The sequence below is a fragment of the Pristiophorus japonicus genome, chromosome 6 (assembly GCF_044704955.1).
Source record: "Pristiophorus japonicus isolate sPriJap1 chromosome 6, sPriJap1.hap1, whole genome shotgun sequence".
Classification (NCBI taxonomy): domain Eukaryota; kingdom Metazoa; phylum Chordata; class Chondrichthyes; family Pristiophoridae; genus Pristiophorus; species Pristiophorus japonicus.
Genome location: NC_091982.1, coordinates 222,894,961 through 223,039,139, shown reverse-complemented (window position 1 = coordinate 223,039,139; position 144,179 = coordinate 222,894,961). Strand labels below are relative to the sequence as shown.

General features: G+C 42.7%; 1 protein-coding gene across 2 annotated transcripts; it reads right to left on the bottom strand.

The window, feature by feature from the left end:
- Positions 1 to 38,913: 38,913 nt before the first annotated feature.
- Positions 38,914 to 93,042, bottom strand: per2 (period circadian clock 2). Of its 2 annotated transcripts, XM_070883626.1 has the most exons (24): positions 92,960 to 93,042; positions 86,717 to 86,978; positions 84,788 to 84,892; positions 81,497 to 81,592; positions 79,813 to 79,967; positions 79,018 to 79,139; positions 75,169 to 75,370; positions 71,859 to 71,910; positions 70,692 to 70,834; positions 69,139 to 69,217; positions 68,301 to 68,407; positions 67,354 to 67,507; positions 66,560 to 66,668; positions 66,324 to 66,455; positions 64,482 to 64,590; positions 62,332 to 62,497; positions 60,523 to 60,629; positions 59,823 to 60,014; positions 54,648 to 54,914; positions 51,883 to 52,703; positions 49,191 to 49,350; positions 47,760 to 47,952; positions 45,028 to 45,178; positions 38,914 to 42,678 (listed from the first exon to the last, which is right to left on the bottom strand). In XM_070883626.1, the coding sequence occupies exons 2-24, from the start codon at positions 86,962 to 86,964 to the stop codon at positions 42,466 to 42,468; spliced, it is 4,083 nt and encodes a 1,360-aa protein (XP_070739727.1). In that variant the 5' UTR covers positions 86,965 to 86,978; positions 92,960 to 93,042; the 3' UTR covers positions 38,914 to 42,465. The 2 variants fall into 2 exon arrangements, with proteins under 2 accessions (XP_070739727.1, XP_070739728.1); XM_070883627.1 differs by lacking the exon at positions 84,788 to 84,892.
- Between the last annotated feature and the right edge of the window lie 51,137 nt (positions 93,043 to 144,179).

The window sequence follows — 144,179 nt, the reverse complement described above, 5'->3', positions numbered from 1 at the left end:
CTGCCACTGTCCCTTTTATTCCATGGATGTCAACTTTGCTGGCAAGCCTATTATGTGGCACTTTATCAAATTCCTTTTGGAAGTCCATATACATCACATCAACCACATTGCCCTCATCAACCTTCTCTGTTACCGCATCAAAAAATTCAATCAAGTTAGTTAAACACAATTTTCCTTTAACAAATTGGTGCTAGCCTGCTTTAATTAATCCACACTTATCTAAGTGACTGTTAATTTTGTCCGTATTATCATTTCTAAAAGCTTCCCACCACTGAGGTTAAGCTGACTGGCCTGTGGTAACTGGGTTTATCCTTACACCCTTTTTTGGGTGTAAGGATAAACCCAGTTACCACAGGCCAGTCAGCTTAACCTCAGTGGTGGGAAGCTTTTAGAAATGATAATACACCCTTTTTTGAACAAGGGTGTAACATTTGCAATTTTCCAGTCCTCTGGCACCACTCCCGTATCCAAGAAGATTGGAAGATTATGGCCAGTACCTCCATAATTTCCACCTTTACTTCTCTCAGCATCCTAGGATGCATCCTATCCAGTCTTGGTGACTTATCTACTTTAAGTACAGCCAGCCTTTCTAGTACCTCCTCTTTATGAATTTTTATCCCATCCAGTATCTCAACTACCTCCTCTTTCACTATGACTTTGGCATCATCTTCTTCCTTGGTAAAGACAGACGCAAAGTATTCATTTAGTACCTCGGCTATTTTCTCCGCCTCCATGTGTAAGTCTCTTCTTTGGTCCTTAATAGGCCCCACCCCTCCGGTTACCACCTGTTTACATTGAGACCAATTAACTCAGCAAAAAAACTCAGTTTAATTTAATTATAAATACTTCACAATTGTTAGATTATATTACGTAATATATGTATAGCTTTCTACACCTTTGCTCCTTCATAGCTCTGACACCTCCACCAGCCTTATCTCCCCCCAACTTTTGATCTTCCAACTCTTACATTTTGCACATTCCGCATTGTGGCACTGGAGCTGCGGATGGATTTACTCTGGAGCATCCGCGATGCTGATGATGTCGTGATAGCATGTTTAGTGAGTTGGCCACACCGTAGGTAAAGGTTACACAGCCAGATAGGGGATGGGTGACCAACAGGAAGAGCAGTGGAAGGAAGGTTGTGTAGAGGTCCTCTGTGGTCATCCCCCTGCAAAACAGATACACCGCTTTGGGGGATGACTCATCAGGGGAGAGCAGCAGCAGCCAAGTTCATGGCACCGTGGGTGGCTCTGCTGCACAGGGGGACAGGAAAAAGAGTGGGAGAGCTATAGTAGCTGGGGATTCTATTGTAAGGGGAATAGATAGATGTTTCTGCGGCCGCAATCGAGACTCCAGGATGGTATGTTGCCTCCCTGGTGCAAGGGTCAAGAATGTTTTGGAGCGGCTGCAGGACATTTTGAAGGGGGAGGGTGAACAGCCAGTTGTCATGGTGCATATAGGTGCCAACAATATAGGTAAAAAACGGGATGAGGTCCTACAAGACGAATTTAGGGAGCTAGGAGCTAAATTAAAAAGTAGGACCTCAAAATTAGTAATCTCAGGATTGCTACCAGTGCCATGTGCTAGTCAGAGTAGGAATCGCAGGATAGCTCAGATGAATATGTGGCTTGAGGAGTGGTGCAGAAGGGAGGGATTCAAATTCCTGGGACATTGGAACCGGTTCTGGGGGAGGTGGGACTAGTACAAACCGGATGGTCTGCACCTGGGCAGGACTGGAACCAATGTCCTAGGGGGAGTGTTTGCTAGTGCTGTCGGGGAGGGGTTAAACTAATATGGCAGGGGGATGGGGAACCGATGCAGGGAGACAGAGGGAAGTAGAATGGGGGCAGAAGCAAAAGATAGAAAGAAGAAAAGTAAAAGTGGAGGGCAAAGAAACTCAAGGCAAAAAGCAAAAAGGGTCACATTACAGCAAAATTCTAAAGGGTCAAAGTGTGTGAAAAAGACAAGCCTGAAGGCTCTGTGCCTTAATGCGAGGAGTATTTTCGTAATAAGGTGGATGAATTAACTGCGCAGATAGCTGTTAATGGATATGATCTAATTGGCATCACGGAGACGTGGCTCCAGGGTGACCAAGGCTGGGAACACAACATCCAGGGGTATTCAACATTCAGGAAGGATAGACAGAAAGGAAAAGGAGGTGAGGTGGTGTTGCTGGTCAAAGAGGAAATTAACGCAATAGTAAGGAAGGACATTAGCTTGGATGATGTCGAAATGGTATTGGTGGAGCTACGGAATACCAAAGGGCAGAAAACACTAGTGGGAGTTGTGTACAGACCACCAATCAGCAGTAGTGAGGTTGGGGACAACATAAAACAAGAAATTAGGGATGCATGCAATAAAGATACAGCAGTTATCATGGGCGACTTTAATCTACATATTGATTGGGCTAACCAAACTGGTAGCAATGCAGTGGAGGAGGATTTCCTGGAGTGTATTAGGGATGGTTTTCTCGACCAATATGTCGAGGAACCAACTAGAGAGTTGGCCATCCTAGACAGGGTGATGAATAATGAAAAAGGACTAATTAACAATCTTGTTGTGTGAGGCCCCTTGGGAAAGAGTGACCATAATATGGTAGAATTCTTTATTAAGATGGAGAGTGACACAGTTAATTCAGAGACTAGGGTCCTGAACTTAAGGAAAGGCAACTTCGATGGTGTGAGACATGAATTGGCTAGAATAGACTGGCGAATGATACTTAAAGAGCTGACGGTGGATAGGCAATGGCAAATATTTAAAGATCACATGGATGAACTTCAATAATTGTCCATCCCTGTCTGGAGTAAAAATAAAACGGGGAAGGTGGCTCAACCGTGGCTAACAAGGGAAATTAAGGATAGCGTTAAATCCAAGGAAGAGGCATGTAAATTGGCCAGAAAAAGCAGCAAACCTAAGGACTGGGAGAATTTTAAAATTCAGCAGAGGAGGACAAAGGGTTTAATTCGGAGGGGGAAAATAGAGTATGAGAGGAAGCTTGCTAGGAACATAAAAACTGACTGCAAAAGCTTCTATAGATATGTGAAGATAAAAAGATTAGTGAAGAAAAACGTAGGTCCCTTGCAGTCGGATTCAAGTGAACTTATAATGGGGAACAAAGAAATGGCAGACCAGTTGAACAAGCATTTTGGTTCTGTCTTCACGAAGGAAGGCACAAATAACCTTCCGGAAATACTAGGGGACCGAGGTTCGCTTGGGAAGGAGGAACTTGAAGGAAATCCTTATTAGGCAGGAAATTGTGTTAGGGAAATTGATGGGATTGAGGGCCGATAAATCCCCGTGGCCTGATAGTCTGCATTCCAGAGTACTTAAGGAAGTGGCCCTATAAATAGTGGATGCATTGGTGATCATTTTCCAACAGTCTATCGACTCTGGATCAGATCCTATAGACTGGAGGGTAGCTTTTTAAGAAAGGAGGGAGAGAGAAAATGGGTAACTATAGACTGGTTAGCCTGACATCAGTAGTGCGGAAAATGTTGGAATCAATTATTAAAGATGAATTAGCAGCACATTTGGAAAGCAGTGACTGGATCGGTCCAAGTCAGCATGGATTTATGAAAGGAAAATCATGCTTGACAAATCTTCTAGAACTTTTTGAGGATGTAACTGGTAGAGTGGACAAGGGAGAACCAGTGGATGTGGTGTATTTGGACTTTCAAAAGGCTTTTGACAAGGTCCCACACAAGAGATTGATGTGCAAAATTGAAGCACATGGTATTGGGGGTAATGTACTGATGTGGATAGAGAACTGGTTGGCAGACAGGAAGCAAAGAGTCGGTATAAACGGGTCCTTTTCAGAATGGCAGGCAGTGACTAGTGGGGTGCCGCAGGGATCAGTGCTGCGATCCCAGCTATTTACAATATACATTAATGATTTAGATGAAGGAATTGAGTGTAATATCTCCAAGTTTGCAGATGACACTAAGCTGGGTGGTGGCGTGAGCTGTGAGGAGAATGCTAATAGTCTGCAGGGTGACTTGGACAGGTTAGGTGAGTGGGCAAACTCATCGCAGATGCAGTATAATGTGGATAAATGTGAGGTTATCCACTTTGGTGGCAAAAACACGAAGGCAGAATATTATCTGAATGGCGGCAGATTAGGAAAAGGGAAGGTTCAATGAGACCTGGGTGTCATGGTACATCAGTCATTGAAAGTTGGCATGCAGGTCCAGAAGAAGGCAAATAGTATGTTGGCCTTCATAGCTAGGGAATTTGAGTATAGGAGCAGGGAGTAGAGGGCCTTAGTGAGGTCTCACCTGGTATAGTGTGTACAGTTTTGGTCTCCTAATCTGAGGAAGGACGTTCTTGCTATTGAGGGAGTGCAGCGAAGGTTCACCAGACTGATTCCTGGGATGGGAGGACTGACATATGAGGAGAGACTGGATCGACTGGGCCTGTATTCACTGGAGTTTAGAAGGATGAGAGGGGATCTCATAGAAACATATAAAATTCTGACGGGACTGGATAGGTTAGATGCGGGAAGAATGTTCCCGATGTTGGGGAAGTCCAGAACCAGGGGACATAGTCTAAGGATAAGAGCTAAGCCATTTAGGACTGAGATGAGGAGAAACTTCTTCACTCAGAGAGTTGTTAACCTGTGGAATTCCTTACTGCAGAGAGTTGTTGATGCCAGTTCATTGGATATATTCAAGAGGAAGTTAGATATGGCTGAAGGGATCAAGGGGTATGGAGAGAAAGCAGGAAAGGGGTACTGAGGTGAATGATCAGTCATTACCTTATTGAATGGTGGTGTAGGCTCGAAGGGCCGAATGGCCTACTCTTGCACCTATTTACTATGTTTCTATGTTTCTGTTCCACGCTCCCTTTATCACACCATTGGTAGATGAGACTTTAGTCACTCCCTTGCTGAGTCCCTCTGCCCCTCCACTTCTTTTTCCACTTTTAAAAACCTTCTCAAAAAACCAACCTTTCAGTCATCTCTCCCAACTCTCCCACCATGGCTTGGTATCCATTACTTTGTTTTATTTTTTTCTTCCTCTGGTCTTTGGATATTTTCCACGTTAAAGCTGTTGTATTAGTGCAAATTGGTGTATATATGTAATTTATTTGTACTTGGACATTACCTACCTCTGACTTATCTGGTGAAATATTTCTCTTTTAAATATACGTTGAACATATTGTGATGGTTAATGCAGGGTACATCAGCTTCCTGTTATTGCCACTTTCAATTTGCTGGCCAGAATATAAAGTGATAATAGGGTAAAGAATACCTGCAACCCAATACAGAGTAGAAATAGTGAACTACAAAAGCAGAGAACAAATGTTTTATCATTTCCCCCCCTAAATTACATAAGAACATAAGAAATAGGAGCAAGAGTAGGCCATTTGGCCCCTCGAGCCTGCTCCGCCATTCAATAAAATCATGGCTGATCTGGTCGTGGCCTTAACTCCACTTCCCTGCCCACTCCCCATAACCCTTCACTCCATTATCGTTCAAACATTAGATCACAGGTATCCATTATCATTCTCTGTATGTTCTGTTTCAATATTATATGGGAGTTTTCTTTGTCAATTTGTATACTTGCTACACTTCCAATATAGACTCTTACTATCAGTATCCTCTATTTCCTTCTTGTATTGATAGTCAGGCAAGATTATTGGTTTGTGAAATCATCACTGTAGAATTATCAAGAAATGCTTTACATGCTTCATCATTACGAAGAAATTTCATGTTCAGTATTTATTACATGTTGGCTAATAGTTAAGCAGGCACTGAGTTATGAAGCAGTAAATCAATCATGGTTTTGCTGATCTCATAACCGGACAGGACAATTTAAGCAGTTTATAATAATTAATTAACAGGATTTCAAAATGATTAAAAGTTCACAGCCATGGCTCCGACAATGGTCAAGTGAATTTATGCCAACATCATCATAGGCAGTCCCTCGAAAGTGAGGAAGACTTGCTTCCACTCTAAAAGTGAGTTCTCAGGTGACTGTACAGTTCACCACAGACCCGATCCATGTCCAGACCAGGGTGGGACAGACAGTCATTGAAGGAAAGGATGGGTGAGGAGTCTGGTTTGCTGCACACTCCTTCCGCTGTCTGCGCTTGTTTTCTGCATGCTCTCGGCGATGAGACTCGAGGTGCTCAGCCCTCCCAAATCCTCCTCCTCCACTTACAGCGGTCTTGGACCAGGGATTCCCAGGTGCCGGTAGGGATGTTGCATTTTATCAAGGAGGCTTTGAGGGTGTTCTTGAAACATTTCCTCTGTCCACCTCGGGTTCACTTGCCATGTAGGAGTTCCGAGTAGAGCGCTTGCTTTGGGAGTCTCGTGTCGGGCATGTGGACGATGTGGCTTGCCCAATGGAGCTGGTCGAGTATGGTCAGTGCTTTGATGCTGGCCTGATCGAGATGTTGGACGTCTATCCTCCCAGTGGATTTGCAGGATCTTGCGGAGGCAGCGCTGGTGGTACTTCTTCAGCGCTTTGAGGTGTCCACTGTATATAGTCCATATCTCTGAGCCATATAGGAGGGCGGGTAGACCATAAGCTTGGTACCAGATTTGAGATCCTGGTCTTCAGACACTCTCTTCTTCAGGTGACAGAAGGCTGCGCTGCCAGACTGGAGGCAGTGTTGGACTTTGTTATCGATGTCTGCCTTTGCTGATAGTAGGCTCCCGGGATATGGAAAATGGTCCAAGGCCGTACCGTGTATTTTGATGACCGGGGGGGCAGTGTTGTGTGGCACGGTCACATTGGTGGAGGACCTCTGTCTTACGGATGTTTAGTGTAAGGCCTACGCTTTTGTACGCCTCGGTGAAGATGCTGACGATGGCTTGGAGTTCAGCCTCTGAATGTGCGCAGACGCAAGCGTCGTCCACGTACTGTAGTTCGACGACAGAGGATGGGACAACCCTGGATCTAGCCTGGAGGCGACTAAGGTTGAACCGGTTCCCATTGGCTTTATAGTTTAGTTCCACTCCAGCAGGAAGCTTGTTGAGAGTGAGATGGAGCATTGCAGTGAGGAAGATCGAGAAGAGCATGGGCGCGCTGACACAGCCCTGCTTGACAACGGTCCGGATGTGGATTGGGTCTGTGGTGGATCCGTTGGTCAGGATCATGGCTTGCATGTCGTCGTGGAGCAGGCGGAGGATGGTGACAAACGTTTGGGGACAGCCGAAATGGAGGAGGACACGCTATAGTCCCTCACAGTTGAAAGTGTCAAAGGCCTTGGTGAGGTCAAAGAAGGCCATGCACAAGGGTTGGTGCTGTTCCCTGCATTTCTCTTGTAGTTGTCATGCGGTGAAGATTGTGTCCGATGTACCCCTTAGTGGACGGAATCCGCAATGTGAATCTGGGAGGAGCTCTTCAGCCACAGAGAGAAGATGGTTAAGGAGAATTCTAACGATGACTTTCCCATTGGTCGACAGCAGGGAGATTCCTCTTTAGTTGCCACAGTCGGGCTTGTCCCCTTTTTTGAAGATGGTCATGATTATGGCAATGAGTTTATGCAATGAGTTATTGAGCCATGCTGACCAGGCAAGTTCCAAGTACAATCTCCAGTTTATGCTGAGTTATCTGAGATCAACCTAGGCATTGGTAGAGGCTCTATAATTGATGTCAGTACCCCACAATTAAAGAAAGGTTAATCAGCCCAGGTTCCAGCTGCTGATTACTATCCAGCAATTGAAAGTACACATTGGAGGACGTTTGATGAAGACATAATTGCACTTGCCTGTGATATGGTTATGGGCATGTTCTTTGACAAGGTATCAGAGGATGTCTGGTGATGATGGAACTACCTTAGCAAGGAGTTAACACTTTCAGGAGAGGAGACAAAGAGAGAAAACTGGCGAGAAAAAAAATACTTGCCTTCTGTGATATTTCAGTATAATTTAAACATTTTATAACGCTATCACTCACTTGATTATTTTTAACTAACTTACTGGAATTTGGAGAAGCTTTTGGTTATATATTATTGGGATTTCTGTTTGACTTGAAGACAAGAAAATGGAAATTAAGAGTAAAAGGGACAAGTGATATATTTCAGCTTAGGTCAATATCAGCTGGAGTTATGGTACATCTGCTCTTGTAAAAGCTTTAGGGGTCAAAATTCTGTTTCTACCGCCACTTGTTACCACCGGCAGAAGGTGGCTGATGGGCAGCAAAGGCCTACCTTCGATGATAGAAATTCAGTTGACTCTTTGCAGTGCTGGCAAACGCATTGCACTGGGCAGCCAATCCAGGTAAATTATTTTCTTATTCATAATAATGGGAACTCTGTAAGTAGGAGTTCTCATTATTATGATTGAGAAACAGCCCCCCAAACACAAATAAAAAATAGAAAAAAATACATCACATATTTAAGATTAATTTAAATTAAAGTTAATAAATGTCTTAAAAAATATATATTTTTTTGATTTTAAAAAAGTTTTTAAATTATGGTTTAAAATAAACTTACCTTAGTGGGCAGGGTTTTTAACATTAAAATGTGTTTTTAAAATGTTATTTTACTATGTTTTTGTATGTTTTAAAACTCTTATGCTGGTAAAAGTAGGCTATGCGCCTGCTTTTACTAGGCGCAAGAGTTTTCAGGATATTCGCTGGGCAAGAGATGGGTAAATACCGCAATTTTGCCCATGCGAATGTCCTGGCTGTGGGGATACGGAGGATCTGTCAAGCCAGAGCTTGACAGATCAGAAAACTGGCTTTTGCGATGCCTTCCGGGGGTCCATACACACTCCGTACGGACCAGGGGAGGCCGGGATTTCTGCCCCAATGAAGACTTTCCTGGTCAATGTAACTCAGTACCACATCTGGTAATGCACGAATCATGGGTGAAGCCACATTTGAGATTATAATACAAACAACTGGCCTTGCCAACAACAACAACAACAACTTGTATTTATACAATACCTTTAATGTAGTAAAACATCCCAAGGTGCTTCACAGGAGTATTATAAGACAAATAATTTGACACCGAGCTACATAAGGAGAAATTAGGGTAGGTGACCAAATGCTCGGTCAAACAGATAGGTTTTAAGGAGCACCTTAAAGGAGGAAAGAGACATAGAGAGATAGAGAGGTTTAGGGAGGGAATTCCAGAGCTTGGGGCCTCGACAGCTAAAGGTACGACCACCAATGGTTGAGCAATTATAATCGGGGATACGCAAGAGGGCAGAGTTAGAGGAATGCAGATATCTCGGGGGGTTGTGGAGGAGATTACAGAGATAGGGAGGGACAAGGCCATGGAGGGATTTGAAAACAAGGATGAGAATTTTGAAATCATGGTGTTGCTTAACCAGGAGCCAATGTAGGTCAGCGAGCACAGGGGTGATGGGTGAATGGGAGTTGGTATGAGTTAGGACATGGGCAGTCGAGTTTTGGATGACCACAAATTTATGTAAGGTAGAACGTGGGAGGCCAGCCAGGAGTGCATTGGAATAGTCAAGTCTAGTGAATTAGCTGACATAAGGGCAGGGGCGGGCGATGTTATGGAGGTGGAAACAGACAGTCTTAGTTATGCCGCGGATATGTGGTCGGCAGCGCATTTCAGGGTCAAATATGATACCAAGGTTGCGAACAGTGTGGTTCAGACTCAGACAGACATTAGGGAGAGGGATGGAGTCAGTGGCTAGGGAACGGAGTTTTTGACGGGGACCGAAAACAATGGCTTCGGTCTTCCCAATATTTAATTGGAGAAAATTTCTGCTCATCCAGAAATAGGTGTCGGACAAGTCTTACAATTTACAGTCCGTGGAAAGGTCGAGAGAAGTGGTGGTGAGGCTGAGCTGGGTGTCGTCAGCATACATGTGGAAACTGATGCCGTGTTTTTGGATGATGTCACCAAGGGGCAGCATGTAGATGAGAAATAGGAGGGGGCCAAGGATAGATCATTGGGGGACACCACAGGTAACGATACGGGAGTGGGAAGAGAAGCCATTGCAGGTGATTTTCTGGCTACGATTAGATAAATAAGAATAGAACCAGGCGAGTGCAGTCCCACCCAGCTGGATGACGGTGGAAAGGTGTTGGAGAAGGATGGAGCGGTCAACCATGTCAAAGGCTGCAGACAAGTCAAAAAGGACGAGGAGGGATAGTTTACCTTTGTCACAGTCACAAAGGATGTCATTTGTGACTTTGGTAAGAGCTGTTTCGGTACTGTGGCCGGCGCGGAAACCTGATTGGAGGGATTCAAACATGGAGTTGCGGGAAATATGGGCACGGATTTGGGAGGTGACAACACGTTCAAGGACTTTGGAGAGGAAAGGGAGATTGGAGATGGGGCGGTAGTTTGCAAGGACGTACGGGTCAAGGGTTGGGTTTTTTTTGAGGAGAGGGGTGTTGACGGCAGATTTGAGGGAGAGGGGGACAGTACTTGAGGAGAGAGAACCATTAACGATGTCAGCTAATATGGGAGCCAGAAAAGGAAGTTGGGTGGTCAGCAGGTTGGTGGGAATAAGTTTGAGGGAGCAGGAAGTGGATCTCATGGACAAATGAGCGCGTAAAGGTCAAGAGGGGGGAGTGGAGAGAAACTGGAGAAGGATGTGAGATCAGGGCTAGGGCAGGGGGAACCTTAGAGGAAGTTTAGCCCGGTGAGCTAGGGGAAGGAAGGGAAGTGGCAGAGGCAGCTGAACGGATGGTCTCAATCTTAGAGACAAAGCAGTCCATGAGCTCTTCACACTTGTTGTTGGAGGGGAGGGTGGAGGAGACAGGGGAGAAGGGAGAGAGGTGTAAGAACATAAGACGGCCGAAGTTGCCCCTTCCTTTAAGGCCTGTTACTACCGGAAATCGGTGGCCACACTGCGGAGTGGAATGGCCGCCGATTTTTCGTGGAATTGCTGCCATTTTGAAAATTATATTCCTGGGTATCCTGGTGGTGCCCCGCTCCACTACTGTTGATCTGTCCTAAGTGCACCATTAGAGCGCGCACTGCAAATGTTCCCCCCCCCCGCGATTGCGAAATTGCGCCGATTTTCTCGGTGCCACCAGCAGCTTTTTCTGCTGGTGCACTGTGCTGGGAGTGTGTTCAAAATGGTGGTGCGACTACCATTAAAGGGGAGGACCTCCTACCGCGGCCGCCATCTTATTTTTGTTGTCGGCCAACTGCCATGTTGGGCTGGCAATTATGCCCCCTGGGTTCGGCCGGACCGCCAACAGGCAACCTGGCATCCCCTCCTGGGTGCCAGACCGCTGGCCCGGCCGAAAGCTGGCCCTGGTGGCCTAGTGGACCTAATTTATTTAATGGCAGCAGCTCTCCCCATTAAGTGAAGGGGAGAGACGTGGTGACGCACCAGCACAATGACGTCATCAGCACTACGCTGATGAGTGATAGCGGAGAACAGTCTGCCCGCCCCCAACATCCGCCCCTCTTTTGTGTGAACTTCCGCTCACCGCCGCACCTCCGCTCCCACTATGACCGACTTCCGGGCCGCTGGAAAAAAAGCCAAAGAGCAGAATTTCACTCAAGAGGCGCATCCATCGCACCAGTAAAAACAACTGAAACAGGGTAGGTGCGCTGCGTTTCTGGTGGTGAGCAATTTTGTTCCCATGAACATAAGAATTAGGAGCAGGAGGAGGCCATTCAGCCTGCTCTGCATTTAATAAAATCACGGCTGATCTTCTACCTCAACTCCATTCCATATCCCTTGATTCCCTTAATATCTAAAAGCCTATTGATCTCTGTCTTGAATACACTCAAAGACTGAGCCTCCACAGCCCTCTGAGGTAGAGAATTCCAAAGATTCACCACCCTCCTTGAAGAAATTTCTCATCTCAGTCCTAAATGGCCAACCCCTAATTCTGAGACTGTGACCACTGGTTCTAGACTCCTCAGCCAGACAAAACATCCTCCCTGTCTCTACCCTGTCAAGCCCTGTAAGAATTTTGTATGTTTCAATGAGATCACCTCTTATTTTAAAGGCAAATAAATCCCCTGGACCTGATGGCTTGCATCCTAAGGTCTTAAGAAAAGTAGCGGCAGGGATTGTGGATGCATTGGTTGTAATTTACTAAAATTCCCTGGATTCTGGGGAGGTCCCAGCAGATTGGAAAACTGCAAATGTAACACCCCTATTTAAAAAAATGAGGCAGACAAAAAGCAGGAAACTATAGACCAGTTAGCCTCACATCTGTAGTTGGAAAAAGAAGCAGTAGCAGGACATTTGGAAAAACAAAATTCGGTCAGGCAGAGTCAGCATGGATTTATGAAAGGGCAGTCATGTTTGAAAAATTTGCTGCAGTTCTTCGAGGATGTAACGAACAGGGTGGATAAAGGAGAACCAGTGGATGTGGTGTATTTGGACTTCCAGAAGGCATTTGAAAAGGTGCCACATAAAAGGTTACTGCACAAGATAAAAGTTCACGAGATTGGGGGTAATATATTAGCATGGATAGAGGATTGGCTAACTAACAGAAAACAGAGAGTCGTGAAAAATGGTTCATTCTCTGGTTGGCAACCAGTAACTTGTGGGGTGCCACAGGGATCAGTGCTGGGACCCCAACTATTTACAATCTATATTAACGACTTGGAAGAAGGGACTGAGTGTAACGTAGCCGGGTTTGCTGATGATTCAAAGATGGGAGGAAAAGCAATGTGTGAGGAGGACACAAAAAATCTGCAAAAGGACATAGACAGGCTAAGTGAGTGGGCAAAGATGTGGCAGATGGAGTATAATGTTGGAAAGTGTGAGGTCATGCACTTTGGCAGAAAAAAAATCAAAGAGCAAGTTATTGTTTAAATGGAGAAAGATTGCAAAGTGCCGCAGTACAGTGGGACCTGGGGGTACTTGTGCATGAAACACAAAAGGATAGTATACAGGTACAGCAAGTGATCAGGAAGGCCAATGGAATCTTGGCCTTTATTACAAAGAGGATGGAGTATAAAAACAGGGAAGTCTTGCTACAGCTATATAAGGTATTGGTGAGGCCACACCTGGAATACTGCGTGTAGTTTTGGTTTCCATATTTACGAAAGGATATACTTGCTTTGGAGGTAGTTCAGAGAAGGTTCACGAGGTTGATTCCAGGGATGAGGCGGTTGACTTATGAGGAAAGGTTGAGTAGGTTGGGCCTCTATTCATTGGAATTCAGAAGAATGAGAGGTGATCTTATCGAAACGTATAAGATTATGAGGGGGCACGACAAGGTGGATGCAGAGAGGATGTTTCTACTGATGGGGGAGACTAGAATTAGAGGGGCTGTCCATTTAAAACAGAAATGAGGAGAAATTTCTTCTCTCAAAACGTTGTAAATCTGTGGAATTCGCTGCCTCAGAGAGCTGTGAAAGCTGGGACATTGAATAAATTTAAGACAGAAATAAACAGTTTCGTAAATGATAAGGGGATAAGGGGTTATGAGGAGTGGGCAGGGAAGTGGAGCTGAGTCCATGATCAGATCAGCCATGATCTTATTAAATGGCGGAGCAGGCTCGAGGGGCCGTATGGCCTACTCCTGTTCCTATTTCTTATGTTCTACTGTTCTTGTTCTTCTAAACTCTAGAGAATATAGGCCTTGTCTACTCAATCGTTCTTCATAGCACAATCCCTCCATCAGTGTGGTGAACCTTTGTTGCACTCACTCAATGGCAAATCTATCCTTCTTTTGATAAGGAGACCAAAACTGTGCACAATACCTAAGAAGAGAAGAGAAGATATAATTGCAGTAAGATATCTTTACTCTTATACTCAAATCCTCTTGTAATGAAAGGCCAACATAGCATTTGCTTTCTTAATTGCTTGCTGTACTTGCATGTTAGCTTTCAATGATGTGTGTACAAGGACATCCAGATCCCTCTGAACACCAAGATTTCCCAATCGCTCACCATTTAAAAAATACTCTGCTTTTCTATTTTTCCTACCAAAGTGGATAACTTGACATTTCTCCACATTATATTCTATTTGCCATGTTTTTGCCCACTCACTTAGCCTGTCTATATCCCCTTGAAGTCTGATTTCTGTCCAATAACCAATCTACAATCCATGCGTATATTACCCCCTATCCCATGAGCCCTAATTTTGTTCAATGACCTCTTTTGTGGCACCTTATCGAATGCCTTCTGAAAATCCAAATACATCACATCCACTGGTTCCCCCTCATCTATTCTGCTAGTTACAACCTCAAAAAAACTCTAATTGATTTGTCAAACATGATTCCTCCTCACAACTTACATTCTCACCTAGATTTGTATCATCAGAAAACTACATTACATTTGGTCCCCTCATCCAAATCTATGATATAGATCACAAATAGCTGGGGCCCAAGCACCAATCCTTGCGGCACCCCACTATTTATAGCCTGTCAACCCAAAAATAACATGTTTATTCCTACTCTCTGTTTTCTGTCCATTAACCAATCCTCAATCCATATGTATATTACCCCCAATCCCATGAGCCCTAATTTTGTTCAATGACCTCTTTTGTGGCACCTTATCGAATGCCTTCTGAAAATCCAAATACACCACATCCACTGGTTCCCCCTCATCTATTCTGATAGTTACAACCTCAAAAAAACTCTAATTGATTTGTCAAACATGATTCCCCTTTCATAAATCCACGTTGACTCTGCCCAATCCTATTATTATTTTCTAAGTGCCCTGTTACCATGTCCTTAATAATAGTTCCTAGCATTTCTCCTACTACTGATGTCAGGCTAACTGGCCTGTAGTTCCCCCGTTTTCTCTCTCCCTCCTTTCTTAAATAGCCGGGTTACATTAGCTATCTTCCAATCTGTGGAAACTATTCTAGAATCTATGGAATTTTGGAAGATGACGACCAATGAATCCGCTATCTCTATAGCCACCTCTTTCAAAACCTTAGAATGTAAGCCATCAGGTCCAGTGGATTTATCAGCTTTCAGTCCCATTAATTTCTCCCGTAGTTTTTTTTACTAATACTAATTTCTTTCAGTTCCTCCTTCTTGCTAGACCCTTGGTACTCCATTATTTCCTGTAAGAAGGCGGCTAGTAGTGGAGAATAGTAGCTGGGGTTTACCTTTGCATTCCAGAATCATTCTGGAACAGTAAGCAATTTTGGCAGATGAGAGCAGGACCCGATGATGCTTTATGTGGTCCAGCCAGATCTGGCAGTGAAAGGCTAAACCAGTTGTCTGCCATATCTGTTCAAGTCTGTGTCCCTTGGACTTAAGGGAGCAAAGATGAGGGCCATACCAGTGGGAATGGCCAGGGTTAGAGAGAGTCATTCTTTTAACAGGGACGAGGGCATCAAAGGTGGTGGTGAGGGTGTGGTTGAGCAGATCGGTAGCTGCAGAAATGTCATGGTGAATGGAGGGCCAAAGGCTGGCTAGTTGGGATTTCCTCAGTGCAGTTGTAAGATAGTTGGGAGAGACCTTTTTTCCAGGGGTGGACACAGAAGAAAGTAGATTTGGACAAATGGAGAGTTCTGAAAGATTGACACTAAGCCCACATAATTATTTTTTTTTGTCAGCTGGGTGTCTGACACATTGGAATCCTAACAACAAGCTTAAGAATTTCCAAACCATTGGTAAATCTACATAAGTATAGTCCCTGTTTACCCGATTATGGAGTAGACACTTAGGGCTAGAATTTTCCATTGTTTCACCGCCTGGTTTCTCGGCGATATTGGCCGTTTTGGGCGCAAATTGGGTCTGCGAGAAATTCCCCAGCTGAGTTCTGCCGGCAGTCTCAAAGTACCGCTGGGGAGCGGGCCGCCGCGTGCAATATCCACAGATCGCCGTGGCGTGATTTTTGGCTCAGCGGTGACCCGTAGGCAAGTATATAAAAAAACGACCACGAGAATCAGCAGAACTGGGCAGTAGGTAAGTAATTGGTTTTTTACTAATTATTTAAAAATTCTCTTGTAGTGATTTAAGTGAAAACGGTCCTGAGAATGTTTTCCTGATTTTTTATTTTATGTTTTTTGAAAAAATATTTTTTGTGTTTTTCTCCTCCTACGTGCAACCCACAGCCTTGGTGTAAATTTTTAGTAAATTTATTAATTATCGGCCATTTTGTTTAAGAACCGCCCAATCGGCCCAAGATTCCACTTTTTCGCCAAGAATCGGAATGCAACGGCCATTTCTTTTCGCTGGACACATTTTTTTCTTTTTTGGGGGGAATTTTTCACTGGCAATAATGTTGGGAAACTTAGTGGTCTTTTGGGCGGCAATCAGGTGCTGGCAGATTGTTTGGAAATTCTAGCCCTACCCAGCCCCAGAGAACTTGGACACAAGTTGGCAAGGGAAAGGGCTTTGGGCTAGATTTGACAGGTTTGTGACCGGTTTTCCACCTGGGCAAAGCGCTAAAACAATTGATTTTTGGTGCTAAACGAGTCGCACAACATTTTGTGCCTGGGCGGAAATTTCAGCGGTGGTTTTTCAGTGGCGCTAAAACTTAGCGCCCGCCCGATGTTTTCACCGTTTGGATGACATCAATCAGCGTGCAATGCCGCGCTATCGCCCCGGCTGGAAAATTCAGCGTTATTGCCCGTTTTCCCATCCGCCTGGAAACCCGCCCAAAAAAATCAGTCGAACCCAGGGCGCACCAACGCTAACGGTGCCATCTTGAAAATGGAGCCAAAGTTCAGTGCATAAAACGATTTGGCTGCATTTTACACAGTGAGGTTTTATGTGAATTGATAGTTCATTTTAAAGGATATTTAAGGACATTAAAAAAAATGGGGTCTATACTATGTCAGCAATTATTCCTGGCTGCTTTTCTATGCAGCGTCGAGCTGGAAGAAGATTTATTGATGAGCATTTTGAGCATAATCGAAGAGGTCACAGACATATGGAGAGAAGGCCTTAACCCCCCCCCCCTTCCCCCGCCACGAGTTTACAGGGAACATCGCTCATACCTGCAGCTCTCTGAGGCACAGTACATTAGAAGGTTACGCTTCTGAAAAGAGGTGGTCATAAAGGCAGACCTACAGCCTACCAGCAGCAACAGGACTGCATCGTTGTGGTGAAGGTGACTGCAACATTTGCCTCTATGCCTCCAGCTCCTTTCAGGCATCAGCAGGGGACACATGCTCCATCTCGCAGCATGCTACACATTGCTGCATTCACCAGGTGACTACTGCACTGTAGTGGAGGTCCAAGACCACCCCAACCTCTGTCGTCGAGCTACAGTACCCGGACGATGCCTGCGTCTGCGCACATACAGAGGCTGAACTCCAGGATATAGTCGACATATTTACTGAGGCGTACGAAAGCATGGGCCATACGCTAAACATCCATAAGACAAAGGTCCTCCACCAGCCTGTCCTCACCGCACAGCGCTGACCCCCAGTCATTAAGATCCACGGCGTGGCCCTGGACCACTTCCCATATTTCGGGAGCCTCCTATCAACAAAAGCAGGCATCGATGACGAGATCCAACATCGCCTCCAGTGCAGCCTGAGGAAAAGAGTGTTTGAAGGCCAGGCCCTCAAAACTGCCACCAAGCTCATGGACTACAGGGCTGTAGTAATACCCGCCCTCCTGTATGGCTCAGAGACATGTACCATGTACAGCAGACACCTCAAGTCGCTGGAGAAATATCACCAACAATGTCTCCGCAAGATCCTACAAATCCCCTAGGAGGACAGGTGCACTAACATCAGCGTCCTCGTCCAGGCCAACATCCCCAGCATTGAAGCACTGACCATACTTGATCAGCTCTGCTGGGCAGGCCACATAGTCCACATGCCATACACGAGACTCCAAAAGCAAGTGCTCTGCTTGGAGCTCCTCCACGGAAAACGAGCCAAAAGTGGGCAGCGGAAACGTTACAAGGACACCTCAAAGCCTCCCTGATAAAGTGCGACATCCCCACTGACACCTGGGAGTCCCTGGCCCGAGACCGCCCTAAGTGGAGGAAGTGCATCCGGGAGGGCGTTGAGCATCTCGAGTCTCAACACCGAGAGAATGCAGAAATCAAGCGCAGGCAGCGGAAAGAGCATGCAGCAAACCAGTCCCACCCACCCCTTCCCTCAATGGCTATCTGTCCCACCTGTGACAGAGTCTGTGGTTCTCATATTGGACTGTTCAGCCACCAAAGAACTCACTTCAGGAGTGGAAGCAAGTCTTCCTCGATCCCGAGGGACTGCCTATGATGATGATGATGATGATGACGACTGCAATGTACACATACAGGATGGACTTCATAAGCTTCCCAATGACCAAGGAGGCACAGAATCAGAGGGCTGTAGATTTTGGATGATTTGCTGGCTTCCCCAAGGGTCAGGGTGCCCTTGACTACGCACATCGCATTGCGAGCCCCTTTACTCAATCCATTAGTTTACCGAAACCGAAAGGGATTCCACTCCATGAATGTACAGATTGTGTGTGACCATACTCAGCACATCATTGCAGCAATATCCAGGGTGCATCCATGATGCTTTCCTCTTGCATGAGAGCTGTGTCTCATGCCTGTTTGAGCATCAACTACAAGGCCAGAGCTGAGGTTACTGCCTCGACACCTGGCTCATGACCCTCCTCCAGAACCCTCAGACAGAAGCCGAGCGTCGCTATAATGCAAGGTATATAGCTACACGCAACATTGTCGAACAGACAATTGGAGTGCTCACTCCAGAGAACTCTGGAGGCTGCCTGAAATACTCCTCAGCAGGTCTCTGAGTTCATTGTGGTGTGCTGCATGCTGCACAACTTAGCCACCATGAGGGAACAGGTTTTGCTACAGGGGACTGCAAGACCACCTCAGGAGAGAGGGGAGGAGGAGGATGAGGAGGAGGATGAGGTCGAGGACCCTGGTAAGGAACCCATGCCACCACCACCACCACCACCACCACTGGGGAGGCCTCGTGGAGCTTTCACCATTGCAAAAGCAGCTCATAATTCAACACTTTGCTTGAAGAGTGAATGGCATGTTTGACTGTTGCCTGGCCACTCTATCCCACCTCTCTTATTCTGCAAATGAGACACTACACAGGAACGGTTCAGGTGAACAAAGTAATTTATTAAACATTGTAAATATTTTGAACTTTCTAAACATAATTGTGAAACTTTAATGACATTTATTAAACATTATTGTGAACTTTTATAACTTAACAGAATTGGGAAACTTTAAAAACTTTTATAAAATAACAAAACAACAATCCCTGCACTGAGTGTCTTTTATCTCCGGCTCTTACCAACCGACCCCCTCCCCCTCACCCCCCTCCCTTGCACTCCCCTCCCTCGCGTCATGACCCTACCCAAGTTGGCACCAAGAGTTTGTGCAGCAAGGCAGCCAGAGTCCTGCTCTATTGGGGGGCAAGACAACGGAGACACCATGTGTGAATCCCCTGGAGAAGCACGGGGTATGGAAGGTCCAGCTTCTGAGTGGCAAAACTTTTGCTCAGCATCGCCTCTCACAGATGATGTGGGTCTGGGTGTGACACTGGGGACTCTAGTGTCAAAGATGGAGATCATCAATTGTGCGTGGGCACTGACAGCCTCGGTGTTTTCGCAGCCCGTATTGGCAATCTGTGACCCGACCACCATTACGTTCGCAGATAGTGCCGCGATGCTTGTGGGAATCCTACCCAATACCTCCAGGAGCTGCTGGCTGAGCTGGACGCTCTCCCTGGGCAGTCCTACCATGTCCAGGTGTGCGTCTGCCTGTCTGTCAGCAGACCAGCTTTGCCGACTCACCCTGCAAAGAGACGACATACGGGATTCAACCCCGGGAGTACGTTGCTGCACTCCACTTGTACTCGGGACCTCGGACGGCTCAAAGCCCAAGAATGTTTCTTCCTCGGACGAGGTGCTGTCCGGAGGAAAAAGAGGTGTCGAGCGCATCGGCCCCCCCATCGCCCTGGAATAGGCTACTCGATCTGCTTCTCTTCTTGAAGTTCCTCTCCCTTGTCCCCCTCCTCCTGATTGCCTGAGATGGAGGCTTCCATTGGATGATGTTGTGCATGCGACTCCTCATCTGGAAGTAGAAAGCAACAGACTGGGTCTTTACTCCTTGGAGTTCAGAAAGATGAGGGGTGATCTTATAGAAACATTTAAAATCATGAAAGGGATAGACAAAATAGAGACAGAGAGGTTGTTTCCACTGGTCGGGGAGACTAGAACTAGGGGGCACAGCCTCAAAATACGGGGGAGCCAATTTAAAACCGAGTTGAGAAGGAATTTCTTCTCCCAGAGGGTTGTGAATCTGTGGAATTCTCTGCCCAAGGAAGCAGTTGAGGCTAGCTCATTGAATGTATTCAAGTCACAGATAGATAGATTTTTAACCAATAAGGGAATTAAGGGTTATGGGGAGCGGGCGGGTAAGTGGAGCTGAGTCCACGGCCAGATCAGCCATGATCTTATTGAATGGCGGAGCAGGCTCGAGGGGCTAGATGGCCTACTCCTGTTCCTAATTCTTATGTTCTTATATAACACAGGCTCATTTGAAGGACCACCACTACTCCATTATATGTAATCCTGAGACACTGCATCACATTGCTCCAACCCTAGTCCAGAGACACTGCATCACATTGCCCCAACCCTAGTCCCAATCCAGCCCGCGATCTTGCAGAACTTACCCTCACTTTCGAACGGGGGCTCAGCACCCGCATGGGCAGTTGCCCTCCCTGAGGCACCGATCAGACCAGCCACTCTTTCCTCCAGATCTGTTCGAGGCATGGTTCTCGGTGGACCACCGCCTGTCTGCTGCTGCTCCCGGCGGTAGTGAGACATCTTTCCCTGCAAAGATGACAATGGGAAAGGTTACTGTTAAGTATTTAACCCCTTGTAACTTGCATCACACCTGACCACCAGAGGGCCTACCTGTTGGAGTCCCAAGGGATCCCAGCATCCTTTGGGAGGACAGTATATAAGCAGGTCACCCATGAGGTACCTGCACTCTGGAACCTTAATAAAGGAGCTAAGGTCACACTTGCTCATTACACACAGTACTCAGTCTGACCATTTATTATGAGTATAACAATTGGTGGCGAGGTAACAAACAACCGTGCGAAAATGCAAAGAACAGTCAGCATCCTGGAGAAGTTCTCAGAGGGGGACGATTGGGAGGCCTTCGTGGAGAGACTTGACCAATACTTCGTGACCAATGAGCTGGAAGGGGACGAGAATGCAACCAAACGAATAGTGATCTTCCTAACTGTCTGAGGGGCAACAACCTATAGCCTCATGAAGAATCGCCTGGCCCCAGCAAAACCAACAGAGAAATCCTACGAAGAACTGTGTACGCTGGTCCGGGAGCACCTAAATCCTAAGGAAAACGTTTTGATGGCGCGATATCGGTTCTACACGTGTCAACGATCGGAGGGCCAGAAAGTGGTAAGCTACATCGCTGAACAAAGGCGCCATGCAGGACATTGTGAGTTTGAGGGATTCCTAGAACAAATGCTCAGAGACTTTTTTGTACTGGGCATCGGACATGAGACAATCCTTCGCAAACTGTTGACTGTAGAAACTCAGAGTAAAGCCATAACGATATCCCAGGCATTTATATCCACCAGCCACAACACCAAGCAGATTTCGCAGAACAAAGACGTTTCAGCCAGTACTGTGCATAAAGTAACATCGGTTTTGAGCAGAAATAAAAAGGGCAGAACGTACACGCCGACTGCTGTGGCCCGACCTCAATTGACCCAGAGTCCGCCATCATCTGTTAATGCAAGGCAGTTAACACCCTGTTGGCGCTACGGGGAGTGATCATTGGCCCCATCAATGCTGCTTTAAGCACTATGCGTGCAATGGCTGCAGAACAATGGGACACCTCCAACGTATGCGCAGGCGAGCCGCAAATTCTGCAAACCCTGCAAACCAACACGTTGTAGAGGAAGATCAATCCACAGTGGATCAGACGGAATTGGAAACTCGTAGGAGGAAGAGGTGTACGACGAAATGCCCACCAATAATGTTGAAGGTTGAACTGAACAGTATTCCAGTGTCTATGGAGCTGGACACGGGGGCAAGTCAGTCCATAATGAGTAAAACGGCCTTCGACAGGCTGTGGGGGAAGAAGACACACAGGCCCAAGCTCAACCCCATTCACACCAAACTAAGGACTTACACCAAGGAACTAATCCCTGTAATTGGCAGTGCTGAAGTCAAAGTCTCCTATGATGGAGCAGTACAGGAACTCCCGCTGTGGATTGTGCCAGGGGATGGCCCCACGTTGTTTGGCAGAAGCTGGCTGGAGAAAATCGGCTAGAACTGGGACGACATCCGAGTGCTCTCATCAGTCGATGACACCGCATGTACCCAGGTTCTAAGCAAGTTCCCTTCGTTATTTGAGCCAGGCATTGGAAGCTTTTCGGGAGCGAAAGTGCAGATCCATTTGGTTCCCGGTATGTGACCCATCCACCACAAGACTCGGGCGGCACTGTACATGATGATTGAAAAAGTGGAAATCGAGCTGGACAGGCTGCAACGTGAAGGCATCAGTGTGCCGGTGGAATTCAATGACTGAACGGTTAGAATTTGAGGGGGCTATAAAGTAACGATTAACCGCTTTTCACTGCAGGACCAGTACCCACTACTCAAGGCAGACGATCTATTTGCAACCCTGGCTGGAGGGAAGACGTTCACCAAGCTGGACCTGACCTCGGCCTACATGACGCAGGAGCTGGAGGCGCCTTCGAAAGGCCTCACCTGCATCAACACACTCAAAAGGTCTGTTTATCTACAACCGGTGCCCATTTGGGATTCGGTCGACCGCAGCGATCTCCCAGCGCGTCATGGAGAGCCTACTAAAGTCAGTTCCTTGCAGAGTGGTCTTCCAGGATGACATATTGGTTAAAGGTCGGGACACCTTGGAGCACTTGAAGAATCTGGAGGAGGTTCTTAGTCGGTTGGATCGCGTGGGGTTCAGGTTGAAATGCTCAAAGTGTGTTTTCCTAGCACAGAAAGTCGAATTCTTAGGAAGGAGAATCTCAGCAGATGGCATCAGACCCATGGACGCCAAGCCGGAAGCCATCAAGAACGCGCCGTGACCACAGAACATGATGGAGCTGCGGTTGTTCCTGGGGCTCCTTAACTACTTCGGTAATTTTCTACCTGGGTTAAGCATCCTGCTAGAACCTCTACATGCGCTACTGCGCAAGGGAGACAACTGGGTATGGGGGAATTCACAAGAGGCTACCTTTAAGAAAGCCAGAAACTTATTGTGTTCTAACAAACTGCTTGTCCTGTATAACCCATGTAAACGATTAGTGTTAGCTTGCGATGCGTTGTCATATGGATTCGTGTGTGTGTTACAACAAGCTAATGGAATCGGGAACTTTGCAACCAGTCGTGTATGCATCCAGGAGTTCGACAAAGGCTGAAAGGGCCTACAGCATGGTTGCAAAAGAGGCTCTGGCATGTGTATATGGGGTAAAAAAAATGTACCAGTACTTATTTGGCCTCAAGTTCGAGTTTGAAACTGAGCACAAGCCGCTCATATCGCTATTCTCGGAGAGCAAAGGGAATAATACCAATGCCTCTGCCCGCATCCAAAGATGGGCGCTCGCACTGATGGCATACAACTATATAATCCGCCACAGACCGGGTACAGATGCTCTCAGTCGGCTACCATTGCCCACCACTGGGCTGGAAATGGCACAGTCAGCGGACTTGCTCATGGTCATGGAGGCATTTGAGAATGAGAAATCCCCCATTACGGTCTGCCAGATCAGGACCTGGACCAACCAGGATCCTTTACTGTCCTTGGTTAAAAAAAAACTGTGTCCTCCATGGGAGCTGGTCCAGTGTCGATGCAGGAGGCGATTGAGCCATTCCACAGATGCAAAGATGAGTTGTCCCTGCAGGCGGACTGTCTGTTGTGGGGCAATCGCGTGGTCTTGCCCAAGAAAGGCAGAGATACATTTACATGTGAACTGCACAGCACCCACCCAGGCATCGTAATGATGAAAGCCATAGCCAGATCCCGTGTGTGGTGGCCCGGCATCGACTCAGATTTAGAGTCATGTGTGCGCCAGTGCAACAGCTGAGCAATGTACCCAGAGAGGCACCGCTAAGTTGTTGGTCATGGCCCTCCAAACCGTGGTCGAGGATCCATGTAGACTATGCGGGCCCATTCCTAGGCAAAAATGTTTTTGGTTGTCATGGATGCCCAATCAAAATGGATTGAATGTGCAATAATGTCTGTAAGCACATCCACGGCCACCATTGAAAGTCTACGAGCCATGTTTACCATGCATAGCTTGCCTGATGTCCTTGTCAGCGACAATGGGCCGTGCTTCACCAGTGCTGAATTCAAAGAATTCATAACCCGCAACGGAATCAAACTTTTCACATCTGCCCCATTCAAGCCCGCATCCAATGGCCAGACAGAACGGGCAGTTCAGACCATCAAGCAAAGCTTTAAATGCGTGTTGGAAGGCTCCCTGCAGACCCAGTTGTCCCGAGTACTGCTCAGCTACTGAACCAGACCCCACTCATTCACCGAGATTCCCCCAGCTGAGCTGCTCATGAAAAGGGCACTTAAAGCAAGGCTCTCTCTTGTCCACCCTGATCTACATGATCACGTGGAGGAGAAGCGGCATCAACAAAGTGTGTTTCATGACTGCGCAAATTTGTCATGCGAAATTGAGATCAATGATCCTGTGTTTGTGTTCAATTATAGACATGGTCCCAAATGACTTGCTGGCATGATCACAGCCAAAGAGGGGAGTAGGGTATTCCAGGTCAAACTGACAAATGGACAAACACATAGAAAACACTTGGACCAAATCAAATTGTGGTTCACCAACAGCTACGAACAACCTGAAGAGGACACCGCCAACTTTGACCTTCCAACACACACACACAAGTGGCAACGGACATCACAGTTGACCACGAAACTGAACTAATCATCCCCAGCAGCCCGGCAAAGCTGGCTGCCCAATAAAGAACTGACCAACCCACCCACACCAGCATTTGTACCAAGACGATCGACAAGGGAGCGCAAAGCCCCAGATCGTCTCACCTTGTAAGTAAGTGTACTGTTGATTTCACGGGGGAGTGATGTTATTTAACCCCTTGTAACCTGCATCACACCTGTCCACCAGAGGACCTACCTGCTGGAGTCCCAAGGGATCCCAGCATCCCTTGGGAGCACAGTATACAAGCAGGTCACCCACGAGGTACCTGCACTCTGGAACCTTAATAAAAGTCACACTTGCTCATTACACACAATACTCAATCTGACCATTTATTATGAGTGTAACAGTTACCAGAGGGCCCTTCTGCTCTTATGCCACACACAGCTAGCAATCAAAGCACTTATACCGTACTGTGTGCATTTAACACAGTCCTTTGTTTAATGGTCCTGGAAGTTGCATATGCTTCGAAGTGCAGAAACATCTTTTAAGACCTCAGAAAGCAATCTTAATAATGTGTGAAGTTCATTCATGGCAAATAAGGTGTAACACTAAGCCTACCTATACCAACATGTGTCAGATTTATAATTTAAGTAATGAAGGAGTGCATCAATATTACTTATTTTAAGGACCCTGCAATGGTCTTGCGGCACTGTTTGTGGGTCCTTCTGATGTCGTCGATATAAGACACCTCCACAGCGATGCTGGTCCAAAGGCGACGAAAAACCGCTGGGAGGGGTTTACTTGCACTCGTCCTGTTTAATTCCGCCCGTCTCCTTTCCACAGCAGTGACAGGGGCCTCGTTGGCCTCATTGCTAAACTTTCTTGCTCTCTGCCTGCTCCCATCTCCTTCCATCGTGAATCTAAAAATGGTTGATTCAGCCTTGGGTGTACTGCGCATGCACGGACACTCCCTGACAGCTGACCAGAAGCAAGGTAAGAAGAAAAAAATGCAAAAAAAAAATTTGCGCATGCGCAGAAGGCCCAATTTTTTTTTCGGTCGCAAATTTCGTCTCCGGCCCACAAATTCAGTTGTGCAATGCCAGATTTATCGCTATCAGTATAGCTGTTCACCGTTTGCCAAATTTTGAGAGCTCTGGTGGTAACGGTATCTCAGCGCTAAAAAAAAATGTTTCCGCCATGATTATCGCCCAAAAACTGGCAAAAATCGTTAAAATTCTAGCCCTTATAATTATAATTTTACAGGACAGAGAAGACCATTCAAGTTATTGCATCCATGACAGCTCTCTGAAAGAGCTATCCAATTAGACCCATTCCCTGCTGTCTCCCCATACACATGAAAAAAAAAAATTCTAAATATTTATCCACTTTCCTTGTAAAAACTATTGGCCCTGAAATTCCGTTTCGGCCTTCCCTCGGGCATTTTAGAGAAAAAATACGCACCTACCTTAAGCTGCTGCCCATTTTCAACTTTCCGATGTTGAGGCCTCTCCTGACTGCCAGTCGCAGTGTGTGCACGTTGACATGTGCGCAGGCCTACAGCTAGAGTCACATGGCTATGGGCAGCCAATCAGGTAAAGTATCATAGTAATAGGAGTTCCGCAGGGTCCTAAACAACCATTACTATGATTGTGATTGAGCCCGAAACACCCAATACACAGCCCCAAACACTAATAAAAAATAGAAAATAATTACATTACATTCATTTAAATTAAAGCTTTTAATGTCTTAAAAAAAATAATTTCCCGATTTTTAAAAAAAGTTAAAAAAAAATAAACTTACCATTGTGGGGAGGGTTTTAATGATATAAAAATAAAGTTATTAAAACATATTTTATGTTTTTGTGTTTTTAAAACACTTGCACCTGTAAAAGTAGGCTATGCGCCTGCTTTTTCTGGCGCAAGATTTTGAGGACATTTCTAAGCGTAAATATCGGAAATTTCCACTTACAAATGTCCTCGTTCCCGAGATGCAGCCATCTGTCAAGCCAGAAACCAGCATTTCAGATGCCTTCCCGGGTCCATAGGAACTACGTATGGACCCGGGGAGGCCGGAATTGTTGGCCCATATGAATTCTGCTTCCATCACTATTTTTGGTATCCATTCCATGTCCTAAGAAGTCTGCGCGTAAAAAATATTCTTCGTGTCGCTCCCTTCATTTTTCTGCAGAATTATTTTAAATTTATGCCCTCTAGTTACTGATTTGGCAACTAGTGGAAATATTTTTTCCTATTCACCTTCTCAAAAGCCCCCATTAATGACGTCTGATTGCGTGCAGGGATACTATATCTCTTGATTCCTTAGTGAGCCACACTGGCTGGTGAATTAGAATACTGTTGACCTTCCTGGCATAGGTATCTGATTAGGTACCAAGTGTAACATAGAGCATTCAACTTAGTTCCAATCTGCCATCACCAGTCATATCATTTCAGATCCAACCCCACCCCAAAGAATCTCCCCTCCCCAAGGAGGACAGTCAAGTGATAATTCAAAAGATAACAATGAATTTGGTCAACTTTTTACTTTCACAGAGACTAATGGGGGTTAATTACCACAGTGGTTTTCCCGATCATCAGTTGGAACTTCAGATAAGCTGGGAACATCTGGAAAAACAGCGTAGATGGCATTTACACCATTTTGCAGGTTTCCGCTGAAGTTATGGCGTCTGATTGGGTCAACCACGAGGAAATTCACCTCAGGGGAGCATTTAGGCAGGGCTTCTACTGATCGTCCATCATAACCTCAGTAGAAGAGCTGTGAAAATCAGGAGAAACGGTGGAGATAAATTTCCGTGGAGCTCTCTGTCTTGTCCATCGTACCTTTAGTGGAAGAGCCGTGGTAACCTCGGAAAAGCAAAATATAAACCATTTACATCATTTTTCCATGGTTATAGCGGGCAAGGAAATTCCTGGTGTGCCTTTTTATCAAAAGCAACAACAGCTTGTATTTAACGTAGTGAAACATCCCAAGGAGCTTCACTGAGTATTATGCGCTAAAAGTTTGACACTGAGCTGCATAAATAGAAGTTAGCACAGGTGCCCAAAAGCTTGGTCAAAGAGGTATATTTTAAGGAGCATCTTGAAGGAGGAGAGAGAGGTAGGAAGATTTAGGCAGGGAGTTCCAGAACTTGGGGCCTAAGCAACAGAAGGCACGGCCACCAATGGTTGAGCGATTATAATCCGGGATGCTCAGGAGGACAGACTTAGAGGAGCGCAGACATCTTGGGGGGGTTGTGGGGCTGGAGGAGATAACAGAGGTAGGGAGGGGCAAAGACATGGAGGGATTTGAAAATAAGGATGAGAATTTTGAATTCAAGGTGTTGCTTAACAGGAAGCCAATGTAGGTCAGCAAGCACAGGGGTGATTGGTGAGCAGGACTTGGTGCGAGTTAGGACACGGGGCAGCCGAGTTTTGGATCATCTGTAGTTTACATAGGGTAGAATGTGGGAGGCCAGCCACGAGTGCTTTGGAATAGTCAAGACTAGAGGTAACAAAGGCATGGATGAAGGCTTCAGCAGCAGATGAGCTGAGGCAAGGCCGGAGATGGGCGATGTTACGGAGGTGGAAATAGGCGGTTTTAATTATGCTGCAGATATGCGGTCAGCAGCTCATTTCAGGGTCAAATATGACACCAAGGTTGCGAACAGTCTGGTTCAGTCTCAGACAGGAGTTGGGGAGAGGGAAGGCACCAGTGGCGACTATATCCTGATTAAGAAAACCAGGAGATTAAAAATAAATGTGGGTTTTGAAAACGTGTCATTTAAATGTAAAGACCGCATATTAGCAACAGAACAAATTAATCTTGTTTTGTAGCCCAGTTTTATGAGACAATAAGATTGTCAGTTCATCTGCCCCTATAGACAGTTGCTCCATCCTGAAATTTCCGAGGTAGGAGTTTGACCTGTCAGGGATACCTACAGTACCTTTGTCATGGCTGCGGCCTTTGTCAGATAAACAATGATACAGTATGCTTTTGAACATTAAAGCCTGGAATTTTGCCTGCCTGTTTAGATATTTAGAACATTTATTTCAAAAGATCCTGTCTTCACAGACCAGTTTACGCCTCCTCATTGCCGTTTTGTTATTAACCAGGATTTCGCATTTTCCTGTCGACTCAAGTGATTGTTTCTTTACCACCTGTGTCAGGATTCTCACTTTCTTTCAAAGGACTGGAAGAGGTGAAAATTTTACAAGAGGCAAAGTGAGAATTCATTAATTTATGAGGCAGTTACTGTCTAAAACAGTAATTGCAAGTCTTTGAAGTAGAAAGTGATAGCAATTCTTTTCTAACCAAAATCTTCCTTTCTGAAACGACCCAAAGGAAAAAATAAACTTTCTGTCTGCTAAATGCAAAGCATTTTTAGTTAAAATATGTTTGGTACAGACAATGGATGCCTGGGAGATAAAATCCTCCTTTTGTAGCAGCCCTTTCTGCAGTTTCATGTACATTATTGATTGACTTAATGATTAGTCAAGTAAATGCTTTGGTGGACTGGAAATTAAATAATTCTAGTACAGAAACAATACCATACACTGTAAATACTGGACCGAAAGGATATTACCACAACACCACCAGTATCTCTCTGTAGGGACTGCCATTTGTTATGTTCAGTGGTGTGCTTTTCCCTGTTCTATGTGCACTATTGTATGGATGGACCTTGCACAATATGTAAAAGATTTCTATGGTGCAGTCCCTATTTGGTATTTAGAATAACTAGACTTGGATGTAAATGTTACATAATGTAACACACCAGCAGTTTTTTTTTCTAAAGTTGTTTTTGTTTGTTTCGAATAATTAGCTTACAATTTGTGTTTTAAAGTATTACATCCAATTCAAAAGATGCTAAAGCAAACTTTTTAAAATACACCAACATGACAAAAAAAATCTGCAAAGAGATATAGACAGGCTAAGTGAGTGGGCAAACATTTGGCAGATGGAGTATAATGTAGGAAAATGTGAGGTTATCTATTTTGGCAGAAAAAATAGAAAAGCAAATTACAATTTAAATGAGAATAATTGCAAAGTGCTTCAGTACAAAGAGACCTGGGGGTCCTTATGCATGAAACACAAAAGGTTAGTATGCAGGTACAGCAAGTAATCAGGAAGGCAAATGGAATGTTGGCCTTTATTGCAAGGGGGATGGAGTATAAAAGCAGATAAGTCCTGTTACAACTGTACAGGAAATTGGTGAGGCCACACCTAGAGTACTGCGTGCAGTTTTAGTCTCCGTATTTAAGGAAGGATATACTTGCATTGGAGACTGTTCAGAGAAGGTTCATTAGGTTGATTCTGGAGATGAGGGGGTTGACTTATGAAGATAGGTTGAGTAGGTTGGGTCTATACTCATTGGAGTTCAGAAGAATGAGAAGTGATTTGATTGAAACATAAGATAATGAGAGGGCTCGACAAGTTGGATGCAGAGAGGATATTTCCACTCATCGGGGAAACTAAAACGAGGGGGCATAGTCTCAGAATAAGGGACTGCCCATTTAAAATGAAGATGAGGAGGAATTTCTTCTCTCAGAAGGTTGTAAATCTGTGGAATTCTCTGCCCAGAGAATTGTAGAGGCTGGGTCATTGAGCATATTTAAGGCGAAGATAGACAAATTTTTGAGCAATAAGGGAACAAAGGGCTATGAGGAGCGGGCAGGGAAGTGGAACTGAATCCATGATCAGATCAGCCATGATCTTATTAAATTGCGGAGCAGGCTCGAGGGGTCAAATGGCCTACTCCTGCTCCTATTTCTTATGTTCTTATGACAATATCCAGTAATTTATAAATCAGTTATAAGAGTAAAATAAAAATTGTATGGAATCCATATTTTCCAATTTTACCCAAAAGAAAAATGTTAGAAAAAGTCCCAATAACTTGGCTTTATACTCCTGCATTACGGTAAATATTGTTCTTTCCACGGAAGAATTATATTTTAATTACAAATAAATGGTATGTTGGGGAAGAATTCTCTCTTAGTTTTTGGTACTGTACCATGTAAACGTTCAAGCAACAAATTGCCTGCTTAAAACAAAAGACACATTTAGACCCCAAGGTTCGTTGACCCGGAGTCATGAAGATAGGGGAAGTAGGGAAACGGACGGTTGGAGAAGCAAACAGATGTACCTCGCTTGTACTAATACAGGAAGACAGTTCCTTGTTTGTCTGCTGTTAAGGGGAACTAACCCCACAATGAAAAGATAGATTGTCATAGAATCACCATATAGGGTAAGACGTTACCAAAATGTTAGATAATTGAACAATGATGTAAGGGGGCGGGGCCTCTCCCAAAGGTATAATTGTAACTTGGAAACTTCGCTCGGGGAGAAGGGTGTGGCGAAGCTGCGGAGTTTCCCCACTTCTCCCAGAGCGCTCTGCACAAATAAACTGTGACGTTTTCTTTCACTGTACTTGGACTCGGTGTGGAACTTATTTCCCTAACATGGTACAACCCTTAAATTTGTTTCCCTCTCTAATACAAGTGCAGCATCGAAAATCCAGAGTATTGGAATCCGGGTCTGCACCAACTCTGCACGGCACACAAGTCCCCGGCCAGAACCAACCAAGCTCCACGCGCAAGTCCCTTCGGCCAGATCTAACATGGTGAAAATACACTACAGGGTAGAAGCCTCTTTTTAACACAGGGAATGTTCCTAAGAACTTTTAAGAACTTTTCAAGTACAGGTACAGGTATACAGGGTATCAGACTACCTTCCAAAACATACAGGTACTAAAACAAGAGAGGGAGACTTACCATTCATTGCAAAGAAGCGAGGACTACAAAGCCTGCAAGAAGAGAACTACAAAATGACATTGAAAAAAAACGGAACTTGGGCCCAGGCATTTCCGGACTTGGGATGCGCTTCTGTCGTTCTGAAATCCGGAAATACCCGAACCTGGGCTCGGGCGTTTACGGACTTCAGACATCAGAAACATGTTAGAAAGTCTGGAAAAACACAAAGTCCGGGATGGCCTCAGTCCCGAATTTTAGGCGCTGCAACAGTATTTATCTTCATATTGATCGAAGTAGAAGATTATTACGTGCCAAAATGTATGCTTAATATCATTGCATTAGTGAGTTAATACAAATTTAAATAAAATGGTAACTATTGAAAAATAATTTCGAGAAGTACAAAAGTAGCCCTCAAAGGCCATTCTTCAGTGCATCTTTGGTCAGTGACTTCCTGAACATTTGGAGGCTTTTGACTCTATTGACCCATGACAGTTCTGAAGAGTTAGTGACAAAGACACTGACATCAGTCTAATGACGAAAACTTGATAGTTTGGCTAATGGCCACATAAATCAGGAAAGTACCACCAAAAGAAAGAGGCCCTTTTCACACTGAAATAAGACTAAAGAAGTCTGTTATAAACATTTATGGGAGCCCGCACACATAGCCAAGCCTATTATCTAGTCAAATACTTGGCACACAGCACAAACAGGCTGTATTAATAGGGATAGTTCTTTTAGTAAGGCTAAGATGTGGATCTTAACATTTATTCATGCTTTCTTGGAGGTCTAAATTAATTGTGTATGATTATTCAGAACAATCAAAACCTGCTTTAAAATTGTGGGTACCTTGCATGATATGGTGTTACATTTACATCCAGGTAGCTTGTTCACCTATTGACTAAATAGAATATTTATTTTTATTGTATGTGTTTTTTACAGTGATAATTTCTGATCAAATTCCATGGATTATGTGCACATTTGTGTGGATGATTTGAACCAATGATCTTGCGGAGTGAATTAAACATTAATTCTATACATGTGATACAGATGATATCATAGCCAATGGAACTATTTTTTTTTGGGGGGGATGCTCAGTATTGTCTAAGGAAATGAGATGGCATAACACACAAACAAAAAAATCTAGTAAAGACTAATAAAAGTTCTGATGGAGCTGACAGGCACTTGAAACCTATCTGCATACTCTTTCTAGGATCACTACAATCTATTGTGTTGTCGTCTTGAACTTCTTCAGGACTTCATTGTCACTAAGATTGAGGCCATCCGTTCAGCGGCCTCTGCCGCTTCTCTTCCTTCCCCCCCAGCCCAAACTTCCACTAAGGTTTCCCCCTGCCCTAGCCCTGAACTCACATCTTTCTCGAGTTTCTCTCCTATCTCCCCTCATGCCCTCTCTGAGTTCATCTTGTCCATGTGACACATCTCTTGCACCCTTGACCCTATCCCACTAAACTGCTGACCACCCAACATCCCTTCTTGGCCCCCATGTAAACTGATATTATTAACGGCTCTCTCTCCTCATGTACTGACTGCCTTCCTTTCTTCATCCCTCTCAAAAAAACAACCCTTGAACCATCTGTCCTTGCACCCCATCTCCAACCTTCCTTTCCTCTCCAATGTCCTTGATCATGCTTTGCCTTCCAAATCTGTGCTCATCTTTCCCGGAACTCCATGTTTGAACCAATAAGGCTTCTGTCCCTCTACTGACATGTCTCTTATTAAAGTCACAAATGTCATCCTATGTGACTGTGATAAACTATCCCTCTTCGTCCTTTTCAACCCATCCACAGCCTTTGACACGGTTGACCACACCATCCTCCTCCAACGCCTCTACAGCATAATCCAGTTGGGTGGGACAGCAGTCGTCAGGTTCCATTCTTATCTATCTAGTCATAGCCAGAGAATCGCCTGCTCTTCCTGCTCACGCACCATTACCTCTTGTGCCCCCCAAGGATCTATCCTTGGCCCCCTCCTAGTTCTCATCTACGTACTGCCCCTTAGTGACATTATCCAAAAACACATCGGGTTCCACATGTACGCCGACAACACCAAGCTCTACCTCACCACCTCCTCTATCGAGCATTCAACTCTCTCTAAACTGTCACGTTACTTGTTGTTTCTCCCCCCCTACCAAGGCCTCTCTCGTAGCGCTATCGGCCCCGGACTAAAGTTGCCGAAATTTGCGATTTGCGCCACGAATCCTTGTGCAACGCTAATTTTTCCCGAATTAAAGGCCAAAAAGCGGGCCTAAAAATGTTAGCGAAGTGAAAACGGTAATTTTGGCGTAAAACTACCATCGAAAGTCGAAATTCTAGCTCTAAAGGTGCTATATAAATGTAAGTTGTTGTTGTTGTAGTTCCAAACTTTGGGCTGGTGAATGCTATTAGACTGGCTAAAGTATTAAAAAATGGGTCATGTCTTGTATTAAGTTTTCAACTCCCAAGCTATGAAATTGGTCACATACTTTTACATTACAGCAACAAAAGGACAATTTTGATCTTCAAGTGATATTAGAATACCTGCACATCCAAGAGATGTCCTGCTGCAAGGGCAAGAAATGATAAATACCTTTGAATGAATTCAAGACAATAATCAAATCCAGAAAATAATGCTGGTTCAAAGAAAACCAACACTTTTTACGATGTTATGTACATTCTTAACCCATCCCTATTCTCAGCACATAGCATATGCTTTCCTCATCTGAGAGGAGTTGCTTAGTCAAACAACTCTAAATGGTACCAAGTTAATATACTCTCATTATACCCAAGTGCCTACCCTAGTAATATCCTTACAATAACTCATCCGCAGTTCAGCTTTCGCTTGCAAACATGTTTAGCTTTAGTCTATAAGCCTAGAAATGCGGGTTGCTTGTGCCTCCAGTTAGTGCCCCCGTTGGCGCTTTGATCGTGGGTCCATGCTGCAATCAGTCAGCCCGTAGCCCCACTCCCCGAGGTGGTCCAGGGAGGCCCCTTTCATTACTAGAGTTTGCAACTTAAGCCCTTCCCTTTCATTAAAAGAGCCCCTTCTACACAGCAGTGCGACATGGTCAGTGGGTAGTGCTGTGTCCCGCTCCCGACGCGTCCGCCCTAGATAGAAAGTGGAGCGCGTTATTTTGCACTCCACTTCCTTTCGGGAGCGGTAACCTGAATTTAGCGAACGGGGCAGGACTTGTGTCTGGGGGCAGAATGTCCCGCCTCCCGGATGTTACCGCCCCAAAACAGAGCGCAATTGAAATTCCCCTCCCCCGCCAAGTTTATTACAAAGAAACTGCTGCGGAATGAGTGTCAAATCTGACTTTCAATCAGAGATTCAGTTTTCGAAGGAGTATATTATTAGAATTATTTGCCTTTTTTCTGTCTGAATTTTTGAAGGATTGTGAGACAGAAAATGAAGAAAATACTGTCAGAGAATAACAACTTGTTCAGTGACCTATTCCTCAAGGAGGGAAGGCTCTTGTTCTTCGATGTTACAAAGATATCCATGTTCCAACAATCCCATCCATGAAACAGAAAATGATTACCTACTTGGCAGGGACATCTTCATTCTTCAAATAGAAAACATCGCGAACTGGGTTAAACCCTTATGGCAAATGAGAAGGGTCCCTTAAAAGTTGGTTTTCTTAGTATTCAATGTTAGTGATGTCGAATCCTCAGACAGATGGTGATCTCCTGTGTTATAAAACAAATATTCTTCCTGGATAACACTGTCCTTGTGCCAGAAGCGATAGAAGTACTGAAGTATAACAACATAGTATTACAACATGTATCAGGAATAAATTAGATAATTATACCAAAAGGAAAGGGTCTTGGATGGTATGAGAAGGACGTTTCCTGTTTGAAGGATTAAAAAGACACTACTGATACATAGTCTTGCTCTCTGTATTTACATCCTCCACACCCGACTGATGTGCTAGTTATATCACTTCAACGAACAACACATCCAGTGACCAGAAACGATCACAGAATAGTTGCCGACAATAGAGAACATAAGGCAGGGGTAGTTAATGGGCATGGACACTCAATAAAGGAGTAAGCTTGATAACTGTCAGGGTGGATATAGGGGAAAGCTATAAACTGGTATGAGGGCAGAGCTGAAAGCTGTTAGGCACAAATGCATGTGGTATATACATCTGGGCTTTACATTGCCAACATCTTTGAACTGCACCAGAAATTCCTTCACAGAAGTATATGGATTCCTCTCGATGGTTTTTCCTTTGCTACCAGGAATACCAACTTCTTAGAAGGTAAGTAGCCCAAAGATTAATCATTTTCTTTTCCAGGAAAAGAATCATGCCCTTGCCTTGAAGGTGGTGATGGGGGCAGGGGGAGTGGGTGGGTGCAGAAAGTGGGGTACAATGACTGTTGACAAAGCTTCAATGATAACTAAATAGTGGAAGGGACCATGGACCCAAGTATAACTGAGGCCTGGGCAGGGCTTTGATCATTGATTAGGCCTGATTTCCAGTGGTAGCTGGGATGTGCTTGCCTAACTATTTGAGCAAAAATACACTAAGGGGTTTAGGCCTTGGCCTGCAGAATCTGTGTAACATTTCAGAAGCTGCACAATGCAGTGCCTGAAGACCCACAAGTTTGTAAATACATCTCTGGATGACCTTCCACTCCCAATTCTTTACTGTCCCGATGGTCTTTATGTCTAATTTGAATAAGTCAGTCCTGAGGTTTCAACACAAGAACACAAGAAATAGGAGCAGGAGTAGGCCACCTGGCCCCGCGAGCCCGCTCCACCATTCAATAAGATCATGGCTGATCTGATCATGGACTCAGCTCTACTTCCCTGCCCGCTCCCCATTACCCTTTACTCCCCTATCGCTCAAAAATCTGTCCATCTCCACCTTAAATATATTCAATGACCCATCCTCCACAGCTCTCTGGGGCAGAGAATTCCAGAGATTTACAACCCTCCGTGAAGAAATTTCTCTTCATCTCAGTTTTAAATGCACGACCCCTTATTCTAAGACTATATCCCCTAGTTCTAGTTTCCCCCTAGGAGTGCAAATATCCTCTCTGCATCCACCTTGTCATACTCCCTCATTATCTTATAACTTTCAATAAGATCCCCTCTTATTCTCCTCAATTCCAATGTGTATAGGCCCAACCTACTCAACCTATCTTCATAAGTCATCTCCAGAATCAACCTAGTGAATCTTCTCTGAACAGCCTCCGATGCAAATATATCCTTCCTTAAATACGAAGATCAAAACTATATGCCTCACCAATACCCTGTACAATTGTAGCATGACTTCTCTGCTTTTATAATGTATCCCCCTTCCAATAAAGGCCAACATTCCATTTGCCTTCCCGATTACTTGCTGTACCTGCATACTCACTTTTTGTGTTTCTTGCATAAGGACCCCCAGGTCTCTGTACTGCAACACTTTGCAATTTTTCTCCATTTAAATTATAATTTGCTTGTCTATTATTTCTGCCAAAGTGGATAACCTCACATTTTCCCACATTATACTCCATCTGCTAAATTTTTGCCCGCTCAGTTAGCCTGTCTATATCCCTTTGCAGATTTTTTGTGTCCTCCTCACAATTTGCTTTCCCACCCATCATTGTATCATCAGCAAACTTGGCTACATTACACTCCGTCCCTTCACCCAAGTCATTAATATAGATTGTAAATAGTTGACGATGCAGCACCGATCCCTGCAGCACCCCACTACTCACTGCCAACCGGAAAATGACCAGTTTATCCCGACAATCTGTTTTCTGTTCAAAAATGATGCAAATTGTGATGCTCTCTGCTTCCTTTCCAAAGTGCATCAATTACATGGAGTTCAGGGCAGCACAATTGCAGCTTGGCACATCCTTTGCTTTCCAATGCAGTGTTTGATATCGTTGGGGAAATCAGGTCACTTGCCAGTTACTTTCATCATCAAGAGTGCAGCTCTTAGCTGTCTTAGGCAAGATGGTGACTTCATGACAAAGAGTGACTGCCAACTGCAAGTGGCTGGTGTTATCTGTGTTACAGTTGATTGGGCCAAGGTGCTCGACCACAAGGAGAATATTGTGACCATGAAGCCTGGAACTGGGTCAATGCAATTCCATCTGCGTGACTTAATAGCACGTGACCAATGATTTTCTCATCTTTGAGCTGAAATCAGAAACAAACTGAAGCCAGAGCCAGCGAGATGCTCAATTACCAAGCAGCTGCTTGTTCGAATAACAAAGGGAAAGACAGCTCCATGGTGAAAGCAAAGTGTCTTAAAGTGGTACTTGAAGCCATTTAAAATAATAAAGAGCTGCCACCATTGATATTAATTGGCAGTACCTGATACAACTGAACATCCATATGAAATAATTACTGGGCAGCAATTCATTTAGTGGTTAATTCTCCTACAGCAATGTAGAATTGTGTCCAGAGCTATTCTTTAGAGGTCTGGATTGCACAATTGTGGTTCACACACCTGTAGTTGTTCATATTTCATGCATGGTTTAGTTGGTCATCTACTATGCCAGCAGAGGAAAGGTGAACTTCTTATTGGTCCTCCAATAACAGAAGCACAGCGGCAAACCAAAATAGAGTGTGGACTTGGTGGTTCCAGGTTTCCATTTCAGCACCACTTCCATGGCACTTCAAAAAAGTATCTTAAAAAAGGTACACGTAGACAAATCACTGTTTTTGGTGTACTCCACATTGCGGAGGCTATATTTTCAATTCATTTATCTTAATGCACAAGTGGTTAAAACAGGCTTTTATTTTGCTAACGTTTGAACTGGAGGAGAATTCTGCTAATTATTTTCAGGAACCATTCTTTATCGAGGGGAGAAAGTTACATCTACTCAGGGCTAGTTTCTGTGGAGAGAAGAAAAGGAATGGAGAGGGCAAGTGAGGTACATGGTCACTGAGATTTGGTAACAATGCTTCCTTTTTAAGAGAACAGAATGCTGCAGAAGGACAATAATGGGGTCTCACTGCAATTTTGGGCTCTCTGTAGTGCTGCACTGTAGAAAAAAGGCACAAAGGCATTGATCATGGATGTCTGCTCAAAGAATAGTGATTTTTTTGTAGCCTTCAAAAATCCTCTAGTCAAACAAAATAATTTTACCATCAACTCCTTCTGACATCTTGAACCATGAAGTTTGTTAATCTAACAATATTGTGGACAAATAATTGTTAATCAAAGAAATAAAAGCAACTGAGGAAAACAAGGTGGTTAGAAAGACATGCATAAGAAGTTTATGGAAAGACACATCATTGCTTAATTATTTAGCTGTCAAGATGATCTTGTTCAGTAATTTCCTAAGCAGAAGATTTAGTTTGTGGTGTACATTTTTTCCCACACTTCTGGACTTTCCAAACTACAAATTCTGACACCATTAAGACAAACGCAAAGCAGTTTAAGATCAAAGTGAATCAGTTTATTTATTTTTAAAAACCACTCAGGTTTGCAATATAAAACATAATGAAGAAAAGATTGTGCAACAGAGTTCTTCTATTTAACACGTTAAAAATGACCAAAATATATACCCTTTCTATTCTTTATGAATTCCTCAACAGACTGAGGGAAAGCTACTACAGGTTTCGCTGGCAGCAGCCAAAACAGTAAGATAAACACTGCACAAATCCAAGAAAGTGTATAATTACATGAGAAGCTAGAAATAAAAATTCCCCATCAGAAGAGGAAACCTTCAACTGGGATTTAAGGCTAGCCACCAGGAAAGACTGTCTCTTCATTTCACAGATTCTATGGATTAAAGAGAACAGCAATGCAAATTCAAGATTTTTATTGTTTCCCCCCTTCTAAAAAAACAAGGCCATAGCAAGATTAACTCCAAAGAAACATTTCAATTCTACAGAATAACCAAAATAAAGATATATTCAAAACAAGTCTCAACATTAGGGCTGTTTACTTAAAAATAAAAAAAGTTTAAGAATTGTAGTTAATATTAAGATGCTTTTGATAAATGTACTTTGCGAGTATTCTTGTTAAACAGTGGGATGATGATATTGTGTAGGTATTGGATTGGAAGTTACCCATCTCAGCTGTGCCATGGAACTATGTACAATTGATTATATATAACTCGTGGGTGAATGATCAACTCTATTTTTGTCACTGCTATCTTACACTGTCACACTCAGCATCTCCTTCAAGCCAGCATTCCAATGAAGCCATCAGCATTCATTGTTCAATATATTATTCAGCAAATGATAAGACTGTGAAGGTGATATCCCATATAGATATATAAAAATTTAGCATTTAAAAATCAAACAGAACCCTTGGAGAAGGATCTGCTAGACAATTGACATGGATAAGATCAGATCTCCGTTCTACCTTCAACTCCATTCTCTCAGCAGCCAGAAAATCAGGACACTGCCATTCATGGTGAAGTGGTACAGTATTAAAAACAATTCCAAATTTTCAATTAAAGGAGTTTGCAAAATACTAACCAAATATTAGAGTGAAAATTTCAATAACTAAATTCACTGTTGTACTTGCAAAACTCATGCACAACCCAATGGTATACAGCATCAACCAATATGCTATACTGTAATGTGGTAGGGCATAGGTTTTGTGCTTTTGGCTAGGATTCTCCATATAAGCTTTTGGTCATACAAAGATGAGCGGGAGAGGCTCCAAATAGAAATACGGCACTTCCACATACAAGGGTGTATGTGTGCTTGGAGACAGGGTGATACTAAAGAGTAAAATCAAATTGCGTTTTTAAAATCGATAAATTTATTGAGCAACACTAGCAAAAGCATGGACCAGCCTTCAGTCTGGAAAAGATCATATTTTAATATTTTCAATTAGGGCATGGGAAACAAAATTATTAATATTCCAGGGCAATGTGGCTGGTGCAGACACTGGAGCACCAATCCAGCTACTAAATTTCAAAATTAAAATTTTCTGCAGGAGAAAATAGCAGTGATCCGGTTTACAGAATGTTTACTAAATTGCTGCACATCATGCTCTTTCTCCGTATCTCTTAATTTTCTCTCTCTTTCTTATATACCTGCACATGAGAGGAAGGGGAAACAAATATATATATTTCCATACTTTCTTTCATGCAGTTTGACTGATCCATATAGGACTCAGAACCAAAGGCGAGCTGAGGAGAATTTATTTTACGAGCGAGTTATGATGATCTGGAATGCACTGGCTGAAATGGTGGTGGAAGCAGATTAAATCTCTTTCAAAAAGGGAATTGGATAAATATTTGAAGCAAAAATTCTGCAGGGCAATGAGGAAAAAGCAAGGTAGTGGGACTAATTGGATAACTCTTTCAAAGAGCCGGTACAGACAGGATGGGCCAAATGGCCTCTTTCTGCGTTGTATGATTCTAGAACAATATATTGTATAACATTTACTTGCACATTTGTTCCCTCGTCTCCCTAGCTGTACTGAGCCTACTAATTCAGTTGCAGGGAGAGTCAAAGCCATTTTTTGACTGGTGGCAGTCTCTGTACCATGCCTAAGCCTCTAGACCCGTTCTGCAGAATCATACACATTCCCATCTTCTGCATCACAAGTCAATCATTATTTTTCTGTTGAGCCATTGAAAATAATGGAGGACTTTGTAATTGGAGGAGACTGGGCAAACTCCATCTCAAATGAAAAAAATCCCTCTCACAAGGGAGGGGGAGGGGGGGGGGGGGGAAAGAGGAAGTAGAAGTCAGCAAAATGGCCAAGAGGAGCAGAGTAGCCAATAGAAATAGCTACAGCACATGGTTCACATGGCAGTGTTTTGGGTGTGTGACCACGAGATAATGTCCACGTTACAGTAACATTTCAAGTTTTACTGGACATCAGCAATCCTAATTGTATCAAATAAAGCAAATATTAAAACATATCTATTGTAAAATTATTTCACACCGCATTAACACTACTCGAGATAACTTTTAAAATACCTAGCATTTATGGACAAGTTATTTATAAATTTTTAATTTCCATAAGGAATTCTGACAAATAATGTTTTATGAAAACAGACCTTTTTTGAAATCTATGCAACAAGCTAAAAAGTTTACAAATTGGTAAAGCATCGTCTACGTGTTGCCATGTGACACTGTGCAGAGTCAAGTCCAACATCACAATGCCTCAAATATACAACTGCATCACGACAGCACTTCATTCACAACAGCTAGAACACTATATCTAGTAGGGGATTTAATGAAGCACTGGATAGTTGCTGATTATGTGGCTCCAAGATTGGAAAAATTATCTACAAGTTCCATTCCAGTTTACTTCAGCCTTTCTTGGGCTCACTGTTTACTCTTTTGGTCCAGAATTGAGTGTGGCACTGGAGTTGCACTTCTCCAAATGTCTACTACTGTGGACTTTGCTGGACCTTCCAATGAGGTCCAAATTTGAAAATACCAGCTTTAGTACATACCCCAATTAACATCCAGAAATTAGAATGATGATTTAAAGCCTATAGCTGAATGTTCAGGTTCAGGGATCTGTATGTACACCATCTGAAACCATAATTATTCTTACAGCTCATTGCCATGTATCTAGTGTTCTCAGTGTATATCTCCAACCAGTAGAACATTCTGCTAAAATATTTGATTTTATGGAAGTTTCCCCCCCGCCACTAAAAATTATACAGCTAGTTAAGACATTGTAAAAAGGATTACAAAACTCCACAAGGGTATTTATCTATATAGTGAAATGAATACATAATCAATTGTCAAATGAATGTAATGATTAGAACATCAAAAACTGAATAAAGACATTCAGAAATGCTAGTGTTTCATTTACAAAAAAGACATAGGTTTGTCAGATAAAATATTACCAGACTCCATGAACATATACATGAAAAACTGCAGTTACATTTAGAAATAATTCAATTTGAAGCAACACAATTCATGGTATTAACTAATACCTTAGTTTTTTAAAAAAGTTCCACCAAACCTTGCACTTTTCTTCAGCTTGACCATTTAATTTCAGGTGAGATGCAATTTCTTGAAACTCCCAAAAAAGAGTTTTGCGCATTCATACCTATTAAGCACAAGTCCTTTTGCACACTCTGAACACTTTTAACTTGCAGAGTTTTCAAATGCATTTGTTGCGATTTCTGGATTAGAGATTGCTATTTCTGTACGTTTTTGCTCTTCAGTTGCAAAGTTCAAGGGCTGATAGCCAGCATTGTGGCTTGGTTCCATCATTCCATTCAACTCTACATTATGGATTTCTACATCAAATGTTGTTGAGTTGCTTTGCGATGCATTTTTTTCACAGCAAACCAAATCCTAAATTAAGAAAACATAGAATCCAACATAAACTCAAAAGCAGGTTGATGAAATTCCATACCCCACCCCACCCAAAATCATATATTATGGAAAAGATTACATGTAAATACTTTAAAATTATTTTTGTCATCTCCGTTCTCTCGTTGCACATTTTTAGTTATTCAAAGAGAATATGCTCCCAAACTGGAGATCTGCCCATTTTTGTCTAAACCCAAAATTAGTTCCATCATCAGGAATGAAAAAAAGTCAGTTGACACCAAGATTCTATTCAACTCAAAAATGAATCCTCTTTGCCCATGTTGTATATTTAACTATCTTTGTCTGTCAAAAAAAGCCACAGCCCTTACTAGCGGTGTGGTGTTAGAATGAACATTGCAATAAAACGACAAAATGATCCACAGCAAATTACATTGGCCGCTTCATTAACTCTGGAGCAAAATCCTATGCCTTTCTGAACCATATACACAGTTCTATTTGATTACCACCGTTCTCCCTACATATAGATATATGTACAATAAACCTGTTCATCATTCTTATATTCCATTATTTGTGAATAACCAATGAAGTTAGTTCTGGTTTCAAGATCCAATCTATTTTTCATCTTTATTATAATTACATTTTCCCCTTGATTTCTGTCAATCAGGAATAGACCCAATTCTTAATATTTAATCAGAGGTGTTATTTTGTGCACTCGGACTAGTATTCCGCACCTTGACTATCTGAAGCATGAACAATTGCACTCGAACACAAATCCTATGAAATTGTAATTTTGGAATTTTTGATCACATTATCTAAAAAGGAAGGTTGAGTAGTGACTCCAGATTACTTTTAGTAGATAATTCACAAGTAGTCCTATAAAATCACAATTTTTATTTAAAAATAATTTCAAGGCCATTTTCATACAAAACGAATCTGAATGTTGCCGAAATTTCAATAGACTCGTGGAACCAGGGCTTGCAACATCTTTCACAGATAGATATTTTTTCATGCAAAATGTTGAATTTTGCACACTGCAAAGTATTACAAGTGGTGATACTTTAGTTCAAATTTGAGTTTTGACATTCAGCTGTAGTTTTCAAATTGTAGGTCAAATTACTCCTTCATATAATGTTGAAGATTTCACATAATCAGATCCAAAATCCATGTACTGTTAATTTTTCTACCTATTTGTAGTTTGGTATATTTTTGACCCCCAAAAATGTATTAGTAAAATTAAAACAGAAAATGCTGAAAATACTCAGGCTAGGCAGCATCTGCAGAGAGAGAAACGTTTCAGGTCGATGACCTTTCATCAGAACTGGAAAAGATTTAGCAGCTTTTAAGCCAGTGCAGAACCAGGGAAATGTGGAGGGGGTTGAGGAGCGAACAAGGTCTGTGATAGGGTAGAGGGTAGGATTGTAAAATTTCTAACTTTTTCCAGTTCTGCCGAATGACTATCAATCTGAAACATTAATTCTATTTCTCTCTTCACAAATGCTGCCTGACCGAGTGTTTCCAGAATTTTGTGTTTCATTTCATATTTCCACCATCCGCAGTATTTTACTTGTGCAAATTAAACAAAAAGTAATGTTAAAAGCATTGAACATTTTCATGCCTTGTATATAAGTTATCTCAAAAATGGGTTTCTACAAGCCACAAGTCTTGCATCTCATTTACAGTTACTTAACTGGGAGGGGACGGGCAAAAGAACAGGCAAGTATTTAAACTTAAAAACACTTTCGTATGGGATGTTACTCCCTTTTCAGGATAGGTACTACTATATAAAAAATGGAAACTGCTTGGTTAAGAAACTTCCCATTTCTGAAATTCCACCACCAGGTTTGCGTGTATTGACGAAGTATTAAAGTTAAAAGTCGGCACAGTAATTACAAAACTGTGGGAGATTAAGTGGCAGGTTGGATTGTCACACAGGTCTGTCACCTCAGTTAAAATTCTGCCGAAACTAATGGAATGAAATCCTTTTGTCTGCTGAGTATAAAGATTTTAATGTGAAGCAATTTTGGGCTGCCTTCACACTGTCTAAGGGGCATGGGCCTAAAGCACAAAAAATGGCCTTAAGTTCAGCTTTAAAACTGGCAATCTCACTCTAGAGCCCAAAAGAATCCAAAATATTATTAACATTCCCAATGGTGCAGTCAATGGTGTTTGAGAGATTAGATTTAAGGCATGTTGTTGGGACAGAAAGGAGGGGACTTTGCTATTCTAGTACTTGGCTGCATTATGCTTTGTCTGGGAGTTTTGAATATAGACAGATGATAAAATGGGTGAGGACTTCACCATTAAAACATAATTCACTCCTCCTGCCAAAATTAATTGAAGAAATTTGAAGAAAAAAAAACCAATACTTACTGTGACATCGATGGTCTTTGGTAATATACTCGTCTCAAACCAGGGAAAGACCTCAGAGAGTTCTTTTTTTTGCTCCTCGGTGAATTTGGGTTGGTTTCTCTGCATCAGTTTCAGTTTTTCTCTGTCCTCCTTTAGAACTGTTGCAATGTCCCTGAATTGTAACAATCATGATCAACAAACTAACTGCTCTGCACTTCGATAAACTTGCATAACAAAATATTAAAAAGCAAACCAGTCAGCAATATTTGTAATGAACATAGGAATCATAGAAATCTCTTAACAAGGCAACCACTAAAAAATGCCATGTGCCAATGTAAAAAAAAACAATCACACTTCAGCACTGTAATTTTGCTGTGCAGTCCTTGCACATCATGCTTACCCTATCAGTTTATAACTGCCATTTTAGTAAAGCCATAACCCTTTTAAACTAGTCGGGTTGAATAATTTCGGATTAACACATTAACTGTTGCTAGTATCCACAGTGGGGTTGTACTGTTATCTCATCCCCTCCAAGCATATCTTAACTCAGCTATGATGCTTTGGTGTACTAACTCCCCATTTATTTCCCCAACATTCAAAGCACCAAGTGAGACCTGTAATCTTTTTTACATTTTCTACAACTTGCTCCTACTATCAGGGAAATTATATTAGATTATTTGGATAACTTTATATCTTGAAATGCAAATTTCACCATGAGACTTATATGCAACAAATGTATGCAGGGAATTACAGCATTGCCCAAAATCTAAATGTGGGGGTGAAGAGTAAGTCCCAGCCATCTATCACAGATAATGAAAACATCTGCTGGATTGCTGTCTCATGGTTGTAATATAAGACATTTTTAAAAAAGTATATACTGGAACAGAACTCAACTGTACTCAATGCAGATACTTTCTGAACCACCTGCTGTAATTATCAAATTGCTTATCTTTTTGTGCAAGAATTATTCCATATCTGGAGCACAGATTGCTGGCATTGAGACCAACAGCTAATGTTGGCACAAAAGCAGACCATAAATCAGAACAAACATTTATAGTACATTTACTGTACTTTGATAGCAGAAAGTGGTTCTCTTGTCTCTGAAGTTCAGAGGGTAATAAACTGCATAACATGGTACTGGCTCTTTGATATGATCCTAAACCAAAGGTTAGATTACTACCTTGCAATTGCCACTAGGTAGCTTTTATTCTTGAAAGAATTGCATTCGGAGATCAATTGAATTATTTAACCATTTTCAGGAATAGAAATCCTGTATGCTCCCCAGGGAGATTAGTAGTACTGATGCAAACTCTGATACTTAGTCTGTGCAGAGATAGTTAATCTCATCCAGGGCAAAGATTGGAGCACCATGAAATGTGTCCAGGACCCCAGGGTCTGGAGTGGAGGAAATAAATGGGAAGGGAGGAGGTGGAAGGGAAATACAATAAAAATCAGCCAGGGAGTTACAACTCCTATTCGGGGAGCCTGGCCTGGCATGTGTGCATGTTGGGTGAAGACGAGATCAGGCGGGGTCTGATGTCCTCCACAGTTGACTAGACTGCCACTCAATCACCGCCTAGTCTACATGCACACAGGTAGCCATTTCGATCAAATAACAAAACTGCCAATGACTATGGAATTATACCGCAGCAAGAGTCAGCACAGTTGGCAAGGGAGGTGACAAGGAGAGGAAATAAAAAACTGGAGTATAAGGAGCACTGTTTAATATAATGATGTGCCTGATACAGAGACCATGTTGCAAAACTTCTGTCAAACTTATGCATTCCAATTTCTCATGCCTTCAGAATGAAGATGGTGTTGCTGATACTTTTTCCACCATTAAAATACTGTGGTTCAAATATAGTGATGACCCTGCTGCAGAGACCATGGGGTAGATTTTCAACTTGCCACCCAAGCGTAAAACTGGCCTTGCAGATCGACTGCCTGATTTTTATTTCTACGAAGTCAACCGAAATAAACACTGGGCGCTTTTCTATAACAGGCAGCCGATCCCCAGCACCAGTTTTAGACCTGAAGATCTACCCCATGCTGCAAGAATAGTCAGTTAAATATATGCTAATCCAATTTCTCATGCCATCATTATACAAACTGACCTTCCTCATATTTTTCCCTCCAATAGAGTGCAGTTCTTTGAGATTCCCTTTTCTCTTACAGATAACGCACTATGCTATTCCTGTATCTCTAGTGGAGAAATGCACTTTTCAAACACAAAAGGTTTGCTTTTCACAGGATAGGGGAAGGAGGCAGGAAGGATATATAAGGTTATTGGGCAACGGTAAGCAATCAAATGGTCAATGTTCTAACAGGTTATAAAAAGGAGATATTTATTTATCCCTCAGTCATCTTTTCTTAACAAGTTTATGCTTCAAAACTATCAGCCAGAGGCAGCTTGGTAGCAAACAACAAGTAGAACCTCCTCTGACGTGACATCATTAAGTAGAGTAGTGCACAGAACCTACCATTCTTGTTCAGTGGTTCAATTGAGCAGACTTTCAGATGATCACAGCAAGGAATTTCAACATAAAATGCCAGTCTCGAGGCAGTCTCTAAAACTGGTTTAAAGTCATAAGCTATAGTAACAAACATTTAAGGTAAAGTGAAAATTAAGCAAAATAAGTTTCCCTGTAAAATTTTAGCCTAATCGCTGACTGTGTCTGACACACTGCTACTAGAATGGAGAGCTTTTTAAAACACCACTCAACAAAATCTCCACTTGGATTTTCAGCACTCACCTCGATGGAAGTTGGTAGGTCATCATGGTTCTCTCATCTGTATTTGCCATCGATAGCCAGATCGGGTCCTGGATTACACAATTAGTGAAGTGGTCAATCTTCTCGGTGCTTGTTCTTATTTTTGACTTGTGGTCATTCTCAGAGGAGTCAATACTTCCAAAATATTTGCTGGTGTTGCTTAGATGGCTACTTTCTAATAATGATTTAAAAAAATCAATTTAGGAGGAGGAAAATGGCTAGACTAAAGAACAAAAACACATGGAAACATGGAATTAATAAAGGCTGTTCTGTTGATCAGGGTTGCTCCTTCCGCAGGAATATGCAATCTTCCCCAAAATGGAGTTTATTCCATTTCATCACCAAAGGGCAAGTTCTATAAAGCTTCCTTGATATCCGAGATAATCAAGCCTGCCCATGTGCTCCATGGAGCATTTAATCAATAAGTTAAGTTAAAGGTTTAGGTCCATAGACTGTGCAGGGGAAATTGATCCCTTCTTGCCTTGTTTTTGGGCCATACAATGGACATTGGGGGGCTACAATTTCCGAGCACAACCTCTAGCACCCGATTTCCCCCAAAAGTATGCCTGCTGACAAATTGGTAGCCGTGACTTCCGAGAGGCAGCAGCACCTGCTTAAAACAGGCATTAGACGGCTTGACTATGCCAATCAGGGGCCTGGTTGTGACTCGAGTTGGTAATTGGTTGAGAGATAGGAGACAGAGAGTAGGGATAAAGTGAGTGTAATCTGATTGGCGGGATGTGATCCAAGTTTGCAGATAAAGCTGCGAGGCACAGTAAGTTGTGTAGATGGAAGCAGGAAGTTACAAAGGACATGACAGATTAAGTGAGTAGACAAAACCATGTGTGAACATTCTACACACGGGCAGATCTTGAATTTGTGCAACAGTGTAAAATAGGTGATAGCAAATCGGCAGCCCGTGTTACAAAGTCAAGATCTACACAAAAAGTCTCCAACTGTGAGCAGTAGTCAGAAAACCTACATCACTGAGGCTAATTGAGGGCTCCCAACAGTACATCCACCCTACAGCTCTAACACTCTATATGGACAAATCAGGAAAAGTAGGAAGTACGTACCAGGATAACAAAGATGGATTTCATTTCAGAAATTGAACCAACCTCTTAAGTCAGCTGAAAATGACTGGAGTTTGCACACAGGAAACTTTGACAATTGTGTAAAAGTTTCTTTACAATAAAGGAATAAATAACATTACTTTTTTCACTCCATCCATAAACCCATCAAGTGAGCCGATTAGTGAGGTAATGTCTTCGCTTGTATTAATTTTGATTTGTAGCATGGTGGATGGCGAGAAAGTGGAAGTACTTCCAGTTTGTGGCCATTTTTAACCTTTGGTAAAATAAAGCAGATGTCAAAACTCTACTACAGTAGAAAACATTACCCGTATAAAGTTACCTGTGTCAGTTCCACAACCATTAGATGGAGAGCCTGAAGAACCGGAGGCTGTTGATCCAGGACTCCCCGAGCCCGATAGAGAATCCTGAAGTAACAGGTCCAATAGATCAGTAGAAGTGGAGTGAGCATCACTATTCTGGGCTTCAGCAGGGAATTCAGCCTTTAGAAAACAAAGCAAATTAATTCAGAAATGTATAGCCTACTGGCAGTCAATCATTTTACCAATTATAATTTCAAACTGCTGCAATGACCAGCGTATTCAGTAGCAGATGCTTTGGATTGAATGGCACAGTATTGTACAACATTCATGAACCCATGTGTGACATCAAGTAATGGGAGGACACGCCCACTATGTAAATTCTGCAACCTGGCTTTGCCACCATATCCTCCTGGAACACTATTAGCAGAGGCCTGGGTCACTCATCAGCACACTCATTTCAGGATTGGTGGTCATTGCAGCAGGGGGGCTGGGGGGTAGCGGTGAGAAAGAGAAAAAAAGGGAAGAAATGTGGAGAGAACATTTTAGTCAAGACTCAACACAATGCTTAGATCCATTCAGTTCTGTTGCCGCTGCTAGCATACGGAGCAAACACTAATGACGTCTTGGATCAAGTAGCTGCTGCAGATAGTAGAGCGATAATGCAGAGACAGAATATATTTTCTCTGCCACACACTTCAGGAATACATATCTTCTAGGAAGAGGAATCTCTTCATTTATATCCATTTTAAAAGCCAGAACAGTTAACTTTTAGTGGGTATGGACGTCATGAAGAAAAATACTAAAACAAACCATTTGTCAAACAAAATGGTATGAAATTCTCCACTAGTTTGTACATAATGATAAAAATCACTGCCTTTTCCCCATCCCCAATAGCAACTTCAGCACTGATGGAGTTTTTTATATAACAGCCCATTGAGCCCGAGCTGGTGCTTGCTCCACATCATAGCTAATACTCAAACCCAATTTCCTTGCTCTTGTGCTGTATTCTTCAATATTTAATCTTAATTCCCTTTTAAATGTCATGCCCAGTTTCAATAGCCACTTGCAGTGTATTCCATACCCTAATAACCATTTCCATGTAAATTTTCTTCTATCCTCTCCCTTTACACTTGTATTAATCCCAATTTTATATCCTTTTAAATCGATAATTTTGCTATTTGGCCTCTCATTCTTTCATAATTCTGAACAGTTATTCGATCCCCTTCCTTAACTTGTTCTGCCCCAGTGAATACAAGTCTAATTTTTCTAAGTCTCTTATTTTTACAAGGAAAAGTGGACATCCAGCAGCCTGGGTGAACTATCAAATACAAAGGGATACAAAGAAAGTAATTAGGTTAAAACATGGAGCAAATATCAAAGCGAATACTAAAAGCTTTTATAAATATATCGAGAGAAACTGGTAAAGGGGAAGGTGGGCCCATTAAAGATAGGTTCCGCACAAGAGATTATGAGCAAAAATAAAAGTGTAAAGAATTGGAGACAGCCTTGCGATATGCGTTGGGAGGTAGGAGACAGAGTGTAGCTGTTAAAGGGAATGTACTCCAATTGACAGGATGTGACCAAGTGATGTTCCCCAGGGATCTATACTGGGACCTCAGCTTTTCACCATATTTATCAGTGACTTGGATATAGGAAGAGAGTTGTATATTCAAGTTTATAGATGACACTAAGTTATGAGGCACAGTAATGGTGTAGATGGAAACAGGAAGTTACAAAGGGACAGAGACAGATTGTGAGTGGACAAACTGTGGCCTGTAAGAGAGAGTTCAATGTGTGAGGCCATCCACTTTGGACCCATTTAAGAATAAACTTCACACTAAATATAAACTCTGGAAAAAAAGGTTTTTAAATTGGCAATAAAACCAACTTTAAAATGTCCTTGGGTATATTTACTTTCTGGGTTTCTCCCCGCTCCCTTCCAAATGTAATGCATTATATTTAACTTCAATGAATTATAAAATCTTAGTAAACATTATTGATAACATTGCTCCTGAAACACCATTTTGCTATTTATTTGCTCATGTTATCCCCACCATCTTATTTCAGTTGGTTTATATTTAAACAGTGAGTGACAATGACATCACCAGGAAATTCCAGCTTGTTGGATTATACGAAGGTAGGCATGGTAACAGAACTGAATTGAAGGAAAAGGCATAGCCAAGGGTGTGTGTTTATTAATAGCAAGCACTTCGTCAAAGAATACCTCAGACAGGTCTGCTGAAGAGGGTATATCCAGAGATTCCTGTGGGGCCCGCTAAATATAAACACTTCAAGAAAACTTCAGCTCCCTCAGGATAGGCTCCATAAACTACTCTAAGCGCAGGAGTAAAAAAAAAAAACTTTTTTGTTTACACAATTGTTGCATTATTGTATCTTTTTCAGTTTTTAAGATCAGTAGTAATCTTTAAATCTTGGTCAGATTTAATCAAATATTCAAAGCCTTTTTCACCCTTTATTTTCTCACCCTGGGACTAAAGATAGCTTTAGACATTGGGTCAGTGGGACTTTTGACTGCTAGTCAGTTTCTATGTTTCTCTCCTCCTCTTTCTTCACACTACAAAACATTCAATGCCTATAAAATGAAAAAAAATAGGGATGGTGATGTTCTATGCCTTAAAAAAAATTCACACAAGGATCCAATGTGAATTGTAGGGAAAGATTTTATATGTTTTTAATTTCTAAGCCACTTACCAGTTCTGCTTCATCCTTTGCAATTATGTCTGCATTTGTAACGTTGGTACTGTTGCCCATCCCTCCTCCATCAGCCATTGATCCAGTTCCACCTACAATTCCAACAAAGGCAATTCCTTCTGACGACTTGGGCATCTCTTCCAACTGTAGCAGGTTCAGCTGCAAAGGTGAACTGCACCTGGACTGGAATAATGGAGGGGAAGTGTGGCCTTGTGGTCCGACAGATTGTGGAGTACAGCAACATGACGGGGCACCGCGAGATTCTGCAGCAGGTGCCTTTTCGACTTCTACTGCTGGATCATAATGCGATGCAAACTGTGGCTGAGGCTGGAATGAAGTCTGTGGAGAAAATGCCGTTTGTGGCAGAAAGGCCGGTTGTGAAGGGAATGGTGATTGACCTGCAAAAGGTGGCTGGTGCACAGTGTCGTTCATCTGAGGCAACGCATAATTAGGGAGCACGAATGCCACCATAGGAGTTACCAGGGGTGCAGAATATTGTGGAGGCCGAGTTGTGCCATGAATACCCGGAGCATTTTCAAAGTTGGGTAGAGATGGGTCAACAACAGGAGGCATGCCTCCATGGACAGAAAATACCGGCAGCTGATAGGTTGGCATAACTGTTGTAAACGGTATAGCTGAATATTGCGTCTGAGAGGCAGCAGATGGGGACCAAGAGGGAAGTCTATGATGGTTGGTGCGAGATGCAGTACTATCAGACGATTCCTGCTGCTTGATGCGTTTTGATTTGAGCTTCCTATTCTTCCCACCTTTTTTGTACACAGGTTCTGCATGACTCCATCCAGGTTTAAATCCTTGAGAGCCTGTGGTATGAGGAAACAGTCAGAAAGGTTGTAAGGATTCACTTCAAATTTTTTTGGAACATTATTACAGATGAAAATAAGTGATCAAAGTGAGACAGAGGGATTAACACAAATATTGATGCTACAACTGTTGGTGAAATTTTAAAAAATGAGATTATAACCCAACTCTTTCACTCTTACAACTGTCGGAGACAGGAGACTTAGATTATAAACTTATTTTACCTCTGCAACTTTTGGAACAGTTGTGATAAAGGACAAGGCTTTGTGGCATTATTGGTGTGTCATAATAAAAAAAAGGAAAATAATTTGTCAAACCAGGTGTTTTAGTACTCCTCATCAGCTTGGGTTCAAAACACCACATCAATATGAACATATCTTCATATTAGTTTGTCAATTTGGGTACTAGGGTTGGTAGATTTAGCCTTCAAAAGTTTTATACACAAAGGATGTGATTCTAAAAAAATTTTTACCATACAATTTCAAAAACACACAGGGGGCCATTTTTACCAGAAACTTTAGGCGCTAAAGAGCCTCTGAGGTGACCAATATGGGGTCTTAAGTTGAAACGCCGGTTTAGCCCGCATTTAGCATCATCATCAAAGGCAGTCCCTTGAAATCGAGGAAGACTTGTTTCCACTCAGTGACTTAGGTGACTAAACAGTCCAATACGGGGTTAAAGCTTGCTCTAGGAATAGCCGCGCAGAGGATTATGAAGAGGCTGATTGCCAGTTAAATTGCCTGCTAGTGCTACTAGCTGACGGAGTAAATAACGGAGTCATTGCAGAGGATTGCGAGCATTACTTAAAGGTACTTCACTTTTTACTGTTCACTTGCGGCTTGAGGTTTGAAGAGAACTTTTGAAACACATTGGGCTCACTTTGCCAAGACTTCTGCAACACTATCAACATTTATTCTGGAAATTCTCCAAGGACTTCACCCAAGTGAGTGAGTGCTGTGCTACTCTACTTTATAGGAGTCACCAGAAGAAAGGAAATGCATGGTCATCGACATCTCCGCCTTGGACTGCAGGAGGAATGGGAGGAGGACATGATGCCAGGCAGAACAGCATCAGCTGCTGCAGGAGGGTGGGTCAGGAGGCCAGATGGCATCCATCCCCCTGCGGGTACAAGACATCCCTCGTCCTCTGCACCTCCTCCACCAGGACTGCGTCCAAGAGCATTTGGTCCCTGAGCTATCCTGAAACTTGCCAGCGTGCGTCAAACCAGCATACCCTACACCTTCTGTGGAAGTGGATGCGTGGAGCCCACATGTACTGCTCCACCGAAATTGTGTCTCATCAGCACATGATTGCTAAAGCTGCAGTTGTCTCATTTAGCACCTCCAGGTAAATTCAAATTATGGTAATTAGCAAATAGGCCCAAATTTGTGTGTGCCAAAACCAGACTTTCAAACAGGCATGTCTTTAGCACAGCACCCATTTAGCACCTGTTTTCACCCTTACCACAAAGTAACCCCCACAATTTATGAGCGGCATGGGGGTCCTGAGATACAAATTAATTTGAATCAAACTTTTTTTTTTTAACAACTATAACTGGGACTAGCCGAGAGTCAGCACAGGCTCGATGGGCCGAATGGCCTTCTTCCACGCTGTAACCATTCTATGATTCTACCAAGTATATGACATTACAAATTGTTATATGATTATGAGGCAATTTCCATCTATTATAGTCAAAACATCCATGTTCTGACATTTAGATACACGTTTTGTACCTCTAAAAAGAATTGGGTCATAAATGACATATATATTGTATTTGATCCATCATATGCAGCATTTTAGCATACAGAAAGTATAACAGTGCATTGAACTTCATCCTTCCCCTTCTCACATACCACATCAACTTCAACAGCTCTGGTATTATATCACACTTTGCACTTTAACAACTGAAAAGAGGATAAAAGGAAGACGCGTTTGTAGGTTCTTACCACAATCTCCTGAACATCCTTTGCCTTGTTTGTGCAAATACGATTTGCAAGGAGCTTCAAATGTTTTTAGTTTATTTAGCTCCTTGAACCTGCTCAAGAATATCTGCTCTTCTTTCTGTGTATGAGCAGCTAAAACCTCTTTGGTGAGGCCAAGTTTCTTATATGGTTCCTTTTCCTGGTTCACAGAAGGTGCAGTGGTGACCAGTGTAGTAGATGCCACATTTTCTGCAGGACCAGCAATGCCAAGCCCATCCTCCAAAAGGATTTCTATCAAATTTCAAGTTTACATTAGAAGTGTGAGAAAGTGCAACATTTTTACATAAGTATGCAAAAAATCTGATTTAACAGCTCCCTTAGTATCAGTGGATAAAAGCTTAGGTTGGTGCAAAGTCATATAGATCAGGTATGATCTTTTCACTGTGCTGTTGGATTTTAGCCAGGGTCACAGCAGGGTTGCTTCAATTAGTATCAGTACACCTGAGCTGGGGTGGAGATGGAAAATAGACATCCCTGCTACTAAATGTGTGTATGTGTGCGTGATTATGTATCAAACATAGCTATGATGGCTTTATAATGCTTGAATACCCTGAAACATTCATTACTACACGAAGAGTGACTAGCTGGAAGAGGTGGGCTGTCAACGTAAATGAAACTTTACTCGAGAAGGAATGTGTGCCTTTCGAAGGGGGAAGCAACTGGGGAATAAAAATAAACTTCACTTAACATTCCAAAAACAATTTGCTTTTATATAGCACCTTTAATGCAGTAAAAAGTCCCAAGGTGCTTCACAGGAGCATTATCAAACAAAATCTGACACCGATCCATACGAGGAGATATTTGGATAGACGACCAAAAGCTTGGTCGAAGAGGTAGGTTATAAGCAGCGTCTTAAAAAGGAGAGATAGGTAGAGGCGGAGAGGTTTAGGGACGGAGTTCCAGAGTTTAGTGCCTAGGAAGCTGAACGCACAGCTGCCAATGGTGGAGTGATTAAAATAGGAGATGCACAAAAAGGCCAGAATTGGAGGCGTGCAGAGAGTTGCAGGGCTGAATTAACAGGCAGGTGAACATGATCACTGAAGCATCCAGGTTTTCTGCACGTCTCTCTATTAATGCTCCATTGGTGCAGCTCTTCACACTGCTGTGCTCGGCAATTCTGACAAGATGGCCGCATCATTGAAGCTATATATTTTCAGTTTAAGTAAAGGAAGTGGAGGGAATTCTTAAAAAAAATAGTAACTGGAAAGAAATAAGGGGCTAGACTTTCCACTAGATGGCTAAGGCCCAAATAAATGGGCCATGTTTCAGCGATGTGGGACGTCTTGGCCGTGCTGATCGCCGGAACACCACCCATTTTTTGGGGTGATTTTCCACTTGGCCTTACCCCGGCGATGTCAAATGGGTGATCTGATTTTTCGGCAATCTCACGATTGCCCAAAGAAAACGGAAGCCATAGGGAAAAAAAGCTTCCCTAGCAACTCTATTGTGCGCATTTGTGGGTTGTTTTTTTTGGTTGATTTTTTTTGCTGCGTTTGGAGAGGTCAGGGGTCATCGCACATGCTCAGAAGCACAGGGAGGGTCAGAGAGCGCAGGAGAGAGAGAAGAGAGGATTGTGCGTTTGCTGTGTGCTTAGAAGGTATTTTTGAAGGATAAAAACTGAGAAATCTTACAAATCTAATATCTTAAAACAATGTTGAAGCAGGGAGAAAGGGAAAGAGAAAGTGAAAGGAGAAGGGCCAAAGCCTTTAGCAAGGAGGCTAATGAGGCCCTTGTAAATGTAGTAATTACTAGGTGGGAGGACTTGACACGGGGTGGGCATGGAAAACCTCCACCCCGTGCATAAATGCAGAATATGGATCGAGATCGCCGATGTTGTAACATCGGCATCTAGTGGAAATGCAGACTGCTGACCAGTGCCGCAAGAGATGGAACAGCCTGCTAGCAGCAGCCAGAGTAAGTTGCATTTTATATTCTATATTTAAAATCATACATATGTATTATTTACTTGATATTTATAAATTTTAATTAGAATCTTAAGTCATTTATTTATAATATAAAATAATTAATAATTAATTTATTCACCCTAACACTAAGTTGAATCTTATAGTATGAAAAATTATTCATATGCACTGCAATGTTAATTAATTGAACATTTAAATCCGTCAGTCTTAAATGTTTATTGTCAAGTCCATTAGCTTATGCCGTGCAATGTTATCTTATCATTTACAGAAGAAGATAACTATCAACCGTGCGGAGCAAAGGAGGACGGGCGGCGGCTCCGCTACGGTGCACATGTTAACTCAAAACGAGGAGCTTGCGGTGGCCTTGGTGGGGCCTGAAAGTCGTTTGGTTACGATCCATGGTGTGGCCGAGCCCACTCTGGAGTCTCGTGAGTAATGGGAACTGTGCAATGTGTCAAACATTACTAAATACATACTAAAAATATCGTAGTTACACATGTAATGTTATGCAATTATAATTCAATAATTTTGATGTACTCTTGATCTACGAATGAGGCCATGTTAGCCCTGGTGAACCCTTGTGCATATGAGGTTTTGAAAAGTATTACAATAACAATGTTTTGGGTTATTGAAATATTGATATGTATTGATATGTATTGTTAGAAGTTGTTTAGAAATTTCATTCATCTTTCTAAGATCAAGTGTCCATTGATTTAGCGGAGACATCTGCAAATACCAACCCTTCCAATAGCTCGCAGGAGGAAGAGGATGTTACTACTCAAGTCATAACATCATTTGAGCCGGAGCAAGAGGAGGAAGAGGAGGAGATTGTTTTTGTGGGGTTGGGGGGGGAAAACCAACCTGCAGCCTATTGAGATGGATGATGCACCGGGATCAAGCGGTGTGCAGGTGGCGACGCCAAGCCGCGTAATTTTGCAAACGCCGACCCACGGAGGTCCGGTTTAGCGGGGTGAGCAATCGCCTACCATGGAGGGCCAGACTGAGAGCTTATTATCCCTGTGCAGGGAGACGGTCGCGATTGGTCGCGACCTTATCCAGGGTTTCGCGGGATTCTCTGCAAACTGGAGACAGTTTCCAGAACCTGGAGCGAGTTCTGCACGAACTTCTCCAACTGGTCTTCCGAGCAAGCACAGAATGCAAGGGCGACGTTGGAGGCCATTCGGCAGCAGATAGCAGCAACCAATGCCCTACGGCATGCGTTGCTGGCTGGACACGGCGCTGCACCCCAAGGTGTTGTGTCTGCTTGTAGCGAGACCCCGAGTACGGAGGACACAGTTCCTCCTGACTCGGAATTGGAGCTTCAGGCTTCCGCTCCGTCACCTTCAGGCTTCTGCTCTGTCACACTGACCACGGCAGGAAGTCATGCCGAACCACTCTGCACGACGTCTTGGTGTCGGTCTGCGTAGACCTAAACGGGTGGGTGGGATACGAACACAGGGTGGGACTGGACCTGGAGGGAAACGTGGCCGCAGGTAAGGGGGGGGGGGGAAAAAGTGTTTCCAAAAGTTTATTCGTTCACTGTTCAATTGTTCTTGTTTTGTTAATTGTTAAGATTTTGCGGATTTGAGGGAAGGGTGAGTTGGTGCAGGGGCCGGGGGGGTTGGAGGGAAGGTATAGTTAAAAAGTTTATTAAAAATTCTTTTTTTTAAATAATTGTTAATAAAATTGTCAATAAATTGTGTGTGTCTTCTCTTAGTTACATTAGTTAGCAACTATACAGTTGCTAATCCATATTTGTTTATTCTTTTATTATACAAGTACTTTACTTACACTAAATTTTATACTTAAACTAAGCATAAATTCTGATGATAGGCCAGTGCAGGCAAGACCACAAGGAAACCCCACACAAATGAAACTTTTGATTAACTCTAACTGTAAATCAAAATCTGAATGTCCACATTTAGCGAGTGGGACCTTTTTCTTCACGAAAGACCTCCGCATTCTTTAAGGGTGCTTTGAGGGTAATGGGCGTACAGTCTATTGCTCCCTGCACCTTGGGGAAGTCTGCTATTCTCGAGAAACCCAAAGTTCTCTCGGTCTGTGCCTCCCTGGTCATTGTGAAGCTTCTGAAGTCCCTCCACAAGCATAAAGAGCTTCAGTCACCTATCAAATGCAGCAGTGTGTAGCGTGCTGATAGATATGGCAGATGTCTAATTTTAATAGTCTCTCAACAATATCTAATCACTGTACTCTGCACTCTCTACGCAATATACCAGTCAGTTTGATAGTCAAGTTATGTACTGATATTGTTGGGGCCTATGTAAAAGCTATTTACAAAATATATAAAAGTTTTTTTCCAAAAATATCTGGCTAATACCTCTTTTTATTCCCTGTTCCAATATTCTGAGTACAATTATCTTTAAATTAACTCTCTAAATAACTCACAACTAATCCTCCACTCTTCCTCTGAAGTCAAAATGGCATCCATAATGCCCATTATCCTTCTCTTAGGCCCAGAAAAAGCAACTATTTCTCAGCACTCTTTTGGGCCTTGCAATAGCCCAGCGAAGTGCATGCTAGGTGCTGAAACTTGGGATGGGCCTTATGTGGGTATAATTTCGGCGATCTTCTCGGATCAAAGTGGAAGCTTAGGCACCTGTTTTTCCGGCGATATTTTGGGCCTAGTTTCCACTTTTTGCTCAAAATGGGCGATAGAGGTCTGTTTTAGGTCATACTTGGACGATGTGGTGGAAAGTCTAGCCCATGAAATGTAATTACTTTTTAAAAAAAATGGTCCTAATGGCAAGACTATTTAAAAAATATTTTCAGGATTTGGGGCCAAGAGGGAAGTGCCAATACCAAACAAAATTTGATTAAGTCTAGATCTGAATTCAATTCAAAAACATATTAAGTACAGCTGAGCAATTTAAAAATAAATGAAGGTTATGTGATTACACACCTCGGGGATAATTTGGACTGTGGGTGATAAAATGGCCAGCCCATTATACATCTTTCCCAATTTTAATTTCCATTGACTTCAATGGAATAGTAATCAGGAATGATGCATAATGGTTGACTGATCCAATATCGCCCATTTTACACTATCGTCCAAAGTCATTATATCCTTAAATACTCGGAATGCCTTTTTCTGATCATGTCATTAGCAATCTACACATGAATGTTACGAGGATGTATGTTATCCAAATGATTATTGTGTACTTTCTACTGATACTCTTCAGTAAGTGAAGTGCAGTACCTGCATCTGCTTGTAGTTTCTTGTCTCCCACGTGGACAATAGTGCTGCTGTAACTGCACTGGCTGGTGACACTTGCTGCCTTTCTTGGTAAGGAGAGTGGCGTCAGGGGTGTGCCAACAACTGCTCCAGTGGGCACCTCTTTTGTAGACTTAAATGAAAGTCGGACAGTTTGATGCGGTAATGGCGATGCTTCTGCCAAAGTAAACGAAGATTCAATATACAACTGATGAAACTGATAAAAAGTGTGCCATAGTTATTATTGAATGGTAATGAAGAATTAAACAGTGGTAGCTTTTATGTATATTTCTTTCTATTTTCAATCTTAAGCTAAGTATACATATTTTGCATGAACATTTTTGCTTGCAGAAGTTGGGAACTCCAAGGAAAGTTCTGTTGCAGGTCAAGTGTGGATGTCCTTATGGAACAAACTTTGAGTTTTGATATTGTCACAGAAGCCATAAAACAACTTTGGGTTGGTATACAGATAGCAACAGAAGTGTTGGCATCTGGGGTAAATATTTTAAGGCTAAAATACTACAGAAACCTCATGGCACCATCACCCTTGCCGATTAAACTACTGACTTTCAGTAAAGTCAGAAATGTCAAATTATTCTACATACTGTAGCTTGTTGGCTCATTTTCAACAGCGACAAAGCATTTCAAAGTCAGTTTAGGTAAAGATCGAAATAGTATGAAATACCTTTTGACACCTGCACATTATGAACTTTTTGTTTGTCATCGTCAGATGCTGATGAAGACTCACACTTCCTTTTCACAGTGCTTGGAATATTGTAGCTGTCCAAATACCTGAATATGCAAAGAAACAAAAATCAACTATGCTACAGGAGGAAAAGACAGCTCTATTTGACTTACATCCCACTTCTCTTTAAAATAGTCTATTGCCACTATACAATCCCAGCCCCCAAAAAGGGGTTATGACAAAAAAGTGTGGCATTTTATATGACTGCTTATTTGGTGAAGGAGCAATAACTGCATTTAGGTCTTATAAAAAAGGCACAAATGTGTCAGTGTGACTCAATGGTAGCACTCTCACCCAAGTCCGGCGTTACAGCTACAAGCCTCATTCCTTGAACACATAATCTAGGCTGATGCCTCAGTGCAGCACTGAGCGAGTGCTGTATTGCCAGAGATGGGGCGCCGTGCCCTGAGTGGGGGCGGTAACCTTCCGAGGCTGGCCCAGAAGTCCCGCCTCCGATAAAGAATTAGCCCTTGCGCCCCTCAAAGGAAGCGGAACGCTGTCTCCAACGCTCCGGTTCCTTAGAGGGGCGCTCCCGGGGCGGTAGCACGGAAGAGGGCAGCTGTGCACTCTGCATGGCCCTCTGATGGCAGCCACTGGGACACCAGGGATGCGCGGGACTGGGCCAGCAGCCTTGCACCCGAGACAAATTGTTGGGCTGCACGATGGCGATCTGGTCCACGCTAAGGCGACCATGGTCGGGCCGACCCGCGATTCGGCTGACCAACAAAGATGGCGGCCCTGGCGTGCTACAGGTCTTCCCTTTAAACAACGCACATGAAGCGGACGTTGACATCCATCCGCGCTAGCTTCGCGGCCCGCGGAGCAATTTCTCCCGTGGGGCGTTACGGGGTTGCCACAGGGTGGCGAGGGGTTGCCACGCACGGCAATGTCGTCAGCCGGTTGAGCGGCTGCCCAGGGCGTGCGGCACAGCCAGGACAACACCTCCCAAACGTCCGGGGCAATTTCCATGGAGGCAATGCGGCCCTCACTCCCGGGCAAAAACTGCCTTCCCCCGGGAGGTGCTAATGGGGCTATAAAAAGGGGCAATTTCACCCGATGTCTTTCAGATGAGATGTTAAACGGAAACCCCATTTACCTGTTGGATATAAAAGATCCCATGATAGTTTTTCCAAAGAGCAAGGTACTCTTCCCGTATCCTGGCCAACATTTATTCTTCAGCCAATGCCACCAAATCAGACTAACTGGCCATTTAGCTTACTGCCGTTTGTGGAACCTTGTATGATCAAATGGCCTGTTGCACTTGCCTACACAACAGTGATTAATTCATTGGCTTTGAAAACTTTATGGTTCCCAAGGATGTGGAAGGTGCTGGATAGTTTCTTATAGCTTTGTTTAGTACTCCTTTATGGTTTCAAAAATAAAGTTAACCACATGCTTAATGTTGGGAAAAACCATTGAAATTTTTATTCTGTACACTTGCCCCTTTGTTGTATTGGAGCAAATTCAGGATTTTTCCAACAGTAAGTTCAAAGTAAAATAAAAGCATATGGTCAACAGATTTTTAAAACTTTCTTTTGCCAATAATGCCACACAATTCTTGACATTGAAAAATACTGTAGGATTTGTTAATAGAATTTTACTGCAACTTGCACAGCATGGCTTTGTTTGACCTGGGCATTATATCTAAAAGAAAGGTGCTTTACAAAGTATGCAAATAGGCTACTTAAAAATGAGACAGCATCTACATATCTATGGGAACACAACCAGTAAGTCCAGGGTCCCACTCACCTTATTACACTGTCCATGCAGTTGACTTGCTGATAATATAAAGGTTGTTCCTTGCACCTCGACTCATCCACAAGCATGTTCTTTACAACACTGCTGGGTGCAGCACCCTTGGATGAGCTGACTTTAAAATCTTTGGTCTGGCTGCTTATCTCTTTTTGTTGTGTTACTGCAAAACATATGTATTTTTAGAATTAGGACAAGCTGTTTCCAACATGAGGCTTAAAAAGAAACTAACATAACTGTGCACAATTGGGTTAGTTTCAGAAAAATACCCCTCACTTAAAGGGAAAAAAACCTATTTTGCTAGATCGACAGTTTCATACCTGCTAGAGATTTAAGATTCATGTAAAACAAATTATTTAACATATACAATTTAATATAAATCCCTTCATATTTCTCCAAGTTACAAATCCCTAAATTGAGTTTGAATATCCCCACTGGCACTTTTGCAATACAGCTGCTGTAAGATGTGTGAATATTTGCGATCTTTCTGATCTACATGCTTGGGGTGGGCACACATCATTTCAAAAGGATGCAAAGCTAAAAAATATCATAGTTTAAAAATGTAAATTTGCAGGGGGGGGGGGGGGGAATTCCCACGCCCCATTTGGGGCGGTAACTGGCTCGGGGCGGGACTTCCGGCGTCGTCACCGACCTTGAAATTGTGGTTACTGCCCCTCAGAGGAAGTGGTGCGCAACTTCGCGGGCTCCACTTCCCCTTGGAACGGGTTCCAGGGCCCTACTGGGGCGTAAGCCAATGTGTTTCATCGCCCCGCCCCTTCGGTTAAAGGGGAGGGCCGCTGCGCAGTCTGCCAGGCCTCTGATGGCCTTCACTGGGCCATCAGGGCAGCGTGGTGCCGAGGCTGCAACCTGGCACCCAAAATGAAGCGCTGGGCTGCACGATGGCGGTCCAGACCACGCAACAGGGCAAGAAGTCGGGCCGACCGGAGAGTCGGCCGAACAGGTAAGATGGCGGCATGGGGTACTGCTGACCTCTCCTTTAACCTCCACCCCGTGAGCGGATGTCGGCCGGTTCGCGACCCGCAAGGCTGGCGATAACACCACTCATGGGGCAGTGTCCACCGCAGGGCGGAAAGGTGCTCTACCATGGCAGTGCCTCCGCTAACTCCCATGCAATTTCGTGGGAGCGGATAGTGCCCCCTCCCATCTCGGGCAAAAACTGTTTTGCGCCCAATTAGCGCTCCCCCGAGGTGCTAACAGGTGTCGCAAAAAGCGGCAATTTTGATCCCTTGGATTATCGGCGAACCTGTATTAAAAATGAATTTGAAAATATAGGTTGTGACTTGTATTGTGATATGGCTCCTGGGATATTAGCTGCTTTTCAGTACATTATCCAATTGACTGTCCATGAGAGAGCCTGGTCAGCTCATCGACTATTCAACCATCATGATGAGTGGAGGATCGAGATTTTGAGATACAATTTTCAAAAATTCTGCTTTTAAATAATTTAAGGTACTATGTGCAACCTGGTTAATATTCTATTTACTGGAAATGCACCCCCGGAGGTTACTTTCGGAATAGCATTCACTTTTCCACAGATCTGAAGACCTTTCCCGATAGTTTGATTTTTTTTTTAAAAAGAAGGGGGAAGAGGTGCGGAGCAATCAGAAATTATTTTATTGTGTTTTTTTTTAATTAAAAAAAAAGAGTTCAGGTATTGATATTTCCTCTTTAAAAATGACTGTCCTTCAAATACTTGCGAGTCATGAAACTAGTCCCTCGCTGTCAAACATACTTCCTTCCTCCCATTCTTGCTTAATGTTGATTCTCAGAAAAAAAATTAAAAAATGACAGGAACTGAATGTTTACACACATTAGGAAAAACACTTGCATTCAAGTAGAATTATATTTCTGGAATATTTAAAAATAAATGGCAGCATTTTCACATTGTTGCTTTTACTGTGGTTTTCCAAGTGACCCCAAACTACTGTAGTCTACCCACATAAACCAAATAATAGTCCTCCATGTCAACTCTTAATGCCAGACATAAATAGCTGCAACTGTAACAGCTATGATTGGACTCAACATGTGACATGTACAAAATCCAAGATGCATTTGAGTCAAAATGATTTTAAGCCAATTTAATACGCATGTCTCGATAATCACTGCAAAATAATTAAGCCTATTACCAGTTTTGTGTCTGCGCTTTGATTCACTCTTTATTCTGCTCTCAATGAATATTGTTTGTCCTTGATTTTTGACAAGATGCACGTCCTTACAATTTTTCTGAAGCGTCAGCTGAAAGAAAGAAACAAAGGATTGAAGGCCAATAATTTTCCTCTAAAATTACTGAAAATTTAGTATAGGAGCAGATTCTGCTTTTGAGCTATGAGAATGAGACAAAAAGACTTTTCAAAATTCAGGATGTACAAGATTGAACTAATGAAAGCTTTGATGGTACAGAATCATTAAAGCACATTGTAAAAATGTTGCACAGTACATTGTTTGAATTCAATTGGCTAATAGTATTTTTAGCTCTAGTGCTCAACATTCTCATTAGGTGTCAGCCTTGGCTCAGTGCTACCACTCTCGCCCAAGTCAGAAGGTTGTGGGTTCAAGCCCAATGCCAAAGATATGAGTGCATAATCTAGACTGACATCGCCGTGTAGTATTAAGGGAGTGCTTAACTGTAAGTGCTGTCTTTCAATGAGATATTAAGCCGTCTTCTCTTTGTAAAAGATTCCCTTGCAGTATTCGAAGAAGAGCAGACGAGTTCTGGCCAATATTTATCCCTCAGCCAACATGAGTAAAACAGATAATCTGGTTAGGTATCCCGTTGTGGGGCAAAATTGGCTGCTGCAATTCCCTGTATTGCAGCGACTGGACTTCAAAAAGTACTTCACTGGCTGTAAAGTGCTTTGGGGCATCCTGAAGTCATTGTACACGCTACAGAAATGCACATCTTTTCCCTGCAAGTCATTTATAAGGCTACCATGACACATGATTAGACATCTCCATAAATAAGAGTTTTACCAAGAGCAAATATTTCCATTACTACTTAAACTACATTAATTTACTTATCTTCTTGATTGACTAGTTTGTAGTTCTATTTGCTTAAAGTGCCAAGGTTTCAGGCTTGTAGATGGACAATGCCACCAACTATTTTTTTGTTGCTGACTGCAAGTATTTATAATTAGTAAATACATTATTCAATTCCCACAAAACAGACATTAAAGGAATACGAATAGCTTCCTATTAATTTTGCAAGGGTGGTAGAAACCAAATGGTCAGTGAGGAACCATGGTGAGGAACAGAAGGCATTTATTTCTCTTTTTGATAACTTACTTGCAAGTTCTTCCTCAGATATGATACAAGTAATGCACTCTGACCCATAACAAGCCAGAATGTTCCAGGTCTGAGCTAAGTTAGCAGCTATCAACTAGACTGGCAGCTGTGTTCTCTAAATTGACCTCCATTAATTTGGGTTGGCGGGGGAACAGCACAGGGAAGTTGGCAGAATTGGTCATTATTCAATGGCTTCTGCTGGAAACTGCACATGTGGACACTGGATTGAGACCAATAGTGGGCTCAGCACGGATTTCTTCCATTGTAGTGTTCCAATTCTTAAGGCTCAAAGCTGCTTGAAGTACCACAGGGCTGACAGAACCTATGTAACAGTTCCCGAGCCTAAGTCAACACCATCAGGAAGGGCAGGAAGCAAAAACTTGGGGGAAAATACTCACCGAGAAACAGTTTTATATGTAGAACATATACAAACATAAATATTATATAGCACATATAGAAGTTCAATTAAAGTCATTGGGATAGACTTTCAATGCTGCCCAGGCAGATTGGCCACCCGTAATAGAAACTGCCCAACATTCATTTCCATTAAAATCAAAGCATATGTAAATCGGACGGCCTCAGTAAGGACTGGCCATGCCACGATGCTGGTTTTATGCCTGGATGGCAAGTTGACAATCTACATATTTTGTCTGCTGAAACTTGGTCATAACAGGAATCAAACTTACAGGCTTGTCCCAGTGGCTCTCTCCAGTGGTGTTGCCATTGCTCTCGCTGGAAGAGGCTACACTCATGAACTGCGCATGAGATCCATTACTGCCCAAACTTCCGTACCCACTGGAACCATTGTTGTAAACTGGCTAAAATGGTAAGGATAAAAGTTTTAATAGGCAGTCAATGTACTAACCAGACACACATTATCTTTACATTAGAATACATCATGAACGATGTGAATTAGTTATACCTGTAGCAAGAGCTGATGAATCTGTTCAGTGATGGTCTGTATTTCAGGGTTGAGTGTCTTCACTTCAGTAAACCCCGGAGTAGCAAATACATCTTCATTCAAAGGACCCCTATATATTTTGGAGGTTAAAGGAAGATTTTGTGCAGTGAGCATCCTTTTTATATCATTTAAAAATACTTTGAAAGATTTCTGATGCACGTGATTCAAATACTTAACATTTTGATGGTTATTTTGCTGTTACAAAAGTCATTGTTTGATGGTTAAGAATTCATAACATTGACCACTTCTAATTTGGTTACTTCAACACTAGGACAGCAACTCTGGTCAGAGCAACATCACTCAGTGATTCTGTCCCTAGCTTCATCCCAAAAAAGGAAGAAACTTCAATCAACTAGCTAAACTATATTCCAGAAAATCATTTTTTTTAAAGCCAGTTTAAAAAAACAAGTTGATTATCTAACAGTGCGATCCATGGTCACTAATTCAGGACATTTTGGGATTAGATAGATGAAAATTTTCCTTCCACATTCTCTCTCCGCTCCTCCTGCTTCGCTCGCACCCAGCCACAGCTTACAATTTCTGCAACCCCTGGAGCATCTGACTAACACCATGTGCTACAAATTGCTCATAACCCAGTTGAAAACAACAATGCAGGGGAGAAAAAATATATACTTTTACACTGAAGCAGATGGAAAAAAAAAACCCTGGATTCCCCTTTTCTAAAAAAAAAATCATGTCCAAATTTCAAGTTTGATCAAATCATGAACATGTTCATAAAAAAGCAAACTACTTACATCCGGACATTGTGTCTTCCAATTATGAAGGATACTTTTCTGCTCCAAGGATTAACAAAGCTTGACCAACTGGTGTCAATTGTGATGTATTCGCCATTCTGAGTGCAGAATCGGACAGGTGAATGTTCAAAAGGTTGTCCAGCATGTTTCAGTACTGAAAGAATGAGGAACATATTAAATAAGATTAAATTAAACCAATTTCCTTATGTCTGGTAATTCAATAACCAACACTTCATTAACCACTCAAACCAGAATTCTTAAATCATGGAGTGATTGTATATTTTTGCATCATTAAAAACCTCATGGAACTAGCAATGTAATTCTTCTAGGGTAAAACCTCAGTAGTTAGAATCAACAAAATGGTACAAGAGGTTAATGCTAAATTAAAATATGACCGTAGCTACACTGACTGCATGACACACATGTAGAGTAATGACCATCCCTTCTTTAGACGCCGAATTCATTTAGGAATAGGAACAGGAGGAGGTCATTCAGGCCCTTGAGCCTGTTCCGCCATTCCATTAGACCATGGGTGATGATCTGAAGCAAAAAAATCAATTGAATTTTACTTCACTACATCTCAATATAGCTTCTTTAGAAATGTAGGCGATTATTTCTTACCATTGGAAAGACTGATATTCCTGCTGATAGCAAATGAGTCCCACAGTTGATGTGGGAGGGAATTACATGACACAATAATCAGACATGGATTCTGGAAAGAAGGGACTTGATGAACTGGATGGTCTTTTTTCAGGTTTCTTAATTGTGGACACAGCTGTTGCCAGCAGTAACTTGACTTTTCAGCCTCTAGAATTACATTAGCACCAATAGCAAATCGTCATCACTGACATAGCTCACACGGCACTGTTCCTTAGGAAAAATTGCTGACATCGATAAGGAGAAAAATCATGTTTGGCAATTTTTTTAAAAAGCATGAACAAACTTACTTTTCTTATGAATGCTTAGCATCAAAGGTTGATCATCAGGGTGCAGATGCATCAGCATAGGCATTCCTATGAGGTCCTGAGGCAAATAACCCAACAGAGGGACAGCCCTTTAAAAGAAAATGGAACATTCGGATATTGTAGATGTGCATGGTGCAGAATAAGATTTTTTTTTTTTTTAAGTGTAAATGTCAAGTCTGCGCTTTGATACACAAATAATGGACAAACAGCACACAAACTGGGCAAACAGAACTGTAGTCAAAAACCCACTAATTGTAGATAACAACAAAGGAAACACCAATTTGGTTGTCATGGTAACATTTAGTTTCTCCGAGTTGGATATTTACCACCTTAATTCCTAGCCCTCAGAATCTATTCACATCCTGCTTGTCCCTCCTATTGATCACAGAGTGGTATACTTCATTGTCAAATTCAAGGAAGCAGAAGGAGGCAACTAAAAGATGACAACTTAGCTTGGGGGAAGAAAAACAGGACGGCAAAGTGAGAAAAAAAACATTTTTTTTGGAAATGATGAATAGTTCCACCTGAATTATTCAAACTTGTATTTTATACAATTCTCATTAAAAATGTAAACATTGCATTTACATCATTTGGCCTGTAGGGGACACTGCAAACCACCTCCACAGGCAGGTTTTCAAAACCGTTTTTGGTCACTCCGAAGATAACTACTTATTTGGAATTAAATTTTAAATAGTTTACCGGAACTTAAAAAAAAATATGGGATGGAAATTTTAGTAAGAAAAGCACCAAGCTCTCCTTAAGTTGCTGTAAAGGGTTTTCTAACCAAATGTGCATGCAAAAAACTTTAGTACACTCCTACCTCTCATCAACATCCTGGAAGACGCAGCTGGGTGTGTGAGTCGTGGTAAAAACCCTCTTGTCATGAGGGATTCTTGGTGCTGAAAAAAGTGTTATTTTTTTTTTCAATAAAACTAGCAAAGACATAAAAATAGATATTGCAATTTGAAAAATGTATTAACAATGATGTGTGCAATTTTGCTATTTTATAAGTCCACTTGGCTAAATTAGCCTGGGATAAGACTTCCAATATTTCAAAAACAGCTTTCTAATGTTATCTATAAACTGAAATTCTTAAAATATAATGCTCAATTCGACAATTCACACCTCCATAGTTTTCCGCAAACACACTTGAATGCATAGTTAATGGACATGTAAAGTGAAGTTTGTGCATAAAAAAATCTTATTACAAAATTTAAAACCAGGTCCTACTAAAACTTTTTTGAAATTAAAGATATTAATTATTCATTTACTTTGAACTGAAAGTAATCACACTGCACAAATATTTACAAATTATGGAATGTTACCTATCATTTTGGTGAGAATAATGTCCTTTATAATCCTGACTGATAACGGATACTTATCAAACTGTGTTTATATTGAAGATCTTCCTATAAATCCAAGTTTTGGCCTGGTCCCAGTCTTTAGAATAAAATTATACTGAACTTTACTTTGCTATGTCAAAGTAAAACTTCAATATATCAAAGTCATTTGTGGCTTCACTCAACTGCACTGACTTGCTTCTCATTCGATCCCATTCCGATGGAGTATCTCGCTGGTCTCCCAACTATCCTAGGCTGCTGCACATATCTGCACTGTATTTAAAACTTTACTGGCACATCCACAAGTTATGTGGTTGCCTCCCTTATTAATCACCAATTCTAGTCTGTTGCTCACCCACTCTAAAGCCAGTGGCAGAATGGTTGATGTGGGAGTCAGAATAGTCAATACTGCTTTTGTGTGTCACTAGGTTGGTTGGCTGGAAAGTGATGGGCCCAGCAGCATACAAAACAACAGATTTTAACAAGGGTCACTTATTGGTGGGGTTATCCATCAATAAGGGAGCAACAATGAGGCCAGCATGGGCTGTAGGAGACCAGGTCAGGAGCAGAAATCTCAATACAAAATTGGTGTTCCCTTTAATATATTGGAGACTCTGCTGTGCATACATTTTTGGAAACGGAGATAGGTTTTATCCTGCTCTTGTGCAGTGAGTCAGCAGCGACATAATGAATGTATTTCCTTTTTTTTATTTAACGTTCCTGGGATGTGGGCATTGCTGGCAAGGCCAGCATTTATTGGCCATCCCTATTATTGCCTGTTTCTACTCACTCAGCTCTATATACATGATCAAACGCTGTATGACGTATATGTCTTGTGCTCCCAGGATTCTGGATGTGCCATGTGAAAAACAACTGGTCAAAGTTGAACAAAATGGGTTACAAAATGTAAACTAATAACTAATACATATTTGCTTCTCTCAGGAAATGAATTTGGAGGAGGGAAGCAGACTCAGTGAGCTGAAAGAACTTTACACCTTCCATGTACTCTTATATTAAATCAGAAGACTCTTACCTTCATATCCCGAGTGCACCCTTTCAGCAAGCAATAGACAGCACAGTTGGTCATCATCATCTTCAGACACTCGCACCTTTATGAGATAAGGTGTCATACGAAAGGGAGAGTAATGGATCTTGCAAACTCGCTGCAGGTCTCCACTGTAAAACAGATGCCAGCAATAAGTCCAGAGCAGGGACCACCAATAGAAGATACAACATGCACCATAAACACATCAATTCCTCAATGGTGTAAAATACTCTGCTTAAGTAGGAGGGAAGCCAGATTCTTTGTCCTTAGCAGACTGCAGCATTTACTGTTAAAATATGTACCATCATATACATCGTATTATTGCTAGTAAACTGTGGATTGACAATTAATTTGATGTATTACAGCAGATATCATGCAGCAACTACATGGTGTATCCTGGCTAACACCTACCCTTAGAGCCAGATTATAACCAGGTTAGTGAGACACAGACCAAAAGGGGGAATAGGCACCAAAAGAAAACTACCTGTACCAACTTCTGAGCATTTACTTAAAGGAGCGATATGGGGTTGAAACAGCAAAGCTCAAGTGGTTTATTGACATCTCAATTCCAAAACATCATCTTTCAATTTCCAATGCCACAATTCTCGTGTACATATAGTCCAATAATACATACCAAAAATAGTCAACATCACAATCAGTTTTACTTAAATTACACTGGTGTTGAATGGCAGTCCAGTTACAAGTAGTCACTGCATTATGTCACTAGCCAAATACTTTCTCGGCAATGACAGTCATCTGTTCAGTAAATTAAAAAAAAGTTTTTACTGCAACTTGAAAACTATATTTCAATAATGCTTCTGTTGATTTTAAAAGGGAATTATTTGAACTGTTCTCTCAAACAAAAAAAAACTTAGTCCACAGGTCTGGTAAATAAAGATGCCAGTGAAATCCAACAGTGCCACTGCCTCTCCCACTCCAGTCCCTTAGTGGATGCAAGGTGCCCTTATACACGAAAGTGCTTCAGCATACATGAGCTTTAGAAAATGATGATTCTCTCAGGTTAAACCTATGATAAATCAAATTCTCCTTTTCTCCACTCATCACATCATTGTCTATAAGATTTATTCCTAGTCTTCCTTCACACAAGCCTTTCCCCTCATTAATTCATTGAACTCCAATCCTTCCACTACTCACCTAATGCGGCAGAAGAAAGACTTTTCCTGCATACAGTCTGGGGGTGATGAACCTGAAAGACAGTTACAGTCACAAATTATAGAATTGCATTAAAATTGCTGGAAGGGAAGACAGGAAGGAAAGATTGTCTAAAAACTGTGCTGGTATAGTGAAGCTGCACAGAATGTTCATTATAAATGAATGAAGTCCTCTATGAAGGTTTAAGTGACCAGGTGCAAAAGATCAAATCTAGAATAGTCACATTTGGCAACAATTTTATAATCTGGTTCAATATTCTTTCCTGTGTATTTTGTCATAGAACCAGGTGCTCCCAACTTTAAAAACACTTTGGTAGTTACTTCCAAATGAAAAAGGGAAACACCAACTTTTTCCATTTGATCTGGGGGCTGGGAACAGTGATCCCCTAGTTTATAGGAATTAGGAAAGGCACAACACTGGCACTGATTTGTTTTTTAATATGGAAGTAATACAAGACCAGGAGTAAGGTTGCTGTATTAAGCTGAATGCAATAGTGCCACTGCCTCTCCCACTCCTGTCTTCAAACTCAAAATTTCATGACCCATAGCCATTCACTTCCCATTCTGCTGCTACGGAAAAAATTCCTTGGCGGAAACAAATTGCCTGTAAATGTACATGCTGTAGAGATGAGGTATGCGTAGGACAGCGATAATATATCAGGAGCCGAGCAAACAGGTTAGATCAGGTGATGAGCAGGTATAACATCAGGGGCAAATGCAAGCCACCTGTTCCGAGGTTGGGAAATATAGGGGCTGATTTTCATCCCCTCCGGCTGGTGGGAACGGGGCAGTCAGGATACCTAAATAGCAGTACAGCCTGTTCCTGGGTCTCTGCCATTTCGGTGGGGACCTTGAAATGGGGTCCACTGTAAATAGGCCGGAGCCTCATTAACTTATGAAAATTGGTACCCTACGCCATTGAATAAGGACCGTTGCAATTTCTAAGAAGCAATGGATGAGCGTACATGGCACATGATCCCTGCTGGTACTGGGCACTGACCAGTCATCCTTGAAGGGACCAAAGTGGGAAACAAACATTTGTAAATCATTTTTTGTGGGACTAGAAGGAACTCTTTCCCTGATGCTTGACCATCCCTCGATCCCTGATCCATCCCTCCAACGAACCTTCAGTGGCTAGGCTCTGCAGGAAAGCTGCTAGATTTCCCACCAGCCTCTCCAATCAGCAATCAGCTCGCCGAAGGAATAGTAATGAGGCATAACCGTGATAATGATTCGATCTCTGTCTGCTTAAATTGGGCAGCCAATTCCTGTCTGATGGAAGCAGTCAATTGAAAATCTACCCTATGGAGTGCAGCTATGACCACGGAGACAAACTGCACAAACGGACAAGGAGAGAAGCTATCTCAGGCCTCAAGTATAAAACATTAAGTTAATCTTAATGAATAATGCTGGTGTGATTTAATCGTGCACTCTAATCTATACATTTGAAACTTAGATCAATCGTGATATCATATTTGGAACAAAAAGTGTGCAATTTGGGGCACCCTACCATCAAGAAGATATTGATTAAGGTTTACAGGAGAGTGACTAGGATTATTCTGGGATTTTAGAATCTAAGCCAAGAAAATTTAGGGCATGATCATAAGCTAAAGTAGACAAAAGCAGCCTGTGTGCCTGCGTCAGCATGGCATTTAGAAGACAAGGGTTCAAAATGATCAGGCAAGACAAGAGATTAGATGAAACTTCAACAGACAAATGAATACGCAGAACAGGCTCTCAAAGCTGCTAAATCTAAATTAACTCCTCAACTGCCTCTGGATAGTCATTTGGGAATGACGTCGAAGATTACAAGACTAAGAACAGATGTAATGCATAGAATCACAGTGTACAGCACACACACAGGCCATTTTGCCCAATTGGTCCATGCTCCACACATGTCTCCTCCCCCCACTTTTCGTCTAACCCCATCAGCATAACCTTCTATTCCTTCCTCCCTCATGCATTTAGCTAGCTTCCCTTTAAATATATCTGCTATTCACCTCAACTACTCCATGTGCTAGTATGTTCCACATTGTAACTACTCCTGAAATCCCTATTGGATTTATTGAATTCCTTACTGGATTTAATTAAACCCCATTTAGACACTTAGGGCTATAAATCAGTTTGCCCCTGAAAATAGGTGTGAGGATCGCAATGCACAATCACCCCACGCACATTCAAAGTAATGCAGGCAGCATGCTAACTAGCATGATTTTGACATGTGGCTGAACACTCAGTAGGGGGCCAAAATTCGTGGGAGGCTAGCGCCAATTAAAGCTAGCCTACACTTAAAGGCTGTCTGCATCTCTTAAATGGCATTGTGCCTACCACATCTCATTCAACTGGCTGGGGCAGAGTGAGGAGGAAAAAAAACCTATGCTTGCACAACAGGGAAGAGAGTGTGCTCCATGGACTCTCCGATGCAGCACTGGAGGCCTTGCTGCAGGAGGTCAACATGAGAGCGGTCCTTTTTCCACAGGGAAGCAGGAGGAACTCCAGGCAAATACATAAAATCCAATGGGAGCAGATAGCATTTGTGGTGAATGCCAGCAGTATAGCCTAGAGGACGTGCAGGAAGAAGTTTCATGACCTTACACGAGTGGTCAAGGTCAGTAAATTAATCTTAAAATGCCATTTCCTACTGTCTGCAACACTAGCCTCACACACTGCTCAATGCATCACACCCATATCACTCGCCCAACAATCTCTACCAAACAAGACTTATACCTCACATTCATAGTTTCACCTCACCCTCACAGTTACCATTGTTGCAAGCCTCACACCCACATCTCACAGCTTGCACACAGTCAGCTATTCAACCATGACAAGCATATCATGCACCATTGCACCACACTCACTGACGCACATTGATTTCTCTTGCAGGACAAGCTGGGTCTCAACTGGTGCCATCAGGACCTAACTGGCAGAGGACAGGCACGCCTGCATAATATGGCCTCGATGGAGGAGACAGTGCCGGCCATTCTTGGGAGGGGCATGGCTGAGCCCATGGCAAGCGACACTGCAATGCTGCAAAACACTGACAGAACTGTCAAAAAAAAGTTGCCCATGGTCCCTTTAAGGAAACCGGCTGATGATGTGTCATCGAATGACATCATCAGACCCGCTTCCTGTTAATTGGCCGGGAACCTCGCAGGCGGGCTTAACAAGCCCAACCTCGGAGAAGATTGTTGAGAGGGGGTGGCTGGAGCTGGCCGCCCCGGACTCGCCACCGTTGGTGAAATCGCGGCCTATATGTCACAAGCTGTAAAAGGATCCGTTAATCTAACACTCACCAGCAGCTATACACACATTCCACAGAGGGAGTTGAGATGGTTTTGTAAAGCTGTAGAAAACACCAACATCTTGTGGAGCAAGAAGCTCTGTGAACTTAACATTTTTGAAGACATCCTTATTGCAATTCAGAATTGAGGAGGCTTGCTCAGAGATGTATACAATCCGTCCTGTGATCAGCGAAATGGTTACAGCAAAGATATCCTGCAAACACAGGCCCAAACCATCAAGTTGAGAAAAACAAAAGCAAATGGGCATTAATACATTCAGTAGTTACATATACACAAAACAAGTAAATCTGATGAATTCTCAATTTACCATTTAGAGACAAGACTAAGTTGTAAAGAAATTGAAGTGGTGAAATGTACTGTACATCCTGTGCGCTCAGATCCAATATAGTTTTACAACAACTAGATGGGTGAATCTTCTCAGAGCTTCTCCCGCTCTACGCTGTAACTTTGGCTGAAGTTCGGTAGAAAGCCCATTTAAGTGTAACTGGGTTTCTGCCGCTATTATGGAAGTGAAAGAGGAAAAGCCCCAAAGAAATTTGCTCGCATGATCTTTAACAGCTTACAAAAAAAACAAGATCCTACCTAATCACATATCTAATTATATTCAAGTTGTCCAACAATAAAAAAATCAGTTTCATACAGGTGTACACGCCAAGCTTATTATCTAAACAATTTATGCACACTGACAGATCTTCCGTGGCATTGATCACGAGTCAGAGTATACACGGTTTTAGAACAATAGGAGTGCTTATGTCATGCAGGGTATATCAGGACCCCCAATCTAGTGACAGAATAAAGTCGATTTCCATTTAAATTGTATCCTAGGATTTTTACTGGTTGAAATATACAACTCTGCCTACTATTCTACCAAAACTATAACTTTTAAGGTTTATTCCATAAACTGTGTTTGTACACAGATCCCTGAAAGTAGCAGGCCAGGTGGATAAAGTGGTTAAGAAGGCATACGGAATGCTTGCCTTTATTGATCGAGGCACAGAATACAAGAGCAGGGAGGTAATGCTTAAATTGTATACTACTTTGGTTAGGCCACAGCTGGAGTACTGCGTGCAGTTCTGGTCGCCATATTATAGGAAGGACGTGATTGCACGAGAGGGTGCAGAGGAAATTTACTAGGATGCTGCCTGGAATGGGGATTCTTAGTTATGAGGGCAGATTGGATAGGCTGGGTTTGTTCACATTGGAACAGAGGAGGTTGAGAGGAGACCTCATTGAGGTGTACAAAATATTGAGGTGCCTGGACATAGTGGATAGTAAGAGTCTATTTCCATTGGTGGAGGGCTCGATTATGAGGGGGCATAGTTTTAAGATGGTTGGTGGAAGGTTTAGAGGGGATTTGGTGGGGGGGGGGGGGGCGGGGGGCTTCTTTATGCAGAGGGTTGTGGGGATCTGGAACTCGCTGCCTGGAAGAGTGGTGGATGCAGAAACCCTCACCACTTTAAAGAGATGGTTGGATGGGCACTTAAAGTGCAGTAACCTGCAGGGTTACGGACCTAGAGCGGGTAATTGGGATTAGACTGGATGACCTTTCGTTGGATGGCGCAGATAAAATGGTAAATACTGCAGGGAATTGAATACGGCCAGGGTGATCTCTTGGACTAGTTTCGATCACCTTTTCCCAGATTTTTTCTCCCTAACTTGGCCTGGGTTTTTATCTGTTTTTTGCCTCTCCCGGGAGATCATATGGCTCCGGTTGGGGTGGAGTGTAGATGTTCTCAGTAGAAGGGGTGTCGCAGTTGTGTGGGGCGGACTGGTTGGGCTGGGTGCTCTTTGCCTTTCCGTCATTGTTCATAGGTTTATATGCAACCTTCAGGACTGCTGACCAAGGGCCGTGCGGCTCTTTGTCGGCCGGCGTGGACACGATGGGCCGAAATGGCCTCCTTTTGCGCTGTAAATTTCTTTGTTTCCACATAAAATTAAGAATTCACTACAAGATGGAATTAGATATCTGGGGCACAAAATTTCAAACAGTGCTCTTTTACCAGCGGAATGGAGGTGGGGCAGGACTTTTCCCTATCTTGACGTTGTGGCGCTAAGCCTGCTGTAAATCGTGAGCTCAGTTAATTTAAATAGGCAGAGGTTGGCAGGCTGTCAAAATATGGTCTGCAAATCTAAAACAGATTTTGTCAACTTCCACAACTTGGGTTTTAAGTTTCCCAGTCGAGCCCACATAAGCACGGCCAGCAAATGCAATACATAAAGACCATTTGGACTGCACCAAACATGGGAACGCCCTTGTTGCAACCAGTGTAAATCTTATTGAACTGTGTCATACAGAGACTGTTCCATCCTTATACCCTGCAAAAGGTACTGACGCATGGAGGGAAATTTGATATAGAAACATAGAAAATAGGTGCAGGAGCAGGCCATTCAGCCCTTCCAGCCTGCACCGCCATTCAATGAGTTCATGGCTGAACATGAAACTTCAGTACCCCCTTCCTGCTTTCTCGCCATACCCCTTGATCCCCCGAGTAGTAAGGACTTCATCTAACTCCCTTTTGAATATATTTAGTGAATTGGCCTCAACTACTTTCTGTGGTAGAGAATTCCACAGGTTCACCACTCTCTGGGTGAAGAAGTTTCTCCTCATCTCGGTCCTAAATGGCTTACCCCTTATCCTCAGACTGTGACCCCTGGTTCTGGACTTCCCCAACATTGGGAACATTCTTCCTGCATCTAACCTGTCTAAACCCGTCAGAATTTTAAACGTTTCTATGAGGTCCCCTCTCATTCTTCTGAACTCCAGTGAACACAAGCCCAGTTGATCCAGTCTTTCTTGATAGGTCAGTCCCGCCATCCCAGGAATCAATCAAAAATTCCAGAAGATTTGTCAAGCATGATTTCTCCTTCACAAATCCATGCTGACTTGGACCTATCATGTCACCATTTTCCAAATGCGCTGCTATGACATCCTTAATAATTGATTCCATCATTTTACCCACTACCGACGTCAGGCTGACCGGTCTATAATTCCCTGTTTTCTCTCTCCCTCCTTTTTTAAAAAGTGGGGTTACATTGGCTACCCCCACTTTAGCGTCGGCGATCAAGGAAAGTTTTAAAATTTTAGTGGGCTCAATGGGGTAAAGCAACTAAATAGAAATTGTACTAAGCACATATATTTTATTACACACATAGCACAGGAAAAACAATATTTCAATGTGAGTGGCATATGCTTTCTTCTGTTGGTCATGCTGAAAGTTATACCTGCTCTGCATGGCTGAGTTACGACAATTATAGAAACTTTTGGACTATAATGCCATGTAATTAATATACTTACACTACCCATAGTGACACTACAATAGGGCAGCTGAAAACATATGCTAGCCCCAAAGGCTTAAAAACAAAACCGCAACAGAACAGAAAGTGCTACTCAAGTCAAATGGTGTGACCCTTGTGCGTACAGCTTTGAAAACCCTCCAGGCTTCAAAACCCATCAACAGCAAGCAATATTCCCCAATAGCTACTAGATACAAAAAGTTCCAACGGATGTGAAATTATGCAATTTTAGCAGAGTGCCTGCCAGCTGTAGAGAATGAAGTGTGACATCGAAACAGCAGTAAGCCATTCAGCCCTTTGAACTTGTTCCACCATTCAATGGGATCATAGCTGTCTGCATCTTAACTCCAGTTACCCACCTTAGTTCCATATCCCTCAACATGATAACTAATTTTGGACAAGCTAGAAATTGCTTGGTTTTCTTTTAAAGAATAATCGAGAAACGTTGAAAGAACAGCATTTGACTCAAAGTTCATATGAAGTCCTTCCTGCGCAAATCAATCACAAAAGTTGTATACTACATTTTTAATAGTTTTCAGTACTTACAGCATTTTTCAAGGTGTATTCAGAGGTGAAGTTCTCTATTTCGTCAACTGTGAAGGAGTTCATACTCAAACTACTCGGTTCAGAGTCATCATTCATTAATAACTTGTAGTATTCTTCATTAGCTGCAGGAAAAAGTAGTAAAACTATAGTTACATTTAACATTTGCTAAATTAATAGTCAAAAAATATAAAACATATCAGTTATATCTCAAAATGCTCAGCAAAGACAAAAGTGGTTTTCCTTTCTCTGATTCAGGACACAAAGGCTTCCAAAAACAAAAAAATAATGCTGGGCATATCGAGGAGAATCTAGTCAAATGATAATAATGAAGTGAAAACTTGGAGAGTACAGTGACTGGCATTTCAATGCTTGCCTCTAGTGATGCAACAGCAAAGAAGAATATAGGGCAGCTTTAACCCAGAGGAAAGCAGTTGAATGCGCCGAGGTTACTAACCCGTCCTGGAGCAGCTGGGAGGTGACCTGATCTGATTTTAACCTGCTCTACTAACCATGCGGCAAGAAAACCCAGCTCAAACCGGCAGGGTCCTTCTGTATATATGCAGTGTGTGATCATCGGGACCGGACTGCAATTTTACATCGATGGCCTGAGTGGGAAGACCAGTGATTTGAATTTTTTTTAATAAACCTCTCGCCACATAGCAACAACCAGCTTTTCTTATTCTATATATCCTCATGTTCTTGGCAGTCTATGGAGGTGGGATACACATGGAAGTACTTTCTCTCTTGCCCATCCTCAAAAATGTTATTCTCTTTTTAAAAGCACGGTAAGCCTACCTCGGACTTGTTTGACACATCGCAGTGCATACTTCAGTGCAGAAAGCGTTCCGGGTTTCCCTTTAGTCATCTTCTCAGCTGGCAGGTGTCTTTTTAAGACACTCAGTGCTTTTATCAACTCTTTCTGTGTCTTCGCTTTAGCAGATTGATCACTACTGCAATACAAGATATAAACTCACAGCTTTAACTCCATATTTCAAGTAATATTTAGAGGCAATGTTCATGGCCCTCACAAGCTATAACCAAGCAAGCTGTATGGGTTAATGTAAGCATTCTGAAAGCGAAAAGATGGCTTTTTACCAATTCTTCTTGTGGTAGTCATTTCATTATCTGATTCAGTTCGTTAAATTTAACTTATAGGTCAAAATTGGACATTTTTAATATGATGCTACTCTTGACTAGCCCCCAATCTCATATTATAGAAAAATAGAACTCCCGAAATGGCACATTGAATTTATTCAGAGTAGCTGAGCCATAAAGATCAGTAATGCCCCCCTTTTGTTCCCCTGTCTGTGCTGAGTAAGCTGAAGCCAGGCAGCATTAGCACTACAGCTGGGCAGCTTCATTGGGTTTGAAAAGTGGAAGGAAAGTTAGGGCTCCCAATCCTGATCACAATCTCGTGATCCTTGCTGGAAGTGTGCAAGTGTGGGTATCAGATGACCAGATCAGTCCACGTGCTTGATTATGCAGTTAAATTTCATTCTTCAGACTCGCATTGAAAAATAGGCACTTGGGTGAGTTCCCATTGGAGGTTGCGAAACCATATCTAGCAAGGAGTGACGATCTTCAGGAAAAGGATGAGGAAAGATAGTAACTGACAACTAAACTGCCCCATCAGCCTATCATGGTGTCTGGTACTGTAAATAACTTGCATGAACTGGTTTGGAGAAGGAACAAACCCACTTTATTATAGGTGTGTAAAATTTTAATTAGCGCACATCATGTTTCCAGGAAATGTTAAAAGGAATTTGTAATTAGACAGACAGCGCAAATGAAAATATCTTGCATTCTTTATTTCTTTTAGATCATAACTGCAAAACAAATTGGGCTAGGGCCATCAAACTCTACTTGTAATAGAACAGTATTCACAAATGAAACCAATATAGTGGTCATAAATCTAACATATCAATGTGTTGCCATGACTGATTGAACGAGGGATTGAAATCTGCAATACACTGTAGAAAGCGGTCAAAAACATGCTCTAGTATCTGTAAAAATGCATTGTATGTCTTTCATTTGTTTACTGTTAATCCACTGTTCAGGTTGGATGGGGGCAGGAATGAAAGAAGTAAAATAAGTTCTCTCAATAAGGGGAGGTTTACTAATTCAGTAGCTTACAGACTGGGCTCAAATTTGATGCCATTGAAAATCTCCTACATGCAAGAATCCTACATGAAATAATCACACAGCATTAATTGGTACTTTACTCAGAAAGGCCAGTGCAGAAAATTGAAACTACTTGTGCAATATGGGGTACTTAACAGGTTGGGGTTAAAGCACATTGGTGAGCAGATTAGAGGGAGCTTTACTTTGCATCTACATATGGTGTACCTAACCAGCAAGTACTAGGTGCTGACATAGAGTAACCAAAATGGAAGGTATTCTATTTGCCATCACTAACATTCCTCACTTTTATAAGCACAAAACTATTCTCAAAAGTTAACAGACAAGGATCAGCACCGACCTGCAACCACTTGTTGAGGGACTGTCCTGTTCTGAGCTAGCACCGAGGCTGAATCCATTTGAGCTGCTGTGAAGTGACAGGCTCTGAGAATTGGAACTGCGTAAGAAAAAAAAAAATTGTTATCCTGTAGGCCAGCCATTATCACTAATAAATGTCCAAAAGCAACAGCAATGTTAAAATATACTCATTAGTTTCACACTGGCCATTACACACACTACCCAAACTACAAGCTCAAAAGGGAATGAGTTAGGTGAAATGAATTACCAGGCAGCTGAAACACGCTCTCATGGGACATACTGATGCAACTCACCATTTCCAGGCCAGCAGAATATCGAGTGGCCCAGAGGCCAACCCAGCCAGGAAAAAGCTAAGTTGGGATTGGGGTGGGGAGTAACCCGGGGCAGCAATGGCCCACATTATTCTTGCTGAGTCCTGCTCCTCCGAGACCCACAAAAATAATTTCAACACTTACCTTTTCAGGCTTCTTCTGTAGTGCTAGGTTTCAATGAGCAGAGCGCCTTTATAGAAACATAGAAAATAGATGCATGAGTAGGCCATTCGAGCCTGCACCGCCATTCAATAAGATCATGGCTGATCATAAGACAGTGTACACAAAAGCCAGACGGCCATTAAAATGGCATCAGGGCCCTATCTACATTGTAGAATCCTGATTAGAATGAAGTTACGAGGCTCCCACCTGATACACCAGAGGGTAATACGGCGGTGGACTGGAAACAAGGCGCCAAGTCCACCATTACGATTTTAACTCCCCTATTGCCTGGTTTCCATTAGGAGGAGGAGAATTAAAATTGGACCTTTCATTTTGTCAACTGGCAGAATTAACATGATAGAAATTGTCTTTGCTGTTCCACAACATGCTGGTACTGAAGTGAACCCAGAAGCTGAACCTACTCTAGACATACACACAAGTTAATATTAATACTGTCTATATTCACCATGGAAGTTTTACACACATTTTCTATCTTATTATGCCAAAATATAGGGCAACACATGACCCAGTATAATTTATCATCTTGAGTTACATTAGGACTGTCAACATAAATTTTCCTAACACACCCAGAAGCACAATAATAAAAGCCACAGGCTGTTGCTTAGTTGGGATCTAGTTTATCCAGGAAGACTACGTGCAAGTCATATGCATACATATCACCAATGTTTCAATGAAACTATAACCCAGAAACATAATAAAATAAACGCCACAGGTTATTGATTTGTAGGGATGTAGTTTATCCAGTTTATTCAATAAGACTACATGCAAGTCATATGCATATATCACCAATGCGTCAATGAAACTATAATCACAGAAAAAAACCTAGATGTCACAAAACTTAAAACAAGGGGCTCTCACCATAATGCTACACTGTCCAATGGCCTTTTGAGTAGCTCAACAAAGCTATTCCTTGAACTTAAAGTCCATCCTTATCCTAAAAACAATGGGTAAAAGAAAATCTCTGTTTTGGGTTAGGTTTCTTCTGTATACTACTTGCAGTGAAATGGTCAGGTAGCTTCTGAAGAATCATGATTTTGTTGCAAAGAGCAGAGGAATTTTCCCCTCATGTTTATTTCTATCTCTCAACATTGTTTCATTTATTTTGTTGTCTTGTACAATTATTTTGAATCTTCTTTCATGGTCTTTATTACTCCACTCATTTAGAGCATCTTCTGCAAAAAGCAAAGCAGTAAATCCCATTAAGGCAGAGCGATGGCTTTGAGTGGAGAACGCCAATGGAAAACACGTTTCTGCAATGTAGAGAAAATGCACTGGAGTACAAAATTCTAATGTCATGGAAAATACTCCAAGGAAGGTACTTTCTATAGAATTAGGACTGTATGCTTATCCAGGAATTGTGTATCTATATTCTGGGAACACCCTATGTACAAAGATACAGGGTAGGAATCACTAAGTGACATTATCCAATGAGTATTTTAAATGCGCTTGTACCAAATTGCTCTCTTATTTTGAAAGAGGCATTTGAATGGGTTAATACCTCCAGTAAAAAGTGGCAGAGGATTTGATATAAGCAGATCAGCCTTTGTACAGTAGTTACTGACAATTTCTACTCTCAAAACTCTTAAAATGCTTTTGAAATGGTTGAGAGTGCAGACTCCTTCAGCAGTTATGTAACATTACTTCTGCACGTAGCCAGTCTGGAAATTCTGCTTGAAGCACAAAGTGAGCAGCAGTGTGTGATATACAATCACAGTTACGTGATCTTTTGCCTGCTCCTCAATCCAACTGACTTTAGAAGGCACAAAAGCACAAGACTTGTACCACTTTCCACGCGATAAATCATTTTAAGGCAATAGCATTTTGCAAACCAAATAGAAAATTCTACAGTGTTTTCTGAAGGGAAAACAAAGAAGAATAATTGCTGATTTTATGGATGACCTATTAAGTGTCCCACCTCCACTTCCTTCCAGAAATCCAGGTCGTCAGCTTCACCGGAATGCATTGACTCACTATATACTTTAGTTCTTGATTAAAAAGGTCCTACATATGGGTCTTAATCAAAAGCTTGTAGCTTATTTCAGGATATTTATGTTAAAACTATAATTAAAAAAGGATAAGAGAGAATAGCAGCCATCCAGACCAGGACGGTTCCAGTTTACAATCTATACCCACTTAAGATCTCAGCAGGCGGTGATTGAAAAGCTCCCTGGCAGCTTAGGTTTAGGGAAAGGGAAGTCAGTCAGGGTTCTCACTTCTAATTTTCATATTGCTTGTGGGTATGTTGAATGAGGCTCAACTGTGATCCCTGCCCCAAAATTGAACAGCTTGCTGACCCACCACCTCATTGTGACTCAGAGGTGCACAGCAACTTGGACGAGGCGCTGGGTGCGCTTTTAATCAAAAATTTTCTGGCAAGGAGGGGAGAAAATAAAGAAAGATGTTTTTAAGGAAGTACATGTATCTGGTAAAAACTTGTATTGCAGACATGTCTCATTAAGCTAAACAGGAATAGTGAGCTGCTGAATGCCACTATAAAAAAGGTCTCTAAAGGGCAACAATCGTTAAAGCAAATGAATTGAGTGGCATATTTGTAAGAATAAAATGATGGTACTGAAATTGCAAGAATAAAAAAAAAGTATTTAGAACACGCACATTTTATCTGGACTAAAAAATTCATTTTCTCAACTGTCCTTGTTATTGCTGTAACCATTTTTAATGCTGAGAAAATGCATGAGCCAGATGGAAGAGAAAGTGCCAATCCTCAATACTGTACATCAATATTACTTTAAATACACGAGTAGAAATTACTTGCAACCAACCTGGCAGTAGGTTTAAATTTTTCAAATGAGAGAGGCATGCAAAAAAGCCTCTTATTTCGGATATATACTTCATCAAATCTTCGTTTTCTTTTCTTTGTATTAGTACTTCAGAAATGACACAGCAAACATCAGAAGAATGTCATATTTTATAACGTTATACATAAGAAAACAAAGTATATTAACTATAATTTGATGGCTACAGCAGAATCATGCACCCAATTTTTATTTTATGTCAATTAAACTAGGCTAAACATTTAATTTGTGCTACAAGTTATTTCTCCAAGTTATGAATAGGGATTTTTCAAATGACAATTCAATTCAAATTTATCTCCGATACATGCAACAAGTTTAACACTGCCAAATATGTTAATTTCATTGCTCAAGCAATCGTGCACGACAGTTAAAGATTCAGTTCCAAACTACTTAAATTTGCCACATCTGAAACATTTTAAAAGATACAACTTTGTTTGAAGTGACTAAAAGAAAGTAGTGAATGATCAATATTTCAACACTGAAATCAAGCGAAGAACTAGTGATGCAAAGTAAAATAAACAACACGGCCAGTGTAAATGGTTTAGATTTTTTTTTTGGGGGGGGGGGGCGGTGGGGGAGGCAGGGGGTGGAGTGGGGTAAGAGTAAGAAGTATTTCTCTCTTCTTCCTTGGTCTCCCTGCATCACATGTTGAGCTGGTGGGCCACCTGCTCCTGCTCTAACAATGCTGCTATGAAACCTGCCAGTAGGAAGTATGAAAGATCAACCAGGATGGCTCTACGTTACAGTTTTCCTTCCATGTGGGAAAGTGCATGACCTCCTTCAGCATAAATCAAAAGCTTATCAGGTGTCTAAGCGTTTGTCAGGACGAGGGGGTGGGAAAGCTAGAAGGTGGTGCAAAGCCACATCCCACTATTCTGGTTGAATTCACCATGAACTTCAAAAGCAAAATGATGATGATTACAGCAATACTTTATCAAATATTCGATCAACAGACATTATCAGATTGAACTTGACAATATTATCTCTTGCAGAACATATAGTTGATGTGTGAAACTGCATGTTATCGATTTTGAGTTACTTGAATTTTCATATTTATTGGCTTTGATAATTACATTGCACATTATGTTTGGAGTAGTAGGCATGTGTCACACAAATACACATCACTATGGTCCAACATGTACAGCATGCATTAGAACATTGCAGGTGGTTTGAGAGCACACATTTTGATGCATGCAGCAAAAACAAAACAAGAGAAATTTCCAAAAAGACATGAATTTCAATTTGGATATTGCTCCATTATGATGCAATTACCAGTTTGTATTGTTGCTCACTATATTCTGCCAGACCCATTATGATCTACCCATAATCAGTATAGAAGGAAAAATACAGTAGTTTGTCAACAGTTTTAATTCAAAGTTACAACTTTTAGTGGTGCAGGACAAGAGACAAGAAAGGGGAAGAGAAGGGAGAAAGGGAAGAGTGGAGGGTAGCAACTACATTTTTAATAACTTTTCCCATCCTTGTTTTGGAACTCTCCTGGACAATAATAAAATACTGCTTTTAATTGATAAAATAAAAATAAAAATACTGCAGTAGTGGAAAATCTGTTACTTCTAACTGTTTCAATCCATTAGTTATTTAGCTCAAATTAACAAAAGTGTCAAACAAAACTTTAGCAATTGGTGATTGAAGTCACTTGTCAAATTACATTTTTTGAAATGTATTCAGTATAATTCCACAAACGTGCACATTTTCAAAATGAGAGTCCAGTATAAACTGGTGACATTATCAATAGGTTTACAGTTGAATTGACAGGCAGACATGTTGTACCACAATACAACCAAATCTCCCACTTCTGGTAGCACAGCCCTTTAAAAACTGGACCAGTACGAGTACTTTTTATTGCTTTAAATACAAGTGTACATAGTCTATTACCTTTTGCTGCTCTCTAATGAATCTAAGAGTAGAGCTGAATCTTTTTCATTTTGGCTGGCATTACAGCTTGAGCTCTCTGAAAATTCATTTCCATTTGAATCAGTCCCACTTGAGCCATTGCTTTTCATCTCCACGTCATCATGCAAATGCTGCACTTCCTGATCTTGTGTTTGATCCTGAATATTGCCGTTATTTAAACGCAGCACCAACTCAGCCTCTTGGTACTCAGATTCAGAATACGTGGCCATTCTCTGATGTCAGTCTAAAAGGAGAAAGAATGGGAAGAAACATTTTTACCATAACCAAGGTAGAGATCAGAAATATACCATTCAACGTCCTTCTGCTGGCTGGGAAAGATACTTTTATTGACAGAAATTCAGTGTACATTCTTCTCCAGCAGTAAAAATAGAAAGTGACCAAAGGTTAGTTTTAGGACTGATAATAACCTGTTCAAGGTCAGAAATCAACTTTAAAGCCACATAATCCCAATTTTAATCCCTCTCCCACCAAAGACTTTTGCAAATTCATCAGCTTTTCATTCACCAAAGTAAATCCCCTAGAACCAACATAATGTTATTTGGCTTTATGAAGTAATCAGTATTAAGTTCAAAACAGATATGGTTTCAGGCACAAAGTCTGGAAAAAGGAGTAGGAGTGGATGGGGAGAAACCTATTTCCAGTTCTGTGGCACAAGCCTAAAATGGGATAGCTCTTGCACTCAATTATGTGAGGACATGTCAGTCAGTGGTGGGGACTGGAACACTCTGGATATACAGCGCCAAGCACACCAAGATCAGAGAAAGCTCCTTCTAATCTACAACACTGTGCCTCAACTCCAACTGCAAAGGAGTGCCTGGTTCCCAAACCAGTGTGACACTTTCCCAATTTCCTACATTGGCCATCCGTGTGTCGGTGTAATTGCTAGTATTTGTACCACTGTTTGTGAAGCTTTTAAGGTGTGGACTCTTTCTCATTAGAAAGTGATTGTAGACTGTCCTATTGCATTTTGCACTGCACAGGAGAATTGTCAGCCCACCACAGCTGCGCACAGAATTTTCCCATAATAGAAGCATGGACAAAAGAAAAGCCCAAGGGTTGCAAGTCCACAACACAATTTAAAAACTTAAAATGAACATCTAGCTGCAAACTTCTTGGATTTCAAGAGGTTAACTCAAAACAAGATTGCTTCTCATAGAAATCACAGCACAGGAGGTGCTCTCAGTCCATAATGTCTGTGCTGGTGATGGTGAAGCTATCTAATTGAAGCTATTTACTCAATCTGCATTTCTCTACCCATCCCAAGACAAACGTAGGTCCCCTGCAGTCAGAATCAGGGGAAGTCATAACGGGGAACAAAGAAATGGCAGACCAATTGAACAAGTACTTTGGTTCGGTATTCACTAAGGAGGACACAAACAACCTTCCGGATATAAAAGGGATCAGAGGGTCTAGTAAGGAGGAGGAACTGAGGGAAATCCTTATTAGTCGGGAAATTGTGTTGGGGAAATTGATGGGATTGAAGGCCAATAAATCCCCAGGGCCTGATGGTCTGCATCCCAGAGTACTTAAGGAGGTGGCCTTGGAAATAGCGGATGCATTGACAGTCATTTTCCAACATTCCATAGACTCTGGATCAGTTCCTATGGAGTGGAGGGTAGCCAATGTAACCCCACTTTTTAAAAAAGGAGGGAGAGAAAACAGGGAATTATAGACCGGTCAGCCTGACATCGGTAGTGGGTAAAATAATGGAATCAATTATTAAGGATGTCATAGCAGCGCATTTGGAAAGAGGTGACATGATAGGTCCAAGTCAGCATGGATTTGTGAAAGGGAAATCATGCTCGACAAATCTTCTGGAATTTTTTGAGGATGTTTCCAATAGAGTGGACAAGGGAGAACCAGTTGATATGGTGTAATTGGACTTTCAGAAGGCTTTCGACAAGGTCCCACACAAGAGATTAATGTTGCAAAGTTAAAGCACATGGGATTGGGGATAGTGTGCTGACGTGGATTGAGAACTGGTTGGCAGACAGGAAGCAAAGAGTAGGAGTAAATGGGTACTTTTCAGAATGGCAGGCAGTGACTAGTGGGGTACCGCAAGGTTCTGTGCTGGGGCCCCAGCTGTTTGCATTGTACATTAATGATTAGACGAGGGGATTAAATATCGTATCTCCAAATTTGCAGATGACAGTAAGTTGGGTGGCAGTGTGAGCTGCGAGGAGGATGCTATGAGGCTGCAGAGTGACTTGGATAGGTTAGGAGAGAGGGCAAATGCATGGCAGATGAAGTATAATGTGGATAAATGTGAGGTCATCCACTTTGGTGGTAAAAACAGAGAGACAGACTATTATTTGAATGGTGACAGATTAGGAAAAGGGGAGGTGCAACGAGACCTGGGTGTCATGGTACATCAGTCATTGAAGGTTGGCATGCAGGTACAGTAGGCAGTTAAGAAAGCAAATGGCATGTTGGCCTTCATAGCGAGGTGTTTCTACAGTTGTACAGGGCCTTGGTGAGGCCACACCTGGAGTATTGTGTACAGTTTTGGTCTCCTAACTTGAGGAAGGACATTCTTGCTATTGAGGGAATGCAGCGAAGGTTCACCAGACTGATTCCCGGGATGGCGGGACTGACATATCAAGAAAGACTGGATCAACTGGGCTTGTTTTCACTGGAGTTCAGAAGAATGTGAGGGGATCTCATAGAAACATTTAAAATTCTGATGGGTTTCGACAGGTTAGATGCAGGAAGAATGTTCCCAATGTTGGGGAAGTCCAGAACCAGGGGTCACAGTCTAAGGATAAGGGGTAAGCCATTTAGGATCGTGATGAGGAGAAACTTCTTCACCCAGAGAGTGATGAACCTGTGGAATTCTCTACTACAGGAAGTTGTTGAGGCCAATTCACTACATATATTCAAAAAGGAGATGTAGTTCTTACTACTAGGGGGATCAAGGGGTATGGCGAGAAAGCAGGAATGTACTGAAGTTGCATGTTCAGTCATGAACTCATTGAATGGCGGTGCAGGCTCGAAGGGCCGAATGGCCTACTCCTGCACCTATTTTCTACGTTTCTTACATGGTTTGTACTCTTCGTTTCAAATATTTATCCATTTCATTTCTAATTATGTTAGTCACGAGAACTAAATATAATTGAACTTGTAAAATGATTGTTCTCCAATCCATGTTTGTATCCAAAAAGAAACAAAGAAAACAGATTAACTAGGTAGTTCATTTAACAGCTATTTGAAGCATTGATGGCACACAATAGCTGCTCCACTTAATTTAAAAAAAAATCAGTGACAAAACTAATTCACCTCGTGTGAATTTGTACAAATTAAACATGATGATTTATGGCTCGATGTTTTCCTGGTGAACTAACTTATTTTCTAGCATTCATTATCAAATGATTAAAGCTCTCTGAAACTTATCAGTTTGCAATGGCATATCTTTAAGTTTCTTATTACTTCATCTTGATATTGACCATTCTGCAGGGTCATTCTTGACCCAACAGCCTAGTGGTACTTTAAATTAACTTAAACTTCCCTGCTTAACTGGCAAAGGCTAACAGTTAACATTACAATATAAAAAGAGAAATCAACTGTAGTATATCAGTGGACTTCAGGACAGTCACAGTAGGTAACTGTAAAGATAAAAGACAGCTTAATCCATTGCCTGCAAAATGTCATGGTCTGCCTTTTCTCTTTACAGATACAGACTGTCCTGCTGTGTATGTGTCAATTTTTGTATTTTTATAACCTGGGATTTTTTTCCTCTAATAAAATGCTGCCACACTGATGCTTTCATCTCACATGGCAGTAACTGCGGTCATATTCAAACACTATATCATGTACATCAAAGCAGACGTTTATGATGTGACACTTTCAGATACTAAGATCAACATTAATTTCTGACCATGGCAGTTTAGAACACTGCCACAACAATGCTATTGTGACAATATACAACACACAAATGTGGCCAACAGGAGACTGGACTATGTGTAACTTCTGACAGCGATTCCAACTTGTGGAACACCTAGAAAAAAAAAACTATTGTGATCGAGACTTAGCAACATTTTCAGATACCAAGGGAATCAAGGGATATGGGGATAGTGCAGGGAGGTGGAGTTGAGGTAGAAGATCAGCCACGATCTTATTGAATGGTGGAGCAGGCTTGAGGCGCTGCTATTTCTTATGATTTGGCAATAATAAATTGTACTGCGTGAAACTTCAAATATCATTGCCAATTTTCAACACAATCACAGAAAAGACTATGACAATACCCACCAACAGTACAAGTCATGATAGCTATAGATAAAACTCACAAACTAAAATATAATAAGAAGAAGATAAGTATAAGCATACACAGCCATCCAATCACAAGATTACCTTTCTGGATTAAGTGCTAATCCAAAGAGATGATCCGATTTTGTTAAATTAATTTAATTGCCACTTCTCTGTGGGTTTCTATATCAATCATATTTCTATAAATTGTGTAAATTCAAGATGAAGTAAGTTGCTTCACTCTGAAGCTCCTCAAACAATGTATATACAACATAGTATATCTCAACATTACACCATCATTAGGATCAGGTTAAGAGAAATAATGGGAGACCACAAATACAGAAAAGCTTTTGATGCAGAACTGCCAACAATAATTCTATAAAGAAAATGTGAACACTCAGATTTTCCACATCACTTTAGTGCATTAACCAGTAATGCATTTGCTAATTTTTATTTTTGCAGTGATAGGAAGTTTAATTCTGATCTACTGTGACTGCTGATCCACCTCCTGGGTGTCAACCCACTGCCAAAGTTGCGGTAAGAGACAGACAAATGCACATTGGTCTGCAGGCACCTGGAAGAGGTGGTCTTACAAGCATAATAATGTGCACTGACAACCTATAAAACCAGATCATACAAAGTCCAGCTGGAAAAGAAAAAAGAGATTTTAATTTTTTTTTAAACTGAACTTATTCATCAACATTAAAAATTGAAGTGTTGACAGGATAGTCAGTTCTTTCCAGTCGGATAAATAAGACCAGCTTCATGCACCCATTGGATTACAGGCACCTACAGCTCCAATGACCCTAACTTAATGCCAGTGAAAACAACCTCCAGCTGGCACCACTGTGAAAACAGAGCGAACAGTAACTTACTTGATACAGTGTGAAAGTGGTAGGACGTGATAGCACACAAGGACTGCAACTATCCTGAATTATGTAATGGATACACATCATACGTGTACCATTACTGTGATCTAGTTGTCAAGAATAAACCACCCCTCAACTTTTAGCAGGAGGGATTCTAAAATGTTATTGGTCAAATTCACTGTTGCACCCAATCAAAGGGGGGAGGTGGGACCATTTGGGTAGCTTTGCACAGGCACAACGGACCGAATGGTGGTCTCTGTGCTGTTAGATTCGATCAAGTCTCCAAACTAAGAGTAGCCGGTTCAGAAGACGCGTTCAAATTGTACATTTCCTCTTCTGCATTGTTGCAAAAACACGAAAAAAAAAACGCTCTTAACCCTTCAAAACAAAATTCATCGGCATGTTTAAAAAAATTACCTGCTTAACACGAATCGCGATTTGAGGTTTAAATAGCTATAAATACGAGCCCCTTTCACTTCAATACCAACCGAGATAACGGTTGCAGAACATAGATAGCATCTCCCTCTGCCATCGGTTGAAATAACGACACCGTAACTCAAAACATTGCAGTTATTAAAAAAAAACTTAGGAAACGAATCTGATCAAAAAAGTTACACAGCATTGCATTTGTAACTGATCAAAACAAATTCTGCACGTAGCTTTAACTTACCTCGGTGCGTGTGCAATGCAAACACTGCTTCACGACGAAAAAATGCAATCTCGCAATGAATAGATAATCTTAACACTGACAACACGACTTCTCAACATGACCCACCAACACGTTTCCCTGACACCGGAGGGATTATGTAACTGCTTTACAAAACACCGGGACTGCCCCAAACCATTTACTGAAACCACACTTCCTTAAATCCTAATCATTCTAACTACACCGAATTTAGCAACCTTATAAAGCAAAAGACCCATATGCTATAATCATCAGGTGCACATTTAATTCCATGACCCAGAGTGCAGAAAAGATAACAAGTAATGTCTTCCTTCCCCTACTGAGAACTTCATGCGATAGTGAAATACAACTCTTTTAAATTTATTGGGCTTACAACTTTTTAAAATACGATGAAATGCAAAACCTTACCTCTCCAGCGGTGACTACACTGACATTGACTATGTGCAAGTGATCGCGGCCAGCGGTGTTCCACTTGGTTCGCGCTGCTGCACACATCAGGGAACGTGCCAAGCCACGCCCCCTCAAGTTTCTCATTGGCTCGCAGCCTCCGTGTCGGGAGGTCATACCATTGTGACGTCTCCGATAGGCGCGTCGCCATTGGTCTGTCAATCTGTCAATCTGTCCAAGCTCGCCACACAACACTCACGTGGAATCCAATGTGTTCTCCCAAAGACCTACAAATCCCCCGGGGGCTCAGACGTACCAATGTTCACGCCCTCGTCCAGGCCAATATCCCCAGCATCGAAGCTGTTAAGTAATTGGTTTTGCGCCGGCAGTGCTCTCCAATAGCATGCTTGCCACTTACAGAGGCGTGGCTTCTGTCAGTTGGCTGGCAGTGCGGTGAAAGGTGCTGCCAAAATAGAATCATACAAACTTACATAATAAAAGGAGGCCGTTCGGCCAGTCGTGTCTGAGCTGGCTCTTTGAAAGAACATTCGTGCTTAGCCCTACAGCCTCGCTTTTTGTCCTTAACCCCGTCATTTCCTCATGCTCCAACTCCTATCCAACTCCATTTTAAAATTAATTATGGAATCAGCTTCCCCTGCCTCTGCGTTCCAGATCCGAATGGAAAAAAAACTCATCTCCCTTCCAGATCTTTTTCCAATTATTTTTAATCTAGGTCCTCTAGTTATTGACCCACTCATCAGAGGGAATATTGTTCCCAATTTACACTATCAAAATCTATCATCATCTTGAAAACCCCTATTAGGTCACCTCTTAACCAGTGTTCCCTGTAAGGTGGATGGCTGCGTGCCGGCATTTCAATGTAAAAAACGCACATGGGCGGTATTTTGAATCGCCCAGGCAGTCCCTTAAAGGGGACACGCAGGGCCCCCAAAAAAATCACAGGGCACATAGCTTTTAACGTCTGTTCCAAGGAGAACAGTCCTAACTTTTCCAACCTCTCCTCATAAAGGAAGTCCCTCATCCCTTGTAACATTCTGGTAAACTTCTGTACCCTTTCCAATGTCCTTACAACTTATCTGAAGTGTGGTGCTCAGAATTGTCCACAATACTCCAGCTGAGGCCTAACTAGTGATTTATAAAGTTCTAGCATGATCCCTTTGTTTTTAGATTCTATTCCTCTATTTATAAACCCAAGTAACACATATGCTTTTTTAACCAGCTTATCAACTTGCCCTTGCCACTTTAAATAATTTTCTATATGGACACTAAGGTCTCTCTGCTCATCTACACTTTTAAAATTTGTGCCATTTATAGTATACTATCTTTCCATATAAGTCCTCCCAAAGTGCATAACTTCACACTTGTCCGCATTGAACTGCATCTGCCATGTATCTGCCCGTTTCATCAATGAACGGCAATCAACCTGAAATGTTAACTCTTTCTGTCTCCACAGATGCTACCTGAACTGCTGTGTTTTCCAGTTTTTTCCTGTCATCCTGAAGCTATAGATCTATCCTCATCATGATTTACTACTTTGCCTAGTTTTGAACCATCTGCAAACTTTATAATGCTGCTCCCGACATCCGAGTCTAGGCTGTTTATAAAAGTTCAAAACAGTAATGAACCCAAAACTGACCCTTGGGGAACTACAAACCTCCTCCCAGTCTGAAAAACACACATCCAAGACCACCCTTTTCTTCCTGTCACTGAGCCAATTTTGTATCCATATCACCACTTTCCGCTTAATTCCATGGGCTCCCATCTTCTTAATAAGTCTCTGATGTGGCAATTTGTTGACTGCCTTCCAAAAGTCCATATATACAACATCTATGGCACTACCTTGATCAACCTTCTCTGATAGCTCATCAAAGAATTCAATTAAGTTAGTCAAATGCAATTTATCTTTAACAAATCCATGATGGCTCTCCTTGATTAACTCACACCTTTACAAATGAAAGTTTACTTTGCGCCTGATAATAGTTTCCAATAACTTCCCCACCACCGATGTTAGGCTGACTGGCCTGTAGTTTTTTGGTTTATCCTTCTCCTCTGGAAAAGTGGTATAATATTAGGAAACTTCCAGTCTTCCATCACTACTCCTGTATTCAATGAGAATTGAAAGATTGTGACCAAAGCCTCTGCTATTTCTACCTTTGCTTCGTTCAGCAATCGAGAATGCATTCCATCTGGATCAGGTGACTTACCAACTTTCAGTAACGCTTATCTTTTTAGTACATCTTCTCTATCTATTATTATCCTGTCCATAACTTCCCTCTCCTCTTTTAGTGTAATCATTACATCATCTGCTTTGTTTGTGTAGACAGATGCAAAGTATTAATTCAATACTTTTGCCATGTCCTCTGTTTCTACATGAAGATTTTCCTTTGGGTCCTTAACAGGCCCAACTGTTGACCTAGCAAACCACTTTCACTTTATATGTTTATAAAATGTTTTAGAGTTTAATTTAATGTTGCCTACTAATCTTTTCTCATACCTGTCTTTGGCTCCCATATTAACTTTTTCAATTCACTCCTGTATTTCCATAATTTTCCTGGTTAGTAATTGAATCTTGCTCCTGACATTAGTCATAAGCCTCCTTTTTCTGATTTACTTTAACTTTTATTTTATTTTCATTAGGATGCATTAGTTTTGGAGGCTCTACCTTTTCCCTTCAAAGGAATATGCCTAGTTTGTACCTGAACTATCTCTTTCCTGAATGCCCTCCATTGCCCCTTTACCCTGCAATCGCCTTTTCCAATCTACCTGTGCCAGGGCCCTTCCAATCAGGATCCTCTTCTGCCACAGCACCAAAATAGCTCTCATCAAAGTCACAAATGACATACTTTGTGACTGTGACAAAGGTAAACTATCCCTCCTCGTCCTTTTTGACTTGTCTGCAGCCTTTGACATGGTTGACCACTCCACCCTTCTCCAACGCCTCTCCACTGTCATCCAGCTGGGTGGGACTGCACTCGCCTGGTTCTATTCTTATCTATCTAATCATAGCCAAAGAATCACCTGCAATGACTTCTCTTTCAGCTCCGGCATTGTTACTTCTGGTATTCCCCAAGGATCTATCCTTGGCCCCCTCCTATTTCTCATCTACATGCTGTCCCTTGGCGACATCATCCAAAAACACAACGTCAGTTTCCACATGTATGCTGACGACACTCAGCTCTACCGCACTACCACTTCTCTCGACCCCTCCACGGTCTCTAAATTGTCAGACTGCTTGTCCGACATCCAGTTCTGGATGAGCAGAAATTTTCTCCAATTAAACACTGGGAAGACTGAAGCTATTGATTTTGGTCCCCGCTACAAACTCCGTTCCCTAGCCATTGACTCCATCCCTCTCCCTAACATCTGTCTGAGGCTGAACCACACTGTTCGCAAACTTGGTGCCATATTGTGGGTATACCTTCACCACACAGACTGCAGCGGTTCAAGAAGGTGGCTCACCACCACCTTCTCAAGGGCAATTAAGGATGGGCAATAACGCCAACATGCCATGAATGAATTTTTAAAAATATGACCCTGAGCTTCCAACCACATATCCGCGGCATAATTAAGACGGCCTAATTTCTCCTCTGTAACATCACCCGTCTCTGTCCTTGCTTCAGCTCATCCACTGCTGAAACCCTCATCAATGCCTTTGTTACCTCTAGACTTGACTGTTTCAGTGCGCTTCTGGCTGGCCTCCCCCATTCTACCCTACATAAACTTGAGGTCATCCAAAACTCGGCTGTCCTAACTCACACCAAGTCTTGTTCACCCATCACCCCTGTGCTCACTGATCTACATTGGTTAATCCCCAGTTAACCATCGCCTCAATTTCAAAATTCTCATCCTTATTTTCAAATCCATTCATAGCCTCGACTCTCCCTATCTCGGTAATCTCCTCCAGCCCCACAACCCCCCAAGATATCTGTGCTCCTCGAATTCTTCCCTCTTGAGCATCCCTGATTATAATTGCTCAATCATTGATGGCCATGCCTTCTGTTGCCTGGGCCCAAGCTCTGGAATTCCCTGCCTAAACCTTTCTGCCTTTCTACCTCTCTTTCCTTCTTTAAGATGTTGCTTAAAACCTACCTCTTTGACCAATCTTTTGGTCACCGGCCCTAATTTCTCCTTAAGTGGCTTGATGTCAAATCGTTTGGTCATATAATACTCCTGTGAAGCGCCGTGGGACATTTTACTTTGTTAAAGTTGTTGTTGTTGTTACATCACTAAAATTAGCTTTGCCCCAGTTGAATATTTTTACCTTCAATGTTTTCTAGTATCTTTCCATAAGTTCTTTAAACCAAATGATGTTGTGGTCACTGTTAACTAGATCATCTCTTACTGTAACACACTCCATTTGCCCTTCTTCATTTTCCAGAACCAGATCCAACACTGCTTCCTTCTTTACTGGACTGGAGACATATTGATGAGAAAGTTCTCCTGTGCACATATCAGAAATTCTTCTCCATCCCTACTGTTAGCACTATGTTTTCCCATTCTATAAAAGGGTAATTAAAGTTTCCTAATATTACTGCTCTATTTCTGTTTCTTTGAAACTTGCCAACAAATTTGCTCATCTATATCCTCCTCACTGTTTGGAGTTCAGAAAAAGCTCCCAGCAAAGTAACAGCTCCCCCTCTGTTCCTCAACTGAAACCAAATAGATTCAGTCCCAGAAACATCCAGTAAATCCTTTCTATTTAGAACCGCAACACCATCCTTAATCAATACTGCCACTGCCCCCTCTTTTTCCTTCTCTATCATTCCTGAATACTTGGTAAACAGGAATATTAAAAACCCATTCCTGGCCTTGTTTGAACCATGTCTCTGTTAATTGCAACTACATCATAATCCCATGTAGCAATCTATGCCAGCAGCTCACCAACCTTATTAGTTACACTACGGACATTGACGCACATACAGTTTAATACCTCCTTTGTCACTTTTGCTATTTTCCTCAATCTGGTCCCTGAAGTTTTAGGGCTATTATTAATTTCACTGCTGTTTATATCTCTGTCTCCTGATCTCATTGCTGCTCCTCTCTACTATTTTCTGGTTCCCCTCCCCTGTCAAGTTAGTTTAAACGCTCTCCAACAGTACTAGTTAACCTCTCAGCGAGAACATTGGTCCCAGCTTTGTCCAGCTGTAAACTGTCCCTTCCCCCACAACTGGTCCCAATACCACAAGAATCTGAAATCCTCTCTCCTGTACCACTTCTCCAGCCACGCATTTACTTGCACTATCATCCTGTTTCTATACTCACTAGCATGTGTTACTGGGAGTAATCCTGAGATTACTACCTTTGAGGTCTTATTTTTTAATCTTTTTCCTAGCTCCTGAACCTCTGCTTGAAGGACCGCAACACTTTTTCTTGCTATGATATTGACTCCAACATGGACCATAACTTCTGGCTGTTCTCCTCCTCCTCGCAGAATATCCTGCATCCACTTGGTGATATCCTTTACCCTGGCACCAGTCGGCATCATACTATTTGTGAATCACAATTGCGGTTACAGAATTGCCTGTCTATGCATCTAATTATTGAATCCCCTGTAACTATTGTATTTCTACTCTTTCTTTTTCCCGTTGTGTACGGTCAAATCTCTCATGGTGCCGGAGGTTTGATGTTGAGTGCATTCCTCCAAGGTGTAGTCACTGACCACACTCGACCAGCTCTGTTGGGTGGGCCACATTGTTCGCATGCCTGACACAAGGCTCCTAAAGCAAGTGCTCTACTCGGAACTCCTACATGGCAAATGAGCCCCAGGTGGGCAGAAGAAATGTTTCAGGGACACCCTCAAAGTTTCCTTGATAAAATGCAACATCCCCACTGACACCTGGGAGTCCCTGACCAGAGACCGCCCTAAGTGGAGGAAGAGCATCTGGGAGGGCGCTGAGCACCTCGAGTCTCGGCGCCGAGAGCATGCAGAGAGCAAGCACAGGCAGCGGAAGGAGCGGTGGCAAACCAGACTCCCCACCCACCCTTTCGTTCAACGACTGTCTGTCCCACCTGTGACAGAGACTGTAATTCCCGTATTCGACTGCTCAATCACCTAAGAACCTCACTTTTAGAGTGGAAGCAAGTCTTCCTCGATTTCGAGGGACTGCCTATGATAATGAGTCACTCTGCCCTGGTATTCAAAACTGAAAACTGGTAGGCGAGTGCCACTAGCTTGTGGGAGTGGGAGTCCTGCACTACTTGCGTCGTCCTCCTACCCTGTCTGGTGGTCACCCATTTCTTCACCTCCTGCACCTTCTGTGTAGCTGTGGGGTGACCACATCCTGGAATGTACGTTCGAGGAAACTCTCAGACTCCCAGATGCACTGCAATGACTCCAGATGCTCCTCAAGCTCCGAAACTCGGAGCTTGAACTCCAGCAACTGGCGGCACTTCCTGCACACATCGTTAACCGGAACACATAATGTGTGCTGGAGTTCCCACATAGAACAGGTTGCGCATTCAATGTTTTCTTTTATTCATTCATAGGATTTGGGTGTCACTGGCAAGCATTTATTGCCGATGAGAAGGTGGTGATGAGCCACATTCTTGAACCACTGCAGTCCGTGTGGTGAAGGTTCTCCCACAGTGCTGTTAGGTAGGGATTTCCAGGATTTTGACCCAGTGATGATAAAGGGCCAATAGCCTTTGCTGTATGCAATGCACTCAGTTGTTTCTTGATATCACATGGAATGAATTGAATTGGCTGAAGACTGGCTTCTGTGATGGTGGGGGATCTCAGGAGGAGGCCGAGGTGGATCATCCACTCGGCAATTGTGGCTGAAGATGGTTGCAAATGGTTCAGCCTTGTCTTTTGCACTCATGTGGAGGGCTCTGTTATTCAGAATGGGAATGTTCATGGAGCGGCCTCCTCCCGTTAGTTGTTTAATTGTTCACCACCATTCACAACTGGATGTGGCAGGACTGCAGAGTTTGATCTGATCCATTGGTCCCAGCTGGTCTGCCATGGTAGTCAATCCACTGATCTCAAAATCGCTGAGACCTTGATCACTAAAACACTTAACACTGAACTCTAAAAATCTTAAAACCTGACGTTTAAAACATTGAGACACTGACCTATAAAATTCTAAGAAACTGACCACTGAAAGGCTGAGATACTAAAACAGTATTCCTACCCCTCTGCTGTTTACCGGCCTGTCTGCGCTGACCCCAGTTTGAGAAGCACTGGATTAATCTTCCATTATCCAAATAGATGGGAGAGCTGTTATCATATCCAATTAGCAAATTGCAACAAGATTGTTCTGATTGACCTGGGGCAAGGCTAAATTACAGGTTATTGGAATATAAAGTCACCAATTAACTGGGCGTGTGGGCTTACCTACAGGAATGATCTTTGACACTGCACTCAAGAAAACCACCTGGTGCAGCCTAAAAATTTAAACATCTTCCTCATTGCCTCCTCTTTCCTGTCCCCCCATCCATCTAACAGTCTCCTCCCTTCTCCTTTCTTCTCTTCGCTCCCCCTGCCTTTGTCTCGCTCCCCTTGCCTTTCTCCCCCTTGCCTCTTGTCTCACTCTCCAACACCTCTGGTTTCTCTCTTCTGCCTCCTCCCCCCGCCCTTCCATTCTCTCTCCCTCACATCTCTCCGTCATTTGCCCTCCCCTGTCTCTATCTCTCTTTTCCCCAGTATTTCTCAGTTCCTTCTCTCATCTCTGTGTTCCCCTGTCCCCTTTTCCATGTATCTCACTATCTCTTGCCCTCTCTACCTGCCTGGTCTCTCCCTCTCTCTTTTTCACCCAGTCTCTTCCACACTCCTCTCCCTACGTCCGCGTCAATCTCTTCCTTTTGCAACTCCATCTCTCTCTCTCTCCCCCTCCATTGGTCTCAATCTCTTTCTGCCTCCCTGTGTCTCATCCTTTCTCTCTCTCTCTCTCTCTCTCTCTCTCTCTCTGCCCTATCTCTCTCTCCCATTCCTCTGTCTGTACCTCCATCTGTCTCCTATTCCTCTCTGTACTCCATCTTCTCTCTCTGCATCAATCTTCCTCACCTTTCTCTGTACCTCCATCTCTCTCTCCCTAGCACTCTTACCCATCTCTCTCTGTACCTTCATCTCTCTCTCCCTATCTTACCAATTCCTCTCTCTATACCTCTATCTCTCTCCTCCATCACATCGCTCTCTCTCTCTGTACTCCCATCTCTCCCTTTTCTGTACCTCCATCTTTCTCACTCCCATTTTTCTCTTTGTACCCCCATCTCTCTGTCCTACTCACTCTTTTCACCTCTCTCTGTACACCATCTCTCTCTCCCATGTCTGTAGCTCCACACTGTGGATGCCTGTGTTACTGCAGCTAGTGCTGTTTAATAAAGAGCAGGTCACCTGATCAGCAGGACAGAAGTTGCCTGAATCTGCAGCCATCTTACAGGTTGTGTGTTGTGTGCTTCCCTGAAGATATCACATTTGGTGATGGGAATGGAATGTAATTGGATAATACAAAGCTGAATTTTTTTTTGGTGAAGTATTCAGCCAGCCGACAGAGAGACTTTGAGAGCTTCTCTGTTTTTGAAAACAGCTACAAATCCGAGGTAAATTATGAGCACACTTGGTTAAACTGCCAGAGTCAAAATGGCTGCCCCGATGGGAGTTATAGGGCATTTGGGGGCATTTCAACACGACCGTGAAAGTTTCAGAGCATATGTGGATCAGCTAGAAATGTTTTTCACTGCAAATAATATCATCAAAATTCCCAGTAATGAAGACAATAACCAGGTGGTGTTGGAACGAAAAAGAGCTATATTCTTAACTGAGGCCGGTCCCGAGTTATATGACATGCTGATAAATTTGCTTGTGCCTAACAAGCTAAAAAATACGATGCTGAAACAGATTCTAACTAAGCTAGAACAACATTATAACCCCGTTCCGTTAGAAATTGCTGAAAGTTATCGTTTCGGAATACGAAATCAGAAGGCCGAAAAAAATATCAGTGAGTACATTGTAGCATTAAAAAAGCTATCTATTCACTGTAATTTCGGAGACTTTCAGAACCGAGCATTGCGAGGCCGCTTTGTTTGTGGGATCAAAAATGATGCGATCAGAAGAAAGTTATTGACGACGCCTAACTTGACTTTTGATGTAGCTTGTCAGACAGCTAGGTCGATGAGCATGGCCGACCAATATTCCCAAGAATTTCATAATAATTTCAGTCATCAGACAACCAAGGTGAATCGCCTGCAGGTTCAAAGTAAAAGGCGATGGGGCCCCAAAGTCTCAGAAACTGGAAATGGGAACAGAGCATTGACGTCCTGCTATCGGTGCCTGGGACAACACATTGCTCAAAGTTGTCCATATGTGAAGGCAGAGTGTTTCGTCGGCAGGAAAACAGGGCATCTTGCGAAGGCATGCCGACTGGAGGGTAAACCAGCTTTCAAAGCTAGGAGTAGAAATCACCAGAGACTACATAGCATGCAAGAACAACAATAGGATGAGGAGATGTTAGAGTTAAACGTCACCAGGAGCACGAGGTTAACGGACGGCGATTCAAAAAGTATCATAATCCACATAGATTTGGCAGGATTCAAGATACCCATGGAAATCGACACTGGTGCATCCGTGAGTGTAGTACCGGAGTCACTATACCTCGACAAATTGCGGGGTTTCCCATTGGAGAAAGCCAAGATAGAACTGCGAGGGGCTACTCGGGAGAGAACATTCCGTTGGTAGGTCGTATCACCGTACCGGTGAAATACAAGGATCAAGTTCAGAACTTGCCTCTAATAGTAGTGGCAGGAGACAAGCCTGCCTTACTAGGAAGAAGTTGGTTGGGATCACTGAAGCTGGATTGGAGTGAGATCTTTCATGTTGAAACGAGAGTGGTGTCAAAGGATGATGTCATCAAGAATTATCCAAAGGTGTTCTGCGAAACGGGCAGTCCGATCCAAGGCTTCAAGGCAAGTGTCAGGGTACAGAAGGATGCTAGATCGGTTTACTGCAAGCCACGTTCCGTACCATATGCACTCAAGGAGAAAGTTGAGCAAGAACTCAAAAGACTAGAGACTAAGAACATTATTTCTAAGATAGATCGATGTAATTGGGCTATACCCATTGTTGTTGTACCTAAGTCCGATGGTAAGGTAAGATTGTGTGGTGATTATAAAGTAACCATAAACCAGGTTCTAGAGGATAATGTCCCCAATACATTGGCAAATATAGAAGATTTGTTCACAACACCGACAGGGGGTCAGATTTTCTCAAAATTGGATCTTACGAATGCTTACTTACAACTTGAACTTGATGAGGAATCCAAGTCATGCTTGACTATAAATACTCATCTAGCTCTATATCAATTTAATAGGCTACCATTCGGAGTGTCTTCTGTCCCTGCCATATTCCGAGGGTTAATGAACCAGATTTTGCAAGGTATTGAAGGGGTAGTATGTTATTTAGATGACATACGAATTTCAGCACCAAATCGGCAAATTCATAATAACATATTGAATGAAGTCTTCAAACGGCTAGAGAAGCAGAGTACGAGTGTCTGCTCGCAAGTGTGAGTTATTTCATAACTCAGTGAAGTACTTAGGGTACAGACAACCAAGGAAAAACTGAATGCAGAAATGCACCCACTCCCAAAAATGTCACTGAACCTCGATAATTTTTGGGTCTTTTGAACTATTATGGGAAGTTCCTGCCAAATTTGGCTACAGTATTACATCCACTGAATGAACTATTGATTTTCCTGAGCTAGAAGGACAATTGTTCATTGTGATTGATAGCCATTCGAAGTTGGTCGAGGTGGTTCCAATGTGGAAAATAACAACAAATAAAATATTGGACATTTTGCGAAGATTATTTTCTTAATTTGGTCTCCCAAAAGAAATTGTTTCGGATAATTGTCCACAATTTCGTTCAGAAGAATTTTCACAGTTCACGAGCAAAAATGGTGTGAAACATACCAACGTACCACCGTGCTTCAAATGGTGCATCAGAGCGCACTGTACAAATTGTAAAAAGTGTCCTCATCAAACAAATGTTGGATCCAAATCCAAAGAAACAACAGTTGGCATTAGACTACAAATTGGCTAATTTTCTACTAATGTATTGTAATACTTCTCACAGAACTACTGGTGGAACACCAGTTGTTTCTCAAACGACAGCCACGAACCAGATTCTCGTTGTTAAAACCAAACTTGGCACAGTCCGTAGAAGAGACACAATTAAGACAGAAAGAGAATCATGATAGAGGTAGAGTAAAAGAGAGAAGTGTGAAATTAAATCAGAAGGTGAGAGTGAAGAACCATCACCATAAATGGTTAAAGTGGTTACCAGGAAGAGCAATGAAGATATGTGGTCCTCGCACATATTTGATCAAGATGTTTGATAATGGACAGGTTAGGTTTGTTCACATTGATCATATTTTACCCACAGACATGGAAGTAGTTGAGAATGGGAGTGATTTAATTATTTCTGACTCATCAGATAGTTTTGATACACCAGTAGCATACCCTACATCCAATGTACTGGAAACAAATCCAAGAGAAAGTCAGAATTTAAGTCTGAGTCCGAATCGGGAAAACAAACAGTCAGAAGTTAGAGAGAGTTCAAATGGAAATCAAGGGCATACCTTGGAGGAAAGTTTCCCTCAGGATCAGCCTCGAATGAGTTTAAATTCAACACCATGTTTGGAAGGTTCTGTTCGAGAGCGAAGGTATTCTCTTTGAAACAGAAAACAAGTGGTTAAACTTGATTTGTAAATATGGCAAAATAAGTCCATATCCTTTGTTTTGTATAACCATGCAAGTTATGTATGATGATTGTTATAATAACTTCTTCATTAAGGAGGGAGAAGTGTAATGTCTGCAGCTTCACACTGTGGATGCCTATGTTACTGCAGCTAGTGCTGTTTAATAAAGAGCAGGTCACCTGACCAGCTATCTTACAGGTTGTGTGTTGTTTGTTTCCCTGAAGAGATCACAATCTCTTTCTCCCTATCTTACCAATTCCTCTCTCTCCACCTCTATCTCTCTCCTCCATCACATCACTCTCTCTCTCTCTGTACTCCCATCTTTCCCTTTTCTGTACCTCCATCTCTCTCGCTCCCATTTATCTCTTTGTACCCCCATCTCCCTGTCCTACTCACTCTTCCCATCTCTGTATATCATCTCTCTCTCCCTGTCACTCTTCCCAATCACTTTTTCTCTCTCTGTACCTCCTTCGCTCTGCCCATTTCTTCCATCTCTCTCTCTCTCTTGGCCTCTCATTCCTCTCGCTGTAACCCATCTCCCTATCACTCTCCACCATCTCTCCTCCCCCCCCCCACCCAAGTCTCACCCTCACCTTCAATAGTTCGCACTCGCTGACTCTGCCAAACTGTTTGAATAATGGCTGGACCTCATCCCATCGCTCCTCCGGGGTAGCTTCCCCACGAAGAGCATCACCACCCTCGCAGTGCGGGCAAGTGATCAGTGCCATCACAACGCCGCTTGGCCCGGGTAAGGGAGAAACGCAGAGTCGCAGCCCAACTCCAACCACCCCAATTCACAAAATGGTGGCCACAGGCACCACCTTCCTTGCACTTCCTTTGGCTTGAAATTGCCAGGTATGTCCTGTCCACCAAAAGCAGGAGAAATCCAATCCGGCCGATTACCGCCCCATCAGTCTGCTCTCAGTCATCAGCAAACCAATGGAAGATGTCATTGACAGTGCTTCAAGTGGCACTTACTCACCAATAACCTGCTCACTGATGCTCAGGTTGGGTTCCGCTGGGACCACTCGGCTGATATATAATACTCTAGATCTACAATGGCATTTTTATATTAAACATACACAATAATTTTATTAGCATTGTTCATGTTTGTTAATGGAAAAAACTCATTAATTGCCGTTTGGTATTCAATCTTTGAAACTCAATCATGTAGCTTTGCTTACCTTGTTTTCTGAGCATTTGTTTATTAAAATGGTAATTGAAGTTTATCTAGGATAATGTTGACAGAACCTTTAAAAATAAACTTCAATTTATGCTCAATTATTTAATATCATTCTTCTGTAATAGTTTTATGTTTATTAATGAAAAACTGCAACTGAAAATAACAACCACATATCTGATTTATCCACGTAAGTGGTGATCTTTAATTATGATTTTCTAATTATACTTGTTTTTCAGGAAATGTGCTAAAGATTAAAATGTCATCGAATGAGGAAAAATAATACTATGAGCTTAATTTAAAGTAAACATAAAGCTTTAGAATCCATGTTTCAACTTTCTCAATTTATAAATTCAATATAGCCAATTAGAATTTTCTTTATCTGGGCAGTTCTGGTGCGGGCGGTCGCCATGGCGAGTCGTGAGCCCTTTGCTGGCTCCATCCCCCTCCACAGAACAACTTCACGTTAATTGAGCCTGCCCTGCGAGTTACCTGTCCCAATTAAATGGAGTGGGTCTGGTGACGACATTTATGACGTGTTTTCAGCTGGGATCTTTAAAGGGACCATGGCCACATTAGATTTGAAGTTTAATCTAATATAGTGCTGTCAGTGCATTACAGCATTGGAGTGCTGCAAACACTGACATTGACTGCACAGAGGCAGTGGGCTGCACTCAGGTTCTCCGATGACTCCCTCCATATGCTTAGGGAGGTCCCCTTCCCTTCCAATGGGCAGAAGAGACCTCCCCAGGAGACCAAAACAGCCTGGTTGGAGATTGCATAGGAGGTCAACAGCAGGGGCGTGGTCACGAGGACTTGGGTGCAGTGCCGCAAACGTTTCAATGATCTCATTAGATCAGGAAGCATGAGTACAAAGCCATACTCAACTTCAGCCTGCTGTGCCTCTCATCACATCCCCATCACTCTGCTTTCCCAACCCTACTCCTGCACATCCTTACTCATTTACAAGTGCACCATCTCTCACTCTCTATCCACATTATCACATCCCCAATTCACTAGCCACCCCTTACTCACCCTCATCCTAGTGCAATCATACCAACTAACAACACACAAAGAGGCCACTTGGCTTTGGCACCCCACTCCATCATAGTCTCCCTCTAAAGATCTAACCCATTCATTCCATCACTCTCACTCAACCTTCTCTTCTTTCCCTCCTTACAGGAAAAGAGAGCCCAAAATAAGAGGGAGGGGGGGAAACCAGCAGTGCCCCTCTGTCATTTGCAAACCTTACAGCAGCAGAGGAGGCTGCTTTAGAAATATTCGGAGTCACCGAGCAGCTGGAGGTGGAAGGCAGAGAGAGGGGGATATCTCAGCAACCTGGTGAGAGAATTACATATCATACAGCTACATGGCATACATATCGGGACTGATGTCAGCAGTCAGTGCATGGTCATCATGTGCATAATGGTATCTGTACCCATTCTTCATATGACATGTCTACCTCATCTCTTTACTCTCCCACAGGTCCAAGAGCCTCCCCTCCCCCACCCCACTATCCAGGAGGAAGAGGAAGATGACTCTTAAGAGGGGCCTCTGGCCTCTGATGGCGCACCGTCACAAGACATAAGCGCATCCAGCACCAGTACATATATGCACAACTGAGTGGGTGCAATGCAAGTGTTCTCAGCTGTTGCCTCACAACTCACAAGAGCAGATAGTGGAGACAGGGACAGCAGTGGAGACTCCTCGCTGGAGGGTGCAGGACACTCCTGGCTTTGCTCATCTGCAGGCAGATGCTGAGCCTCGGGGGCCATTCAGAAAGAGGTTGATTCTGGAAGTGCAGGAAGAAGTGCAGGGGGCTCTAACAGGTTTTGCAGCCGCAAAGTCTGCAAATGTTCAGAGAATGGAGGAGTCCATCTCCAACATGAGCACCACCATGTTGCAGGCGATGCCAACTGTAGCCCCCTCCATGGAAAGGATGACCACCTCCATGGAGCAGCTAATGCGCCACTTACAGGAACACACGGGGGGGGGTGCGAAATGACCCTTTTTTATAGCCCCATTAGTGCCACCGGGGGCCGCTAATGGGGCACAATGAGGTTTTTGCCCGGGGGATGGGGTCAATAACGGCTCCGGGGAAATTGCCCTGGAGGTCTGCGGGGGGGGGGGGGGCGCTGTGCCGATAGCACCGCATCCTGGGGTATGCAGGCGATGACGTCAGTGCTGTGCGCGCCGACCCCTCACCGTCCTGCGCCGACCCTTTTGCGACCTGTGGCGTCTCCCGATGTCACCGCCAACTTTGCGAGTCGCGAAGCTGGCGAACATCCACTACCGTGGCGCTCCTTAAAGGGGAGGCCATTTGCGCTGTGAGCCGCCATATATTTCTGTCAGCTGACTCTTCAGTCAGCCCGACAGTGGTGGCCCTCACCTCGACCGGGTCGCCATCCTGCAGCCCGGCACTCCGTTTTGGGTGCCGGGCAGATGGCCCGGTCGAGGGCATCCCTGGTGACCCCACGTAGCGCTGACGTTGCCGGTGAGGCGCTGAGCTCAGGAACGTGTACTGGGCCCAGCGCCGCTCTACAGCCCCGGGAGCGCCCCTCCATGGACGCGGAGCACCTCCGCTATCACTCTGCCTCCATTGAGGGGCGGAAGTGCCGAATTCCGCACCGGGGGGTGGAACTTCCGGGCCAGGCAATAAATGTGCCAGCCCCCGAAAGTTACCACCTCCAAATGGGGCGGAGGGCAATTTTGCCCGCTCGGTTATTATGAAGAATAGATAGCTATCTATGGGAGATAGATGGCTATGTATGGAAAGCAGTTGGCAGAGGGTCATACACCTCCTCTCTTGGAGGGATGTCAGCGTAGACGTGGGTCCTCATGGCTCCACTGATGTGTAGCAAGGTGCTCTCCAGCTCCTTGGAAGCAGGGAAATGAGCAGGCTGCCCCTACTTCTGCCACAGGGTTAAAACCTCATAGAAGCACACAGAAAAGAAAGATAATACACAGGTAGATTAACAAAGGTAGCCACTTGGGTGTAGAGTTTCCATTAATGTACTGTCAAACAAAAAATCTTCGTTTTCACCACTTTCCTGCCTTGGACACATTTGAGTGCACATTTGGAAGTGGCTTAGTGAGTTGCAGTGAATGGTGAGACATAAAAGTACCTCCAGCAATGGTGGTGAGTGTGAAAGGAATGGTTTGGTTATTGTAGGGATGCTTTACGGTGTTGGTCTGGCAGCCAGGGTGTACAATGTCACATTAAGTAAATCTGGCCATGTTGAGGCCATCCCTGGCCTCCCGGGCAGCAATGTGCTTGGTTGCTGCTGCCCTCTGTCCTGTGCAGCATCAGGTGATTGCAGAGAAGGTTGGTGGTATTGTTGTTGGTGCTGCTGGTGTGTCTGGTGCTACTGGTGTTGGGGCTCATCGTGGTCAGATTCTGAGGACCAAGGTGAGACAGTATAAATGGCACTCATGTTAATGGACTAGATGGCACGTGAAGTACAGATGACAGAAGCAAGCCATGAATGATGTGACAGGTTCTTCCAATGAGGTGACACTGGATGGAGACTTTTGCTGGAAAGATTTACAGCCTGCAGAATCTGTGCTGGGAATGCAGTGAGAAATAGCTTCTGCCTGAGGAAAATTATCATCTGTGAGCTTGGAGCTTTATAATACATTTCATGCTGACAAGTAACCAGCTGGAGCAATGGCCACTCAACTCCTGCCTCAGGTTGACAGACATGGTTCCCAAGCAGCATAGTTCCTGTGGCCATGCAGTTAAATGCAAAATGTGGGGGGAAAAGGCTCTTAAGTGTTTGTAAACCAGGTTATAATGATTTGAATTAGGTCGCCCATCTCTGCTGGTCGGGTGGCTGCCGCACTGGCAAACATGCTCGAGGGAAACGCGCATGGGGGTGGATGATGGTGGGTTCCTGACCTGCTCCCACCTTTTTCAAATTTCCCACCCGACCCACCTCCATTCCCGTCTTGAAATTCCAGCCCATAGGTGGGAGAAGCTGATTTGGGGCAGAGATCGTCAGTGACTCAATCCCTACAAGAAACTATATTGTACAACTTTAAATGTACAGATATACTTTTTAACAATAATTTATATCAGTAACTGGAAAATAATATCCACAAAAGACAGTCATTTAAGCTGTAAAATACTAATACAAGAATTTAACAAATGTAATTCATGTAATGGTTAGATAAATGATCAGTTATTTAACAGACTCCTGAAAAATAATGCAACTTAAAGGTGACTGCTGTGCTGATGTGATATCATAAAAAAGTGACAGAAATTGGGTTCACACCGGTTCCCCTGCTGCCACGTTCCTGATGTTAGCAGTGAAGAAGTATAACATGGAGCTCAGACACTTCCCTAAAGTGGGGATGGAAAACCAGCAGGCTGCTTGCACAGGTGGCACAAGAAGAAACTCACTTGAGAGAAAGAAAAACCTTCACTTGCACTGTAGAGGCTGGAATACCGAGTTCTATATAACATTCTCTTTAATTTATTCGAAAAGAGAAAGAAAAAAGTGCTGAACTACACAACTAGACATTGCTGGATTTCATATGGGTGAGGCTCAAGTGCAAAGTCAAACATTCCTATAATGCAAGAAGATTCGGCGATAGTGGTGAGTATTATGATACTGTTATTAAAGTAGAGGCGAAATAGAGAGATGGAGGTAGGAGATGTTCAGTACTCATACCAGTACTATTCATATGGGGCCTACAGGTTAATTGGATGGGGAGTTGTGAGTTGAGAATGCTGGGGGCTCGGTAAGTCAAGTTTGGGCACTTGAGACCAGTTGAGGAGGGAGTCCTCTAACAGAATAAAAACATGTCAGTAAGTCAGATGAACAATTAGGGACAAATGTGCATGGATCAACCACATAATTTGAATAATATTGTGCAGTATCTCTGAGGGAGTGTGAAGAATGGGATCAAGACCAGATGAATAATGACACAAGAGTACCAATGTCCATTTTGTACAGTAGATATGCTAATGTATTTCAAAATTAACTTTATTTTTCAGGTAAACATTTAGATAAGTAAGTCATATCAATTTATCCAGGCAAGATTTTAGTGTACCTAGATGGTTTTGATTACTAGTATATAATTGTGATTTGTGTAGCACTTGCAAATTCACTGAAGGAACTGGCTTCCTTTCAACATTTTTCTGTGAGGTGGCTTTATAGCAATTTAAAATGGGTATATGGAGATTTTTACAGCACATGAAAGTCAATGTGTCCTGCACCTGCAGTCATACTAATGTTCAAAGCACAGATGGATTCTGGAGCTGTGCATGGTATAATATTAGATATGGTGCTTTTGAAGATTGTTTTTCAACTGTTATGAAGCAACAAGTATAAACAGAAAATATTGGCAATACACAGCAGGTCTTTCAGCACTTTAAAAAGATAAAAGACAGCATAACATTTGGGTGTTAACATAAGAACATAAGAATTAGGAGCAGGAGTAGGCCATCTAGCTCCTTGAGCCTGGTTAGCTTTGTCAACAACAACTTGCATTTATATAGAGCCTTTAACATAGAAAAATGTCCCAAGGTGCATCACAGAAGTGTAATTAATCAAAAATGAAGGCCAAGCTAGAGAAGGAGATATTTGGTGAGGTTACCAAAAGCTTGGTCAAAGAGGTGAGTTTTAAGAGATTCTTAAAGGAGCAGAGGGAGGTGGAGGAGACAGACAGACCATCGATGTCTCAAAGCGCTTTACAGCCAATGAAGTACTTTTGGAGAGTAGTCACTGTTGTAATGTGGGAAACATGGCAGCCAATTTGTGCACAGCAACTCCCACAAACAGCAATGTGATAATGACCAGATAAATTGATTCTGTTATGTTGATTGAGGGATAAAAATATTGGCACTGGGGATAACTCCCTTGCTCTTCATCGAAATAGTGCCATGGGATCTTTTATGTCCAACTGAGAAAGCAGACGGGGTCTCGGTTTATCATCTCATCATAAAAACGGTACCTCCGACAGTGCAGCACTCCCTCAGCACTGCACTGGAGTGTCAGCCGAGAGTGTGACTTAAGCCCACAACCTTTTGACTCAGAGGCAAGTGTGCTACCCACTGAGCCACAGCTAACATTGTAATGAGATCATGTATAGTGTCCTCTCGCTAGGAGATATCAATATAATGTATAGCGCCCTCTAGCTAGGAGGTATAGGGAGCTGTATTGAGAGAGAGGGTCTGTGAAGGAACGCCATCTTAAGCTCCACATGGCTGTCTGAGATCCCCCAAATAAATAGAGTTAAGTTGAACTAAGAGTGTTCAAGAGACTATAAAATACATGGTGTCAGAAGTGGAGACTTCCGATCTTTCATCGAACGCATCTATGACCAAAATATTGGAACTGTAAGAATTTTTTGAGCCGATCGAAATGACGTTAAGCAGTGCAGTGCAGAGCATACTTCCTACACACCATGCGTGGATTTGTGAAGGGCGATAAATAGTCATAAGCTTGTAAAATAATCTAGAAGCATTAGTAAAGTAAAGTTAAAGTGGCATAAGTTATTGTAGAGCCTCGACTGAAAAAGTATATCTACAATTACATGGCCACGATATTTTACTATTAAACATGTTCTATCCTCTGGGTATTTGAACTGTATACATGTATGTGACAAACTCAAAGTCCTAAACTGTAGTGCCATATGCACTGTGCTACCTCTTAGATACTTACCTAAATGCTTAAAGATGAAAGAATCTAAGACAATACTGTCACTATATGACAACCATGCAACCATTTCAGTGGTAGGGACTTGTAATGTGCCACTAGAAAATACAAAGAACAAGCAAAAGTATGTTGTGCCCTTTGTGATCATTGAGGGCCAAAGTGCACCACTGATTGGCTCAAAACTGGTCAACAGCTACAACTGATAAAAGTGTAGCATCAGAATATTGAGGTGGTAAATGAACCATGCGAATCGCAAACTACGAACAAGGCAAACGTCTTGCTGGAGTCAAAAACTGATGTCAACAATGCGTATCTGGATGTGTTTAAGGGACTTGGACACATCCAGGGACAGTTTACCTTAAACTTGATGAATCAGCGACACCAGCTTTAATGCCACCCAGACAGATGCCAATAGCGACCAAACAAATGCTGAAAGAGGAACTCAATCGATTGGAAAAATTACAAATCATCATGAAAATGCTTGAACTGACAGACTAGGTATCCAGTCTAGTGATTGTACATAAACCAAATGGAAAGATACGAGTATGTATTGATCCTCAACATCTGAACAATGCCCTGAAATGCGGACACTGTCCACTTCTTATGATCGATAACATCTTGCCACAGATGTCAAATGTAAAGGTCTTCACTAAAGCAGAATGCAAGGAGGGTTTCTTGCAATTTGAACTAAACACAGTGTCCTCCTACCTCATGACCTTCCAGATTCCATGGGGACGATATCGATATAATAGAATGCCATTTGGCATCAGTCCTACCCTGGAAATCTTCCAGCAGAAGCTAGACCAGAACCTCGAGGGTCTAGATTGCAGATGATATCTTGATCACTGGACGAGGTAAGACACTTAAAGAGACCAATCACGATCATGACGCAAACTTATGCAAATTCATGCAGAGAGCGAAATATCAAACTAAACTTCGATAAGTTCGAATACAAGAGCTCCCAAGTGAAATACATGGGACACATACTGTCTAGTGATGGACTCAAAGCTGACCCAAGCAAAGTGGTCGCAATCAACGAAATGCAGAAATCGCAGGATGTCGCAGGTCTACAACGATTTGTCAGCATGACAAAGTACCTCGCAAAAAGTGCTCACTGATTAGCTTGCTGAGCTCTTCAAAGGTTTTGTTTGCCGGCTTCTCGGGTGCTAGCAGGTCTTTCATGAGCGCGTATGTCTTAGATCCACAGCTGGTCAGTAGATGAGCCCTTCGCTTGTCGGCCGCTGCATCTCCCAGCCAGTCCTTCGTGACAAAGTTCTGCTGAAGCCTCTCAATGAAATCGTCCCAGTCCTCACCAACATTGTATCGTTTCTCTGTGCTACCGGTAGCCATTCTCATGGGTCGTTGATTCCCGTTTCTCGTCGCCACTGTAAAATCCTTACACAATACCACAAATCCACACGAGGCATATTCTATGGATGAGGTCACTCTGTGACCTGCACCTTTATTCACAGGACTAAGAAGTGCTGATACTGTGTGGGGCCTCTCTTTTTATATACCTGGATGACCAGGTGAGGAGTGTCTCCCACAAGTTCACCCGCTGTGGTCAAGGTGTGCATTTCTCAAGTATATACAGTATTGCAGTGTTGTTACATGAATGTTACATACATGACAAGTACTATTGTGTATGTAAGCACCTTTGGTAATGACTCCACGAGGCAGGGTATGGTACTTAAACAGGTAACCCTTCGGACTCCAGCAGCAGCACCCTCTGGTGTACAGATAAGGTGTGTACAGTGTAAAGGTACATTCAGTGTTACAGACATCATGCAACAATACAAGCATGCATACATAACAACACTCCCCGCTAAGGATTTTTCAAGTCCTTATTGTCATGACCTGGGGAGGTGATCAGTAGTGGGCTATGGGAGGTTTGGTGAGGGTTGTGTAGGTTCCAGGTGTGATCCCTGTACTTGAGGCTGGCCTCATACATTTGCCCCCACCCCCTCACACACAGACACATGTGGCTGTCACTGTTGTGGGATCCCTCAGGGGGATAGCCATTGCAGCAGTGGGTAGGGTGCATACTCTGTGATATGGGTAATTGTGTGGTGGTGGGCAGGGCCACAGGACTGGGTGGGCTCCTTGTCTTCCAATTGGGATGAGAGTCTGGTCATCCCAGGGTTTGTCAGGAAAGCTGGAGGGTATTGGCCTCTCACTTCTGTCATAATCAGCAAACATGTCAAGCTTGTTCTTAACCTTACTTACACAAGTATTCATTTCATTTGTCACATTGGTTACACCAGCATCACAATTCATGGTTACATTATCATTCTTGCACCCTTTTACTGCATTTTTAGCTTTAAAGTCCCCGTCATCATTAAGTTGAAACTGTCCCTTTAAGTTTTTTTGGTTACCGGTCTAAGGGAGCCTTTTAATCCGATTGGCCGCTCGGTGCCATGTATCGGTCCTCCAACGCTGCCCCTCGTGGTCTGGCCGTGGCCATTTTGATTGCAGGTTCTTCTCCTTGTGGTGCAGCCACCATCTTCTGGCTCTCCTCCAGTAGGCTGTGGTGGTTTTTTCTTCCTCAAGTTCGGCCATGGACATCGGGAATCCACTTCTTTCGACGATGTTCACCTCTTGGAGTCCTGCCCCGGCCCGGAAGGTGGAGTTTCGGTTTTTGGTCCCGGAGATTTCGCTGAGATGTTGTGGAGTCATCGCCACACTGTCGAGCTGGACAGTAGGATCTCTAGATGCAGCGATGGATCCATGTTTGATGTCAATTGCTGGAGCCCGGAGGCCATCGCCACTTTGACCGACTTGAACCGGGTTCATTCAATTCCTTCCCAGCAGCGTGGGACCATCGCTGGCAATGATCCCCGGGGGAGTTTGTTCAACACACCACCCTGGGAGACCTGGACGCTGCCAACGATTGGGATTTTACCTTTAGTGTAGGTGAGCAGCTTCGCTTGGACAGGATGCAGTTTTGGTTGATTGGCGGATTTATCCAAATTTTTTTAAAGGTCGTTTGGCTCATCAGAGACTGGCTCGCCCCTGTGTCGATCTCCATAGAAACTGGGACCCCGTCAATGTCCACGTCCATCGTCCACGGAGAACTTTTGGTAGAGCAGGTATGAATTCCATACTCTTCTTCCAGGGGTTGAGCAACTTCATCTTCATCTGTGTCGGAGCCCCGGTGATCAGCCAACTCTTCAGAGACGCGGTGAGTAAAGCTTTTTCTGCACATTCTTTGAAGGTGCCCTTTCTCTTTGCAGCCTTTGCATGTATAGTCTTTGTAGCGGCACTGGTGAGCCCTGTGTTTCTTCCACAGCGCCAGCACGAGGCCATCCGGTTTGCCCCATATGGCGGACTCAGGATTGCGGGACTCGGGGCAGTATTTCTGCCTTTAGAAGAAGCCATGCAGTGCACTGCATTCACCGGTTTAGAGTCCTGGGTCAGTATTTGCCTGGAGTCGCCGGCTGAAACCATGTAGGCCTTGCTCACTTGAATTGCTTTCTGCAGGGTAACTGTGATGTCTGCAGAGAACAATTTGTGTAGGAGGCCTTCGTGGCCAATTCCGATGACAAATATGTCCCTTAGTGCTTCATTTAGGTGGTCACCAAAGTCACACGGTGCAGCCAGTCTCCTTAAATGTGCAGCATACTTAGCAATTTCTTGGCCTTCGGGTTGCTGGTAAGTGTAGAACCGATGCCTGGCTGTGAGGATGCTTTCTTTTGGTTTAATTTGTCCTGCAAAGTGTTACAAATTCCTCATAGCTCTTGATGGTTGTCTTCTCCAGAGCTAGTAAGTCCCTGACGAGACAATGGATAGTGGGCCCACAACTGCTGAGCAGGATGGTCCTGCGCTTTTTCGGTCGTGTAACTAGTGTGTCCCCATCTAGGTCGTTGGCTATGAAGAAATGTTCCAATCTTTCTACAAAAGTGTCCCAATCTTCCCCATCGGTGAATTGCTGAAAGTTGCTGAGATTCAACATGCTGAGCGTGTAGTTCGTGATCTCGTTGCCAGTTATTGTGTATGTAGGCACCTTTGGTAATGACTCCATGAGGCAGGTTATGGTACTTAAACTGTGTAGACTGTAGTCCTTTATTTGCAGCTCCTCAAGTGAGGACACCAAGCTGTGAGTCCCCTTTTATACTGGGTTACCTGCAGTACATGAGCTGATTCAATTACATTCTGCGCTTGTGGAGACTCGCGATCCTGGGCATCTACGGGAACGTCAGTGTAGATGCCCACATATCCCAGGGGTGCAGGTGGTTTACAAGCACCCCTGTGATCAAGAGGGCCGGCCCAACCAATAAAAGAACGGGATCCCTATTCATGCTAATGGAAATTAAATTTTCGTACTGAAACCCCAGTCATGAATGGGGATCACATAAAAAACACATTTACATAACAAATAAATTTAACAAATTACATATATAAAATGAATTAAAATACAATTTAATTAAATATTTTAAACAAAATGTAATTTTTTGAAAAATAAATTTAAACATTTTAAAGGGGCGAAAAATAACCTGAAACATAGAAACATAGAAAATAGGTGCAGGAGTAGGCCATTCGACCCTTTGAGCCTGCACCACCATTCATTATGAATATGGCTGATCATGCAACTTCAATACCCGTTCCTGCTTTCTCTCCCTACCCCTTGATCCTTTTAGCCATAAGGGCCACATCTATGTCTCTTTTGAATACATCTAACGAATTGGCCTCAACAACTTTCTGTGGTAGAAAATTCCACAGGTTCACAATTCTCTGGGTGAAAAAGCTTCTCCTCATCTCGGTCCTAAATGGCTTATCCCTTCTCCTTAGACTGCGACCCCTGGTTCTGGACTTCCCCAACATCGGTAACATTCTTCCTGCATCTAATCTGCCCAATCCCGTCAGAATTTTATATGTTTCTATGAGATCCCTTCTCATTCTTTGAACTTTTTTAAACAAATTTTTTAATGTTCAAATAATTTTAGAAAAATGCATTTTTATGTTCATTTAAGCTCTTATGATGGTAAAAGCAGGCCTTACACCTGCCTTTACTAGGCATAAGAATTTCACGGACATTCGTTGGGCAACAGTTGAGCAAATAGTTCAATTCTCCGCGCGTGAATGCCCTTTTCCCGGGGATGCGTTGGATCTTTCAAGAAGATTAGAAACATAGAAACATAGAAACATAGAAAATAGGTGCAGGAGTAGGCCATTTGGCCCTTCTAGCCTGCACCGCCATTCAATGAGTTCATGGCTGAACATGCAACTTCAGTACCCCATTCCTGCTTTCTCACCATACCCCTTGATTCCCCTAGTAGTAAGGACTTCATCTAACTCCTTTTTGAATATATTTAGTGAATTGGCCTCAACAACTTTCTGTGGTAGAGAATTCCACAGGTTCACCACTCTCTGGGTGAAGAAATTCCTCCTGATCTCGGTCCTAAATGGCTTCCCCCTTATCCTTAGACTGTGTCCCCTGGTTCTGGACTTCCCCAACATTGGGAACATTCTTCCTGCATCTAACCTGTCTAACCCCGTCAGAATTTTAAACGTTTCTATGAGGTCCCCTCTCATTCTTCTGAACTCCAGTGAATACAAGCCCATTCTTCTATAAGATTCTTTGTGTACATTAACCCAGAACTTGTGGGGCCCTTACCATATACACATCCGTAGGCCCCAGAAAATCCGGACCAATGTGTTGCATCTGTCTCATAGTCACCCTCACCAAATGCACTGTATCCATCAGGTGAATACCTCACCTTCATTCACTCACAGGTCTGTTTTTTCACGCTTTGTAGGAGAAGAGAGTGCAAAATGGAAGGGAGAGCACAGGACTGGAGGTGGGCCACCACAAATCATGCAGCTCACTAATGCAGAGGAGGATATTCTGGAGAAAAGTGGGATATCTGTGTCCCTCTATCCCGAACCCTCGTCTCCCGATGGCCAAGTCTATCCCTGCACAGATACAGGTGAAGCGATCTCTGTACAAATAATATCACTGCATTTTAAGTACCGAATGGATTCCCAGAATGCATTACAAGGCAGTCTCAGTTACAATGAGCCTTTCGGCAGAAACATATTGAGTGACTCGGATGATGTAATTAAACCACAAAGTCAAAGCAAATTACAGCTTTATGATAAACACAGATCCAAGACATTCTTTGGATATTAATGAGCTGGGTTTCAGGTAATCTGTAATGGGAAAAAGTTGCACTGTTCTATTTTTAAAATTTTGTTCTCTTATCCTAAGCAATTACCATGTAATTGTATGTTTAATGTTCTAAGCACGTCAAAATTACGAATGACATCTTTGCGAGTTATAAGAATAAATTCTGCAAGGTTCTACTCGTGACATGCAGGTCAGCACTTCCAATTCATTACACTCACAATTTTCTGGTGATTAAGATTAATGGAACCAAATCAATTAACTAAAATTAATCCTCAGAAAATCAACAGAGTGCCAAGCACATTGACCTCGGCTCTGTGCTGTGCTCTGTGAAGATATCACATTTGCCGATTGAGATGGGATATTTTGGATGATTTGAAGCTGAAATTTTGTTGGGGAAGGTTCAGCCAGCCGACAGAAGACTTTGGGAGCTTCTGTCTTTGAAAAAAGCTACAAAATCCGAGGTAAAATACAGCACACGGTGTGAACAGCTAGAGATTAAAATGGCAGGTGTATTGGGATATTTGGGTGAATATAGACACGAGCGGGAAAGTTTTAAAGTGTATGTGGATTGGCTAGAAATATATTTCACTGCAAATAAAATAATTGAAGTTCCAGACAATGCAGTCCAGAACCGGGCTGTGTTGGAACGTAAGAGAGCGATCTTCTTATCGGAGGCGGGTCTGGCATTATACGAAACCCTTGTAAATCTGCTTGTGCCTGACGAGCCAAAGGACACAATGCTTAAAGAGATTTTAACGAAGCTGGAGCAGCACTATAACCCCAAACCATTAGAAATTGTTGAAAGCTATCGTTTCGGTATTCGGAATCAAAAGACTGATGAACGTATCAGTGATTACATTGTTGCATTAAAAAAGCTATCGATACAATGTAATTTTGGAAACTTTCAAAACCGAGCATTACGGGATCGTTTTGTTTGTGGGGTGAAAAATGATGTGATCAGAAGGAAGTTATTGACGACGGATGACTTGACTTTGGAGATTGCTTGTCAGACAGCGAGGTCGATGGGCATGGCCGAACAATATTCCCGAGAATTAAATAATAATTACGGTCGTCAGTCAACCGAGGTAAATCACCTGCAGGTTCAAAGTAAAAGACGGGCATGGCCGAAAGTCTCAGAAACTGGAAATTCTACCAGAACGTCGAAGTCGTGCTATAGGTGCCTGGGACCACACATTGCTCAAAGTTGTCCTTACGTGAAGGCAGAGTGTTTCTTCTGCAGAAAGACTGGGCATCTTGCGAAGCCATGCCAACTGAAGGGTAAACCAGTTTTTAAAGATATAGGTCCAGCGTTCAAAGCTATGAGTAGAAATCCCAAGAGACTACATAGCATGGAAGAACAACAACAGGTCGAGGAGATGTTAGAGTTACACGTCATCAGGAGCACGAGGTTAACGGACAGCAATTCGGAAAGTATCAAAATCCAAATAGATGTTGTGGGATTCAAGATACCAATGCAAATTGACACAGGTGCATCCATGAGTGTAGTGCCGGACAAATTGCATGATTTTCAACTGGGGAAATCCAAGATAGAGCTGCGAGGCTACTCGGGAGAGAAAATTCCTGTGGTAGGTAGTATCACTGTACTGGTGAAATATAAAGATCAATTTCAGAACTTGCCTCTAATAGTAGTGAAAGGAGACAAGTCTGCCTTACTGGGAAGAAATTGGTTGAGCTCATTGAAGCTGGATTGGAGTAAGATCTTCTCTGTGGAAGCGAGATTTTCATCAACGGATGAGGTTATCAAGCAGTATCCGAAGGTGTTCTGCGAAACGGGTCGTCCGATCCAAGGCTTCAAGGCAAGTGTCAGGGTACAGAAGGATGCTAGATCGGTTTACTGCAAGCCATGTTCCGTACCATATGCACTCAAGGAGAAAGTTGAGCAAGAACTCAAAAGACTAGAGACTGAAAACATTATTTGTAAGATAGATCGATGTAATTGGGCTACACCCATTGTTGTTGTACCTAAGTCCGATGGTAAGGTAAGATTGTGTGGTGATTATAAAGTAACCGTAAACCAGGTTCTAGAGGGTAATGTCCCCAATACATTGCCGAATATTGAAGATTTGTTCACAACACTGACAGGTGGTCAGATCTTCTCAAAACTGTATCTTACGAATGCCTACTTACAACTTGAACTAGATGAGGAGTCCAAGTCATGTTTGACTATAAATACTCATCTCGGCCTATATCAATTTAATAGGCTACTGTTTGGAGTGTCTTCTGCCCCTGCCATATTCCAAGGGGTGATGAACCAGATTTTGCAAGGTATTGAAGGGGTAGTATGTTATTTGGATGACATACTAATTTCAGCACCAAATAGGCAAATTCATAATAACATAGTGAATGAAGTCCTCAAATGGCCAGAGAAGCACAGAGTACGAGTGTCTGCTCATAAGTGTGAGTTATTTAAAAACTCAGTGGATTACTTAGGGTACAGAGTAGAGAAAATGGTTTATATCTAACTATGGAAAAATTGGATGCAATTAGAAATGCACCCACTCCCAGGAATGTCACTGAACTTCGTTCATTCTTGGGTCTTTTGAACTATTATGGGAAGTTCCTACCAAATTTGGCTACAGTATTACATCCACTGAATGAACTTTTGAAAAAACAGGTCCATTGGAAGTGGTCAAAAGAATGCGATACAGCATTCAAGGAGTGTAAAAGCAAATTGGTAGAGAGCACCATGTTAGTTTACTGAGACATATCTAAGGAGATTAAGCTAGCATGTGATGCCTCTCCATATGGAGTTGGGGCAGTAATCTCTCATGTATTAAGTAGTGGGGAGGAGAGACCAATTGCTTTTGCTTCACGCACTCTCAGTGCCAGTGAGAGTAATTATGCGCAAATTGAAAGAGAAGCTTTGGCATTAATTTTTGGGGTCAAGAAGTTTCACAAATATTTGTATGGTCGTAAGTTTACCATCGTTATGGACCATAAGCCCCTAACAGCAATCCTCCATCTAAATTCCCCAGTTTCAACATTAGCTGCAGCCCGAATGCAGAGATGGGCTTTGATTTTGTCAGCATATACATGTGATATTGAATATAGACTATCAGCTGATCACAATAATGCTGATGCAATGTCTAGATTGCCTTTCCTATCACAAGTTACACCCGATAGGGAAGAAGTGTTTAATGTTTCATACATTGATGAACTGCCAGTCACAGTTGAAGGGATTGGTAGAGCAACCAAATGTGACCCAGTGATGTCAAAGGTGTATGAGTATATTGCAAATGGATGACCAGACCAGGTAACAGACAAAGATACACATCCATTCTTCATTCGTAGGAATGAATTATCAGTCGATAAAGATTGTATCATGTGGGGTGCAAGAGTGGTTATACCAAATAAATTCAAGTCCAAATTACTAGGGTTAGGGTTAGGGTTAGACCAGCACCTGGAAATGTGCTTGACCAAGAGTTTTGCATGCAATTATTTATGGTGGCCAGGTCTTGATAAAGATATCGAGTACATCGTGAGTCAGTATATGACATGTCAATCGGTAAGCAAGCAACCACCACCAGTACCATTACAGCCATGGAAATGGCCTCCCAGGGTGTGACAAAGGCTACATATTGATTTTGCTGAGTTAGAAGGACAACAATTGTTCATTGTGATTGATAGCCATTTGAAATGGGTTGAGGTGTTTCCAATGTGGAAAATAACAAGTAAAACATTGGATATTTTACGAAAATTATTTTCTTCATTTGGCCTCCCTGAAGAGATTGTTTCGGATAATGAACCACAATTTTGTTCAGAAGAATTTGCACAATTCACGAGCAAAAATGGTGTGAAACATACCAAGGTACCACCATTCCATCCTGCTTTTGAATGGTGCAGCAGAGTGCACTGTACAAATTGTAAAACGTGCCCTCATAAAACAAATGTTAGATCCAAATCCAAGGAAACGACAGTTGCCATTGGATCACAAACTGGCTAATTTTTTGATTACATATCGAAATACTCCTCATATAGCTACTGGTAGAACACCAGCAGAGTTGTTTCTCAAATGACAGCCACGAACCAGATTCTCGTTGTTAAAGCCAAATTTGGCACAGTCTGTAGAAGAGACACAATTAAGGCAGAAAGAGAATCATGATAAAGGTAGAGTAAAAGAGAGAAGTGTGAAATTAAACCAGATGGTGAGAGTGAAGAACCATCACCATAAACGGTTAAAGTGGTTACCAGGAAGATATGTGGTCCTCGCACATATTTGGTAAAGATGTTTGATAATGGACAGGTTAGGTTTGTTCATATTGACCATATTTTACCTACCGACATCGAAGGAGTTGAAGGTGGGAATGATTCAATTACTTCTGACTCATCAGATAATTTTGATACACCAGTAGCAAATCCTAAATCTAATGTACTGGAAACAAATCCAGGAGAGAATCAGAATGAAAGTCTGAGTCCGAGTCAGGAAAACAAAGAGCCTGAAGTTAGAGTGAGTTCAAATGAAAATCAAGGAAATTCCGTGGAGGAAAACATTCCTCAGGATGAGCCTCGCATGCATGTGAAATCGACGCCATGTTTGAAATGTTCTGTTCGAGAGCAAAGGTATCCTCTTCGAAACAGAAAACAAGTGGTAAAGTTAAATTTTTTTAATGGAAAAAAAAAGTTTATATCCTGTGTTATGTATAAACATGAAAGTTATGTATGATGTTTGTTAACATAACTTCTTCATTAAGGAGGGAGAAGTGTAATGTCTGTAAGCTTGTAATGTTTGTAGCTCCACACTGTCGATGTGGACATATTGTGTACTGCAAGTGCATGGTTAATAATAAACAGCCCAGGCAGATTTCCGGAGACTTCCGAGAGAGCTGCCTGCCATGTTAGGAAGCTGTGTGTGCTGTGCTCTGTGAATATATCACAGGCTCCTGATTCTGTGATCTGTGCTACTATGAAGTGTAGCACAAATTACCCTATAATGTCAGCCCACTTCTGGGACTGAAATATAAATTATATGATATGAGATTTCATAATATATCTGTTCGACTTGCACCACAACATCTGTGCCAATCCATCAGTAAAAACTGGCAGCGCTTCTCATTATATTCCACTTACACTTGTCAAATGCATGGAATTATTTTTGGGAGTCAATCAAGTACCTCAGAAATGTTGAAATCCATTAACCTGTTCAAGAGTCTGTGAATCAAGCTATTGAGAAATTCTTGCCTTGCTAGAATTTATGTTTGCCCGATACAGAACACATTCCACTTACCTAAGTCCAGAAAGCTTAGGCACAGATTAGCGGAGCACAGGCTTAAGACCCACAAGTTTGTGCAGGGATATTGCTGGAGTATAATTCGATAAAGCCACGTAGCTTACCAGTATAGAGCACGAGTAAGCATCCTCTTGGTCAGCTCGAACCATCCTTTACATAATGCAATCCCAAAACACGAATTCAAATCCTGAAATCCAATGAAATAGAACACATTTAACTTATTCAGTTGCCTTGAGATAATTGCCTTGTCATAGACCTTTCTTCAGGGCCAGTTTTCAGTTGGACATTGGCTTCTGACTGGTCAGCTTTTTTGGGTTTATTTCAACCTTTTTGAAGCTCTTCCACAGTTTTTCCACATTTTGCTAGTTGATACGTGTGTTGTGTACCATATAATGTATGTGGAGCGGAGGTTGGAAGAGGTGAGCAACGGAGGTCAGAAGCGGCGTGGAGCGGAAGTCGGAAGCGGTGTGGAGAGGACAGACGAGGCATGAAGGAGCAGAAGGGTCAGAGCTCAGATGTGGAGCAGTGTGGACAAGACCAAGGAAAGGCGCAGCACGGGCCAATAGCGAGGCTGTGAGGTCGTGAGGCTCACATTGCGGACTATGAATTCCACGTAGAGAGAGGTCCTGTAGGAAGGAGGAAGGAAGGAGGACAGTAGGAGTATGTTTGAGTTTGCGTGTATGTATTGGTACATGCGGCGGAGCCTGGTCTCCAGTTGTCTTGGATCCCCTTTCCACTGGACCAAGATCTTGCTCGGTCAAGCCTGTGTGGTGGCTGGTGTGCAATGACACCCCATGTTAAAAGAATTCATTCACAGGCATCTTCCATCGTTTAAAATGAGTTCAATCAGTCACCTTAGTGTGGAAGCAAGTCATCCTCGACCCCAAGGGACTGCCTATGATGAATGTACCAAAATAGGAACAAATAAAGAAGCATGCATTTTTTCTGGCAAAGTTAAATCTTGTACGCATGGGCTCTTCAAACCAGGAACACTTGTGCTCAGACTCTAACATTTGAAGCTCTGTGACTCATCCTATTGCAGTCTGCTCTGTTTATTTTGCTTATGCTGTTGGGTTCAGGTGTTTTAATTTGTCAGGCCTGAGGGTTTGGTACATTCTGCTCTATGTGTTCTCTTCTTCACGTAGTTAATCCTGTGGCATTATTCCAAGGAAAGAATATTGTTCTCTCAATCATCGTGTCTGTGACGGCTAACCTATTAGTCCCACTCTCCTACCCTTCCCCATAGCTCTGCAAATCTTTTCCTTTCAAGCATTTATCCAATTTACTTTTGAAAGTTATTATTGAATCTGCTTCCACCAGCCTTTCAGGCAGTGTATTCCAGATCATAACAAATCACTGCGTAAAACAAATTCTCCTCATCTTGCCTTTAGTTCATTGTGCCAATTACCTTAAATCTGTGTCCTCTGGTTACCAACCCTTCTGCCATTGGAAACAGTTTCTCCTTAATTACACTATCAAAACCCTTTATGATTTTGAACACCTCTATTAAATCTCCCTTTAATCTTCTCTGCTCTAAAGAGAACAACCCCAGCTTCTCTAGTCTCTTCAAGTAACTGAAGTCCTGCATACATGGTACCATTCTAGTAAATTTGTTCTGCACCCTCTCCAATATTCTGGCCAGCATTGCTCCCCCAACTGATACCACCTAAATAACTGGTCATTTATCTCATTGATATTTGTGGCATCTTGCTGTGCATAAAATCGCCACTACATGCGGAGCACAAATTGACTGCTGCCTTTAATTATGTAGCAACAGTAACTGCATTTAAGTAATTCTTTGGTTATAAAACACTTTGGGATGTTCTAAAACTCCACATTCTAGCCAGTACTCTGCTTTAATGTTGTGTTCAGCTGAACACCATCTTAAACAGAATGAAGGACCCCCACCAGCGTTATTTAAAGGGATAATGAATTACTTTCAGGTTAGTTGCTGGATTATTTCTTCTGGCTGCTGGTGCAATTGGATACATTTTTGGAGCTTTCCTATACTTGGCTAATACTCTACAGAGAGTGGTCTGGCTGGTCTTGAAGTCGTTTTTCGTCATTTAAAATCATGTGCGGAAAAAAGTTGCTTCCAGATATGGGTGGCCTGGTACGGCTTTCTCTGTGAATTGAGCATGACTATGAGAATGAAGAGAGGTCACACATTCAAGACAAGTTGCTAAAAGAGGGAGGAGGAGGGGGCAGAAAGGCACTCAGCAGGAAGTAATTTCTGCCGTGAGGCTTCAGGGAACAATTCTCTTACTTCAACTTCAGCGAGGACCAATGCATGCGATATCTTCAGTTCACAAAGGAGGTCGTGAGTGAAATCTGCCAAGTGCTGAAGCCACAACTGCAGCCTCAAATTAGGGTAAGCACAGCATTGCGTGTGGCTGTCGAGATGGCTGTGGCTCTTAACTTTTATGCATCTGGCTTCTGTCAGGCTGTTGCTGGAGATATAAGCAACATCTTGCAGTTTGCTGTGCACTTCTGTATAAGGGAGGTCACTGAGGCTTTCTTTACAAAGAGAAACACTTTTATCTCATTCTCTCTTAACAGAGACAAGCAGGACAAGCCAACATGAGTTTGTACACAAATGGCAGGCTTTCCCATGGCACAGGGTGCGATTGACTTCATGCACATTGCCTTGCATGCGCCTCATGTGAACTCAGCTGCCTCTCCCTCAATGTGCAGCTGGTGTGTGAGCACAGGCAGCTCATCATGCAGGTGGATGCCTGTTATCCTCAGAGAGCTGTGGAAGCTGGGACATTGAATAAATTTAAGACAGAAATAGACAGTTTCTTAAATCATAAGGGGATAAGGGGTTATGGGGAGCGGGTGGGGAAGTGGACCTGAGTCCATGATCGGATCAGCCACGATCTTATTAAATAGTGGCATAGGCTCGAGGGGCCGCATGGCCTATTCCTGCTCCTATTTCTTATGTTCTTATTTATCCTAGAAGCAGTCACAATTTCTTCACTCTGCGGCAGTACTCTGTTCCACCTGTACTTCAACCACCACATCAAGTCAAAGGCTGGCCACTGGCCAATAAGGGTTATCCACTCATGACATGGCTCATGACTCTGGCCAGGAACCCACCACACATGCATGGCAGGCCTACATTGAAAGCCATGTGACTACAAAAACATTATAGAGCACAACATTGGCATCTTCAAGCAATGCTTCCACTGCCTGGACCGCTCTGGAGAAGGCCTGCAGCACTCAGTTGAGCAGGTATCAAGATTTGTAGTAGTGCTGCGTGCTGCACAACCTGGCCATTATAGGCAAACAGCCCTTGCCACCACCTATGAGGCGAGAAGCCGAGGAGCAGGAGCATGAAGAAAAGGAGGAGGAGTTGCAACAGGAAGTGGAGGAACAGGAAGAGGAAGGGAGGCTACAAAGGCTACTCTTTCTGCCAGGGCTCTATTTGATCAAATGGTTCATGAGCGATACGAGTAACCTCAACCACATCCGCCCGCTTCACCAACAGTCCCACACGCCTTACCTTTCCTCCATCACTGACCATCACGTTGTCCTCTTTCAGACAACACAAAAATAAAAAACTCCAGAAAATGCATATTCCAATCCAATTTTATAAATTCACTCATTAACGAATGCATAAAAAATAAAACTAATTACCCTTGTGCATTCCCTTAGTGCCTGTTTTCCGTGTACCTGTGCCTATCCTAGTGCTCCTACGAGGTGCTTCCTCAGTTGCTGCAGTGTGGATGGTGGAAGGCTGCTGACCTTCAATTGAGGAGACTGCAGATGGTCTTGGAGGACAACCTCGAGCAGCTCTGGGCTGAGAGGATATGGCTTTAGACTGCACTATCTTGGCCTGGGCTGCAGCAGTCTGGGCTGGCTGGCTGACAGGCAATAGCAAGGACACTGGCGGAGTGGCACGGAAGAAAGAAGGAGAAAGAATGTTGTCATCCTGAGAGAGGATAGCAGGTTCGTGATCCATGGAGCTCTCCCTTGCCTCAGCAACCCTGCTGTTCTGCTGGAGAACAGATTGATGAACTGCTGTGATGCCTTGGAAGCCCCTTTGAGCAGTGATATTCAGAGCTATGATGGCAGCAATCTGAGCTTGCAAGGCTGCAGAGATGAGCTTCCACTGCAGCACTCAGACCTTTGATGGAAGCTGTTTGCACTGCAATGGAAGCTGAGATATCGGCCATCAGATGCTGCATCATGGTGGGTTCTGTGCTGATGGAGGTGACCACCCGTTCCATGTTGGAAAGGATGGGCACCAAGCTCTGTGAAATTCCCTGTGCCAAATTGGTGCTGGACTCCTCCGTGCTCCTTGACATTGTGCACAGGCTTTCCAGTGCACCAAGCATTTGGTTCTGTACACCCATCAGTTTCTTCTGTAGCCTGGCCATTGAAGTCCTCATCTGACTCCTCTGCAGCAGAACTTTTGTGTGACCTTACACTCCAGCAAGCTGGCACTTGCGTTACCCATTCCCCCCACCCTGGCTCCTGCGCACTTGTGCCCGATATCTCACCACTTGGAAATCCCTCCTCTGTCCTAGCCTCTAAAATGAGCTGGTGGCTCCGAGTGTAAGATTGAGTGATGGTGTCTCTTCCTCTTCACTGTCTTCTTCCTCTTCCTTCTCTGACTGGGAAGATTCCAGTTCTTAAGTATCTGAAATTAAAAATGGAGAAGTATTGGGTTGTGGTGAGGGGAGACGACAAAGTAAGATGTGCGTGTTCGCACCATCTTCAGCTTATGGGTCAGAAGGGATTGTGGGATGAGGGAGAAGTGGGAAGAGAGAAGGAAGATTAGGTATGTCGATAACCTCATCATTGATCCCTGCAGTGTTACCAGTGGCCATGGATGCCCTTTCCCACGATGACCAGCAGTGTCTCCTCCATGGGAGTTAAAACATACAGGCGCAGTTGTCCTTCTCCAGTTCTTTCCTGCTGCCTCCTGTTATGTACCACCTTCTCCTGCAAGAAAGAGTGTCAGTGAGTGTCCTGTAATATGTTTAGATGACATGGCTGTCATGGTTGAATAGCTGCCACTGTGTGTCAGCTGTGAATTGAAGGTGCAAGGCTTGAAACAGTACTAAATATGTGAGGATGAGGTAAAGCATCTGAATTAAAACCATTTGAAGATTGAACTCACTCACATTAACAACTCGTGTCAGATCGTTAAACTTTTTCCATGCTCTTGCAGCTACACTCCTGGCATTGATTTCTGATGCTCCTTCTTCCCACTGCCTCCTGAGCATATGTCTAGAGGGCCTCCTGCCACCCTGCAGATACAAGATGTCTGTCCTTCTCCCCACATCTTGCTCCAAGACTTCCAGTACATTGTCAGAAAATCTTGGTGCTCACTCTCTCGCATGTTCAGCCATTGCACAAATTATCACAGCACAGATTCACTTTTCAAAGGATTCCCATAATTTGTGTTCCATGCAACCACAATGCACCTTCTCTGTAAGAGGTGCAGGACTGCCGTTAATTGTGTACCGCAATTCCCATGCCTGTTTTCTGCCGTTATCCAATGTAATCCCACTCTAGCTACCAGTTGAGAATAGGATTGGGAAAGATCTGGCAGCAGCTCATTTGCCCACCTGCCATTATTGGTTTGTGACTGAAAAAGACCAAGAAAAGAAGAAGGAGGATAATAAAGAAAAGAGATTGTACAATCAAGTAGTGTCATTAGCTTACATTAATCTACATTTTTAGAAGAGCATACCAGGAGCAGCATCAGACGTAACTAAAAATAAGGTGTCAAACTGGGGAAACTGCAACACCTGACTACATGCATGCTAAACAGCAGAAGCTACATGTTATAGACAGTGTTAAGTGATCCCACAACTAATGGATCAGATCAAAGCTCTGCAGTCCGGCCACATGCAGTTGTGAATGATGGTGGATAATTAAACAACTAACGGGAGCTCCATGAATATCCCCATCCTCAATGATGGCGGAGCCGTCACGTGTATACAAAAGACAAAGCTGAAGCATTTGAACCACCTTCAACCAGAAGTGCCAAGTGGAAGATCTATCCCGGCCTCCTCCCGAGGTCCCCATCAGCACAGAAGTCAGTCTTCAGTCAATTCGATTCACTCTGTGTAATATCAAGAAACAGCTAAGCACACTGGAGTAGCAAAAGGCAACATCCCGGATGTATTGCTGAAACTTGTGCTCCAGAACTAGCCGCACCTCTAGCCAAACTGTTCCAGTAAACTGCCATTTATCCGACCATGTGGAAAATTGCTCAGGTATGTCCTGTCACCAAAAAGCAGAACAAATCCAATCCAGCCAATTACTGCCCCATCAGCCTACTGTCAACCATCAGCAAAGTGATGGAAGGTGTTGTCAACTGTGCTATCAAGCAGCACTTATTCACTAAAAATCTGCTCACCGATGCTCAGTTTGGGTTCCGCCAGGACCACTCTGCTCCAGACCACATTACAGCCTTGGTCCAAACATGGACAAAAGAGCTAAATTCCATAGTGAGTGAGAGTGACTGCCCTTGACATCAAGGCAGCATTTGACCGAGTGTGGCATCGAGGAGCCCGAATAAAATTTAAGTCAATGGGAGGCAGGGGGAAATCTCTCCACTGGCTGGAGGCATACCTAGCACAAAGGAAAATGGTCATGTTTGTTGGAATCCAATCATCTCACCCCCAGGACATTGTTGCAGGAGTTCCTCAGGGCAGTGTCTTTGGCAAACCATCTTCAGCTGCTTCATCAATGACCTTCCTTCCATTATAAGGCCAGAAGTGGGGATGTTCACTGATTGTACAGTGTTCAGTCCTATTTGCAATTCCTCAGATAATGAAGCAGTCCATGCCCACATGAATCAAGACCTGGACAATATCCAGTCTTGGGCTGATAAGTGTCAACTAACATTCGCGCCACACAAGTGCCAGGTGATAATCATCTCCAACAAGAGAGCGACTAACCACCTCCCCTTGATATTCAGTGGTATTACCAGAATCACATCCTCCACTATCAACATCCTGGAGGTCACCATTAACCAGAAACTTAACTGGACCAGCCACATAAAGACTGTGGCTACAAGAGCAGGTCAGAGGCTGGATATTCTGTGGTGAGTGTCTCACCTTTTGACACCCCAAAGCCTTTCTACCATCTACAAGGCACAAGTCAGGAGTGCAATGGAATACTCTTCACATGCCTGGAGGAGTGCAGCTCCAACAAAACGCAAGTAGCTTGACATCATCCAGGACAAAGCAGTGCACTTGATTGACACCTTAACCACTCAAGGGCTACTGGAGATAATAAATGTTGGCCTTGTCAGTGACGCCCGCATCCTGTGAATGAATAAATAAAATGTTAAAAACTTCACTCAAAATGGAAAGATATGTAAACTCCATGGATGAGTGGAATTATTTTGCCTGCGAGATCAGTGCTTACCTCAATAACTAACTGCTGCTCAAACTCCAGGTTATTGTTATTGCCAAATAATAATTTAGGCTTGTGAAAAAAATGAAAATGACAAGTATATTTTTAACCCTTTTGTAAGCATAAGTTCAATGTTGCAGTACTTTTGTACTGGTAAAGTACTTAAGGCATTATTTGCTTTTGTCAATTTAAAGGAATCCAAACTAGCTTCGAGAATTTTAATGATTAAACTGGTACACTTTTTTTCTTGTAGTGGTGTTAATGAAATCACATAAATGGTTCTTTCTGCATGAATCACCGGAAGACTCAAGGATGAAAAGTGAAAGATTGAGTGGAAATCTATTCAAATGATTATGTAACTACAGGTCCATGAAGCTCTGGAGAAGATCATCACTGGAAAACAAGAGGCAAGGATTATACTCCACTAATCATCACTATCGGTGATCACACACTTCAAGCTGTGGACAGATTCTTGTACCTGGGTATCACCCTGTCGAGAGAAGTGGCTATAAATACAGAAGCAGCCCGCAGGATTGCCAAAGCAGCTTCAATTTTGACAAACTCTGTGAACGCCTCTGGGAGAAGAGGCTGCAGACCAAGCTCAAAGTATACACGGTTGCTGTTCTGATGACCCTGCTTTATGCATGTGAAACGAGGACAAAATATTCATGCCACTTTATGAAACTGAATCACTTTCACCTCAGCTGCCTGAGTCGACTAATGAAGATCAGATGGCAAGACAAGAACCCTGACATTGAAGTTCTTAAACAAGCTGACGAGGTAAGAAAGCATGGAGGAAACCATCCATGAAGGCATCTCCTACCATAAGGCCTGTCGCATTGCTGATGCTGAATGTAAATGCCAGCTGAGAAAGGCTCGCTTCAAAATTTAAGATTCTCAACCTGGTGTATCCGGGATCTACTGTTCAATCTGCAGACTCTCATTCTGAGAAAAAAATCACTCATCAAAGAACTCATTGCAAAAAGTGAGATGCTATTCTGGCTGTCTTCTTCGATATCGAAGGATGAAAGACATACTATGCTCATTTTTAGATGCACTGTATTGCATTATTAAACATTTTTATCACCTCCAGGATTCTCTCTCTAATGGGTTTAATTTTCTTCTACACTAATGCAAGTGTACAAAGGAAAATGTGTATTTGCATAAGCCTGTTTACATTATTTGACCACAGTTGTTCAACCATTTAAAGTAAATGCACACAGGATTTTACTAAACGTGATAAAAATTGAACAAACAGGGAAGTAAACCTATAAATATTATTCAATATTGAAATAGAAGGCGCATATCTTACGTGAATTTTATTTGCCTGGGAACGTTTTTGTAATGTATGCCACCAGGAGGAGCGACCATCGAGATCATTGGGCTACAGACATACCCTTGTATATAAAGAAAGCCTCCATGTTTAATCCTCACTTTGAGAGCTAATAAAGTAGAGTCAGGTCACACCGGATTGAGTTCTTAAACAAGCTGATGAGGTACTAAGCCTATTGAGTTATTGCATACGCAACATTTGGCGACAAGGCACAATACGAATTTTCACGCACAAAAAATAATGTGCACCGTTGGATCCTGGAGCGATTCGTGGAGGGAGAAGACTGGGAGGATTTTACAGATCGCCTTGACCAGTACTTTGTGGCCAACAAGATGGATGAAGACGCTGATGCAGTTAGGCGCAGCACGGTTTTCCTCACGGTTTGTGGTCCAAAAATCTATGACTTCATAAAGATTATGTTCTCACCTGCACGTCCAACGGAAAAGACCTATGAGGAATTGTGTGCTCTGATTCGGGACCATCTCAAACCTAAAGAAGGCATCATTATCTCGAGATATCGCTTTTTACAAGCATATTCGTTCTGAGGGCCAAGACGTGGCGGAATTTGTTGCCGACCTGAGACGTCTCACTGGGCCGTGTAAGTTTGGAACCATATTGGAAGATATGCTGCGCGACGTCTTTGTAATAGGCATAAACCACGAGGTGATCCTGCGGAAGCTGCTGGCTGCGGAAATACTGGATCTGAGTAGGGCCATCACGATCGCCCAGGCTTACCTGATCACAGTAGATAGTACAAAGCAGATATCCTCGCAGATTTGGAACTCCATGGCAAGTACTTAGCATCAAATTGTATCGTCGGTTGGCAGAGCTGCACCTGGCAGGGCCTACCCGACTGTGTTTGCGAAACCTGTAGCTGCTCAAAGTCCGCCATTGGGCACGAATCCGATTTCACCCTGTTGGCATTGTGGGAGCAATCATCGGCCTCATCAGTGCCGTTTCAGACAGTATATTTGTAGAGGCTGTGCGAAAATGGGGCACCTTCAGCGGATGTGTCCGCAGCTTAGCAAGCGTGCTGCGACACTCCACGTGGATGATGATGACCGATCCAGAGTGGATCCGGCAATGCAACCCGAGATACCCGAGGAGGAAGTGTATAGTGTACATTCGTTCCTGACAAAGAGCCAACTGATAATGATTGAAGTAAAATTGAACGGCGTGCCGGTATCTATGGAATTAGACACAGGTGCGAGTCAGTCAATTATGAGCCAGAGGACCTTCGAAAAGCTGTGGGACACCAAGGCTGTGAAACCCAAGCTGAGTCCAGTAAATGCAAAATTGCGTACCTACACCAAAGAGCTCATACCAGTGATTGGCAGTGCAGCAGTCAAGGTGTTGTACGATGGGGCGGTTCATGATCTATTACTGTGGATCGTTCCAGGCAATGGTCCAACGCTGTTTGGCAGGAGTTGGCTCAAAAAAATAAAGTGGAACTGGGACGATATTAAAGCTTTGTCATCAGTGGATGACGCTTCATGTGCTCATGTGCTGAGCTAATTTTCCTCGCTGTTTGAATCCGGCATCGGCAACTTCACGGGAGCCAAGGTGCAGATCCACCTGGACTTGGATGCAACACCCGTCCATCACAAATCCCGGGTGGTCCTGTACATGATGAGGGAGAAGGTCGAAATCGAACTGGACAGACTCCAATGTGAAGGGGTCATTTCACCGGTCGAATTTAATAAATGGGCTAATCCCATTGTTCCTGTGCTGAAGAGTGATGGCACTGTCAGAATTTGTGGAGACTACAAGGTTACGATCAACTGAGTTTTGAAACAGGATCAGTACCCGTTACCAAAGGCTGATGACCTGTTTGCAAAGCTAGCCGGCGGAAAGTCGTTCACCAAATTGGATCTGACATCGGCCTATATGACGAATTGTCGAAGAAACTTACGTGCATCAATACGCATAAAGGGCTGTTCATTTACAACAGGTGTCCTTTCGGAATTCACTCGGCTGCAGCCATATTTCAGAGAAACATGGAGAGTTTACTGAAGTTCGTCCCCAGAACCATGGTCTTCCAAGACAACATTCTGATCACAGGTTGTGACACTGCCAAACACCTGCACAACCTGGAAGAGTTCTACGTCATCTAGACAAAGTGGGGCTCAGGCTGAAATGTTCAAAGTGCATCTTTATGGCAATGGAAGTTGAATTCCTGGGAAGGAAGATTGCTGCAGATGGCATCAGGCCTACGCACTCGAAAACAGAGGCCATCAAAAATGCACCCAGACCCCAGAATGTGACGGAGTTGCATTCGTTCCTTGGTCTTCTCAACTACTTTGGTAATTTCTTACTTAAATTGAGCACATTATTAGAATCACTGCACATGCTGAACAGAAAAGGCAACAACTGGGTTTGGGATGTATCTCAAGACAGAGCTTTCGAGAAGGCTAGAAATCTGCTTTGTTCCAACAAATTGCTGGTACATTATGAACCGTGCAAGGGTTTAGTATTGGCCTGTGATGCTTCATTACATGGGGCTGGTTGGGCAAACTACAACTCATTGTGTACGCGTCGAGAAGCATGTCTAAAGTGAAAAGAGCCTACAGCACTGTGATATATTCACAGAACACAGCACACACAGCTCCTAACATGGCAGGCAGCTCTGTCGGAAGCCTCCGGAACAGCCTGGTTCTGTTTATTATTAACTCTGCAGTTGCAGTACACAATATGTCCTCATCCACAGTGTGGCGCGACAAACATTACAAGCTTACAGACATTACACTTCATCCTCCTTAATTAACATCATGCATAACTTTCATTTTTATACATAACACAGGATATAGACTTATTTTTTTTCCATATTTACAAATTTAACTTTACCACTTGTTTTCTGTTTCAAAGAGGATACCTTCGCTCTCGAACAGATCCTTCCAAACATGGTGTCGATTTCACACGCATTCAAGACTCATCCTGAGAAACGTTTTCCTCCACGGAATTTCCTTGATTTTCATTCTCTAACTTCAGGCTCTTTGTTTTCCTGACTCGGATTCAGACTTTCATTCTGATTCTTTCCTGGATTTGTTTCCAGTACATTGGATTTAGGATTTGCTACTGGTGTATCAAAACTATCTGATGAGTCAGAAATAATTGAATCATTCCCACCTTCAACTCCTTCGATGTCTGTAGATAAAATATGATCAATATGAACAAACCTAACCTGTTCATTATCAAACATCTTCACCAAATATGTGCGAGGACCACATATCTTCACCATTTTTCCTGGTAACCACTTTAACTATTTATGGTAATGGTTCTTCACTCTCACCATCTGGTTTAATTTCACATTTCTCTCTTTTACTCTACCTCTATCATGATTATCTTTCCATCTTAATTGAGTCTCTTCTACGGACTGTGACAAATTTGGTTTTAACAACGAGAATCTGGTTTGTGGCTTTCGTTTGAGAAACAACTCTGCTGGTGTTCTACCAGTAGTCGTATGAGGAGTATTTCGATATGTAATCAAAAAATTAGCCAATTTGTGATCCAATGACAACTGTCGTTTCCTTGGATTTGGATCTAACATTTGTTTTATGAGGGCACATTTTACAATTTGTACAGTGCGCTCTTTTGCACAATTCGAAGCAGGATGGTATGGTGGAACCTTGATATGTTTCACACCATTTTTGCTCGTGAACTGTGCAAATTCTTCTGAACGAAATTGTGGTCCATTATCTGAAACAATTTCTTCAGGGAGGCCAAATGAAGAAAATAAACTTTGTAAAATGTCCAATGTTTTACTTGTTGTTATTTTCCACATTGGGAACACCTCAACCTTCTTCGAATGGTTATCAATCACAATGAACAATTGTTGTCCTTCTAACTCAGCAAAATCAATATGTAGCCTTTGCCACACCCTGGGAGGCCATTTCCATGGCTGCAATGGTACTGGTGGTGGTTGCTTGCTTCCCGATTGACATGTCGTACACTGACTCACGATGTACTCGATATCTTTATCAAGACCTGGCCACCATAAATAATTGCGTGCAAAACTCTTGGCCAAGCACATTCCCAGGTGCTGGTCATGGAGGTCTCCTAATAACTTGGACCTGAATTTATTTGGTATAACCACTCTTGCACCCCACATGATTCAATCTTTATTGGCTGATAATTCATTCCTACGAATGAAGAATGGATATGTATCTTTGTCTGTTACCTGATGTGGCCATCCATTTGCAATATAATCATACACCTTTGACATCACTGGGTCACATTTGGTTGCTCTACCAATCTCTTCAGCTGTGACTGGCAGTTCATCAATGTATGAAAAATAAAACACTTCTTCCCTATCGGGTGTAACTTGTGATGGGGAGGGCAATCTAGACATTACATCAGCATTATTGTGATCAGCTGATCGTCTATATTCAATATCACATGTATATGCTGACAAAATCAAAGCCCATCTCTGCATTCGGGCTGCAGCTAATGTTGGAACTGGGGACTTTGGATGGAGGATTGCTGTTAGGGGCTTAAGGTCCATAACGATGGTAAACTTATGACCATACAAGTATTTGTAAGACTTCTTGACCCCAAAAATTAAGGCCAAACCTTCCCTTTCAATTTGCGCATAATTGCTCTCACTGGCACTGAGAGTGCGTGAAGCAAAAGCAATTGGTCTCTCCTCCCCACTACTTAATACATGAGAGATCACTGCCCAACTCCATACATAGACACATAGAAAATAGGTGCAGGAGTAGGCCATTCGCCCCTTCGAGCCTGCACCGCCATTCAATGAGTTCATGGCTGAACATGCAACTTCAGTACCCGCTTCCTGCTTTCTCGCCATACCCCTTGATCCCCCTAGTAGTAAGGACTACATCTAACTCCTTTTTGAATATATTTAGTGAATTGGCCTCAACAACTTTTTGTGGTAGAGAATTCCACAAGTTCACCACTCTCTGGGTGAAGAAGTTTCTTCTCATCTCGGTCTAAATGGCTTTCCCCTTATCCTTAGACTGTGACCCCTGGTTCTGGACTTCCCCAACATTGGGAACATTCTTCCTGCATCTAACCTGTCTAAACCTGTCAGAATTTTAAACATTTCTATGAGATCCCCTCTCATTCTTCTGAACTCCAGTGAATACAAGCCCAGTTGGTCCAGTCTTTCTTAATATGTCAGTCCCGCCATCCTGGGAATCAGTCTGGTGAACCTTTGCTGCACGCCCTCAATAGCAAGAATGTCCTTCCTCAAGTTAGGAAACCAAAACTGTACACAATACTCCAAGTGTGGCCTCACCAAGGCCCTGTACAACTGTAGTAACAACCCCTGCCCCTGTACTCAAATCCCCTCGCTATGAAGGCCAAACATGCCATTTGCTTTCTTAACCGTCTGCTGTATCTGCATGCCAACCTTCAATGACTGATATACCATGACACCCAGGTCTCTTTGCACCTCCCCTTTTCCTAATCTGTCACCAGATAATAGTCTGTCTCTCTATTTTTACCACCAAAGTGGATAACCTCACATATATCCACATTATACTTCATCTGCCATGTATTTGCCCACTCACCTAACCTATCCAAGTCACTCTGCAGCCTCAAGGCATCCTCCTCACAACTCACACTGCCATCCAATTTAGTGTCATCCGCAAATTTGGAGATACTACATTTAATCCCCTCATCTAAATCATTAATCGACAATGTAAACAGCTGGGGCCCAAGCACAGAACCCTGCGGTACCCCACTAGTCACTGCCTGCCATTTTGAAAAGTACCCATTTACTCCTACTCTTTGCTTCCTGTCTGCCAACCAGTTCTCAATCCACGTCAGCACACTACCCCCAATCCCATGTGCTATAACTTTGCACATTGCATACAGAGAGGCATCACATGCTAGTTTAATCTCCTTAGATATGTCATAGTGAACTAACATGGTGCTCTCTACCAATTTGCTTTTACACTCCTTGAATGCTGTATTGCATTCTTTTGACCACTTCTAATAGACCTGTTTTTTCAAAAGTTCATTCAGTGGATGTAATACTGTAGCCAAATTTGGTAGGAACTTCCCATAATAGTTCAAAAGACCCAAGAATGAACGAAGTTCAGTGACATTCCTGGGAGTGGGTGCATTTCTGATTGCATCCAGTTTTTCCTTGATCAGATGTAAACCATTTTTGTCTACTCTGTACCCTAAGTACTCCACTGAGTTTTTAAATAACTCACACTTGCGAGCAGACACTCGTACTCTGTGCTTCTCTAGTCGTTTGAGGATTTCATTCAATATGTTATTATGAATTTGCCTATTTGGTGCTGAAATTAGTATGTCATCCAAATAACATACTACCCCTTCAATACCTTGCAAAATCTGGTTCATCACCACTTGGAATATGGCAGGGGCGGAAGACACTCCAAACGGTAGCCTATTAAATTGATATAGGCCTAGATGAGTATTTATAGTCAAACATGACTTGGACTCCTCATCTAGTTCAAGTTGTAAGTAGGCACTCGTAAGATCCAGTTTTGAGAAAATCTGACCACCTGTCGGTGTTGTGAACAAATCTTCTATATTCGGCAATGTATTGAGGAGCATTACCCTCTAGAACCTGGTTTACAGTTACGTTATAATCACCACACAATCTTACCTTACCATCGGACTTAGGTACAACAACAATGGGTATAGCCCAATTACATCGATCTATCTTACAAATAATGTTCTCAGTCTCTAGTCTTTTGAGTTCTTGCTCAACTTTCTGCTTGAGTGCATATGGTACGGAACGTGGCTTGCAGTAAACCGATCTAGCGTCCTTCTGTACCCTGACACTCGCCTTGAAGCCTTGGATCGGACTGCCCGTTTCGCAGAACACCTTCGGAAACTTCTTGATAACCTCATCTGTTGATGAAAATCTTGCTTCCACACAGAAAATCTCACTCCAATCCAGCTTCAGTGAGCTCAACCAATTTCTTCCCAGTAAGGCAGGCTTGTCTCCTTTCACTACTATTTGAGGCAAGTTCTGAAATTGATCTTTATATTTCACTGGTACGGTCATACGACCTACCACAGGAATTTTCTCTCCCGAGTAGCGTCGCAGCTCTATCTTGGATTTCTCCAGTTGGAAATCACGCAATTTGTCGAGGTACAGCGACTCCAGTACTGCACTCACAAATGCACCCGTGTTGATTTCCATTGGTATCCTGAATCCGGCAACAGCTATTTGGATTTTGATACTTTCTGAATTGCTGTCCGTTAACCTCGTGCTCCTGATGACGTTTAACTCGAACATCTCTTCGTCCTGTTGTTGTTCTACTCATAGTTTTGAACGCTGGACTCATAGCTTTGAACGTTGATTTACCCTTCAGTCGGCATGCCTTCGCAAGATGTCCAGTCTTTCTGCAGAAGAAACACTCTGCCTTCACGTATGGACAACTTTGAGCATGTGTTGTCCCAGGCACCTATATCACGACTTTGATGCTCTCTTAGAATTTCCAGTTTCTGAGACTTTGGGCCCCCACCGTCTTTTACTTTGAACCTGCAGGTGATTTACTTCGGTGGACTGACGACCGTAATTATTATTTAATTCTCGGGAATATTGATCGGCCATACCTCGCTGTCTGACAAGCAATCTCAAAAGTCAAGTCATCCATCGTCAATAACTTTCTTCTGAGCGCATCATTTTTCACCCCACAATGATCCTGTAATGCTCGGTTTTGAAAGTTTCCGAAATTGCAGTGAATCGATAGCTTTTTTAATGCTATGATGTAATCAATGATATTTTCATCAGCCTTTTGATTCGGACCTGCCTCCAATAAGAAGATCGCTTTCTTACATTCCAACATAGCCCGATTCTGGACTGCTTTGTTCGGAAGTTCGATTATGTTATTTGCAGTGAAATACATTTCTAGCCGATCCACATACGCTTTAAAACATTTCCGGTCGTGTCTACATTCACCCAAATGTCCCATTACACCTGACATTTTAATCGCCAGCTGTTCACACCATGTGCTGTATTTTATCTCGGATTTTTGTAGCTTTTTCCAAAGACAGAAACTTCCAAAGTTTCTCTGTCGGCTGGCTGAATCCTTCACCAACAAAATTTAAGCTTTAAATCATCCAAAAAATCCCATCTCATCGGCAACTGTGATATATTCATCGAACACAACACACACAGCTCCAAACATGGCAGACAGCTCTGTCGGAAGCCTCCGGAACAGCCTGGTTCTGTTTATTATTCACTCTACAGTTGCAGTACACAATACGTCCACATCCACAGTGTGGAGCTACAAACATTACAAGCTTACAGACATTACCGGCACGGTAGAGAAAGAAGCTTTGGCCTGCGTATATGTGGTTAGAAAGATGCACCACTATCTTTTTGGGCTTCGTTTCGAGCTTGAAACCGATCGCAAGTCGCTCATATCTTTTTTTCCAGAGCATAGAGATATCAATACCAACGCATCGTCCCGCATCCAGAGGTGGGTGCTGACATTATCTGCCTATGCTTATGTCATTCGCCATAGACCTGGCACCGAGAATTGTGCCGATGCATTGAACCATTTACCATTGCCCACGCCGGAGGTGGAAATGCCACAGCCTGCAGACCTACTGTTGGTTATGGATGCCTTTGAGAGTGAAGGGTCACCTGTCACTGCTCAACAAGTTAGGACTTGGACCAGCCAGGATCCGATCTTATCAGTTGTAAAACGTTGTGTCCTTAGTGGTGATTGGTCGGCCATTCCCAGGGAAGTGTGTGATGAGACCAACCTTACAACCATTGCAAAGATGAACTATCCATTCAATCTGATTATTTGCTATGGGGTAATCGTGTTGTTATGCCCAAGAAAGGCAGGGAGAGATTTGTACGGGATTTACACAGTACCCATCTCGGTATTGTGATGATGAAGGCCATTGCCGGGTCTCATGTTTGGTGGCCTGGCATTGACTCTGATTTGGAGTCATGTGTGCATCAGTGCAACACTTGCATGCAGTTAACAATAAACCAGTGGAATCTCCGCTAAGTCTGTGGTCATGGCCATCCAAACCATGGTCGAGAATTCACATCGACTATGCCGATCCTTTCCTGGGCAAAATGTTTTTGGTGGTGGTGGATGCATATTCCAAATGGATAGAATGTGTAATCATATCATCCAGCGCATCCACAGCCACCATTGAGAGCTTTTGTGCCATGTTCGCCACTCATGGTCTGCCCGACATCATTGTGAGTGACAACAGATCGTGCTTCACGAGTTTGGAGTTTCAAGAGTTTGAGACTCAATGGTATCAAGCACATAAGATCAATACCATTCAAACCCGCGTCCAATGGTCAAGCAAAGCGGGCCGCGCAAACCATCAAGCAGAGCCTGAAACGCGTAAGTCATGGTTCTTTGCAGACTCGCTTGTCACGCATACTGCTTAGTTAAAGGACGAGACCCCGCACGCTTACCAGGGTCCCCTCTGCTGAACTGTTGATGAAGAGAGATCTCAAGACCCAGCTCTCACTTGTCCACCCTGATCTTTGTTGTAACGGCTATCTCGCTCTTTTTACTTCGTTGCTTTTAACGTCGAATTACCCGCACATTCAGTGAAGGCAGGATTGGGTCTTTTATTTAAACATTCATACTAAGCAAACCAAGTATGAAAGTTACTGAGAAGACTTCACAAATGCAGCTTGCTTCGATTTCCGTGGCTGCTTGAGACACACACCTCCCGAATGTCCAGTGTCTCTGGTGTCTGTGTGTGTAAGTCTCATCTTTATACTGAAAAGTATAAAGATGAGACTTTTATTTCTTTGCATTTAGACAATCACGGCTAACTGCTTTGTGAACTGTTTAAACATACAGACTTAACATTGCTTGTTTAACCGACAGATGCCATTAAATAGTAACAAAGATACAATTGAATACTTAACATACAGACATCATTAAATCGTTTAGTCATGAATTTCCATTATACTTAACATCGTTTAGTTCTAAGGTACTCAAATATTCCATTATTCCCACCATAGCGAGGTGCTCAAATATTTAACATTGCTTGCTTAACCTACAGATATCATTAAATAGTAACAAAGGTACAATCAAATATTTAACATACAGACAATGACCAGTTACTCATTTCAATGGCTGAAGGCACTATATTGTTCAACAGTCTCTTTCGATCCAAAACTTCCAATCTTCCTGTTTTTTAATCCAAACTTCAATCTTCCTGTTTTCTTAATCCAGACTCCAGACCGCGTGCTGAAGCAAAGAGTTCAGAATTGCGGGACCGTGCTCCCACAACCTTAACGATCACGTCGAAAATAGACATCAACATCAGCAGTGGTATCATGATCGCACTGCTGTGTCACGCGACATCTCTATTAATGATCCTGTGTATGTGCTAAATTATGGTCAAAGCCCCAAGTGGGTCACTGGCATTGTTATGGCCAAGGAGGGTAACATAGAAACATAGAAACATAGAAAATAGGTGCATGAATAGGCCATTCAGCCCTTCGAGCCTTCACCACCATTCAATAAGATCATGGTTGATCATTCACCTCAGTACCCTCTTCCTGCTTTCTCTTCATACCCCTTGATCCCTTTAGCCATAAGGGCCATATCTAACTCCGTCTTGAATATAGCCAATGAACTGGCATCAACAACTCTCTGCGGTAGGGAATTCCACAGGTTAACAACTCTCTTGAGTGAAGAAGTTTCTCCTCATCTCAGTCCTAAATGGCTAACCCCTTATCCTTAGACTATGTCCCCTGGTTCTGGACTTCCCCAACATCGGGAACATTCTTCCCGCATCTAACCTGTCCAGTCCCGTCAGAATTTTATATGTTTCAATGAGATCCCCTCTCATCCTTCTAAACTCCAGTGACTACAGGCCCAGTCGATCCAGTCTCTCCTCATATGTCAGTCCTGCCATCCCGGGAATCAGTCTGGTGAATCTTCACTGCACTACCTCAATAGCAAGAACGTCCTTCCTCAGATTAGGAGACCAAAACTGAACACAATGTTGGAGCGGATTTTTGGACATATACTTGACTAGTATACGGGACCAAACATTTGTTTTTATTTTCCCCTTTAATGAATTTTGTAAGGGACAATACTGATGCATTATGCATTATATAAAAAACACAGTTAGACTCCAAGGTATGCTGGCCTTGAGTTATGGAGATAGGAAAGTGAGATAATGAACGACTGGAGAGATAAGTGCGGATATGTTTGTCTATACCGGTGCCAGAAAGTCTGCACTTGTTTATAATGCCCTGTCACAATGCAGGCTGGTTTATATCAAGAGCTCAGCCTTGGATGAAAAGCTTGTTAAACCTTGTAATGCGATGATTAGACTTAAGGACTAGTGCTAAAGCATGTGATGTAAAGTGACGTAATTTGTAAGATAAAAGAACCTCACTGGAGATACCAAATTGAGGAGCGGTTCAGAGACAGGGATCTCTAACACTTCTCCCAAAGCTTTGTCTCCGATTTAATAAACCTCTCTTTATATATTATACAGTCTCGGAAATATTTTTCCACAACAAAATGGCGTCACGACAGGATGCTGTCCGATCAGACGTGATCACTTAAGACAGTATCTGGAATCTGGTGTTAGAGACTGAAAAGAGAGGTGTACGGGCACGACGGGATAGTGTATAAGAT

Coding starts and splice junctions, on each gene's coding strand:
- per2 (XM_070883626.1), bottom strand. CDS start 86,964: ATGGCCACGTATTCTGAATCTGAGTACCAAGAGGCTGAGTTGGTGCTG. Junction 66,456..66,559: donor TTCATCAGCTCTTGCTACAG/GTATAACTAATT, acceptor TTACCATTTTAG/CCAGTTTACAACAATGGTTC. Junction 52,704..54,647: donor AGGATGTTCAGGAGATTGTG/GTAAGAACCTAC, acceptor CTCATACCACAG/GCTCTCAAGGATTTAAACCT.